At 42.1% G+C, this 144,179-nt stretch overlaps 3 protein-coding genes and 1 pseudogene across 3 annotated transcripts in view; 1 reads left to right on the top strand and 3 right to left on the bottom strand.

Annotated features, from left to right (window-relative positions):
* LOC120528176 (oocyte zinc finger protein XlCOF6-like) overlaps nucleotides 1–16,220 on the bottom strand; it is a 321,282-nt gene extending 305,062 nt beyond the window's left edge. Inside the window, exons 1-2 of the mRNA XM_039752262.1 lie at nucleotides 16,118–16,220; nucleotides 6,176–6,731 (exon numbers count right to left, since the gene is read on the bottom strand). Of these exons, the coding sequence (XP_039608196.1) occupies nucleotides 6,176–6,593 (418 nt within the window). The 5' untranslated portion in view covers nucleotides 6,594–6,731; nucleotides 16,118–16,220. The remainder of the gene's footprint in view (nucleotides 1–6,175; nucleotides 6,732–16,117) is intronic.
* A 7,103-nt stretch (nucleotides 16,221–23,323) lies between these two features.
* LOC120528904 lies at nucleotides 23,324–39,147 on the bottom strand (annotated as a pseudogene).
* A 21,906-nt stretch (nucleotides 39,148–61,053) lies between these two features.
* LOC120528186 (gastrula zinc finger protein XlCGF57.1-like) lies at nucleotides 61,054–79,802 on the top strand. Its single transcript, XM_039752272.1, has 3 exons — nucleotides 61,054–61,453; nucleotides 73,621–74,174; nucleotides 76,599–79,802. Exons 2-3 carry the CDS (start codon nucleotides 73,763–73,765, stop codon nucleotides 77,567–77,569), a joined length of 1,383 nt encoding a protein of 460 aa, XP_039608206.1. The 5' UTR covers nucleotides 61,054–61,453; nucleotides 73,621–73,762; the 3' UTR covers nucleotides 77,570–79,802.
* Nucleotides 79,803–91,160: 11,358 nt separating this feature from the next.
* Nucleotides 91,161–136,312, bottom strand: LOC120528180 (galactose-3-O-sulfotransferase 2-like). Its single transcript, XM_039752267.1, has 4 exons — nucleotides 136,103–136,312; nucleotides 114,098–114,283; nucleotides 98,534–98,825; nucleotides 91,161–92,734 (listed from the first exon to the last, which is right to left on the bottom strand). The coding sequence occupies exons 2-4, from the start codon at nucleotides 114,277–114,279 to the stop codon at nucleotides 91,811–91,813; spliced, it is 1,398 nt and encodes a 465-aa protein (XP_039608201.1). The 5' UTR covers nucleotides 114,280–114,283; nucleotides 136,103–136,312; the 3' UTR covers nucleotides 91,161–91,810.
* Nucleotides 136,313–144,179: the final 7,867 nt, after the last annotated feature.

Below are 144,179 nucleotides of genomic sequence, written 5' to 3'. Positions count from 1 at the left end.
GGCTTTGTAGGTTATTAGTAGGATTTTGTGTTCGATTCTGTAAGACACAGGGAGCCAGTGAAGGTGAAGCAGGATTGGTGTGATGTGCTCGCTGTTGCTGGTTTGAGCAAGGACTCTTGAAGCCGAGTCGAAGGGGCACCTACCAGTAGGGAATTACAATAATCAGTGCAGGATGTGATAAAAGCAACAACATGTTTCTCAGTATTAGAAAAGGAGAGGAAGGAGCGAACACGGGATATGTGACGGAGGTGAAAGTAAGAAAGTTTCTTAATGTGATTTATGTGGGCGGAATAAGAAAGGGAGGAAACAAAAATTACACCAAGATTCTTTGCAGTAGAGGCAGGGCTGATGAGATCACCTCCAAGATGGACTGGGAAGGAGCTCATTTTTTTTAAGTTTCACTTTAGTCCCAATTTGCAGGAGTTCAGTTTTGTTGCAATTTAATTTTAAAGAGTTCTGCTCCATCCAGGTTTTAATTTCACTAAGGCAAGTTGTGAGCTGAGAAAACTCTGATGAAGTTCCACTTTTAATATTGAAGTAGAGTTGAGAGTCATCTGCATAAAAATGATAACCCAGTTCAAAGCAATGAATAATATGGCCAGGGGGAAGCATATAAATACAGAAGAGAAGAGGGCCGAGGACAGAGCCCTGAGGAGCTCCTTGTGTGACTGGCGCCGAGCTGCATCTGCTGTTGCCAAGACTAACAAACTCTTGCCTATTAGTCAGATAGGACTTGAACCACTGGAGGGCAGTGCCAGTGATACCCAGCATATACAGTGACCCCTCGCTATATCGCGCTTCGACTTTCACGGCTTCACTTCATCGCGGATTTTAAATGTAAGCATATCTAAATATATATCACGGATTTTTCGCTGGTTCGCGGATTTCTGCGGACAGTGGGTCTTTTAATTTAAAGTACACGCTTCCTCAGTTGGTTTGCCCAGTTGATTTCATACAAGGGACGCTATTGGCAGATGGCTGAGCAGCTACCCAATCAGAGCACGTATTACATATTAACTAAAACTCCTCAATTATATACGATGTGCTTCCTGCACGGTGCTTGATTGTTTGCTTTTCTCTGTCTCTCTCACTCTCTCTGCCTGACGGAGGGGGTGTAAGCAGAGGGGCTGTTTGCCTAGGGGATACGGACACTCCTCTACAAAATGCCACTTTAATGCGGTGCTTCGGCATACTTAAAAGTACATATTGATTTTTTGATTGTTAGCTTTTCTCTCTCTCTCTCTCTGACATTCTCTGCTCGTGGCACGCATTCTTTGAAGAGGAAGATATGTTTGCATTCTTTTAATTGTGAGAAAGAACTGTCATCTCTGTCTTGTCATGGAGCACAGTTTAAACGTTTGACTAAAGGGTGTTATTTCATGTCTAGAGGGCTCTAATAATGTTAACAATATGGGAGAGTTTATAAGGGCTTAAAATATATAAAACTAACCATACAAACATATGGTTTCTAATTCACGGATTTTCTTCTATCGCGGGGGGGTTCTGGAATGCAACCCCCGTGATCGAGGAGGGATTAGTCAAATGCTGCACTGAGGTCTAACAGAATTAATATGCTGGTTTGTCCAGAGTCTGCTGCCATAAGCAAATCATAATCATTACCCATAGCAAAGCAGTTTCACAGCTGTGCTGCGCCCTGAAACCAGACTGAAAGGCTTCCATCAAGTTATTAGTGGTTAAGTAATTGGTGAGCCGGGAGGCTACAACACGCTCAGGAACTTTTGACAGGATAGGTAAGTGGGAAATAGGCTGAAAATTGTTAAGATCATCAGCATCAAGACCAGCCTTTTTTAACATTGGGGTTACAGAAGAGATTTTAAAAGTGAGCGGCACAGAGCCAGTGTCAAGGGATGAGTTTATTATTGTTGTAATAGTCGGGATTATGGCATGAAGGCAGGATTTAAGAACTGTGCTGGTGATGGGGTCCAGTACACAAGTAGTCGGCCTCATCTTACAGGGCAGTTTATTACCAAAAGCAGATGTGACTGGTGAGAACTTAGAGAAGGAGCTGGATGGAGTAGGAAAACAGGGAGAGATATAAACAGATGATGGAGTTATGTTAGTTGAATTATTTAGGTCTTTAATTTTGTTACGGAAAAAGTGGAGGAATTTCTCACAGACTTCAGTAGAAGAGGTAGTTGGGCACCTACACATACATAAAAGCTAAAAGGATTATGCCAACATAAAAAGGAAATGCAGCAGCCATTTCTGATTCTTCTAGCATAATCAGAGCAAATTACTGTCACCATACTTCACTAAGGGTACCCAGAAAGAATGAAGCTGCTTTTCTTAAATGTACTCAGTTTCATTCTATACTGCTCCAAAAAAACTAAAAGGCATACTTTTGAATGAGAATATAGCATCAAGTCAGTGAACTTGTGAGCTATTGATCTGGTCAGTTAACTAGCAGAGGGGCCTGTTAATCAGTTCCGCTGCTTTGGTGCACTAGAGGGGCAACAATGAGACGACCCCCAAAACAGGAATGAATGCTTTCACAGCTGGAGGGAGGCCACTGACATTTCTCCCTCCTCACCTGTTTTGTCACTCATTTTGCATTTGTCTACGGTCAGTGTCACTACTGGTAGCATGACGACATACCTGGACCCTACAGAATTTGGTGAAACAGCTAGTCCAACTTCTCCAGGATGGCAGGCACATCACTACATGCCTCCCATTGCCAGAAAGTTTGCTGTGTCTCCCAGCACAGTCTCAGGGGCATGGAGGAGATTCCAGGAGACAGACAGGCAGTTAGTCTAGGAGAGCTGGGCAGGGCCCCTCGTAGAAGGTCCTTAACCCATCAGCAGGACCCACTCTTTGGGCAAGGAGGAACAGGATGAGCCTACAAAATGACCTCCAGCAGGCAGGCAGAACACTGGTGTGAATGTCTCTGACCAAACAATCAGAAACAGACTTCATGACAGTGGCCTGAGGGCCCGACATCCTCAAGTGAGCATACCATGGAGCGCAATTGGCATTTGCCATATAATACCAGAATTGGCAGGTCCACCACTAGCAGGCACCCTGTGCTTTTCACAGATGAGAGTAGGTTCACCCTGAGCACATGTGACAGACGTGAAATGTTCTGGAGAAGCCGTGGAGAACGTTATGCTGTCTGTAACATCGTTCAACATGACCGGTTTGGTGGTGGGTCAGTGATGGCATATCTGGGGAGGCATATCCATGGAGGGACACACAGACCTATACAGGCTAGAAAATAGCGCCTTGACTGTTATTAGGTATCGGGTTGAAATCCTTTGAACCCCCTTGTCAGACCAGATCCTGGGATCCTCCTGGTGCACCACAATGTCCGGCCTCATGTGGCGAGAGTATTAAGGCAGTTCCTGGAGGATGAAGGAATTGATACCATCGACTCTTCCATCCACTCCACCACGCTCACTAGCCTGACGTCAATCAAATAGAACACCTCTGGGTGGGACATGCCGTTTCAGTCCATCCAATGTCTCAGACTGTCCAGGAGCTCAGTGATGCCCTGGTCCAGATCTGGGAGGAGACACCATCCGTTGTCTCATCAGGACATTGTCAGGCATGCATACAAGCACGTGGGGTGGGGGGAATACAATCTACTGAGTACCATTTGGAGTTGCTGCAATGAAATTTCGGCAAAATGGACTAGCCTGTCACATTATTTTTTCCTTTCATTTTTGAGGTGTTTTTGAATTCAGCCCTCTGTAGGTCGATCATTTTCATTTCCATCACACGATGTACCATCCTTTCATTGCTAACACATTACCATATCAGTAGAGATATCCGACATGATTTCCCCCCCCCCTATTAAGATCTGATGCGTTTTCAAAGTGTTCCTTTAATTTTTTTGAGCAGTGTATTAATGCACACGTCATCTTTGATGCCAAGATGAGGCTGACAGTTGTCACTTGCAATGCAACATAAAAAAGGGCATCTTCAAGAACAGATGCCATCCGCAAATTGAAATCAGAGAATGTACGTTTTTATTCTTCCCGTTACTCGTATAATCTGTTTCTTTTGTTTGTTTCTGACACCTGCACTTAAGCCACCAAATAAAAGGTTCTTTGCGAGCCTCTGATTTAGAGACGAAAGGTTCTCTCTCATGCTGTTGGATGCGTCTTGAGGCTGGACTACCAGCCAATGAAGGTCTGCAGCATCCTGATTGCATATGTGTATGAGGTTCATTAGTATGGTCCACATTCAGTACGGTTGTTTCAGGGCGGAACTGGGCAGGGTCACAAATGCAAATTTACAAATTGAACATGGTTTATAATGGGTAAATGGTGTAAAAATGTGCTCACTCTAGGCTTTGTAAATGTATTTTTTTCATTTTCACCATTTGTGTATTTTCAGGCTTGAATTCGCACAAAGTTTTATAAATGGATGGATGGATCTGAGAAGTGGAGCTGATGAAATGTGTCTATCAGCCGAAACTCAAGTTCAAGCCCCTCCATGTCCAGTGGTCACAATTGCTCCCTCACTCTTACTTAATCTCAGTGCTCTTGAGAATTCTCATTTTCTTATTGTTCCTCTCATTTCACCCCAAATCTTTAATAAGACCCTGCAGTTAACATGTCATCTTTAATGATGGACTCAACCACATAGCTTCATCTTAGTCTGTTGACATTCACCTACACCACGATGGAGTAACAGAGAGGAGATGAGTAGACAACTATCTAAAAGAAAAAGTAATCTGGGACATGAATTTGGGTTTTCCATTTTTGTTTTGATTTATTTAACGCAATTCTGATGCCTTAGAAATCTGGATTAAATTCAACACCACACCTACCTGTACCATCTCTTACATTATTAAAGGACAGTGGTGCAGTAGCTAGAACAGCCGCTCATGGCTTGAACCTGTGGATTTGCACTGTAATAATAGATGAGCTATGGGGTGGAGTGAGTTTGCTGTCCAACATCAACTGGAATCTACCCGTTCAGTTTAGTTTATGGGTTTGGGGCGGAGTGGTGGCTCTGAGACTAGGGATCTGCACTGGCAATTGGAAGTTTGCTGGTTCGAACCCTGTAAATGCCAAAAGTGACTCTACTCTGTTGGGACCATATCCTGCAATAGCTCCGTCCTGGGTATGATGTTAATCTGCATCCAGCTCTGCTTGTAGGCTATCCAACCTGCATGGAAAAACCTGGGGGTTGGTGGCAGAATTGGCACTCCAGCCACCATAAAAAGCCTCACCCTGGTTCCATTCCATCTGAACTAGTGTGGTGCCTAAGTGACACCCATCATATGGCTGCACTCGGGTCCTAATCTGTGATCCTGAGTTGGTTTGTCATGTGGTGGGTGCAGCAATGATCTCTATATAAGTGCCTACTCCTAACCTCCTCCTTATGGGTTCATGATTCTGGAGTCACATTCGACACCCAGATGTTGTCCACATGGACCTCACATGTTCTCTGTATGTCTGCACAAGTCTTCCTCAGGAAACTCCAGTTCGTCTCTGAAGTTCTCTGAAAATGTGCAGTCATGTGGACTGGGGACTGTAAACTAGTTCAATGTGGGAGTCAGTGGGCAGTTAAGGGGCCTGAGATGGACTGGACTGGCACCCCCTATAGACCTGCTGTCTGATGTTGTTGCTCCTTAATGTGCAACTCTCAACTGAATTAACAGTGTTTGAGAGAATAATGGGATTTTACATACCGGTATATACTTTAGTTTAACATGTATGCTGAATCCCTTAACTTTCCCAACATGTTCTATAGGTGTACATTATATAATAATCAGCTTAAAGTTAGTGCTGTGTTTAACAAATCCACTTATGGAGTAAATGTCTTTCTTTGTGAGGAGGAGAGTTTGTGGACACGATCACCACGGACAAATCACTCCATCTGAATGGTACCTGCACAACATTAGAAAATGAAGACTTGTGACCAAAATCTTGCCAGCAGATTTAGCTGTAAGGTGGAAGGATTTTACGATTTGTTATTTGTGTGTTACAAAACTTGGTGCAGGAAAAGTCATATACTGGATTCTTTCAGTTTCTTTGAGCTCACACAAACATTAACATTTTACTAATTGTTAGGTCAGTTATTCTCAGTTGTTATGCACCTAAGTAGTTCATCTCTAATTGTGTATCTTGCTCTGATTTTGCCACAACAAACAGAAGTAGAACTTACAAAAGAAGAAGAAAGGTGAAGGTTTCATTATATTACTTACTTCTTCCCACACTCATTGATGAATTCCGTTCATCTGCTTCTCTCCCGATTCCTTCACCGACTTTTTCTTCAAACTCAGTTATCTCAGATTTCAGTCCCACCGAATTCTGCTGGGTGGTCAGTTGTCCCACATTAGTGACTAAAGGCTGTGAACTGAAATGAGATTCTTCACAGATATCTTCCTTAGAAATATTCCCAGTTTCATGCTTTTGCAGTTCAAGACTAACTGACAAATTTTCTGAATCCTCAACTTTAATTTCAATAATCTTCTCCTTGCACTCCTCCTCTTTAAAAACTGAAATTCTTCTTTCACAATCCTCCACCTTCACACATAAATATTCCGGTGCACCCCACTCATGGTCCTCTTGTTTAATAGGCTCCAGTCTTTCATCTATGCCACCCTCTTTGGCTAACTCCATGTCCTGTGTGAAACTCTTCCCTACCCACAAATATATGTTGCTCTTTTCTAGAATTTCGTCATCACATAGACAGCCCTGGCCTGGATGTCAGACACCTCCTGGTATGGCCATGTGAAATGGATGGAGGCTTCTTTTAATCTATCAAAATAAAAGAGGCATAATTAATTCATAAAGGTGTCAAAAATAACTTGAGCACAATTCCAGTTTAACACTAGAATCCCTGAAGCCTACGGAAAAACTTGTAATCTCTGGCCATCTTAAATTCGTTAGCACCTCTCCTCACTAGCGTCTTTTGTTTTGCAAATCTGTCGATCAGCACAGGCAGAAAACAGCCTGCTATCCCATCCCATCCCAGCTCAAGTCTCTTTATCGTGGTGTGAGATGCCTGGAGTTGTATTAGGTAAATAATATATTGTTTTTTGGAATACATACATTTCATGCGTGTTCCATGTCTACAAAGATCTGTGTAAGTGTAGGATGACACAAAATGCAAGGCAAGAAATACTGAACACATAACTAAAACAGAAACGTTTTCCATGTTATACTAATAATGACACAAAGTGAATATGTGAAGAAGACTTTACTCTAAATATCAAATAAACACGTGTGCTTTTATTCAAGAATATAACCAAAGAAAAAAAAAAATCATTCAGTTTACATGTTGCTGTCAATGAGTTCAAAACCCAAGCTCAAATGTCAAACGATAGAAAGCTGATTATGTATTCTTGGATGGAGCAGAGGTAAGAACTGCAGCCTTATAACCAAAAGGTTCCGGGTTCGAGTCCCCGGGCAGTCTGCAGTTTGAGTAGTGAGCTGCTATTATTATTACTATCTTCTTATATGATACACTACCGTGGCTGTCCGTTTGTCTGTCCAGGATTTTAAATCACCTGTAACTCGCAAACCGTTTGACCTAATGACCTGAAATTTGGCACACATATACTACGTGACTTCTACTGTCGGGTTTCGGGGTGATGATTGACCTCCAAGTTTATTCCTCTTTTTATTTTATTGTAGAATCAACTTTCTGCAGTCTACAGTAGGACGGCTGTGCGTACTGACGCCATTCTTATCCCTACCACCTTCGCCATCACTTCCCCTACAACTTCATATCTTAAATCATTCTTGAGGCAGATTGAAGACTTAATTGCCAGCTTAAGTGAAAAATTAAGAAAAATGTACTAAGTAATTGCAAGGCAAACACTGACTTAATCAGTTTTACCGCGACAAGATGCCAATGGAATAAGAGAAGCTTGTCGCTAGGGTAGAGAAAACAAGAGCTGCTCAGAAGTGGTAAGCACATCAACCTTTGAGCAAACAAATGCTAAATGCACAGAGAAAGAGCACGAAAACTATGAGTCAAGTGTATTTGTGCAGTGCGCCGTTACTGGTAATATAATACAAACATACATTTGAGTTGAATCTGTAACACCCGGTTTAAATTTTGGATGCTTGTAAAAGTTAGCACTTTTTAATTATTCAGTTTTATTCTCTCAGTGACGTTCACGTAGTGCAAAGAACTTGCCTCTCCCTCTCTGAGTTGATGACATTTATCTCCATTCTTTTCACAAGAGCAGCGATGACCACCATAACATCAGACAGCTTCTTCACAGAGTTTTTGCTGGCTAATTGACTGTTGCACCTCAATAAAACTCTGCTTGGCACCATAAAGTAAAATGGGACCTCCACCAGCAGCTAAATTCACTTCAGTACATGAGCGGCTCTTCACGCTAGTGTTTAGATCTGGACGGTGTATGTACCCAAAAAAGAAGTCTAACTGCATTCTTGTACCATTGTTTGTGGCATTACACGTGTAATTTGTGAGCATGCCCTTGTCAATCAAACAGAGGATGCTATCTGAATAAATAAATCAAGATAAAGAACATTCGATCTGGCTTTTATATAAGTAACATATAAATGATTCTGATGTAAAGAACATCTTAGAACATAATCACAAACAGGAGTTTGCCTGATACGTTGGCGAGCTCTGTAAGCCGTGCTGTATCTTTGAAGGACAGGTGTTCTTATATGTGAGTGGACGTTTCTTGTGGTGAGGGCTTCTGTTCTCTTTCTCCGATCTGAGCTCACCTCTGTTATAGCTCGTCTTTATTTGAAAACAGCAGTGTCAGATCAGGGCAAGCGTGAATGCGACTGACAGAATAAAACTGAATAAAAAAAAAAAGCTAACCTTTTCAAGTACCATACATTTACACCGGCTGTTACAGATTCAAATCAAATGCATGTTTTTATTGTATAATAGTGACAATAAGAGCAGCTCACTACTAAAAACGTTTAATTTGGGACACGTGAAGACTCAAACCCACGACTTTCTGAATAAGAGTCAGCAGTTCTTACCACTGCACTACCAAGGCAGTCGCTACAACGACATACACTAACCCGATTTCTTTTTCTCCGGTTATAGTCTTGAATAAAAGCGCACTTGTTTTGTTATATTTGTACCTTTTGTGAAAGTGCTTATTTGATATTTGGACTTCAGTCTTCACACATTATACACTTCACGTCAAAATTTTGTCATTAGTACCAAAACATGAAAAAAGTTTGTCTTTTAGGTATGTGTTCAACATTTCTTGCATTTCCTGTCATCCTATACGTACGTACAGTAGATCTTTGTAGACATGGAACACACATGAAATGCACGTGTTCCAAATAACAATATATCTTTTAGCCTATACAGCTCTAGGTACTACTTTACTCCCTGATAAACCAGACTTGAGCTGGGAGAGGTTTTTGCATTTCTGCGGTGGTGGGAGGGTGTGTGGTATTACCGTGTGGTCACGTAGGAACAACAGAAAGAGGCAGAGGTTAGGAGCGCACGCTGATACAGTGCATTGCTGCACCCACATAGAAAAAAATAAGGCAGTGTGCCCCGTGGTTACTCTCTCAGGTGGGCATTAGCATATCATAATCCCTTGTACCAATAGCATGAGTTTTCTGCATTTGACTTATACGACCAACATTATAAAATAGCAGAAATTATACAGTAAAATCAAGTCCCAACTTATTCGCAGGAGACATGGAACACACATGAAATGCACGTGTTCCAAATAACGATATATTTTTTTAGCCTATACAGCTCTAGGTACTACTTCACTTCCTGATAAACCAGACTTGAGCTGGGAGAGGTTTTTGCATTTTCTGCGGTGGTGTGAGGAAGTGATAGCTGGCTGCTTGCTGCTTGGGCTTAACAACACATTTACAAGACAAAAGTTGCTGGATGGAGAGGTGTGATCGGATTTAAGGTGGGCCGAATTAACACTTTTTTTTGTAAACTTTGGTAAATCTATTGTTAAAGGACTGCTAAAGACCCAGCAAGCAAGCCAGAGTCAGGTGGTTGGTGGACAAAGCTTGCTGGGAGGTTTGGAGGAGAAGAGAATTGCGATTATTGTGTTATTTGATTGTGTTAAGGTGCTTAGGGAACACTGTGCAAAAAGAAAACAATTAAAAATACCTCTTAGTGTTTTTACCTGGTGTTCTAAGTGTAAGTCTTTTGGGTTTAAAGGGGCAACAGTGTCACCTAATGTCCACAATATCAAAAGCTATTTTTAAACAAACACAAGTTGTCCATAGAGGGAAATTGCAACAATAGTTCATAATGGAAGAGAAGCAATATATAATTCATTATGTGACTGAAAAAATAATAACCAGTTAAATTGTGAAATGAAAATGAGAAAAATAGCATGCTTAATTCAGCCCTAAAGACACAACCTACCATGAATCTCGGAAGAACAACAAAGTATTACCAGAATATTCTCATTATGGTAAACTACTGTGGAACTGAAATAAAAACTTAGAACTGTCAGTTGTAATTCGGCATGCCCAGTTCAGATAGTGTCATCTTGTAAAGTGGAATGTGGCTCAGTAATGACATCATCACATACTCTGTAAATCACCATAAACCAGAGTAGCAGGAATGATGTACCGTATATACTCACGTATAAATTGGGTCTTGAAACCCGAAAAATCGATCATAAAATCAGACCCCGACTTATACGACACTGTGGTATAGTGGGTCCACAGCTCACTGTGCAAAGGCCAATTCATTTTAAATAAATGATCACCGCGCTCGCGGCTTAGCGAGGGTACGTTGGGCCATAGCGGGCCATGGGGCATTCCGTAGGGTGTGGGCGTTTCTCACCGAGTGCACAGGTGTGGAACTGCCCACATTCGTGATTGTCCCATGGCTAATGCTGCAGCTGCTGTGGCCCGCGTCATTTTAAAAAGTGCGAGGCGGCTGAGAGGGGGATCAGAGAGAGAAAGGAAAGGAAAGAGGACGGAGGTTACCGGGAGCAGATGAGGAGGCAGGTCGGTGAGAGAGAGAGAGCCGCGAAGAGTGTGCGGGTGAGCGAGTGAACGAACAAGCGCTCACGGGCAGCTGCAAGGGCCTGGGATGTTAGGCCTACACCCAGGCGTTGGAGTTAGATGTCGCTCCCGCTGAGCGATCAGGTAGCGGGAGTGACCAAGGGAAGGCGACTGGCCGCAGAGAAGCCAAGGAAAGGCAGCAGAAGTCGAGAGACTTGGTGATGGAATCCTCAACGTGGGCGACCTGGCCGTTGTGGAAATCCAAGTCTCTGAGGCAGGGATGAGTGCCGCCTGAAGCCAGGGTTCGGGAGGTCTCCAGTCTCATGAGTGAGAAGTAGAGGGCAGTTGCAGAGAGCGTCTCGCCTGCTGTAAAGCCCAACCGGGAGAAGCAGGTGAGACGCTACCAGAAAAGCACTGGACTTGTTGTTTTAAGAACTGCTTCCTAAAGAACATTTTAAACCTCTCGTTTTAAAGGATTGTTTTTTCTATTGTTTTAACTTCCACGTTGGTTTTTTTGGATTATTTATTTAATGAAGAACTTTGAGAACTGCACTTTATGAACACTGTTTTGTGTTTGACTGTCTTTTAATAAAAGCACTTTGCACTTTCAACCATCCCCTTGCTTAGATGTTATTGCCTCCGCTGACTAGCTCACTCGGTTTCATTATCGACGGTGTTGGGTTCAAGGGTTCCCAAAATCAGATGGGAGTGTGGAGCCAGAACCCACATCGTCACAGACACTTCATTTTTTTTTTTTTTTAAAACATCTTCTTGCCTCCTCCAATCTCGCATCGGTTTCTCAGACGCATCGAATTTTATTGCAGCAGCACAGTTATCAATTTGTTTTACTACTTCAACGACTTTTAATTTAAAGCCAGCTTCATATTTTCTTCTGATCGAACGCTGCATCGTAGATAAGGGATGCTCTTACGATAAAGGTGTATGAGGGTGGGAGATACAAAAAACACAAATCAGTCCAAATGTTGCTTCGGAATAGTTTGGGAATTACTGTGTGGTCATGTAGGCACAATAGAAAGAGAGAGAAGTTAGGAGCACATGCTAATACAGCGCATTGCCGCAACCACATGGAAAAAAAAAAAAAAGGCAGTGTGCTCCGTGGTTTCTCTCAGGTGGGTGTTAGCATATCATAATCCCTTGTACCAACAGCATGAGTTTTCCGCTTTCGACTTTTATGACCAACATTATAAAATACCAGAAATGATGTGGTAAAATCAAGTCCCAACTTATTCGCGGGAGAACTTATCCGCGAGTACATACGGTAGTTTTCGCGCATGTGTGGTCCAAATCGGGGAGCGACACGGCACTGTAAAGTAAGAAGTACAGTTACAGATATGCATGTTTAGGCAATCGGGTAGTAACTGGCGATGTTTTAATGATTCATTTCATTCAGTTCACCAAAATGATTAGCATTTTTGTATCACTAATTTGTTCACTTCTAAAACAAAAAGCTTACTGATATCATACAGAAGTAACGCTTAAATAAAATTATTAAAATAAAGTCATGCATGTTTTCATACATAACAGAGAACCATCTGGTTGCATTTTAATCTGGTTACTGCAGTCTACATGCCCAGAGCCTAATCAAATAAGCATTTTTTTTTTTTTGCCTAGATGTCGAAAGAAACAACATGTGAGTGCTCATCTTTTATGACTAAATAAATTTGATTTCAGTCTTGGATTAATCTCCTGCATTTTGCTTATTTTATATCTGGTACTTTCTGATGCAATCTCCCATTTATACAGAATCAGTGAATTGAACCGAGATTCACTGCACTGAGAGTCACTTGTCTGCAGTCCGTTCCTCCGTTCATTACACAAACCGATTCTTTTTGGTTTATACTGTACTGCAGGTTGTGAATGAACTTTCAGTTGTTCTCCAAATCAGTAGATGGAATCCTGGTTCATTCAGTCAGTCAGTGTACTGAGATGGTCACAGTCACTCAGTCAGAGTAAACGGAGGTGTTTGGTGTCATCGATCAAGTCAGTCATTGCCTTGTTGTCGTCACAACCATAGACATAGAATTACTAGACACCGCATGACCAGCAGCATCGTACGTCAAAGTCGCCGCCATATTGCGAGTGGCACTAATGTGGGGTAAAGTAATGGATAAAGATTCCTCACGAATGTGCTGCTTGGGATTGTACAAACCGCTGTACGCTCTAAACCAGATCTCGGGGGATTACATTTCATAGGAAAGGCAGAACAATTGTTTTGGTTATATTTGGCCATTAGAAAATCCTGTTTTATAATCTTAACTGTAGCTACGCCAGGCCAAGATAGCAAAGCTACGCATTTATGTGTTCAAGTGAGCCTCCAAACAACGTTTTGGCTAAACGTATTTAGTCACTAACTATGTAGATTGCTGTTAGCTGTTAACATTTCTCAAACTCTGAAGGTTTCCCAAAGAAACCCACCTCAGGAAATAGTGGGAAGTCAGGTAGCTCTTAGATGGTATTTGGAGAAAGCTGTCCTGTGATGTGTGCTGCGCTAGTTTGGTAACAGATGCTGTACCGGCGTCATATGATCAAAGCTACCACCTGCTCACATTAAAAAACAAAGGAGTTTTGATGATTCCTTCTGAGGGTCCAGTCAAGGTGGTCAAAGTAGCTGAGCGTGTTATCCGACAGTCGACATTAGGGCAAGCTGTCAGTGTATCTTTGACCAGTCAGTTTGTTCAGGCTGAGATTGGTTCAGATGGTGTGTTTTTTTTCTCAAAGAGCACATCAAGGAAACACAGTTTGAAATTGACAACCATCATTTCATGCTCATGTCTTTAGTTGTGTCTGTCTTCTACAAATTAAGACTGCACCATATTGCCAGACTGAATACTCTCAAATTACAGAGTGGCAACACACAGAAAAAGCTATGCAAGACAGTTCTGTTTCAAGGATTTTAGATCCCATCCTGTAGATATTTAAGTAACCACATTGTGTGTGTGTGTGTGTGTGTGTGTGTGTGTGTGAGAGAGAGAGAGAGTGAAATGTTTTCAGAAATTATTAAGCCAATTTGTATACAATAAATGTCATTGAGTGGATCATTTCACTGTTAAAAGAAAGAGCAGACTGCCAGTTGCAGTCTTACTATTTTGACTTTCAGAGACATTGGTCAAGTTTTCGTCTCAATAATTAATAATAATAATAATAATAATACATTTTATTTAATAGGTGCCTTTCTTAGCACTCAAGGTCATTTTACAATAAAATTAAACAACATTAGGAAAATTAAAACAAGAGAATGATAAATCAAAAAGCAATAATTAGCAAAGAAACAAAGATAACTGGCAGTAACAGTGCAAAATTCACAATTGGTACACCAGTTTGAAAAGATACGTTTTGAGGACAGTTTTAAAATGTGTTATTGAATCGAGCTAACGTTTATGAGAGGGAAGAGAATTCCCGAGTTGAGAAGCACAATGAGAGACGCTCGAGCTCCCATAGCACAGAGTTTGACGTGTGGTACAGAAAGTCGAGCTGCAGATGAGGATCTGAGTGAACGAGAGGAGTGCCAGTCTGGAGGAGATCAGTGAGGTTGTGGAGACCTTTAAATGTTCAGAGCGGTATTTAGTATTGTATTCTGTAGCGAACAGGGAGCCAGTAAAGTTGAGAGAGAATCGGTGTAATATGTGCAGTGGATTTAGAACAGAAGGTTATTATCCTGGTAGCAGAATTTTGAAGAAGTTGTAAGCGATGGATGCGTTTTTGTGGGATGTCAGATAGAATAGAATTACAGTAATCTATACGTGAGGTGACTCGGGCATTAACCGATACTTCAGTACTGTGTTGTGTAAGAACAGGATGAAGTCTAGAAATGTTTCGGAGATGGAAATGTTACTTTTATGTGAGGAATTATTTATTATTATTAATAAGAATAATAAAATAAATATTAATTTTTAACAATTGCTATTATTAGTGTATAAATGGACATAAATAATTGCATTTAAACGATTCGACAAAATCTTTTGTATGTAAATGATATGGTTTTAAGCGTTATTGTTTTTTCATCAGAAAACCCGGTTTCCGCGTCTACCTGCATCAGTTTAAAATGCGCTTTTGCCACTCGCAATATGGCTGATGCGCTGACGTATCGTGTTGACTGGGCAACACAGTGAATGCGGCGTCTTCCTATATAGGTCTATGGTCACGAGCGTTTTGTGTATACCGATAGGCTATTTCCTAAAGACAGCAGCCATATAAGTGAAGTTAGAATGACAGCTGCAGACTGTCACAGAATGTAATATAAACCGTAGTACGCACTGCGCGTGCCTCGAAAAGATTCGTGCGTTAATGTCATTGTGCCAGTACGTTCGTTCAGAGACCAAGCCATGTACAAAAGAACTTGTTCGTTCGTTTATTGCACATCACTAGCAGGACCTGCTGCCTCACCCGCCGCTTTTAGAGACGAGCCCCTTCATTGTCTCATTTTGAGAAGCTCCGAGTGAAAATACAAGTCCCAGAAGTTGCATGGATTCCTTTAAATGAAGGCACAACTATTTTTTCTACCACTCGAAAACACTTTACAGCACTCGGAAGCTTTGCCGAATTTGTATGTCACAGCAATGCGTCCCTCCACATTCTTGTGCGCGTTCATGTGACTCGGACAGACAGTAAATGCGGATTGTCAAGTCGGAAATACCACGTGAACCGATGAGCACGGAACAGACAGAGAGCTCCTGAACGCCACATTATGCATTAATAGCTACGTGACATTGTCTCCAGTGCACTGATAGTGTTACAGACGCTACGTCAAAGAAACCTCTTGTAAAATTCGAAGTCTCGATTTTTGTACTTTTCTCCACATAATAAATTCAGGCTGAATGACGAACACGGACGGGACGAGGGAGCGGCTATAGGTCCGTTTATACGCGAGCGCAGGCAGCTGCTGAGGCGCTCGCGCACAATGGATGCCCACGCCGGTCTGTCTGATCGCAGCCTGGAGGCTCAGCATGAACGTAAAATGCGGATTGGAAGTGGCCGGTTGGCGTTCATCGCCAAGACGGACGGACTGCCGCGACGTTCTATCTCTTCCTCGTCTATTCTTCATTTTTACTTCCCTTTTCACAGTATTTATCGCCCTCACGCCGCCCTTTGCTTTTAAGCCTTCCCGACATCGCTACTCCATTCTCCATTCCTCTTCCACGTGGCATTCCCTTTCCAGAGCGATGCTCACAATGCTTACCGATTACCTTTTGTTTCTTTCTTTCTTCTCTTCTTCAGATCGCCTTTATCTCTGATGTACACACATGTGTCACAAATAGAAGTCCGAGCAGCCCGCCAGCGGAATTAAACAAGAAGAAACCAAACGAGTCATCAAAGGGCGACTCTAAGAACTGCTGTTAAGACAAGGCATGCTAAGTGCGGAAACACTGCCATCTACTGGACGGAGGGATAATCATTCAGAAATGGTTTCCTCTAGTCTTTTCATTTCGAATAAATTGTACTGGTTTTATAGAAACGTATATTCTGAAAGTTGATGATTTGCATATATTAAAAGAAAATCATAAAGTATGTATGAAGACACGTATTATATATTATAAAGCACGTTAGTATAGTAAGGGTTATAGTTAGTCTTAGACCATGAAGGAGTTAATTAAGAATTTTTGCATAAAAGGGCGGCGTGCCTGCTCTTTTACTTGCTTTGTTTTGAATTTCTGTGAACGAAGGACATGGGTGGGCAAAGCCAGTCCTAGACGGCCGCAGTCGCTGCAGGGTTTTGTTCTAACCTAGTTGTTTAATTAAAAATCAATCCTTATCAATAATTAAATTTCATGGCTTGTTACTGCTTTAACTCTGCCGTATCAAGTCATTCTCATATTCTACATTTTTTTCCTTTCTAAAGATATCCTCCAAATGATTTTAAGTAGAAATGGGAAAATGATACCAAAGCGTCAAAGCGTGTTTCCATCAATCAGAAGCGTAGTGACTCGTATCACAGCGTCGGAGCTTGAGACGGAACACCGCTGTCACATGACCCGTGACGTTTGAAGCTCCGAACGTCATCAGTGCTTCACAGCGCCTTATTGGTTTGACAGCGTTTCGTCGGTTTGACAGCTTTGGCGCTAAATGAAAAGGTAGCTCATATAAAAGGCATCATTCTCATTCAGCAATGTTGGGTTGTAAGGAGAGAGAGATTTGGAGAGCTTTGGAGACAGATGGCGACTAACAGTGGCAAATGGCGTTCAAAAGTTAAATAATATAAAGGGACAAGGACTTTAGCAGAATAAAATGAACACAAACTTTTCTGACTTTTTACTGGTGACGTTAGACTGAAACAGGAGAGAGTGCTGCTTCACTTGCCCTTTTGAAAGCTTGCCTTCCTGATGGTACGCAGCTGTACCTCAAAGTTAATTCTGACATACAGAGCATCCGGAAAGTATTTACAGCGCATCACTTTTTCCACATTTTGTTATGTTACAGCCTTATTCCAAAATGGATTAAATTGTTTTTTTCCTCAGAATTCTACACACAACACCCCATAATGACAACGAGAAAAAAGTTTACATGAGGTTTTTGCAAATTTATTAAAATAAAAAAAACTGAGAAATCCCATGTCCATAAGTATTCCCAGCCTTTGCTCAATACTTTGTCGATGCACCTTTGGCAGCAATTACAGTCTCAAGTCTTTTTGAATATGATGGCACAAGCTTGGCACACCTATCCTTGGCCTGTTTCGCCCATTCCTCTTTGCAGAACCTCTCAAGCTCCATCAGGTTGGATGGCAAGCGTCGGTGCACAGCCATTTTAAGATCTCTCCAGAGATGTTCAATCGGATTCAAGTCTGGGGTCTGGCTGGGCCACTCAAGGACATTCACAGAGTTGTCCTGAAGCCACTCCTTTGATATCTTGGCTGTGTGCTTAGGGTTGTTGTCCTGCTGAAAGATGAACCGTCGCCCCAATCTGAGGTCAAGAGCGCTCTGGAGCAGGTTTTCATCCAGGATGTCTCTGTACATTGCTGCAGTCATCTTTCCCTTCATCCTGACTAGTCTCCCAGTTCATGCCGCTGAAAAACATCCCCACAGCATGATGCTGCTACCACCATGCTTCACTGTAGGGATGGTATTGGCCTGGTGATGAGCGGTGCCTGGTTTCTTCAAACGTGATGCGTGGCATTCACACCAAAGAGTTCAATCTTTGTCTCATCAGACCAGACAAATTTTGTTTCTCATGGTCTGAGAGTCCTTCAGGTGCCTTTTGGCAAACTCCAGGCGGGCTGCCATGTGCCTTTTACTAAGGAGTGGCTTCCGTCTGGCCACTCTACCATTGGTGGATTGCTGCTGAGATGGTTGTTCTTCTGGAAGGTTCTCCTCTCTCCACAGAGGACCTCTGGAGCTCTGACAGAGTGACCATCGGGTTCTTGGTCATCTCCCTGACTAAGGCCCTTCTTCCCCGATCACTCAGTTTAGATGGCCAGCCAGCTCTATGAAGAGTCCTGGTGGTTTTGAACTTCTTCCACTTATGGATGATGGAGGCCACTGTGCTCATTGGGACCTTCAAAGCAGCAGACATTTTTCTGTAACCTTCCCCAGATTTGTGCCTCGAGACAATCCTGTCTCAGAGGTCTACAGACAAGTCCTTTGTCTTCATGCTTGGTTTGTGCTCTGACATGAACTGTCAACTGTGGGACCTTCTATAGACAGGTGTGTGCCTTTCCAAATCATGTCACATCAACTGAATTTACCACACATGGACTCCAATGAAGCTTCAGAAACATCTCAAGGATGATCAGGGGCAACAGGATGGACCTGAGCTCAATCTGGAGCTTCATGGCAAAGGCTGTGAATACTTATGTACATGGGATTTCTCAGTTCTTTTATTTTTAATAAATTTGCAAAAACCTCAAGTAAACGTTTTTCACGTTGTCTTTATGGGGTGTTGTGTGTAGAATTCTGAGGAAAAAAATTAATTGAATCCATTTTGGAATAAGGCTGTAACATAACAAAATGTGGAAAAAGTGATGCGCTGTGAATACTTTCTGGATGCACTGTAACTTCATCTGTTATAAAAGCTGTTGAAATGCTTTGAGGAAATAAAATATTGGATGGCACAAAATTTCTTGCAATAAAACAGAAGTCATTATTTTTGGTCCTTTGGCAGCAATGACTCATAATGATGTCAGAAACCAAGGAGCAATTAAAACCAAGAATACAGCTGTTTAAAACTAAAATAAGCAATAAGAGTTCAAAATCTTAATGAGTGAGACAAATTAAATGAATCAGACGTGTTAGTTGAGTAGCAAGCACTTGTTATTAAGCAACTGGGTTGGAACAAAAACCTGCAGCCAATGCAGCCCTCCAGGAATGACTTTGCCCACCCCTGTTTGAAGGAGTTGAGCTAACGAACAGCGAGGTTTTGTTTTAGGAACACACGTGCTGGGTCTTCTGCCTGATATGACAGATTAAACAAGTTTCTGTAAGCATTCAAGGCTTCATTATGGGAACACTATAGGCAAGCTTTTGTACTAGTGAGTATATATATATATATATATATATATATATATATATATATATATATATATATATATATATATATATATATATATATATATATATATATATATATATATATATATATAGGTTAGGGCGGCTTGGTGGCGCAGTGGGTAGCACTGCTGCCTTGCAGTAAGGAGACCCGGGTTTGCTTCCCGGTTCCTCCCTGCGTAGAGTTTGCATGTTCTCCCCGTGTCTGTGTGGGTTTCCTCTGGGTGCTCCAGTTTCCTCCCACAGTCCAAAGACAAATTCTAAATTATCCCAAATGTGTGCTTGGTGTGTGGGTGTGTGTGTGCCCTGTGGTGGACTGGCACCTTGCCCAAGGTTTGTTTCCTGCTTTGCGCCCTGTGCTGGCTGGGATTGGCTCCAGCAGACCCCCATGACCCTGTGAATAGGATATAGCAGGTTGGATAATAGATGGATGGATATCTAGGTTAATGGTGCATTTTAGTTTATATGTCTGTGCCTCTTTATGAATAATAATAATAAAGTTACAGAAGAGTATATTAACCCAGTTTTAAAATATATAAGAATTAATTATTAAGGGCCTGTACTTTTATTTCAAGTAGACAAGAGTCACCATTCCAAGCTGTCCACAGCTCAGCCCAGTTCTTGTGTACTAAACAGATGGCATGGACGGCTAGTACCACTTTCTATTATGGTGACGCAAATCGGATGTTAGTTTTTAACATTAGGCACCCGAAGGGGACATTAACATTAGGGACCTGTAGGCAACTATGCTCCACCCCCACTAACTTTAAGGTTAGTATTTGTGGTTTGGGTAGGTCAGTCTAATAATTTAAAGTCCAAAAATTAAGCAAGCGGGGAATCTCCCCCATGGACCCCAACACTACAATGGGTAGGAACTGCCATTCACGCCATCCGTTTAGTACACAAGTACCCTGAGCCCTTATCAGTGACGCTGCGTACTGCTGCCTAACTGGAACAGCTGTCTAATATGCCAGCCCAAAGACATGCTAGTGCAACAAGAAAACATTAATTGAATTATAATTAAGCAGTCCAGTTTTCAAAGGAGGGTTCTACTGAGTCCAAATTAGTGGTGAGAAATAATTAACCAAAGGCCTTCGATCTTTAACAGCTCAGGATTAGGGAGGAGTGATTAGGTGACGCTCACCTTCAGGTGGCAAATATGTCCTTCAAGCCAAAGGGATTTCAATTAAGAAACAGACAGTGAAGGATAAATTGTTATGAGAAAGTCTATGACGGCAAGATATCATTATGAGAAAGTCTGCAGCACCAGGGTCCTCATACATAATGCCGTGCATAGAATTCACACTAAAACATGGCATAAGGAGAAAAGCGGAAATATACACTCACCTAAAGGATTATTAGGACCACCATACTAATACGGTGTTTGACCCCCTTTCGCCTTCACAACTGCCTTAATTCTACGTGGCATTGATTCAACAAGGTACTCAAAGCATTCTTTAGAAATGTTGGCCCATATTGATAGGATAGCATCTTGCAGTTGATGGAGATTTGTGGGATGCACATCCAGGGCACGAAGCTCCCGTTCCACCACATCCCAAAGATGCTCTATTGGGTTGACATCTGGTGACTGTGGGGGCCATTTTAGTACAGTGAACTCATTGTCATGTTCAAGAAACCAATTTGAAATGATTCGAGCTTTGTGACATGGTGCATTATCCTGCTGGAAGTAGCCATCAGAGGATGGGTACATGGTGGTCATGAAGGGATGGACATGGTCAGAAACAATGCTCAGGTAGCCCGTGGCATTTAAACGATGCCCAATTGGCACTAAGGGGCCTAAAGTGTGCCAAGAAAGCATCCCCCACACCATTACACCACCACCACCAGCCTGCACAGTGGGAACAAGGCATGATGGATCCATGTTCTCATTCTGTTTACGCCAAATTCTGACTCTACCATTTGAATGTCTCAACAGAAATCGAGACTCATCAGACCAGGCAACATTTTTCCAGTCCTCAACTGTCCAATTTTGGTGAGCTCGTGCAAATTGTAGCCTCTTTTTCCTATTTGTAGTGGAGATGAGTGGTACCCGGTGGGGTCTTCTGCTGTTGTAGCCCATCCGCCTCAAGGTTGTGCGTGTTGTGGCTTCACAAATGCTTTGCTGCATACCTCGGTTGTAACGAGTCGTCATTTCAGTCAAAGTTGCTCTTCTATCAGCTTGAATCAGTCGGCCCATTCATTCTCCTCTGACCTCTAGCATCAACAAGGCGTTTTCGCCCACAGGACTGGCGCATACTGGATGTTTTTCTCTTTTCACACCATTCTTTGTAAACCCTAGAAATGGTTGTGCGTGAAAATCCCAGTAACTGAGCAGATTGTGAAATACTCAGACCGGCCCGTCTGGCACCAACAACCATGCCACGCTCCAAATTGCTTAAATCACCTTTCTTTCCCATTCTGACATTCAGTTTGGAGTTCAGGAGATTGTCTTGACCAGGACCACACCTCTAAATGCATTGAAGCAACTGCCATGTGGTTGGTTGATTAGATAATTGCATTAATGAGAAATTGAACAGGTGTTCCTAATAATCCTTTAGGTGAGTGTACGTACACATACAAAAATTCAGATGCATAAACCTGATAAACCTGTGCGTTCACCATCTTCCACATTCATCCGCTCCATAAATCCCAATGAGCATGTAAATTAACCGCCACTCCCCAAACTCCTTCCAGAATTATGCCTCTTTGAATATGTACATGAATATAAATAGCCCTTATGCCACACTGGTTCAGATGGAATGGAACCAGTGTGAGGTTTTTTATGGTGGCTGGAGTGCCAATTCTGCCACCAACCCACAGGTTTTTCCCTGCAGGTTGGAGGGCCTGCATGCAAAGGCTGGATGCAGATTAACATCATACCCAGGATGGAGCAATTGCAGTTGAAGGGCCCAACAGAGTAGAGTCACTTTTGGCATTTACGGGATTTGAACCAGCAATCTTCCAATTGCCAGTGCAAATCCCTAGCCTCAGAGCCACCACTGAGATAAGAATTGTAATAAATCTGAAGCTCGTGGAATGCTCAGGGCTCAAGTCATCTGAATTGAGTCTGTATGTGCGCCGTACAATAAAGCCTGATTCTGCTGCCTGTCCTGAGACTCCGAGTGCCTACTTTCGGGGTGAGGGTGCCTGTGCTGCCTAATCTGCTTCAACATTGTCAGCCATGCACCCTTTACTACCAGGATTGGCTCCAGTCTCTTGTGATCTTGAACTGGATTCAGCGAGATTGAGAATAGTGATGCTGATTATGATAATAATAAAGAATTTAATAATTAACTTCTGCCTATGTCAAGAGATGAGCTGCAACCCCCACAGGCCTAAACTGGATTAGTTGGTTTTGATAATGGCTGAATCAACAGTTAGCTTCAAGATGAAGTTCAATGTAATGTTGCATTGTTCAGTGTTTCATGGTAGAAGTACTCCACAGTTTCTTTGTTGTTGGTAAGCTGACTGGTGTTTGCTGTGGGAAACGTGTGGCCATCCAATGACTTCTTCAGTCGCAGTTTCCTACCAGGTGTCCACAATCCAGTGAAGCTGTACTGGCAGGTCTGCAACAGATGTTTGGTGACAGGGGGGCAGTGGATGATTGTTTGAAGGAGGTGGACTCCCTTTTCCTCTCTTCTGTTCTCTCTATATGGCGAGTAGGTAAAGCAGATGGGTTAGTTGGTGTATGGAGAAGATAGTGTTGTGGTAGTAGAACAGCTTTTTCCAAATTATGTAGCAGCAAGATTCAGTTCCACCAGACTGATAAAGAGGCATCACTAATCCACCTGTCCAAACACAAGGGAAATGGTTTGCTCTGTGATCACCTTGGTGGTGTATCATTGCTGTCTGTCACAGGTGAGGTTCTCCCCAGGCGTTTTCTTAACCATCTTACTTCACATCTTAATCAGGAGCTTATTCCTGATGCACAATGTAGATTGGTTTATTAATATGGTGTTTGCTGTTAGGCATCTACAAGAGAAATGTCAGGAGCAAAATATCAATCGCTTTTTTTTTTTTTTGCTGTATCGATTTCAGCAAGGCTTTCCACTCTGTTAGCAGAAAGAAGGTTGATGATCATACTTAAAGAAATTCATCACCATGGTGTGTCAAGTTCATGCTGAAGTTCAGGATAATGGTGACGCACAGGAGTCCTTCCCTCTCTGAAATGGAGTTAAGCAGGGCTGTGTCTTCATCCTGATGCTGTTCAGCCTAATGTTCTCCAGCATGTTCATTGATGCTTTTAGATAGACAGATAGATAGATAGATAGATAGATAGATAGATAGATAGATAGATAGATAGATAGATAGATAGATAGATAGATAGATAGATAGATAGATAGATAGATAGATAGATAGATAGATAGATAGATAGATAGATACTTTATTAATCCCAAGGGGAAATTCAAAGACTATAATGTAGGCACTGGCATTAGTTAGCACACAAATGGAAAACCGATCAACCTTACAAGGCTTCACAAAATAAAGTAAGTTTAGGACAGACACCATCAGATGGCTCCTCGTGATCCTAACTGTGACCTCAATGCTGGTTCAAAGGCTGATAAGCAGTGCAGTGTTGATAAGTTCTCTGATGAATGGACCAGCTATGGACTTGTCATTAACAATAAGAAGACTAAAGAATGCAACAGTCTGCACCACGGACACCATATGTTGAACTAAACCTTATAACCAGCAGTCAAAGACTCAGTTTGGAGAACAGGTTCATGTACCTTGGCAGCACACAGTCCCAGGGCACTGGCATTGATGATGAAGTAAACACCAGGACCACTAAAGTAAGTGTAGACTCGGGCAGACTTCATGCTAACATCTGAAGCATAAGAGGTGTAAGCCCACCAATGGGCCTGAAGGTGTTTAAGATTGTGGTGCTCCTCACTTTTCTTTACACCTGTAAAATGTGGAGGGTGTTCCAAAAATTCCATCATTCCCAAATATTGTGTCTCTGAAAGCTCCTTCATGTTAAATGGCAGAACAGAATTCAAGACACTGAAATTTACCATAACTGGGACTGCATCAGGATGGTTTTTCAGATGAAATCTCAGCCGTGCAGACTAATAGTTAGTGGGTTGGGGTGTGTGGTGAAACGAGTTAGAGGGGTGTTGATTGTTTTAATTATAAATCAGTTTTAGTGTTTTGATTGATTTTGGCACAACTCATTACAGGTCCGGTCGGTGCAGGACACGAACGTGAAAGTGTGCGGCGAGGTGCATTGATTACAAGTCATCAGCAGTGCTGGAGTCAGAAGACACCAGCAGAGCATAAAGTGGAGTTAAAGGGAGTGGGGTCAGTGAAGAGGGGGGATTCTGTGGTCATATTTGGAGTAGAGAGAACACAATCTGTGGTGTGGAAAGTTAACAGAGAGGAGGACAAGTTGGATAATTAGGATGATTGATGGGAAATTGGAGGATTCGGTAGAACTGTGCAAAAGACTGAGATACAACACCATTCTGTTTATATCTGTAACACAAACAAAATGTGACAAGTTGTCTTTGATTCCCTCACAACCTTTAAGTTTTTGGCATTGAGGAATTCATAAATCAATTAATTCAGCTTTCACTCTTAGCTATCATATTTTACCACTGGACACAAATGATTTGTGAAAACAGTTTTCTTGATTTTGATGATTGATGACAAAATATTGTTCATAGGCTTTACTATCAAGTAAAAGGTAGTGTGAAAGCTGGCCCCGGCACAGACAGACGGACATCGTTGTTTCACCACACACCATTTATTATATACAATATTTACAAAGTTTTTCCTTACGTGCACCCCCAGTGCCTTCTCACCGATCTCCCCAAGTCCAGGCCCACAGTCTTTTGTGCCTTCCTGGCCGCCTCCCGTCCTCTCTCTCCAGTTCCATCTGTCTCCTCCAGACTTCCACCAATGACTGGAGGGAGGCGGCCCCTTAAATAAGGCTCCCGGATGAGCCCCAGGTGTTCCGTCTCTAGCCACGCCCAAGCGTGGCGGAAGTGTCGGCTGTCTTCCTGGCAGCTCTCCGGGTGCCACACAAAGTCTTCCCCCCGGCACTTCCCGGGCTCCCGGGATAATTAGGCACCGGGGCGCCGCCTGGCGGTGGCCACGGGTCCCTACAGGGCTGGGCTTCAAAGCCCTGTACCCGAGGCCCTGCCTAACCAGGACGGACGCCCCACTCTGTCTGGAGGAGGCACTCGCCCTCCTCCGGTCCTCCAAGGCGTCCCGGCCGGGCTCCTGCCCCGACCGGCAACGCGCGGGATAAACCGGCATCGGGCGCCGCCTGGCGTGACCACGGGCCCCTACAGGAAGGGCTTCCATGCCCTCAACCCGTGGCCCCAACAGAACCAGGACGGACGCCCTCGCGGTGTGGAGGAGGCACAAGCCCTCCTCTCGTCCTCCAAGGCGTCCCGGCCGGGCTCCAGCTCCGGCCGGCGACTGCATGGGATCAACCGCATCGGCGCCGCCTGGCGGCAACCACGGGCCCCTACAGGGTAGGGCTTCCATGCCCTCGACCCGTGGCTCCCAATAGAACCAGGACGGACGCCCCCTCGCGGTCTGGAGGAGGCACAAGCCCTCCTCATGTCCTCCTGGGCGTCCCGGCGGGGCTCCAGCCCCGGCCGGGGGCCACAGTAGGTATAATTTTTAAAGGCTGTGTCTAAAAATAATTAAAAGAAAATAAATAAAACATGCCAAATACAACTAGAAGGGCAGAAGTTTCAGCTTTACCTTCCTTATATACAGTATGGTAAGCACAAAGCTGTTCTGACAAATATCACCATCCATTTTGAATTCACTAATTATGTAATTTATCTGTCATTTATTTATTTTTTTTTTTATTTTATTGATTTTATTAAAATCAAATAACATTCCATACAAATGTAAAAACGGGTTGAAAACAAATCAACCCCCACCACTGAGAAAGAGAGCTAGGCCAGCAGAGTAAAACTTTAAGCTAATAATAATTAATAAATGATTAAAGATAAATGGAGTAAAAGAGCAGAGAACCTGCTTCCTCGATTTAAATGCTTATTCTATCCAACCATCCATTATCCAACCCGCTATATCCTAACTACAGGGTCACGGGGGTCTTCTAGAGTCAATCCCAGCCAACACAGGGTGCAAGGCAGGAAACAAACCCCAGGCAGGGCGCCAGCCCACCACAGATGCTTATTTGAAAATGTTATTAATTAGATCCTGCCAGGTTTTGAAAATCTTTTGTACAGATCCTCTAAGTGAGAATTAGATTTTTTCAACTTCAAATAGTTTATAACATCAGTTACCCACTGACTGAATAGGAGAGATAGGATTCTTCCAGTTTAGCAAGATAAGTCTGCGTGCCAATAGTGTAGTAAAGGCAATTACAGTTTGTTTGTCCTTCTCCACTTAAAGCCCATCTGGGAGTAAACCAAACACAGCTGTTAATGGGTTAGGAGGGATTGTGACACCAAGGCTGTCTGAAAGGCATTTAAAGATTTTGGTCCAGAATGATGTTAATTTGGTGCAGGCCTAAAACACGTGAGGCTGGAGCTTGATTGCAGCGTTCGCAGGTTGTATCTTGCCCTGGAAACATTGGCTAAGTAGATCCAAGGTATACTCCAACACGTGTCTAAAGGTAGAGTGACTCGAACGGAGGCTGACGCGTGAGTGAGGAGGGCCCCACTCGGCTTCCCACTCCTGACATCCTGTTTCCTGCCCCCCTGAGCCCGCAGCCCCTGTCTTGGATTAGAGTGAATGTATTGCTCCTGCAAGCAAACTATGATACTTAGCGCAATGAGAGAAGTCACAAAAAAAGTCACAAAATCATCCGGAATAGAGCTATCAAGATCTACGGAGACAGCATCGAAAGATATGGCAGACCTGCTGCTACACACAAGGCCCGAAGATCCAGTAAACAAACCCCAAACGACAAGGGAGAGACGCCTGCGAACAGAGGAATTTTACCGCTGTGGAGGACGTCACGTTGCCGTAGAGCAGGGGTGTCAAACTCAGTGGCTGCAGGTTTTCATTCTAAACATTTTCTTCATTAGTGATGAGTTTTCTTTCCCTTCATTATAATAGCCCTGATTTTAAGAATTCCGTCCTCTGAATTGATTTGTTTCTTCATAAAATGGCAGCCAAACAGAAATAAGATGTGAAACGAGCCCACAGATGACCACCTAAACTGGGATTTCAAACTCCAACCAATCTCTTAATGAGAAGCCGATTCTTGCTGTTAATTAAGCCTGTTATTTAATTCTGTGGCCTGTTGCTGCTCTCATTCTGTCACAGCAGACATTTCCAAAAATGTTGACTTTCTGTTCGTCAAAATGTTTTGGTGACCTGAGAGATCAGACCTTCACTATTCTTTATTTTCAGATACTGTGTGACGGGCACAGGTGAACTGGTCATGTGGCGGCTTGTTTTGTGTCTCATATTGTTTGGCTGCCAATTTAAAAAAGAGACAACTAAGGGGCCTGAGTTAAATTAATTAAAACCAAAGCAAAAGAAGTGAATTAGCAGCAAAAACTGGTCATTAATGAAGAAGATGGCTAGATTGAAAACCTGCAGCCACTGCGGCCTCCACGACTGGAGTTCGACACCTCCATGCCATTAACAATGCATTCTGTCCTAAATGATAGCACCCACGCTTCTTTTGATACTTCCCAATACAAGACCAATGCTTCTCAGTTTATTCATATATTTTGATAATATTTTGATTTAATCTGAATTATTTTAAACATATAACCCATATTTATTGCCCGTGTAAATATGTGACGTTTGGTGAGAATAAACAAAAAAGTAACGACGCATATAAGTTACGGTGCATTGTTTATAATTAACAAAACTCATTGTTTGTCTGAAATGTTATGCTTTGTATTTTTACATTTGCCAATGGAATACAGTACTTCAGTAGCCAGTCGATTTATTTCTGCATTTCTGAAAGTGGACATTGTGAGTATTCTGCATTGCATTTGGTCCAGGTGTGATGTGCGCCAGTGTCTCTGACAGACTGAGAGGCGGCAGACGAGCTCACGTAACGGGAGGCAAGACACCTCCTCACCCTGATGCCAGGTGCATCTCGTAAATATTCCCATGTTGTGATTTTTCTCATTATTTCCAATTTATTGTTATCCGACACATATGTACAGAAAATGTCTGCCTTATTTAATGTTTATGACAGGAAAGACGGTAAAGCCTGGAATGAAACTCACTGTTGATGATCGGCGACAAGTGGCAGCAGGTGCCTGCTTTGGGGAGCAGGGATTTAAAGCATTGAGGAAGCGGATTCTCTCCCCTCTTCTTTATTCTATTTATTTTTATTCATTTATTTATCTACATATTTTTGAAGTTTTACTCTGCTGACCTAGCTCTCTTTCTCATGGGTGGGGGTCGATTTACTTCAAACCTTGTTTTGTTAAACTTGATTTGCTTGTATGGATTGTTGTGTGATTTTAATAAAATTAATAAAATATTAAAAAAATAAGGAAAGGAGCAGGAAAATGTTAAATGTGCCAGTGACTGCGTAACTGGAAGCTGGTTTAAGAATACATTAACGACAAAAGCTCAGTCTTTTCATAATAATTCTACTTACATAAATTAGGTATTCTGCTGTGCTGCAGTTCGTCGACTTCTTACTTATTGATCCGTCACCAGCCTTTAACAAGATGCATTCACATTAAGGATGTTGCTGACAAAGTCAGGTGCTTTTTTAAAATTCGGGGTCCAGATGTGCTTATTCAGCTATTCCATCTTGTCAGTACTTGAATGATCTTTATGTCCACCTCTGGATGAATTTGCAAAGTTTATTTTCAGCTTTTTTGTCTCATTAACACAGAAGTCCCGAGGCTCCCACACATTACAGAAGATGTCGTCGATGGCACTGATTCTGTTTTGAAGGCAGTTATGCGGCACGCGCTTTTACTCACGTTAAATTTTGGAAAGCAACGATACATATAAGCTACAAATCTGAAAATTGATGAATACTAAAAATGTTTAATACAATACAATACAATACAGATTATTTTTGTGTAGCCCAAAATCACACAGGAAGTGCCGCAATGGGCTTTAACAGGCCCTGCCTTTTGACAGCCCCCCAGCCTTGACTCTCTGAGAAGACAAGGAAAAACTCCCAATAAAAACCTTGTAGGGAAAAATGGAAGAAACCTCGGGAAAGGCAGTTCAAAGAGAGACCCCTTTCCAGGTAGGTTGGGCGTGCAGTGGGTGTCAAAAGTAGGGGGTCAATACAATACAATATACAGAACAGAACAATTCCTTAAGACAGCATAATAATAAAAATTTTAGAAGTACGGTTTAACAGTAGATGATATGACATAATTAGGTTTGGATATTTTTAGAGTCCTGGAGACCTCATCCATCTAGCTGCCTCCCCATTTGGCCATGCCACGGCTGAAACATTGCTCCGATGAAAGGACCCTCTTTCCCATGATTCCTGTGATCCTCCATCAGGGATGACTTTACCATAGGCAGGCAAACAACTTGGCAGGTGGGCCGTGGCACCAATGGCCACATTTGGGTACCGAGAAAAGAAACAGAATAGGTGAGGGTTAGTATTCAAATATAATTATCATGTTACTTATGTTATAGTGCTAATGACTAACAACAGAGATGCAGTCTGTACAGTTAATCAGCAGCTCTAGTCAGGATATGCTAAACTGAAGTAGTGAGTCTTCAGCCGGGATTTAAAGGCTGAGACTGAAGGGGCATCTCTTATGGAAGCAGGAAGACCATTCCACAGTTTAGGGGCCCTGTAACTAAAAGCTCGACCTCCCACTGTTATTTTATTAATCCTTGGAATCCTAAGCAGACCGGCATCTTGAGATCTTAATGCTCAGGTTTGTAAGTCATGATAAGTTCAGACAAGTAAGCGGACCTTGGCCATTTAATGCTTTATATGTTAAAAGGAGGATTTTGAAATCTGCCCTAAACTTAACTGGGAGCCAGTGTAAAGATTTAAGAACTGGGGTTATGTGTTCATATTTTCTTGTTCTTGTAATAATTCTTGCAGCGCATTTTGGATTAACTGGAGGCTGTATAGAGAACAGTTTGAACAGCCAGTGAACACCGCATTGCAGTAGTCAATCCTACTAGAGATAAATGCATGAATTAATTTCTCACAATCCTGTTTATTTAGAAAGCGCCTTAATTTCCTAACATTTTTAAGATGGAAAAACATGTTTTGGACGACTTTGTAATATGCATTAAATGACATGCTAGAGTCAAAGATAACTCCTAGATTGCGGGCTGATTCAGTAAAATTAATTGGGATTCCAACTGAGTTAAATGACGACAAAATATTGCTGTGATCAGCGTCATTCCCTCCAACAATTAACATCTCTGTTTTATCTGTATTTAAAGACAAGTAGTTCTCATTCATCCATTCCTTTAATTCACTAACACAACTAATTAAAGACAACATCGGAGAAACTTCATTTGATTTAAATGAAAGGTATAACTGGGTGTCATCTGCATACGAGTGAAAATTAACATTATGTTTCCTAATGAGAGATCCCAGTGGAAGCATGTAAAGTGAAAACAGTAAAGGTCCCAGTACTGAGCCCTGCGGACACCATATTGAACTTCTGTGTATAATGATGGAGTACTGTCTGCACATTTCTGTACATACTGGAATCGATTTGATAAATAAGAACTGAACCAAGCGAGCACGTGGCCTGTAAGCCCAACATCGTTTTCTAGCCTGTGCAGTAAAATAGAATGGTCAATGGTGTCAAATGCTGCACTTAAGTCCAACAACATAATTACAGTGGAATTTCCTTCATCAGAGGATATCAGAATGTCATTTACAACCCGTGTTAGTACCGTTTCTGTACTATGACCAGTCGAAAGCCAGACTGGAATTTCTCAAATAAATTGTAATGCGTAAGGTGTGACTGAAGCTGACTGGCGACTACTTTTCTAGTATTTTAGAGAGAAATGGTAAATTTGAAATAGGCCTATAGTTATTTAGTATGTGTGGGTCTAGGTCTGACTTTTTAAGTAAAGGTTTAATGACTGACACTTTTAGTGCATCAGGTACGTGCCATGCAGTAATGAACTATTGATAATGGTTAGAATAGGCTGCAAGAACATCCATTGCACTTATTACTAGTTTTGTTGGCACTGGATCTAGGGAACAAGTAGTGGGCTTCATTTTAGTAATTAAAGTTAAGACTTCCTGGTGAGTTACAGGATTAAAATTATTAAAGTGCTGAATGCAATGTGACAGGGTCTGCTAAGCTAGTATTTGGTTTGTACTGTGATGCTGAGATCTGGGATCTTATATTTTTAATTTTCTCATTGAAGAAGTTCATAAAGTCTGTACTGCTAATATCTGTTGGTATTTTGCACTGTTGATCTGAATTCCCATTTGTTAATTTAGCCACTGCTCTAAAAGTACCCTAGGATTTTTATTATTGCTATCTATTAATGTAGAATAGTATTCTGAGCGAGCTTTAAAGAGGGCTTTTTTATATTTATTACACTCTCTGTCCATGCAATTTGAAAGACATGTAGCTTTGTTGTTCTCCATCTGCGCTCCAGTTTTCGACACTCTAATTTAAGAGCTCGAGTATTTTCATTAAACCAGGGAGAGTTTCTATGTGCTTTGATCACTTTTGTTTTAGGGGAGCCACTGTGTCCAGAGCATCTCTCAAGGTCACATTATAATGTGATATTAGCTGATCTAAATTGTTTTCCACGTTTACATTTGATGTTAACTGATCTAAATGGTTTTCCACAATTACACTCGACTTACTCAAGGTATCTATAAATTTTGAAGCAGAATTACAATCTAGATGTCGCACTGTCTTTGTTTTAATCTGAGTGCGCTGGCATGGGCAGAACTAAATCAAACGTAATTAAGAAGTGATCGGAAATAACTACATTTAATGGAGTAATATTTAAATTTTGAATTTCAACTTTGTAAGTTATAATTAAATCTAATGTATGGTTATGATTATGAGTTGGACCTTTGACAATCTGACAAAATCCTACTGAATTTAACAAATAAGTAAAACATTTGCTAAAAGTGTCAGTTTCCACATCAATGTGTACATTAAAATCCCCATCAGAACTACGTGATCATAATTTATAGCCAAATCAGACAGAAGGTTGCTAAATTCAGTCATGAACAATGAATATGGCCCTGGTGGTCTGTAGACTAGCACTATAATTGTGTTGGAATCTGTTTTAATATTTAAAATGAATGCCTCAAAGGATGTAAAGTTGCCTAAATTTTTAGGAGTGATTTGCATTTTGTTACAATGAATTATTCCAAGGCCTCCTCCTCGACCAGAATCTCTAGACTTATGAAGGAACGAGTATCCATCTGGTGACGCCTCAGCTAGGGAACAGTGTCACATTTACTAAGCCAGGTTTCAGTAAGAAGACACAGATCAGATTTTGTACTTAATATATATCATTTACCAAAACAGCTTTAGTGCCAAGAGAGCGAATGTTCAATAAACAGCATTTAAAACTGCATGGTTCTTTCTGAACTGCTGATATATTTTTGTTTTAATTTGAATTAAATTTCTATTACAGATGCCCCTGGTGGAGTGTCTGGTTTTATCCCTTGGTCTAATTATACACCTTATTTTTGGTTATCAATTAATTTATGGTTTGTATCAAAACTAAATTTACTGGATGCCCCACAACAGGGATTATGGGTAACAGCTTCAGGAAAATAACAGGTGGGATAAAGAACAGCCTGTGATTTAAGATCACATGACTGCGGCCTGGATGGTGCTCTAATCAGTCAACCAGGCAGTTTTGCTGCCATATTTTGGGATAATACATAAGATCCCTCCAGTTAGGATGAAGACCATCTCTTCTGAAAAATCCAGGCCTTTCCCAAAAATCATCCCAATTGTTCACAAATGCTATGCTTTTATTTGCACACCAGGTTTCTAGCCAGCAGTGAAAGGAATGCAATCTGCTATAAATCACATCCCTCTATATAATCTTGGTAAGGGACCAGATACAATTAAATTCCGACATTTTGTTTTAGCTTTGGTGCATAGAGATGAAGTTCCGCTTTAATACCTCAGATTGCTGTAAATAAATATCATTAGTGCCGACATGCAGCAATAAGGTAGATACTTCATCGTCGGCAACACGGTCCAATGCGGCCTTTATGCCAGAAATCTTGGCCCCTGCAAGGCACTTAACATTAACTGCTGGTTTAACATAGTTTGGAATTCTAACATTCCGCACTATGGAATCGCCAATTATGAGCACTTTATTATTCTCAGTTTCCACAGGCGCGCTGCGGAGAGCTGAGAACCTGTTCTGGGTCCGAATTGGTGACCTGGGTGCTGGGGGACTAAATTTTGGATTCTTAGACCCCCGTCTTACTGTTACCCACTCGCCCTGTGGCTGAATTGGTGCTGCTGATTTCGGCCTCGCACTGACTACAGTGGGACCTGGAGAGACTGAAGCCGAATCAGATGTAGCCGAATTGTCTAAACAAACCGAGTCGATCCAATTTTCGGTTTGCCTAATCGCTATCAGATTCCTAACGCGGTCCTCCAATTCGCGTATTTTCCCGACCAACTCTAAATTAACTAAACATTTTTGGCAGGTGAAGCTATCTGCACTGTCGGCCGGAAAACCTGAGCTGTACATACTGCAGGACACACAACATATAAACGTGCCCTCGATGGGCAGAGAGCAGATAGAACTTACATTAAATGTTGAAGTCATCTTTGCCATTTTTATAGGTGCTTCGGCGCTTTCCGTGTTGAGCAGAATCACCGTCGCTTTAAGTTTCCACCACCCGCTGAGCGATCGACTTTAATTTCTCACTGCCGGTTATTTCTACTGGTCAGCTGCCGGCTTTACCTCAGGTGAACTTGCTCAGGTGCTTTCGAAGGGCTACGTGCCTGTGGGAGACGCCGCCGCTCTCTGCTTCCGCTCGCTGATCCGCTCCAGTACTTGTAATGTTATTCAATATATTTAATGAAAAGTCATTTGAAGTTTCTGATGAGTTTTTTTCAATATAATATGGGTCTGTAGTCAGGTTGTCTGTGTCAGTCCGAGAGATGCAAACAATCCTCATATCTATCTCTATTTAGACCATGTTGTAATGTGTTCATTGTGTTCAACTTTCCATTAATATGCTCGGATACAGCGCTCTGTGAACAGCCAGCTTCTTTAGCAGTGACTTTTTGTGGCATCGCCTCATTGTTCAGGGTCTCAGTAATTGTCTTCTGGACGACTGTCAAGTCAGCAGTCTGATTGTGTGGCCTACTGAACCAGACTGTGAGACCATTTAAAGGCTCAGGACCCCGTTGCAGGTGTTTTGGGTTAATCAGCTGAGTGGAGTGTCGCAGCGTGAGTCTACAATATTGAACTTTGTCACAATATTCTAATTTTCTGAGATACTGAATTTTGGGTTTTCATTATGGCTATAAGCCATAATCAGCAAAATAAAAAGAAATAAATGCTTGAAATATATCACTCTGTGTGTAATGAATCTATGTATGAGTTTCACTTTTTGAATCGAATTACTGAACTAAATGAACTTTTCAATGATATTCTAACTTTTTGAGATATACCTTTACTCTAACCTTGTCCCCGTATATGTTTTCAGACTGATCCTGCTGGGATGGAATCTTACTCCTCTAAAGTTTCTGTATGTTCCTTCATTTACTAATGTCTTACATGCTCCTGTAGCAAATTCCATATCCATTCTTTGTCCATTAATGTGTAGTTCTACTTTATGAGGTCTCACTTTATCTCCATGAACTTCAAACAGGCAAAAGATTTATTCTACCTCCCCTTCCTCATCCTTAAATGAATGGATTCCACTCACCCATTCGTCTCTGACTCATTCTAGAAAGTTGATTCAGTTCATCTGGACATAATTCTTTTCCAGGGAGATACGTTACATCACTCATCCAAGTGACTTCCTCAGTCTCTTTGCATAATGACTGAAACTAGCACCATTGGCTAAAAATGGGCCGTGTGATCAATGATATGCAAATTGTTCATTGATCAATAGCCATGAGTACCTTTCACAGAGAGTTGGGGAACGGCTGCAATCACAGCATTGTAAGATGGAGAAAGACGTACCCTTAGGCCCCCTCCTCGGTTCAGAGATGGTTATTCCTTTTTTACCTAAATGGCCTCCTTGACTCCTTGCTCATACCAGCATTCCTCCCTGTCCAGGGTGTGCACATCTTCATCACTGAAAGAGTGACCACTGTCCTGTAGGTGTAAATAGACTGCGGAGTCCTGGCCAGACGAGGTAGCTCTTCTGTGGTGTGCCATCCGCTTCACCAGTGGTTGTTTGGTTTCCCCGATGTATAATTCACGACAATCCTCTTGGCACTTAAACGTGCTATACTTTAATTACGATGTGATTTGAGAAACTAGCAAACTAAATGAGTTTAAGATTAGGTTTATGATGTTCTACTTTAATGACCAAATAAACTATGTGATTAAAGTGGAAATTTCGAGATTAAAGTTGACATTTCCTGCGTTTTCCCCACTGTGTGCCTTTTTTTTTTCTCTGTCCCCTAATAAGCTTTAATATGAAACACAGACGGTTGGCTACGACTCGCCTTTACACACCGACTTTGATATGCGACTCTTTTTTTATTTCGGGCACTGTGCGACTTTGTGAACGTGAGCTTTCGAGTTTCTCCAACACGCTATGTCACTCGATCAGCTTCCTTTTCTTGTTTATACCACGGTTTAAACCAACAAATAGTACGTTTTCCTCTGCCTCCACTTGGTATGCGAGAAATTGTTCTGTTTTCCCCCGTGGTTTTGCCATTGTCTTTTCACAGAACGCTGAGCTTAAGGCCTTGTTCACACGGGCGTTAAGTTTTTGGATAAACGAACTTGCTCTGAACGTCCTAGACATTTATGTTGCATTTTGTGGCGATCGATTGACTTCTACACCGGCGTTCGTTTGTCTCTGTCTAACGCTAGCCTGCAGCCCAAATTGTAGTTTGTGTGTTAACCTGTGGAGGCAGTGTCGGGAACTGGATATGAAAGCACTTGTCGTTTTATTTGAGGTGCCTCCTTTCAATATGGACCATTTTGCTATGTTCTTGTTTTAAAAATACTCGTTATACGGCGACGTAGGGAGAGAAAAAATCGCCACCGCTACTGGGTTCATCCTCTGACTGCACAACGTCGGGTTAAAGGAAGTTTTTTTGTGCTTTATGATGAAATGCGAAAATTTCCGCGCAAGTTTTTAAATTACTGTCGGATGTCTGTTTCCACTTTTGATTGTCTGCTGCAGCTGGCGCAATGCCACATTGCACGCCGATCAACCAATATGCGACTTGGTGTTAGCCCCGAAGAGAGACTACTTGTCAGTTTGAGGTAAGGACACCGTAGTCGAGTGTGCGCTTACACCGGTGTTATGCACTGAAATGACCCACTCCCCCCCGCTCCTCCGAAGCGTAAAATAAACGCGCAGAAAACGAACTAGAAGCGGCTTCCTTGCGTTCGTTGGGTTTTGAACGCCAAGAAAAAGCTGCATGCAACGTTTTTTTGATGCCGTATAAACGCGCAGCCGGACAAACGCACGTCACCAAAGCCCGTGTGAACACTCTCATTGACTCCTACGTGTAGAAAACACTCGGCGCTTGATCCGCGCTCACCGGACGCTACGAACTCGAAAAAAACGCTCGATTTTAACGCCCGTGTGAACAAGGCCTAAGGGCTCTTAATATTGATTTGCATATTCAAAGAGGCGTATTCTGGGAGGAGTTGGGGCGGGACATAAGGCACGTGTACGTGAAATACTTTTCACGCTGTCTGTGATTTATGGAGCGGATGAACGAGGAAGTTGGAGTATGCCCAGATTCCTGCATCTGCATTTGTGCTTACGTCATATTATAGTTCGAATTCTATGCACGGCGTTATGCATGAGGCCCCTGGTGTTTTGAAAAAATGTGTCTCAGCTGTTCCGATACTCCTGACACATAAAGGATCACCAAAGGTTTTCGCTTAGGCAGCATTTGTCCTTCCTCTCTCCTGGATTGCGTAGAGCATTCTTTATGTGTCCAGCTGGGATAACCACATTTACTCAGGGCCTTTTTGATATGATGTTCTTCTGCTTCCCTGGCCTCTGTGTCTGTGTGTATGGTGTTTGCTCTGTGTTATAGAGTCCTGATGACACCTGATTTGTGCTCTAGTAGATGGCGTGAGTCAAACCTTAAATACTGATCCGTATGTGTTGGTTAATGGTACACATCAACTTTCAAATGTCCCCCATTGCTGATAGAAATTTCACAATCTAAGAAAGCTAGCCTGTCACATTTCATGTCCTCCCTGGTGAACTTGATGGGTTTGTCCACTGAGTTGATTTGGACAGTGAATTGTGGTACCTCCTGGGATTTGATTTTCACCCTGGTGTCGTCCACATACCTGAACCAATGGCTTGGTGGTGTTCCAGGATAGGATAACAGCACCCTCTTTTCCTCTTCTTCCATATACAGATTGGCCACAATAAGTGAAACTGGGGAACCCATGGCACACCCATGTTTCTACCTGTAGTACTGGCCTTTGTATATGAAATATGTAGATTGAAGACACAGTTCCAAGAGCAAACACACTTGGTCCTTTTACTGAGTGTGGGGTCATCCTGCAATCTCTTACGGACCGCCTTCACTGCTTCTGTAACTGGAACGCAAGTGAATAGAGATGTAATATCATATGAGACCAAAGTTTCCGTTGCCTTCATAATGACATCTCTCACCTTCTCCACAAAATCCAAAGTGTTCTGAATATGGTGTTTTGAGCTGCCTACCAACAGGATGAGGACAGCGGCCAGGAACTTTGAGATGTTATATGTAACTGAATTGATTGTGCAGACAATGGGTCTTAACGGTGCATCTTGTTTATGTATCTCCGGTAAACCATACAGACTTGGTGTAGCTTCCCATGGGTATAAGCCCGCTACTCTTCACAATCAGTGTGTAGCTTTCACTGCTGATTAACTCCTTTTCCCTTCATTTCAATATCCCTGTTTTTAAGAATTCAGTCCTCTGACTTGATTCATTCCTTCAATAAATGACAGCCAAACAGAAGTGAGATATGAAATGAGCCAACAGATGGCCAGCTAAATTGGGGCTTCAAACTCCAACCAATTTCTTAATGAGAAGCCAATTCTTCCTGTTACTTAAACCCGTTACTTAAATCCATGGCTTGTTGCTGCTCTCATTTTGCCACAGCAGACATTTCCAAAACTGTTGATTTTCTGTTTTTTCTAAGAACACCATCAAAATCTTTTGGTGACCTATGAGATCAACCTTACTGAGATCATCACCTTTCTTTATTTTCAGATATTGTGTGATGGGTATAGGCGAGCTGGTTATGTGATGGCTTGGTGTGTGTCTCATTTTGGTTTGGCTACAAATTAAGGAAAAAGAAACAACAAAGGGGCCTGAGTCAAGTTAATTAAAACTAAGGCAAAAGAAGTTAATTAGCAGCAAAAACTGGTCACTAATGAAGAAGATGGTTAGAATGAAAACCTGCAGCCACTGCGGCCCTGCAGGACCAGAGCTGGACACCTGCGCTCTATGACAATTAAAAACTCTCTCACCTTCTCCACAAAATCCAAAGTGTTCTGCATATGGTGTTTTGTGCTGCCTACCAACAGGATGAGGACAGCGGCCAGGAACTTTGAGATGTTATATGTAACCGAATTGATCATACAGGCAATGGGTCTTAACGGTGCATCTTGTTTATGTATCTCCGGTAAACCATACAGACTTGGTGTAGCTTCCCATGGGTATAAGCCCGCTACTCTTCACACTGCTTTCCCATGATTGCACCTCCAACTCTGACACAAACCACATTATCAAGTTCGCCAATGATACTACAGTAGTGGGACTCATCGAGAACGATGATGATGCGGCGTACAGAGAAGAGGTGGAACGGCTGGCACTTTGGTGCAAAGACAATAATCTGTCTCTTAATGTTGAAAAGACAAAAGAGTTGATTGTTGACTTCAGGAAGACCAAGGCTGTCCATCTTCCACTCAGCATTGATGGCGTCACAGTAGAGAGAGTGAAGAGCACCAAGTTCCTCGGAGTTCACATCACAGACGACCTGTCCTGGACCAAAAACACCACCTATCTTACAAAAAGAGCCCAGCAACGTCTCTACTTCCTGCGACGACTGAAGAAGGTGCACCTCCCCAAACCTATACTTACCACCTTCTACAGAGGCACCACAGAGAGCATCCTGACCAGCTGCATCACAGTCTGGTATGGAAACTGCCATGCCTCCGACCACAAAGCCCTTCAGAGGATTGTGCGAACCGGTGAGCGCATAATTGGCAGTTCACTACCCAGTCTGCAGGAGATCTACACCTCACGCTGCCTTCATAAAGCCACTAGCATCATGGCTGATCCCCACCACCCCTCTCACCAACTGTTTTGTCCTCTTCCATCTGGAAGACGACTCTGCAGCATCAGGAGCAGGTCTGCTAGATTGTGCAATAGTTTCTTTCCTCAAGCAGTCCGGCTCCTGAACACCATGCTGCCCTCCTCCACACTGGACTCTTTACTCCTTACACTCTCTGGATTACATAGCACTACATAACACTGTATATTTTTTTCTTTTTTTATCATAGTTATATATATATGGGTGTATATAGGGTGTATTGCATCCTTTGACTCTGGAGGACGATATTTCGTCCTACTGTGTACTGTAAGTAAGTATATTGTTAGGATGACAATAAAGCTCTACTTGACTTGACTTGACCTGTATAATCTGTGGTATGAGGTCCGGTCAATAGCGTTGTCATGCACTAACTGCTTGAGACAATCTATCAGCTTTTTCCTGTAACCACTACTTGCAGGGCCGGATTTAGATGAAAAGAGGCCCTAGGCTATTCCACTTATGAGGCCCTTTCACCTCCCATTTTTAAGTTTGTTCAAATTGCTAACAATTTGAATGTAGGCCCCTCTTGATCTTGAGGCCCTAGGCTGAAGCCTAGTTAGCCTATAGGAAAATCCGGCCCTGACTACTTGGATCTCATTTTAGGGGTTCATAAGTGTTTTTGTCACTAAGCAGAGACAAAACTTTCTCATGATAGTCCGTCTGGTTTAGCAACACTATGCACCTCCCCTTGTCTGCCGGAGTCTCTGACTCGTTGTTATCCCATGTATGCTGATGCAGCACTACGACATTTTCTAGCTAAATGCCTTCTCTTGTGGCATGAATGACACACTGCATCAGTAATCCCGCACTCTACGGCAGGGGTGTCCAACTCCGGGCCTGGAGGGCCGCAGTGGCTGCAGGTTTTCATTCTAACCCTTTTCCCAATCAGTGTGTAGCTTTCACTGCTGATTAACTCCTTTTCCCTTCATTTCAATATCCCTGTTTTTAAGAATTCAGTCCTCTGACTTGATTCATTCCTTCAATAAATGACAGCCAAACAGAAGTGAGATGTGAAATGAGCCAACAGATGGCCAGCTAAATTGGGGCTTCAAACTCCAACCAATTTCTTAATGAGAAGCCAATTCTTCCTGTTACTTAACCCTACTATTACCCTAGGGTCGGTACCGACCCGTTTTCAAGTTTTAAATGCATAAAAGTACCACATACATTTTGTTTACTGCATCAAGGCTTTTTCTATTTTTCTGAAACTTCCATTTAAACAAAAAAAAAAAAAAAAGGTAAATTATTTCTCTAATCAGAAATTCACTGCCTGTGGTCTTAGCGGGTCGGCCACGACCCAGGGTACAATAAGAGATCATAAAACAATAAATACTGGCCAAACTTAAGTTCCAGTATAAACACACTCTCAGCTCACTCTGCCCCCCCACACCCCACACACCCCACACAACTCTGTCAGGTAGCAGGCCTCTCCCATCCCCCGAGCTGTAGTCAGGGGCTTATCTCTTCACACCTCCCCCGAGTTAAAAAACAGAGACAGCCCAGACAAAACAGACCCAGACCAGTTCAGTTTGGTGATTGTGACTGGAGAGAGAGCATCTAATTTGCAGAGGTAAAAATGGCCAGATTCACAGCACTCCAAGCTCTGGATCATATCCTAGCTGAAGGACAAGTTACAGAGTGGCACAGCGACACTGATGAGGTGGACTCAGAGGAGGAAGACATTGTGGAGTGTCAGTCAGAAGACACAGACGCAGAGTCTGAGGAGGAGATCACCTCTGAAGCAGTTTCCCCACCAGCTGAAGTACTACAGTCCAAGAATGGCAGCATCTCCTGGAGGTTAGTACCACCTGACGAGACTCGCAGGACAACTGGCAGGGCAGCTGCTGAAAATATCATCAGAATGACTCCTGGGGTCACAAGGTTTACCATAACAAGGATAAGTGACATCAAAACAAGTTTTGAACAGTTCATGCCATCATCGCTGAAGAAAATAATACTTGACATGACAAACCCAGAAGGACAAAAAGTCTACGGAGACACATGGATTGACTTTGATGAAGAATTCCTGGATGCTTATATTGGAATTCTTCTTCTTGCTGGAGTATACCGATCCAGCAATGAGGCCACAGCCAGTCTCTGGGACACAGCAACAGGCAGAAATATTTTTCGGCCACGATGTCACTGAAGAGCTTCCACATGATCTCGAGAGTCCTCAGGTTTGACAACCGAGACATGAGAGCAAGACGTGACAAGCTTGCTCCCATAAGGGATGTCTGGGAGAGATGGGTGCAGCGCCTGCCTTTGATGTTCAATCCAGGAGTGGTCAGCAGGAAGACGAAGAGCTTCAGCACCAGCATCCTTCCCTTTAGCCAGCCCTGCCACAGCCACAGACCCAGACCCAGAGAGGCTGCGGATTCCAAAAGAAAGCGCTGTCAGGTCTGCCCAAGCAGCAAGGACAGAAAAACCAATTCCATGTGTGCCAAATGCAAGAAAGATATTTGCAAAGAGCACACTAAAAATGTCACTTACTGTCCTACTTGCACATAGTGTAAACATACAGTAGCAATCCTGCTCCTGGAGAGCTACCACCCTACCACCGTACTACTAATTCTATTGGTTTGATTGTTTGTTTGATCGACATTTTGTAATTTATTTTGTATTTTATTTTGTCTTACTTGTTTGGCTTTGTCTTTGTAATTAAATTAAAGTTCAACTTTTGAAAAAAATACTTTTTTTGCCTTCTTCTTGAAGTAAATATATATGGGTCAAAACCGACCCTAACACCACAGATGTTACTAATATTAATAATATTGATATTGATACTAATATTATTAAAATAAAAAATTGTAATTTTTTTTTTTTTACAGTTGTGTTCTAATACCCCTCAGTAATAGTCAGGTAACATATAAACCTTTGATTTATTTGTATAATTCTCCTGAGGTTTATTTTACCAATTTTTTTGGACTGGGCCGTTTTATTGACATCATCTTCAGAGGGCCACACCAAAAATTTTAAAACCAAATTTTAAAATCTTTTCATGGATAAGGAAGCCTAACAAGGTAACCAAGAGGTAAGGAAACAAACTGGATGATAAAAAAATGTTTGAGGGTTGAGGGAGGCTGATTTAAGACACGGGTCGGCACCGACCCGACCGGCCACGCCCAAGATAACAGATGGGTGGAAATGCTAGGATAATAGTAGGGTTAAACCCGTTACTTAAATCCATGGCTTGTTGCTGCTCTCAGTTTGCCACAGCAGACATTTCCAAAACTGTTGATTTTCTGTTTTTTCTAAGAACACCATCAACATCTTTTGATGACCTATGAGATCAACCTCACTGAGATCATCACCTTTCTTTATTTTCAGATATTGTGTCTTCTATTTTTCTATTCATTTTGTAAAGCACTTTGAGCTACATTTTTTTTGTATGAATATGTGCTATATAAATAAATGTTGATTGATTGATTGATTGATTGATGGGTACAGGCGAGCTGGTTATGTGATGGCTTGGTGTGTGTCTCATTTTGGTTTGGCTACTAATTAAGGAAAAAGAAACAACAAAGGGGCCTGGGTCAAGTTAATTAAAACTAAGACAAAAGAAGTTAATTAGCAGAAAAATCTGGTCACTAATGAAGAAGATGGTTAGAATGAAAACCTGCAGCCACTGCGGCCCTCCAGGACCAGAGCTGGACACCTGCGCTCTATGACAATCAAAAACTCTCTCACCTTCTCCACAAAATCCAAACTGTTCTGAATATGATGTTTTGTGCTGCCTACCAACAGGATGAGGACAGCGGCCAGGAACTTTGAGATGTTATATGTAACCGAATTGATCATACAGACAATGGGTCTTAACGGTGCATCTTGTTTATGTATCTCCGGTAAACCATACAGACTTGGTGTAGCTTCCCATGGGTATAAGCCCGCTACTCTTCACACTGCTTTCCCATGATTGCACCTCCAACTCTGACACAAACCACATTATCAAGTTCGCCAATGATACTACAGTAGTGGGACTCATCGAGAACGATGATGATGCGGTGTACAGAGAAGAGGTGGAACGGCTGGCACTTTGGTGCAAAGACAATAAAGACAAAAGAGTTGATTGTTGACTTCAGGAAGACCAAGGCTGCCCATCTTCCACTCAGCATTGATGGCGTCACAGTAGAGAGAGTGAAGAGCACCAAGTTCCTCGGAGTTCACATCACAGGCGACCTGTCCTGGACCAAAAACACCACCTATCTTACAAAAAGAGCCCAGCAGCGTCTCTACTTCCTGCGACGACTGAAGAAGGTGCACCTCCCCAAACCTATACTTACCACCTTCTACAGAGGCTAGCTAAATTGGGGCTTCAAACTCCAACCAATTTCTTAATGAGAAGCCAATTCTTCCTGTTACTTAAACCCGTTACTTAAATCCATGGCTTGTTGCTGCTCTCATTTTGCCACAGCAGACATTTCCAAAACTGTTGATTTTCTGTTTTTTCTAAGAACACCATCAAAATCTTTTGGTGACCTATGAGATCAACCGTACTGAGATCATCACCTTTCTTTATTTTCAGATATTGTGTGATGGGTACAGGCGAGCTGGTTATGTAATGGCTTGGTGTGTGTGTCTCATTTTGGTTTGGCTACTAATTAAGGAAAAAGAAACAACAAAGGGGCCTGAGTCAAGTTAATTAAAACTAAGGCAAAAGAAGTTAATTAGCAGCAAAAACTGGCCACTAATGAAGAAGATGGTTAGAATGAAAACCTGCAGCCACTGCGGCCCTCCAGGACCAGAGCTGGACACCTGCGCTCTATGACAATCAAAAACTCACCTGTCCAATTATTAATGTTTGAAGTTGTCTATCAAGTGTATAGCTTTAGCCAAACGTTTCACAGTTTGTGATCCCTACCTCTTTGATGTTCCACCTTACAGGGCCGTTCTTAGGCATGGGCAAGCAGGGCAGTCACCCGGGGCCCCGAGACAAAAGGGGCCTCATCATTCATTTTTTTTTTAAGATTGACGCAAGCTACGTATCTGTTCTACGAAGTTTAATGCTAAGCTTACTGCCCATTCCTGGGGCAGGGACGAATTGGAAATGAGTCCACAAGAAATTAGCTTTCCTGCACCAGAAAGCTTGCACAGAAGAAGAGTGTGCAGACAATTTGAGTCCAATTTTGACTACGAAGCGCAAGATCAACCAATACTTGATCCAAAGGATAAATATTGCATTGAGTTTTTCAATGTATTGCTTGACCAAGCGATTTTCGTCAAGGACTGAACACTTTGACCAAATGAAAGGTCATTATGATTACTTTGATTTTCTTTATAATTATGAGAGAATAAAATGTCTAAGTGATGCGGATGTGATTAAATCCTATCAGGATCTCAATGCGATATTAAGAGATGAAACGATTGGTTCCAAAATTGATGCTCAGGACTTGCGTATTTTGGCAAATCTGGGGCCTCCTAATGCTTCTGCTCTTGAAACATTGAAGTTTATATACCAGAACAGCTTGCAAGATTCTGTTCCATAGCGATACGTATCGCCTTGACCATACCAATTACTGTCGCTGCTGGAGAACGCAGCCTTTCTAAGCTAAAGATAATCAAGAATTACCTCAGGACAACCATGTTACAAGAACGATTGAATGCTTTAGCATTAATGTCCACTGAGCAAGACATTGTCCAATCGCTTGATTACTCTGTGTTAATTAAAGATTTTGCAAGTGTTAAAGCTCGAAAAGTTGATTTCTTTTCTTGAGCTTTATTCTGGAATGTTCTTTAGTCCAAGTTTTAATTTGGTAGAAAAAAATGGAAAACGGTATAAAAAACACAATTTTTAATTGTGACAAAAAATAAATAAAATGCTCTAAAATTTATAAAAAACCATGCACCACTGCACTGCACATTTTGCACACGCTGGGCTTCGCTACATTCAGTGGTGTGAAAAACTATTTGCCCCCTTCCTGATTTCTTATTCTTTTGCATGTTTGTCACACAAAATGTTTCTGATCATCAAACACATTTAACCATTAGTCAAATATAACACAAGTAAACACAAAATGCAGTTTTAAATGATGGTTTTATTATTTAGGGAAAAAAAAATCCAAACCTACATGGCCCTGTGTGAAAAAGTAATTGCCCCCTTGTTCAAAAATCACCTAACTGTGGTGTATCACACCTGAGTTCAATTTCCGTAGCCACCCCAGGCCTGATTACTGCCACACTTGTTTCAATCAAGAAATCACTTCAATAGGAGCTGCCTGACACAGAGAAGTAGACCAAAAGCACCTCAAAAGCTAGACATCATGCCAAGATCCAAAGAAATTCAGGAACAAATGAGAACAGAAGTAATTGAGATCTATCAGTCTGGTAAAGGTTATAAAGCCATTTCTAAAGCTTTGGGACTCCAGCGAACCACAGTGAGAGCCATTATCCACAAATGGCAAGAACATGGAACAGTGGTGAACCTTCCCAGGAGTGGCCGGCCGACCAAAATTACCCCAAGAGCGCAGAGACAACTCATCCGAGAGGTCACAAAAGACCCCAGGACAACGTCTAAAGAACTGCAGGCCACGCTTGCCTCAATTAAGGTCAGTGTTCACGACTCCACCATAAGAAAGAGACTGGCCTGCAAAAACGACCTGCATGGCAGATTTCCAAGACGCAAACCACTGTTAAGCAAAAAGAACATTAGGGCTCGTCTCAATTTTGCTAAGAAACATCTCAATGATTGCCAAGACTTTTGGGAAGATACTTTGTGGACTGATGAGACAAAAGTTGAACTTTTTGGAAGGCAAATGTCCCGCTACATCTGGCGTAAAAGGAACACAGCATTTCAGCAAAAGAACATCATACCAACAGTAAAATATGGTGGTGGTAGTGTGATGGTCTGGAGTTGTTTTGCTGCTTCAGGACCTGGAAGGCTTGCTGTGATAGATGGAACCATGAATTCTACTGTCTACCAAAAAATCCTGAAGGAGAATGTCCGGCCATCTGTTCGTCAACTCAAGCTGAAGCGATCTTGGGTGCTGCAACAGGACAATGACCCAAAACACACCAGCAAATCCACCTCTGAATGGCTGAAGAAAAACAAAATGAAGACTTTGGAGTGGCCTAGTCAAAGTCCTGACCTGAATCCAATTGAGATGCTATGGCATGACCTTAAAAAGGCGGTTCATGCTAGAAAACCCTCAAATAAAGCTGAATTACAACTATTCTGCAAAGATGAGTGGGCCAAACTTCCTCCAGAGCGCTGAAAATGACTCATTGCAAGTTATCACAAACGCTTGATTGCAGTTATTGCTGCTAAGGGTGGCCCAACCAGTTATTAGGTTCAGGGGGCAATTACTTTTTCACACAGGGCCATGTAGGTTTGGATCTTTTTTTCTCCCTAAATAATAAAAACCATCATTTAAAAACTGCATTTTGTGTTTACTTGTGTTATATTTGACTAATGGTTAAATGTGTTTGATGATCAGAAACATTTTGTGTGACAAACATGCAAAAGAATAAGAAATCAGGAAAGGGGCAAATAGTTTTTCACACCACTGTACCTCCACGCTAGGCCCAGTGGAAACAGATCAAATCTGGCTGAACTGTAGCTAATACTACACGCATTAGGGCCCCCACAGCCTAATTATGCCCATGGCCCCCAACGTCCTAAGAACGGCCCTGCGCCTTATACGAGGTATTAGCTACGCTGTTGTCCTTGATAGAGCACGTGTATCAGTACCCTCCCATAGCTCAGTGCGAGTTTCAACTCCTTCCGTTAACTACGTGATTTTTGTGACTGCTATTAGCGAAGTTGTGTGTCACGCAAAATGGAACAGCAGAAATAGGAGCGACGTTGTGCCATTAAACGGCAAGTGTGACGTTTGAAAAGTTAAAACAGGCCTATGGGGAACATTCTTTATCCCGAGCTCAAGTTTTTCGCTGGCACAAATCATTTTTGGAAGGCAGAAAACACGTTGAAGATGAACACCGTTCAGGGAGGACTTCAACTTCGAAAACCAATGAAAACATCGAACGTGTGAACACTCTTGTGAGATCAGACCGTCGTTTAACATTAAGAGTGTTGAGTGAACAATTAAATTTGAACAGATTTACCGTTCATCAAATTTTGACTGAACATTTGCACATGTGAAAGGTCTGTGCCAAAATGGTGCCGAAAAACTGCCCTCTCCATAACAGAATTTTTGACCTCAAAAGGCATTCCTGTGGTTCCCCAGCCCCCTTATTCACCTGACCTCAGTCCGTGTGACTTTTTCCTTTTTCCTAAACTGAAAAATGTCCTCAAAGGACGTCATTTCGGGACTTTAGAAAACATCCAAAAGAGTGTAACGGACATGCTGAAGACCATACCGGTTGAAGACTTCCAGTGCTGCTACCAACAGTGGGAACAAAATCTCCATCGGTGTGTAGCTGCCCAAGGGAACTACTTTGGAGGGGATAACATTGATGTTTGAAAAAAATAAAAACTTTGGTAAATAAAAAATCAGTCTCATTACTTTTCTGCCACACCTCGTAGAGTTTCGTCTTAAAGAACCTGCCGTTGTACCAAGCGACGAAACTCCATTAAACGATAGGAGACCAACAAAAAAAAAACGCTGCGGCGATGAATCTCCATTAGACAAAAGAAGAAGATGCGACGAAACTAATTGCTCGTATTTTTCACAATGGAAGTAAGTGTGCTTCGAAATGAAAACGTTTCAAAGTTGCAGTTTTTTTTTCGTACTTTTAATAACTTTGCATTGCATGGCGGTTCTTGTACCGTGAGCCTTTACGTTTGTATTAATAATCATTTTTGCTGTAGTAATTGATTTATATTCAGTGCTTGAAGCGGACTGGCACTCAGCGGTACCGGTAACTCTTCAAATTCCACACTGTAAAAACTGTCAGTAAATTTAACGGTACAAATACTGTAAATGGTGAAGGTAAAAGACCTTTTCTGAAAAAAAGGAAAGTTACCTTATGTTCTACTGAAAATTGCCTTTATATCTTATACATTTCATTATTTTTTACAGCCAAGTTCTGTAAAATCAATATTTTTCTACCTTCAAAATATGCTAAATACCGTTTATTGATGCATTACAGTTATACTGAAAAAAATCTGTCAATTTTACAGTTTAAAACTGTTAAATAACGAAGGTAAACAACCGTAAAATGTAAAACGGTAAAATACCGTTTCAGTAAAACCGGCTACGACATTTGCATAAGGACACGCCCCTTTCAACAATATTGTTCCTGGTGAACCGCATACCTTTGAATAGTAGGGAAAAAAACTTCACCTGAGTTAGCAGACTTATTTTTCCCCACGTGCTGAAGGTTTTTTGAGGTTATGGAAGCTGATTTATGGTGGGTTGAATTTGATAAGTAGGACACCATATACCACAAAAGAGAAAACTTTACTTCCGGACCAGGCAAGTAGCGTAACTTCCTTAAACATTGAATTGTTTTCAATGTGTATAATTAAATGACACATGCATGCTATTGGTTGTTGTTAACTAACTGATGTAAACTATAAACTGGAGTTTGACCCTGCCAATGCATGTTGTTTATTGATTGTCATATTTATTATACAACATAAACTTCGGGTGGCGCAGTGGTAGCGCTGCTGCCTCGCAGTTAGGAGACCCGGGTTCACTTCCCGGGTCCTCCCTGCGTGGAGTTTGCATGGGTTTCCTCCAGGCGCTCTGGTTTCCTCCCACAATCCAAAGACATGCAGGTTAGGTGGATTGGCGATTCTACATTGGCCCTAGTGTGTGCTTGGTGTGTGGGTGTGTTTGTGTGTGTCCTACGGTGGGTTGGCACCCTGCCCAGGATTGGTTCCTGCCTTGTGCCCTGTGTTGGCTGGGATTGGCTCCAGCAGACCCCCGTGACCCTATTCGGATTCAGCGGGTTAGGAAATGGATGGATGGATGAACATAAACTTCTGGTTATGGTTAAACATTCCCTTCTGTTGGAGTTTGTTACAAACACCAAATAGTTTAAACTACAAAATTATACTGTAGACTTAAAAGTATTATCATCTTATTTATTACAGTAAAATTTTGGCAACCCAGCTGTCAGTATTTTACTGTAAATTTAACATTATCTTTTAAAGTGTACCGTAGACCTAAAAATATTGTTACCTTCTTTTTTACGGTAAAATCTTGGCGACCCCAGCTGCCAGTTTTTTACCGTAAATTTAACATTTTTTTTTTTTTACAGTGCACAAGGCAAGTTTCATGAGAACTCTTTGACTGTGCATGGAAAACGAAAAAAAAAACAAAAAACTTTTATAAGCATCTAGGAAACGCTTGATCAGTTATTCTGCCGTGAAGCAGGCTTTTGATAAAGTTCAGATTGACTACAGTGGTGCACGATATTACCTTTTTTTCTTTCCAGTTTAGTTCCTTATGTTGGAGTAACGTGTCTAAATTGTAATACCAAACAATCTGCCATGTTTCTGTACCGTCAATTTTAATAGAATTTCATGGTAGTTTTTGTGCAGATGATGCCTGCCATTTCTAAACCGTTAAAGACTTTCCTGCAATGGCAGTGCGCCACTAACTTGTATGTGACTCAGACTGACAGTCGCAATGTGCTCAGAGCCTTTTCAATTTATTTACAAGTGACAATTATATTTATTTACTTTCAGCCAGCTTGCTACTATGGAGGAATATTTCGGACAAAATGAAATAAATAAATAAATGCGTAAATAAATAAAAGTACTGTGAAATGTGAGCATAAATAAATAAATGTGTCATGAAATGACAGCCTTAATAAATAAATATGTCATGAAATGAGAGCATAAATAAATAAATGTGTCACGAAATATGTTTTTCGTTGCTTATTTATTTATTTCATTTTGTCCGTAACCTTCCTGCAAACCGTCATGAAATACGACTTGAAATAAAACTGTCACTTTCACTCGTCAAAGTTGAGAGGGTGGGCTCTAACACGCCCTCTAGTTACTGATTGGTGAATCGATAGCACAAGAATTAATTAGAAAAATGCTTACTACTGCCGATGAAATGGATTCTGCCGAAGATATTACGTATTCCAGAGAGAGAATTGAAGATTTATCGGAAGAAATTACAATGTTGGCGGCCCTTTTAGACTCCGATATAGATGAAACTGTTTTTGAAATTATCGAAGAACAGGTGGAACAGACTCTACTACACTCCAGTTCAGGTGATGCAGTACCCTGCTCTGGACGTCCATCCTTTGACATTCCAGCTGAGTCAATAGAAAACCTTCTGTTATGCGGTTTAAAAGTACGACAGATTGCAGATCAATATGGTGTATCGGAGAAGACGATCACAAGGCGAATGAGCCAGTTTGATATACGGTAAGCTGCAACGGCTCTATTAGTTTAGGTACTTTGACATGGAATGCCCAAAGCAGCTCCACCTAATATTTTGAACTGAACAACTTTACCACTGATCAGAGCTGTACAGTTTTTTGAAAACTTGACTTTCTACTCGTAAAACAAAGGGTCAAATACTCAGTTCTAAAAGGGCCGCCAACATTGTAATTTCTTCCGATAAATCTTCAATTCTCTCTCTGAAATACGTAATATCTTCGGCAGAATCCATTTAATCGGCAGTAGTAAGCATTTTTCTAATTAATTCTTGTGCTATCGATTCACCAATCAGTAACTAGAGGGCGTGTTAGAGCCCACCCTCTGAACTTTGATGAGTGAAACTGACAGTTTTATTTCAAGCCGTATTTCATGACGGTTTGCAGGAATGTTACGGACAAAATGAAATAAATAAATAAGCAACGAAAAACATATTTCGTGACACATTTATTTATTTATGCTCTCATTTCATGACATATTTATTTATTAAGGCTGTAATTTCATGACACATTTATTTATTTATGCTCACATTTCACAGTACTTTTATTTATTTACGCATTTATTTATTTATTTCATTTTGTCCGAAATATTCCTCCATATATGCTACGAGAATATCTTCTGGAAATTGGATGTTAATCAAAAATCAGGTAAATTGCAAACACCCATTTCTTAAACTTGTAATTCACTTGTAGTGTTTGACTTTCATGTGTGTCTTTTCTTAGGACATCCCTGCTGGTTCAGTAGACTGTGGAATTGACACGTTGATGGCGTTTGAATATGAACTGTAAGCTTTATGTAACTTTACATTTGTGGTTAGATTGTTTACGATTTCAATACTTTTTCCTCTTTTTCTCTCTCTGTGTACTCTTTATCTGACCAGGAGGGACCCTTTGATTTTATTGTCAGTCTATTAAAGATGTGATTAATAAATAATTTTTTCTTCATGTGTGGCATACCTTTAATTGTGGCATTCATTTAACGTGCCCTCCACTATTAATGACATCCCTTATAAAAATGTTACTTTTAAAAATATTTATTTCTTGATGAGAGCTTTGTTTTTCTTTGAATGAAATTGTTTCAATTAAAAGTCATCCATCCATCCATCCAGTTTCCAACCTGCTGAATCCGAATACAGGGTCACGGGGGTCTGCTGGTGCCAATCCCAGCCAACACAGGGCACAAGGCAGGAACCAATCCTGGGCAGGGTGCCAACCCACCGCAGGACACACACAAACCCGCTAGGGCCAATTTAGAATCGCCAATCCACCCAACCTGCAAGTCTTTGGATTGTGGGAGGAAACCGGAGCGCCCGGAGGAAACCCACGCAGACACGGGGAGAACATGCAAACTCCACGCAGGGAGGACCCGGGAAGCGAACCCACGTCTCCTAACTGCGAGTCAGCAGCGCTACCACTGCGCCACCGTGCCGCCCCAATTAAAAGTCAGATGTTTCTAATTTTTTCAGTGCAAGGTGACATTTCTTCAGCAAATGGGGATTTTTTTTTTTTTCTTTTCTAACCCTTCTTACTAATTTTTTACAAGGGGTGCCAGTAATAATGGAGAGCAGTGTATGTCTCCTTCTTATTTTAGGATGACATGTCTGCGACTTGCATATTACTTTTAGGTGACAGATTGGGGTATTCATGATACTCTGAAATAATTGATGTATTCTAAAAAACTATTGAGATAACCACGAACGACAGTTTTTGTAATGAACCACTGGGTAATTTTAACAGTTTGAATTCCGAAGTGTCCGCTTTTATGAGAAAACAGGAGTGTTCAGACCAAAACCAGACAGCTTGCACAAGACAAATACTACAGGTGACAATTTGATGTATTTATTTGTGTGTGTCCAGAGTGGCTGTGTGGCTGCAGAGGGGCGGCTGACTTGAGAACAAGGGGCTCGAGTTTATGAGGCTGCAGAGATCAGCAGGGCCTCCAGGAGGACTCAACATGAAAACCTGTTGGAGTTCATCATAAAGGGCCACAGGAGCAGATGATCACTTGCTGGTAACTTAGTTCAGATAACAAGTAAAATTTTATTGTAATCTATCTAGTAGGACAGAGCTGTGATGACTTTAAAGCACCAAACTCTTGCATTTGCTTGTCCAACAGGCTGTTGTATCTCAAAGGGTTTAAAAATGATGACGATCCTAAAGGTCACCGGGTAATTACCTCTATACAGCAGAAGATGAGGAGCTGACAGATGGCCTCTACGATACCTGATGAAGTGCTGTCAAGAGCTGTAGGTACTTCTGAAAAGATCGACACCCCGAGTTCACGTCATTGTGGATGTGCCGATGCCGGAGGCTCATTTGGCTTCAGTGAATCTCTAATGAGTACAGAAAGTGTCTCTGTGAGTAAGAAGCATAAGGCTTCTTCATTGATGGACCAGCAGACAGTGAGTGGGACGTCATGTGGTGTTCGGAGCAGACGGTCCTTTCTATTTATTTTTAGCACCATTATTCTGTTAAACAGAACACCATTTTACTTGTAGTGAATTTAGACAAGAATATAAACTAAATACATATAATTGAATATATATGTTTAAAGTGAAATTTAAAATGCGCAGTCATACAAAAAAAATAAATAAAAATAAATCTTTTTTTTTTAAAAGTGAGTGCAGAGTTTGACACACTTGTGCTTCAACTGTTAACAGTACGAGGACAGACAGCATCACTAAGGCATTTCATCTCAACGCCTCCTCTGATAAACATGGCACTGGATTTATTTGTCTTTTCACTTTTTTTATTTCTGAGTGTTTGACTGTGCATAATAGAGTTGTGTAGATTTGATTTAACTATTGATGTAAATAATAAAGGACACTTTATTGATTAAGTTCTGTATATTTGAAATTGTCTGTGTATCTGTTTTAGCCAATTTATGCCATCTGCATATTTTCCTTAATTTTTATAACTGTATTGTACATTTCTATTACTTCTTTGAACATTACAAGGAAACATGTCTATCGCCATTGCATATTATTTATATATAATATATAGAAGTGGGCATGCTTTAGTATATTTCCAGATTAATTTTTCTTTCAGTTCAACTGACCCATCATTATTGTTAATTGTAAATATTTCTTGAAATGGTTGTACAGTTTATACTGAATTCTTATTAATAACTTTTTGTTTTTTGGTAGTGACAATCCAGAGTGTTTTAATTTGTGCTTGTCCAATCAACTCGCGTATTAACACAACTAGAATTGTTAGATTTGAGCAGAGCCTCCTCTTGTATCAACACCGTCTACAAATGGCACTTTGCTGGACTCGCCGGTAATCCCACAGCTTGGAAACTGAGCACCCTGATCAAGACTGTGCTGTTCACTTACAAGCAGAGTCTACAACAATAAGGGTCTTACTTATCTTTATTTAGGAGTCACCTTTTCAATAAAACTTGCATTGTCTTTAACTGAAAATACATCTTGTATATTAAATAGGAACAAAATTAAAGGAAAAGGATTGAATACTCCTGATAAATGGAGAGTCAAAACTTTTGAAGCTCATTTTTCTAATAACTCACAGCTAGAAGCTCGTTATACTAAGGTCTTGACTTTAAGTGTGTATCTGTGTTTTTAAATATACAGTACAGTGGTGTGAAAAACTATTTGCCCCCTTCCTGATTTCTTATTCTTTTGCATGTTTGTCACACAAAATGTTTCTGATCATCAAACACATTTAACCATTAGTCAAATATAACACAAGTAAACACAAAATGCAGTTTTTAAATGATGGTTTTTATTATTTAGGGAGAAAAAAAAATCCAAACCTACATGGCCTTGTGTGAAAAAGTAATTGCCCCCTGAACCTACTAACTGGTTGGGCCACCCTTAGCAGCAATAACTGCAATCAAGCGTTTGCGATAACTTGCAATGAGTCTTTTACAGCGCTCTGGAGGAATTTTGGCCCACTCATCTTTGCAGAATTGCTGTAATTCAGCTTTATTTGAGGGTTTTCTAGCATGAACCGCCTTTTAAGGTCATGCCATAGCATCTCAATTGGATTCAGGTCAGGACTTTGACTAGGCCACTCCAAAGTCTTCATTTTGTTTTTCTTCAGCCATTCAGAGGTGGATTTGCTGGTGTGTTTTGGGTCATTGTCCTGTTGCAGCACCAAGATCGCTTCAGCTTGAGTTGACGAACAGATGGCCGGACATTCTCCTTCAGGATTTTTTGGTAGACAGTAGAATTCATGGTTCCATCTATCACAGCAAGCCTTCCAGGTCCTGAAGCAGCAAAACAACTCCAGACCATCACACTACCACCACCATATTTTACTGTTGGTATGATGTTCTTTTTCTGAAATGCTGTGTTCCTTTTACGCCAGATGTAACGGGACATTTGCCTTCCAAAAGTTCAACTTTTGTCTTATCAGTCCACAAGGTATCTTCCCAAAAGTCTTGGCAATCATTGAGATGTTTCTTAGCAAAATTGAGACGAGCCCTAATGTTCTTTTTTCTTAACAGTGGTTTGCGTCTTGGAAATCTGCCATGCAGGCCGTTTTTGCCCAGTCTCTTTCTTATGGTGGAGTCGTGAACACTGACCTTAATTGAGGCAAGTGAGGCCTGCAGTTCTTTAGACGTTGTCCTGGGGTCTTTGTGACCTCTCGGATGAGTCGTCTCTGCGCTCTTGGGGTAATTTTGGTCGGCCGGCCACTCCTGGGAAGGTTCACCACTGTTCCGTGTTTTTGCCATTTGTGGATAATGGCTCTCACTGTGGTTCGCTGGAGTCCCAAAGCTTTAGAAATGGCTTTATAACCTTTACCAGACTGATAGATCTCAATTACTTCTATTCTCATTTGTTCCTGAATTTCTTTGGATCTTGGCATGATGTCTAGCTTTTGAGGTGCTTTTGGTCTACTTCTCTGTGTCAGGAAGCTCCTATTGAAGTGATTTCTTGATTGAAACAGGTGTGGCAGTAATCAGGCCTGGGGGTGGCTACGGAAATTGAACTCAGGTGTGATACACCACAGTTAGGTGATTTTTGAACAAGGGGGCAATTACTTTTTCACACAGGGCCATGTAGGTTTGGATTTTTATTTTCTCCCTAATTAATAAAAACCATCATTTAAAAACTGCATTTTGTGTTTACTTGTGTTTTATTTGACTAATGGTTAAATGTGTTTGATGATCAGAAACATTTTGTGTGACAAACATGCAAAAGAATAAGAAATCAGGAATGGGGGCAAATAGTTTTTCACACCACTGTATATACCTGTATAGTTTTTCAGTATAAACCTATGACAAGCAAGAAAGAAAATGCCTTACCAGCAATATCATTGTCAAAATAAATTCCCAGCTGTTCAGACTGAATTATTTAATGGCTATGACTTGACAGCCTCAGTGTATTGTGTGGTAAATGGACCAGTAAAGTGGAGTCATTTACAGCTGTACAGGTTGTTATGTCAGGGTCATACTGGAGTATACAGACTCTCTATGCTCTTAATATGCTGTTTGCTTGGGTAGTCATATAGGATGATGCCCACCTGAACTATCTGCCATCTCTGTCTTGTTACCAGTCATGATGCTGATGCTCATCAGTGTCTGCTGTTCAGTTGGACTCCTGGCCTCCTCCAGTCTCAGAGAACCTAAAGACCAGCTGATGTGTTCAGCACACCACTAGGACCTGATGGAGTCAAATGGAGGATAAATGAGGTATAAACAAACATCTGTCATGTTTTAATCTCTAAATGTAACTTTTGCATAAGTAATATGTATTATAATAAACATACACTCACCTAAAGGATTATTAGGAACACCTGTTCAATTTCTCATTCATGCAATTATCTAATCAACCAATCACATGGCAGTTGCTTCAATGCATTTAGGGGTGTGTGTGGTGTTATGGGTCCACAGCTTGTTGAGCAAAGGCCATTCATTTTAAATAATCACCGCACCCGAGGCGGCTTCGTGAGGGCGTTGTTGTAGCGAGCCGCGGGGCAGTCGTAGATGTGGGCGTTTCTCACCGTGTGCGCAGGTGAGGAAATGCCCACATTTGTGATTGCTCCCGTGGCTAATGCTACAGCTGTGATGGCCCCTCACGTTTTAAAAAGAAGCGCGAGTCGGTGTGGAGGGGGGAAAAAAAAAATGGAGAGAGATAAAAGGAAAGGAGAGGACGGAGGTTATCGGGAGCAGGAGAGGAAGCAGGCGGTGCGTGAGTGTGGTGAGCGCGCGATCGAGCGCTCGTGGACAGCTGCGTGGAAGCTGGGTGTTAGGCCGACACCCAGGTGTTTGTGTTTATGTCGCTCCCGCTGAGCGATCAGGTAGCGGGAGTGACCAGGGAAGGCGACTGCCCGCAGAGAGGCCATTGAAAGGCAGCGGAAGTCGGGAGACTTGGTGGTGGGAATCCCCAACGTGGCGACCTGGCCGTTGGTGGAAACCAAGTTCTCCGGGACTGGGATGAGTGCCATACCGGAGCCAGGGATCGGGAGGTCTCCAGTCTCGAATGTGTGATGTAGGAGGGCAGCTGCAGAGAGCGTCTTGCCTGCTGCTAAGCCCAAACGGGATAAGCAGGTGAGACGCAAACAGAAAACGCTAATAAACGATGCACCGGATTTGTTGTTGGTTTTTAAAGACTGCTTTCTAAAGAAGATTTTAACCTCTGGTTTTAAAGGATTGTTTTTTCTATTGGTTTTAACCTCCACGTTTTTTCATTTTATGGATTATTTATTGAAGAACTGCACTTTATGAACACTGTTTATTTTGTTGACTGTTTTAAATAAAAGCACTGTTGCACTTTCTACCTTCCCCTTGCTCAGTAATTTGCCTCCATTGACTAGCTCACTCGGTTACATTATCGACGGTGTTGGGTTCAAGTGCTTCCAACAGCAATGGGAGTGTGGAGCCAGAACCCACATCGTCACAGTGTGGTCCTGGTCAAGACAATCTCCTGAACTCCAAACTGAATGTCAGAATGGGAAAGAAAGGTGATTTAAGCAATTTTGAGCGTGGCATGGTTGTTGGTGCCAGACGGGCCGGTCTGAGTATTTCACAATCTGCTCAGTTACTGGGATTTTCAGGCACAACCATTTCTAGGGTTTACAAAGAATGGTGTGAAAAGGGAAAAACATCCAGTATGTGGCAGTCCTGTGGGCGAAAATGCCTTGTTGATGCTAGAGATCAGAGGAGAATGGGCCGACTGATTCAAGCTGATAGAAGAGCAACTTTGACTGAAATAACCACTCGTTACAACCGAGGTATGCAGCAAAGCATTTGTGAAGCCACAACCCACACAACCTTGAGGCGGATGGGCTACAACAGCAGAAGACCCCACCGGGTACCACTCATCTCCACTACAAATAGGAAAAAGAGGCTACAAGTTGCACGAGCTCACCAAAATTGGACAGTTGAAGACTGGAAAAATGTTGCCTGGTCTGGTGAGTCTCGATTTCTGTTGAGACATTCAAATGGTAGAGTCAGAGTTTGGCGTAAACAGAATGAGAACATGGATCCATCATGCCTTGTTACCACTGTGCAGGCTGGTGGTGGTAGTGTAATGGTGTGGGTGATGTTTTCTTGGCACACTTTAGGCACCTTAGTGCCAATTGGGCATCGTTTAAATGCCACGGGCTACCTGAGCATTGTTTCTGACCATGTCCATCCCTTCATGACCACCATGTACCCATCCTCTGATGGCTACTTCCAGCAGGATAATGCACCATGTCACAAAGCTCGAATCATTTCAAATTGGTTTCTTGAACATGACAATGAGTTCACTGTACTAAAATGGCCCCCACAGTCACCAGATCTCAACCCAATAGAGCATCTTTGGGATGTGGTGGAACGGGAGCTTCGTGCCCTGGATGTGCATCCCACAAATCTCCATCATCTGCAAGATGCTATCCTATCAATATGGGCCAACATTTCTAAAGAATGCTTTCAGCACCTTGTTGAATCCATGCCACGTAGAATTAAGGCAGTTGTGAATGCGAAAGGGGGTCAAACACCGTATTAGTGTGGTGGTCCTAATAATCCTTTAGGTGAGTGTATATTTGATGATTTTAAAGAGGTATTTAATAAAGATCCAATTAAGTCAAATAATTGAATACCCTGATTAACAAGTGCACAGTCACAAAAACTGCAAAATTATTACTCTTTTAATATTTGGTCTTCACAGATCTTTTAACATAGTAAACTTCAATATAAAAATAATAATTGAAATGTGACTATTAGCACTATGAGTGTGCCTTATATTTAACATTGATAACATGTAGAGACAGCCAATAGATTCTTTAAAGTCACAATTTTATTGCCAGCTTTCTTAACGTTGTCTCTTCCCAATACATGAACGTAAGAGTGTCAAGTATGTGATTTGTAATATTCTGTAATCATAATACAGCTAAAAAAACAAACAAACTTGATTATGAGATCCGCAGGCAAGTATATTATTATTATTATTATTATTATTATTAATTAATTAATTAATTAATTAATTATGGCCTTCTCATAACTTCACTTTAACTTAATCCTGATACTCTGTATGTTCAATTCTTCATAATAATTATTCACAGTGGCTCCAAAATCCGTACTGACCCCAACTCTCTCTTCTGTTTCTTTTTCCGGTTTCTTTGTGGTGGCGGCCTGCGCCACCACCACCTACGAAGCATCAGGATGCACCAACATTGATGGACTGAAAGCCAGAAGTCTACGTGACCATCATTATCAGGTCCTTCCATGAAAACCCTAAACACAAAGAGGACTGTTTGACTTATGTTAGGTAGATTGCCCAGAGGGGACTGGGCGGTCTCTTGGTCTGGAACCCCTACAGATTTTATTTTTTCTCCAGCCTTTGGGGTTTTTTGTTTTTTCTGTCCACCCTGGCCATCGGACCTTACTCTTATTCTATGTTAATTAATGTTGACTTATGTTTATTTTTTATTGTGTCTTCTATTTTTCTATTCATTTTGTAAAGCACTTTGAGCTACATTTTTTTGTATGAATATGTGCTATATAAATAAATGTTGATTGATTGATTGATTGATTGATTGATTGATTGATTGATTGATTGATTGATTGAAGAAACTCACTAGAGCTGCTGGTGTGGTGAGAACAGACATGAAGACCGCAGAATATTAGACACACATCAGCAAACAAAGAACAGAGGCTGATCTGTGGGCAGAAGGGGCTACAATGGAATATTAAGAATACAGAAATAAATAAATGTGGGATAAATAGTAATGAAAGTAATAAAACGCATTTTAGGGTTGTGTATTATAGAAGTAAAGATTTAACTCTGACAGTTTACTCAACATTTAAAATTGTAATACGTTTAAAACCCGTCTTTAAGTTGACTTGTTAAATGTAGGCGACTATTTCATTTGGATATTCAAGTAAACAACAACAGTCAAACATTTGTTTTAATCTGACTGACTCAATCAAGTAGAGCCCACACTTAAGTCCACGTCAATCCATTAAAATTAGGCGGACACAAATTTGTATTGTTATGTTCATTTAAATTTTCTTCAGAAGTTGTTTAGTAACGATACATATCTCATATTCAAACTTTTATTATCATTATTTTTCAGAACCGCTAATCATAAATGACGGTGGTAAAAATACAGTGCAGTCTTAATAATGCACTCGACATTGCTATAGTGTAAGATACTGGCACTAGTAGACTATCGTCGCAGATGTATTTTGCGAATATACACTCTGTCTCTTACATTTATCTTGACAGTCCACCTTTAGAAATGATCTTACACGTCCACCTTTAGAAATTACTCCCACCTTTCTTTTTACGTATCCATAAGGCAATTGGGTAAAGTGGAGCCTGAATGACAAATAACACCGATTGGCGATTTGTTAAATAAAAAGGTGATTGACCGCGACGTTTAAATTTTCGATTGGCTGATCAGTGCCTGACTTTCGCAAAATTTATATATGATTGGCTGAAGTCGAAAATTATATTTACGCCCATTTTACTCCGGTCTGCTGCAATATCTACTTGAAATTTGGAGCCCCTCAGCGTGTCACATTGTCCCTCATCGCCGGAGATTTCCACCCGTATGCGCCACCCGCGGCCGAGACTGTCTCATCTTCCGCACTTTATTTGTGGCATGAAAGAGGCCTGACCACAATTGTGCTGCTATTTGTGTAGTGATCACGAGCGCGGGGAAAGCAGACAAGCAATTATATGACGTCATCCCTCAGCGACGTAGGAAGGTATCCCCGCCCACTCATCTGCGCAGACATTCTTATTGTTGTGGCCATAGATCTGTATGCAGGAACGAAGATTCTAGCGGAAGGCTCAGGCTATCATACGAGGTGCGTGTCTGCACCTTTAGTAACAAAACGGAGCGGAAGAGAAAATAAATAAAGAAGGAACGTCAAGGAAGAGACAAAGTGGATTGTTGGTAAGCAGCGTCAAATTCTGGCGAGGGTGAGAATACGGGGTGGGAGAGGAGAGCAAAGTGGACACGGGTAGGAATGTCGAGGGGAGTCCAAATCAAAATCAGTGTGAGGGTGGTAATTCGGGAGAGAGGAGGAACGAGGGTAAGAAGGAGGATTAACGACAGTCGCGGCGATCAGCCGAGGTGCATCCGTGTTGATATTGACGGCCCTCCGTCCTCCCACAATGTCTCACACTTCCACTCCCCCGTTTACGTTGACGCAGGCTGCCGCTCGCTCGACCAGTTCAGTCAAGGGAATTCCTGTCGAGTTTAGCGTGTCTAGAACATCGCAAAAAAGCCGAGACTCGAGGTTGGACATTTCACAAGAGCTTTCTCGTTTTCATTACGAATTGAATACTCGCAGTTAACGGCTCTGTAGTGGATGATCAGAGCCTAAATCATAGCGGCATCGGATACAAGACAGGAACAAAACCTGGACCAAGTGCGAGTCCATCACGGGGCACACTCCGATAGTTAGGCCATTTTATCTTATACACTGAAAAAAAATACAATGTTTAACGGAGAAATAGTATGTTGTCTGGTGGAGCAAAGTTTGTTTTAGGGGTGTATTATGCGTTACAGGTTTGTCAGTTTATCGAAAACAACCCTGCATATATCAACTTAAATAACCTCGAAAAAGTTATTTTCTGCACTGTGTAACAACAACAACATTTGTATGAAAATGTGCTATATAAATAAACAGTAGCTCAAAGTGCTTTACATAATAAAGAATAGGAAAATAAAAGACACAATAAGAAAATAAAATAAGTCAACATTAATTAACATAGAATAAAAGTGTAAAGGTGACCCGGCTCATACACGTCACCCGGCTCCTCCTCAATTGCTCACGGGACGATCATGTCAGAGACAACGCGGCTCCCAATGAGGTGACCCAAGTGCAGGGGCAATCCGAGGCTTATCGGTGGGCTTTAGCGCCCGGTAGGCACGCACTATCGAAATACTGTTTATGTGCCATTTAACTGCCGCTTTAAAATCGGATTCTCCAGGGGTCTGTCCCCTCTCGGACAGTCCGGTCCGGACCCTGAGCTATTTATTATTTAGTCATCTTAGTATCATTTGTCACGAGTAAGTTAAAATGTACAGTCAGTCAGTCATCTTCCAACCCGCTGTATCCTAACTACAGGGTCACAGGGGTCTGCTGGAGGCAATCCCAGCGAACACAGGGCACAGGCATCTCAATAAATTAGGATATCATCGGAAAATAAATTTATTTCAGTAATTCAATTCAAAACACGAAACTCCTATATTGTATAGATACATTGTACACAGAGTGATATATTTCATGTGTTTATTTCTTTTCATTTTGCTGATTATGGCTTATAGCTAATGAAAACCCAAAATTCAGTATCTCAGAAAATTAGAATATTACATAAGAATAATAATAAAAAAAGATTTTTAATACAGAACTGTTGGTCTACTTAAAAGTCTGTCCATGTAGGCCCTCAATACTCGGTCAGGGCTCCTTGTGCATCAGTGCAGTGTGGCATGGAAGCGATCAGCCTGTGGCATTGCTTAGGTGTTCTAGAAGCCCAGGATGATTTGACCGTGGCCTTCATCTCGTCAGCATTGTTGGGTATGCTGTCTCTCTTCTTCCTCTTGATAGATTGTCTATGGGGTTTAGGTCAGGTGAGTTTGCTGGCCAATCAAGCCCAGTGATGCACTGGTCATTAAACCAGATATTGGTACTGCTGGCAGTGTGGACAGGTGCCAAGTCCTGTTGGAAAATGAAATCAGCATCTCCATAACGCTTGTGAGCAGAGAGAAGCCTAAAGTTCTCTAAAATGGCCTGGTAGATGTCTGGCCGCACTGACTTTGGACTTGATCAAACACAGTGGACCAACACCCGCAGATGACATGGCTCACCAAATCATCACTGACTCTGTAAAACTTTACAACGGACCCTCAAGCAACTTGGATTCTGAGCCTCTCTGCTCTTCCTCCAGATTCTGGGATTTTGATTTCCAAATGAAATGCAAAATTGACTTTCATCCGAAAAGAGGACTTTGGGCCACTGAGCAACAGTCCAGTCCATTTTCTCCTTAGCCCAGGTAAGACTCTGGTTCAAGAGTGGCTTGACACCAGGAATTCTGTGACAGTTGTAGCCCACGTCCCGGATACACATGTCTGTGTGTGGCGGCTCTTGAAGCACTGATTCCAGCCGCAGTCCACTCCTTGGGAATCTCCCCCAAAATTCTTCACAATCTCCTCAAGGTTGCCATTATCCCTGTTACTTGTGCACCTTATTTCTTTCCTCTCAATTTTCCATTAATATTCTTGGATACAGCTCTCAGTGAAAAGCCAGCTTCTTCAGTAGTGACCTTTGGTGGCTTCGCCTCCTTGTAGAGGGATGGTCTCCGTGACTGTCTTCTGGACAACCATCTTGTCAGCATGACATTGCTGATTGTGTGGCCTACTGAACCAGATGGAGAGACTATTAAAGGCTCGGGACCCTTTTGTAGGTGCTTTGGGTTAATTAGCTGAGTGGAGTGGGACACAAGGAGTCGACAATATGGAACTTTGCCACAATATTCTAATTTTCTGAGATGCTGAATTTTGGGTTTTCGTTAGCTATAAACCATAATCAACAAAATGAAAAGACATAAACGCTTGAAATATATCACTGTGTGTAATGAATTTATAGAATATAGGAGATTCACTTTTTGAATGGAATTACTGAAATAAATTAACTTTTCAACGATATTCTGATTTATTGAGATGTACGCTACGTTTCTGCTGCTTTAATTGTGTTGGGTTAAAGTGATAGACGGTGGAATTCCTCATGCAGTGAAGGGACGCCTTAGCATAGTGAGGGCAGCACCAGTTTATCTGGGGTTGAATTTGAGGTTGTGTTCGCTTGTGGAAATGTCATTTATCTCGTAAAGTAAAGAAAGAACTCCTAGTAATCATCCTCTCTAATAAAACCCTGTGCGTCCAGGTGTCCGTGTGTGTGTGTCTTCTGGAGAAGTGCGCCTGCGCGGGGCCACACAGCACGTGTTCAGTCTCTTCCTGTGCATTCCCTGTGTGTGCAGAGAGAGAGAGAGACAGACACACACACAGGTGCTTGCGTGTGAGAGACAGACAAACAGACAGACAGACACGCATGCACGCACGAGAGACAGACACGTACGCACGCACACACAGGCACACACCGGCACACACACACACACCACACACCGGCACACCCACACCCACACACACACACACACACGCGAGAGAGAGACAGATACGCACACACGCATGCACGAGAGACAGACATGCCACATGCGCGCACACACACAGGCCCGCGACAGAGAGAGAGAGACACACACACACACACACACAGACACAGACACAGACACACACACACACAGAGGTGCGCGCGCGAGAGAGACCGATACGCACACACGCATGCACGAGAGACAGACATGCCACATGCGCGCACACACACAGGCCCGCGACAGAGAGAGACACACACACAGGCGCACGCGTGCATTGTTGCAATGTTACTTTTCTTGGTTGTTTATTAGATTGTGCATTCAATGGTATAATTAACTATAATTGTGCTTAAAATCTTAAAAAAATTTATATTTACATACAGTTCGTACGGTCTGGAATGGATTATTTGTATTTACATACAATCCTATGGGGGAAATGACTTTTGTTCCACCGAGGTTCCACTGTATTACTGTCTGACAAAATTACAGGCATTTTACGGAAATGCAAACCAGTATTACTGAGATAGAAAATTAAAGGCACACAATACAGTGACGCATATTACAGCCACATACAAGGTCCCTTGCCATTTAATATAAACTGTTCCTACTAATGTTTATGCACTACTGTTCTAGCGCCCGTTATTGTAACGGGCTTAATGTCTAGTTATATTAATATTTTCTAACTAGGGGTTTCCCCCTCTGCTCACTTCGCTCGCCAGTCACTTCTTGTCTCTGCCGCTCACGTTATGAAGAGGGGGGGGGCTGAATGCACGCTCAGGAGATGTGGTTGCTGCTCCGAAACCCCCTCTTAAAAGGTGATACAATAGGTAAGCAAATAGTTTTTTTTTTTTTTTAACCTCCTCTTTGCTCAATCAGCTGTTGTCTTGCTGCTGCCGTACTGCGTGATCTGCATCTCGCACAGTGCTTCAAACATTTAAAAACCGTGTAGCACCTGTCCTTCTGTCTCGCGGGAAGTTAAAATATCTCCAGGAAAATCACGTCTCGTCTCCTTCCAAGCCTTCCAAGATTTTTATTGTTAATAATAGAGAGATAACAGTAAACTGTTTTATACTGGCAATACATGAAACGCATGTCTAAGCTGGCCCAAATGCACAAGTGAAAGATCCAAATCAGAAAAATGAGGCCACCATTTTAAAGAGGCTCAGCCTGTGACATATTGCTATTCTAAACATCAATTATGGGGAAACCAACAGAAATACACATTCAGAAAAATTACTTATGGGGTCACATTAAAAATAGAGATGCCAACCTCCAAAACAAATCAACCTACAGCCTCAGTGTCCTGCCTGAATGACCTCTGTCTACTGGAACAAGCATCTCTTGTCTCTGCTTACTGCTGCATACTCAAGAGCACTCCTCTTGTCGCTCCTCTTGCTTTCTCTGTTTTTTCTCTTACTCTCCTCTACTAGCTCAAAATACTTCTGGCATGGAGATGGCATTAATGCCCCCAAACACTTAATTACACTTTCATCCCAGGCCTAAAAGGACTTCTTGGATCAGAAGCAGTCATGCTTTTGTTCCCCAGACCCCTGGATTGCAGGCCAACTGTCAGCACCTCATGGCTCCACACCCAGGGGTATTCCCTTAAAATCCATTTAACATTCCCATACGTTTATCCCGCTAAACACTTTATTTTCCTTACATTTTCAGGTCGTCTGTTTCTAATACTAGCCTGGTCACTGGTGGTCTCAGGTTTTTCCTTCACTTGTCCAGTTTTCCTCCAACATCCCAAACACACGTGCCCAGTTTACTGTCAGTCGGCGACGGCTGAAGAGTTTTTGAAGGAGTTAAGAAGGTATGGGAAGAATACTACTGTTAACATTATGTAACATAACTACAAAGAAAACACATGAACATACTCAATATTAAAAATAATATTGACATAAAATAATCATTATATTGACATAAATGTATACCATACATATGCTTTCCATATCAATATCAATATCTATATCTATATATATATATATATATATATATATATATTTATATATACACACATACACTAATAAAAGGAAAAGCCCTCACCGACTGACTGACTGACTCATCACTAATTCTCCAACTTTCCATGAAATTTGGCAGACTCGTTCCTTACGGTTTACTTACAAAAGTTAGGCAGGTTTCATTTCGATATTCTACGCGTAATGGGCATAACTGCAACCTACTTACGTACATATATATGACCATAGCCTGCGGCTCAGTCACTGTGTGAGGCGGAGTTGCGTCCCTCATCATCACGCCTCCCATGTAATTGAGTGCCTGCCCATATAAGACCGTCCATCAGCGGCAATCCAATAGACACGCTGCCGCTAAATATTCGCGGGTGAAAGACTGTGCTTATGCAAATAAGATGAGATGGTCAGGTATAGACTAGTGTTTGGCACAAACTCGGCGAAAGTGCAAGAGAAACTTTTAAGTGCCGGGTCTTAGCTAACTTTAAATAAAGCCGTGGACATCGCAAGACCGCACGAGATAGCACAAGCACAGCTGAGAACCTTTGATGCATGTACTCCGAGCGGCTCACGTGAACTGACTGCGAAAGCAGTACGCAGAGAACAAGGAAGAACTCCAAAGCGTGCTGAACAAAAAACACACTACACAATTGAGAAGGCAGCAAAAGAATATGAAGCGAGTGATGCATACAAGCATATTCAGAAGTGCAGCTACTGCGAAAACAAAGCACGGTGTAAACCGTAAGTTTAAATTAAGTTTATAGTCATGCTGCCGCTGGCGTTTGTCATGCCTACGACGAATACGATATTTGCGAGATGCAAGTTTAATGAGAAGACGCGGGGTATAAACGAGACTTTGGATCACTTTGTAACAGAGTTAAAATTGCTGTAACGGAGTTAAAATTGCTGGTGAAGGACTGTGCTTATGCAAACGAATAGGAAAGCAAGGTGTAAAGCTTATCTTTAAGTTCATAGACACGCTGCCGCTGGCATTTGTCATGCCTAAGACAAGTACATTATTCGCAAGATACAAGTTTACTGAGAGGACGCAGGGTATACATGAGACTTTTTATCACTTTGTAACTGAGTTAAAAATGCTGGTGAAGGACTGTGCTTATGCAAACGAAGATGAGATGGTCAGCGATAGAATAGTGTTTGGCACAAACTCAGCAAAAGTGTGAGAGAAACTTTTAAGTGCCGGGTTGAGCTAATTTTAAATAATTGCTGGTGAAGGACTGTGCTTATGCAAATGAATAGGAAAGCAAGGTGTAAAGCTTAACTGTAAATTAAGTTTGTAGACACGCTGCCGCTGGCATTTGTCATGCCGAAAGACTGTGTTTGTGGAGGGATGAAGAGTTAAGGTGGGTGGGGGAGTCACTTGATCTTCTCCCCTCCCATTCATGTCATTTCATTCACTTCATTTCGCTCTGAGCTGAGCTCCGCAGCTGACACGGTCTTGCCGTTCTATTTCCTTAGTGTTTAGTCCTCTCTCCTTTACTGATTTATATAAAGGAGAGTTGAGATCCAAGAGACTGTGTTTGTGGAGGGATGGGGTACTCACGTCACCATCTCCCCTCCCATTCACCTCATTTCATTCACTTCGATTCGCTCCGAGCTGAGCTCCGCTGACCTCCGCAGCTAACGCGGTCTTGCAGAAACAACTTCGTGACACTGCCGCCAAATACTCACAGAAAAATCCACAAGTTAATAGACACCCTGTCGCTAGAGTTTCTCCACACTCAGAATCATCCAGGCACTCCTGGGCATAATCTAATTTTGAAGGTTGGGACACCAATAATGTTAATGAAAAACTTACAGCCACTGAAACTTTGTAACGGCACGAGACTTCAGGTCACGTGTCTGAAAAAGAACCTAATTAAGGCAACTATTTTTACTGGCAGTTGCTCAGGGGGGACGAGTTTTTATTCCTCGCATCCCCGTTATACCCTCTGATCTCCATTTCAATTCAAATGCCTCCTATTTCCAGTAAGGCTCTGCTTCGCGATGACAATTAATAAGTCTCAGGGACAAACCCTACAAATGGTTGCCATTGATTTGAGGCAAGATTGCTTTTCACAAGACCAACTATGCGTTGCATGCTCAAGAGTAAGCTCGCACAGCTTGGTCATACTAAAACCGGAGTGGTGAACTGACAACGTGGCATATAAAGAGATCCTTAACAAATAATTATTGGTATATTTTCCCTCAGTTTAAAAAGGTTTGCTTTTCTTCTTAATAAAAATTTAAAAGCAGTATTTTGCCGCCTCGAAGCGCAGGGATTTTGCTAGTGTATATATATATATATAGATATATAAATATACACATCTACATACACTCACCTAAAAGATTATTAGGAGCACCACACTAATACGGTGTTTGACCCCCTTTCGCCTTCACAACTGCCTTAATTCTACGTGGCATTGATTCAACAAGGTGCTGAAAGCATTCTTTAGAAATGTTGGCCCATATTGATAGGATAGCATCTTGCAGTTGATGGAGATTTGTGGGATGCACATCCAGGGCACGAAGCTCCCGTTCCACCACATCCCAAAGATGCTCTATTGGGTTGAGATCTGGTGACTGTGGGGGCCATTTTAGTACAGTGAACTCATTGTCATGTTCAAGAAACCAATTTGAAATGATTCGAGCTTTGTGACATGGTGCATTATCCTGCTGGAAGTAGCCATCAGAGGATGGGTACATGGTGGTCATGAAGGGATGGACATGGTCAGAAACAATGCTCAGGTAGCCCGTGGCATTTAAACGATGCCCAATTGGCACTAAGGGGCCTAAAGTGTGCCAAGAAAACACCCCCACACCATTACACCACCACCACCAGCCTGCACAGTGGTAACAAGGCATGATGGATCCATGTTCTCATTCTGTTTACGCCAAATTCTGACTACCATTTGAATGTCTCAACAGAAATCGAGACTCATCAGACCAGGCAACGTTTTTCCAGTCTTCAACTGTCCAATTTTGGTGAGCTCGTGCAAATTGTAGCCTCTTTTTCCTATTTGTAGTGGAGATGAGTGGTACCCGGTGGGGTCTTCTGCTGTTGTAGCCCATCCGCCTCAAGGTTGTGCATGTTGTGGCTTCACAAATGCTTTGCTGCATACCTCGGTTGTAACGAGTGGTTATTTCAGTCAAAGTTGCTCTTCTATCAGCTTGAATCAGTCGGCCCATTCATTCTCCTCTGACCTCTAGCATCAACAAGGCATTTTCGCCCACAGGACTGGCGCATACTGGATGTTTTTCCCTTTTCACACCATTCTTTGTAAACCCTAGAAATGGTTGTGCGTGAAAATCCCAGTAACTGAGCAGATTGTGAAATACTCAGACCGGCCCGTCTGGCACCAACAACCATGCCACGCTCAGAATTGCTTAAATCACCTTTCTTTGCCATTCTGACATTCAGTTTGGAGTTCAGGAGATTGTCTTGACCAGGACCACACCCCTAAATGCATTGAAGCAACTGCCATGTGATTGGTTGATTAGATAATTGCATTAATGAGAAATTGAACAGGTGTTCCTAATAATCCTTTAGGTGAGTGTATAATCCTAAGCCTAAGAGTGCAATGATTCTATGTGACGTTTTTATGTCACATTTTCAGATTCTTATTCCGTTTTGAAATTATAAACTAAATATAAATATCAAGAACTCACTTCTCATGAGACGGAACTTTGTGCCAAAAGATTTAACCACGCCTGGGGCTGGAAATAAAAGACAGAGTAGATGACAAAGACCACTGCTGTACAGGCTTTTAAACGTTGGAAGTGCTGTGCGAGATGCAGAGCAGCATCAGCAGCAAGCCAGCAGTTGATTGAGCAAAGAGGAGGTAAAAATAAATGTATTTGTTTCCCATTGTATCACCGTTTAAGAGGGGTTTTCGGAGGAGCGACCGCATCTCCTTGGGGGTCCGTTCAGCCCCCCTCTTCACAACGCGAAGTGGCTGGAGGATTGTGTGCCCCGGTATGGGTATATGGGGGTGGGCGAGCGAAAAAATAAATTAACTAAATTGGTAGTTTTTTGGTGTTCAGTTAATTCTGAAATGTTATCAAGTTATTGTGGATGACTTTATTAAGTCTTCTCTTCACCTCACTGGTGGCTGCCTTGTACAGGAGCCTTCTTTCCCCCTTTTCTCTTATGATTATTAACCTGTTTATTTAATTATCAATAAGATAAAGATTTGATCCCTGGCTTATTTCTATGAATCTTAAATTAATTTTTAAATCAAAGATATGCTGCTGTCCTCAGAGAAGTAGACCTGAGTGGTCTCTCCTTTTGTGCGAGTTGGGAACTTGAAAGTTGTCACAGGGTTAGTAAAGAGAATTGGAAGAATCTGATAACTTAACTATGTCTATAACATTTGAGAATGTAAGGGAACATAAAGTGCAGGGGTATAATGAATGTCCCCATACACCGTTGGTGGCACTGTGATCACCGCTGCCCGTTGTACCAAAGGAGCAGCTCATCCTAAGATGTAAAGAATACGGAGCAAGAATAAAAATGAGGCGGCAAGTACACAGACCTGACCTCTCTTCATACATGTGAAATGTCTGATTGCTTTTAAATAAGTTGAATGGATTTTTACATGTCCTGGTGATTCAGGTAGTGTGGGATTTGAATTTTACAGAGAACCAGCCTAAACTTCTTACAGTCATGTGAAAACATTAGGACACCCTTTGAAAGCATGTGGTTTTTTGTAACATTTTTAATAAATGGTTATTTCATCTCCGTTTCAACAATACAGAGAGATTAAAGTAATCCAACTAAACAAAGAAAACTGAAGAAAAGTCTTTTCAAGATCTTCTGTAAATGTCATTCTACAAAAATGCCTATTCTAACTGAGGAAAAAGATAGGACACCCTCACATGTATTCCCTCTTAAATTGGCTCAGATCTCACACAGGTATATCACACCAGGTGCACATAATTAGTAGATCGTTACTCTGCATGTTGAATGAGGCTTGCCCTATTTAAACCTCAGACATTTAGTTTGGTGTGCTCCTGACTGTTGAAGTGAGAGTGAGCACCATGGTGAGAACAAAAGAGCTGTCAGAGGACTTCAGAAAAAAGATTGTAGCAGCCTATGAGTCTGGGAAGGGATTTAAAAAGATCTCAAAAGATTTTGAAATCAGCCATTCCACTGTCCGGAAGATAGTCTACAAGTGGAGGGCTTTCAAAACAACTGCCAACATGCCCAGGACTGGTCGCCCCAGCAAGTTCACCCCAAGAGCAGACCGCAAGATGCTAAAAGAGGTCTCCAAAACCCTAAAGTGTCATCTCGAGAACTACAGCAGGCTCTGGCTACTGTTGATGTAGAAGTACATGCCTCTACAATCAGAAAGAGACTGTACAAGTTTAACTTGCATGGGAGGTGTGCAAGGAGGAAACCTTTGCTTTCCAAGAGAAACATCGAGGCCAGACTGACATTTGCCAGAGATAAAGTTGACAAAGACCAGGACTTCTGGAATAATGTTCTTTGGACAGATGAGTCCAAAATTGAATTATTTGGACACAACAGCAGAGGACATGTTTGGCGTAAACCAAACACAGCATTCCAAGAAAAGAACCTCATACCAACTGTGAAGCATGGAGGTGGAAGTGTCATGGTTTGGGGCTGCTTTGCTGCAGCAGGACCTGGTCAGCTCACCATCATAGAATCCACGATGAATTCTACTGTGTATCAGAAGGTGCTTGAAGAACATGTGAGACCATCAGTTAGAAAATTAAAGCTGAAGCGGAACTGGACCATGCAACATGACAATGACCCAAAACATACTAGTAAATCAACCAAAGATTGGCTGAAAAGAAGAAATGGAGAGTCCTGGAATGGCCAAGTCAAAGTCCAGATTTGAATCCCATTGAGATGCTGTGGGGTGACTTGAAAAGGGCTGTACGTGCAAGAAACCCCTCAAACATCTCACAGCTGAAAAAGTTCTGCATTGAGGAGTGGGGTAAAATTTCCTCAGACCGATGTCGAAGACTGGTAGATGGCTACAAGAACCGTCTCACTGCAGTTATTTCAGCCAAAGGAGGTAACACTCGCTATTAGGGGCAAGGGTGTCCTATCTTTTTCCTCAGTTAGAATAGGCATTTTTGTAGAATGACATTTACAGAAGATCTTGAAAAGACTTTTCTTCAGTTTTCTTTGTTTAGTTGGATTACTTTAATCTCTCTGTATTGTTGAAACGGAGATGAAATAACCATTTATTAAAAATGTTACAAAAAACCACATGCTTTCAAAGGGTGTCCTAATGTTTTCACATGACTGTATTTCAGATGCCATTTTCAGGCTAGATGTTTTTTCACCTGATCTGATCAGACAGAGTGGAAATGGCAGGAGGGGGTCTGGAAATAAGTGAATGAGCAATGGTGAAAAAGTGAGCAGACTGTGATTAAAACTAAAATGTGTAATCCAGTTATTGAAATGCTGGCTGAAGTTGTCCATGTTACTGCCTAGGAAGAAGCACTACATCATCGGGATGTTTATTAACTCGGGAACAGAAGTGATTCACTCTGTATTAATATTCTAACGAATGAGGCATTCCCACCACAGACTGCTGTTGATGTAACGAAGGGGGCGATTGGAGTAAAAAAAAAACTTCATTGCTCTATTCTAATGTCAATGTCTTTAAATGGAAACCTGCAGTATAGCTTAGGAGATCTGACCACATCTTAATCCCACCTACAATCCCAATGTTATATTGGAAGACTTAATTGAAAACGACTGGCAAGCTTCATCAGGTTTAATGGCCTGTTCTCGTCTAGATGGTTGTAATGTTTTTATTCACGCCAGAAGTTAGGTTTGTTGTTTGGTTTGGGTTGCATTATATATATTATATATATATTAATATATATTATATGTAAAGTTTTATTTTTCTTTTTGACAAATAAAATCTATCTATTTAATTCTTCCCAATAACTTTTATTTTGACAGGTGAAACAGCTCCTCTTTCCTTGTTCATGTGGTTTTGCAGTGGCATGTCTAATGGTCTCCAGGCTTGGACTGTTCATCTGAGAAAGGTATTTTAGGAGACAGGAGCAGACACTTGAGGTGACAGAAGAGTTTTCCACATACCATGGCCTCAGCCAATGACAACGGTATGGATGAAAGACTGACACAAAAGAATTATGACAACTGTGAGTGGGCTGTTTTAGCAGATTGTTCTGTGAAGTCAGAGGATCATGATGTAAGAATTTCAGTTGTTAAGGAGGAGGAGGAGTCTGAGGGAGAAATCATTGAGGTTACAGTTGAGGATTCAGACGATTCATCAGATGGTACTGAACTGCAACAACATGAAACTGGAAATATTTTCATGCAAGATATTTGCAGAGAGTTTCGTTCCAGTTTGCACCCCCATTTTACTAATACAGGACAACTGGCTACCCAGCAGAATTCTAAGGAACTGAAATCTGACTTTGAAGAGAAAACCAATGAAGGAAATGGAAAAGAAGGAGAAGAGCAGCAGGCATCTAGAAGTGAGAGAATAAGTAAGTAATCTAATCAAACATAAAGGAAGTGAAGAAAGTTACAAGTTCTGCCTGTGTTTTGTTTGGTGTTCATAGTAGCAGGAAATAAGAGTTAGGTACATGAATAGAGACCGATGCTTAGGTGTATAACGACTGACAGTAGCTCACTTAATAAGTCAGAAATATAAAGGGTTTTGCAAACTCCCAAAAAACTGAGTGTCCAGTACATGATTCACCCACATAAAGGTTTGATTGTAAAACAGGGCCAATGTTTTCTTTAATAAAATAAAAGATGTAGTTTAAAAAAAATATATATATATATATATAATATAAATATATATATATATATATATATATATATATATATATATATATATAATAAAAAAAACTGCTTATAAAATGAAAGGCACACTTTCGAATGAGCATGTAGTGCCAAGTCAACGAAACTTGTGGGCTATTGATCTGGTCAGTTAAGTAGCAGAGGGGCATTTTCATACGTTTCAGGTGCTTTGGTGTTCATGAAATGACCAAGAGGTTCGCTAGAGGGGCAACAATGAGACGACCCCCAAAAAAGAAATAGTTTCATAGGTGGAGGGAGGCCACTGGCCACAGGGTCACAGCAGTCCCAGCAAGCATACAGCGCGAGGCAGGAACAGTCTGTGAACCAGCTTGTCGCTACCACTGTCCACCATGTCCTCACATGTTTAATTATTAACAATATACATTATTTTAATGAAGTTTAAAATGTAACTGTATAATATAATAAACATGCTTTACTGCATTTCATCTTAAAACTGATATCAAGAGCTCCAAGAAGATGGCACTTGGAAATCTAAATTGACTTAGAAGCCATTCGCCATCATATGTAAATATGCACTTTATAAAGTGGCTCAGGTTGTGCAATATTATAACAGTAGTGCAAGTTTACAGTGAGGTGATTGTACTTATAAGTACAGACAGTTCTACAAGGAGCACTTGATGCAGTGATGGAGTGCTTTTAGCTCTCTTGGGATGAAACTGTTTCTGAACCGCGAGGTCCCTACGGGAAAGGCCCTGAAGCGTTTGCCACACTATATGGGAGAGTGTTCAAATAGACTGTATGCATGGCTGAGGCAGCGTGTGCTTGATGCTGCATCCCAGTAATCCCCTTTCGGATCAGCTGCTGTAGAGCTATGATTCAACACTCTGATACAGTGGGTTAAATACTCTTGAGTGATGCACAGTGACAACACTAAAGCAGCTATGGGCAATGGAATAGTTTGGCCATTCTGTGCACCATTATATGGTTACCAGTAATGGCGTACTGCACGATAACGTGCAGCGAATATACTTGACGTGAGCATTCCTAGTTTTCAGACTCTTTCTCTGCCTCTGTTTAGCATTCGTTTGCTCAGAGGTTGATGCACTTGCTGCTTCCTGAGCAGCTCTTCTTTTCTCCACCCTAGTAGCTCGCTGCTTCTCTTCTTTCGTCAGTATCTTTTCACATTAAAATTGATTAAGTTTGTTTTTGTGTTGCAATTACTTAGTACGTTTTCTTTAAGTTTTCACTTAAGCTGGCACTAAAGTTTTCAATCTGTCTCAAGAATGATTAGCGAAGGTGGTAGGGAATGAGAACGGCGCCCATATGCATGCGCCGCACGGCCGTCCTGCTACATGCTGCAGAGAGTTGATTCTAGGGTAAAATAAAAATAAAAAGAGTAATAAAAATCCTCACACGAAAGCGGATAGTAGACGTCACGTAGTATATTTGTGCCAAATTTCAAGTCAATAGGTGAAACGGTTTGCGAGCTACAGGTGATTTAAAATCCTGGACGGACAAATGAACAGCCACGGTTGCGTATTATATAAGAAGAATGGTTGATTACCATGAGACGCCTTAAACTAATAAACAATATGTGGTTAATTTCAGTGCATTTGATAAAGCCGTGTCAGGGACGTGAATCTAAAAAATTAAAGGGAAACCACACAGGAACAAAAGTACTGCTTTAAGGCTGGGTGCCACCAGTTTGCAAAACTGAGTGGAGAACTTGCGTACAGTAGGGATTGAACTGGTGTGAAAATGTGGGTCGCTTTACGCCACGTTTAGGTTTTATACATTGTGATGTGAGTGTGGAAATGGGCATGCGCAACATTTTTGTGTGTACGCACCTTTTTGCATGAGGCCCCTGTTGATTAACATAGCAGGCATATCTGTGTGATGAGAGATGAAGATGGAGAAACTGAACTGATAAAGCCCATTTACACAGTGGAACGGATTGATCCTCAATCTGAAAATGAGTTTTTTTTCCCCAAGTAAGACTTATTCCACTAATTCCTGATTTCATAAGCTGTCTTCTTGGAATACTCACAGGGATGCAACTGAGGAATGAGGCAGAAACACCAACCAGTGTGCTGTTTATCTTGTATTATTTTACAACATTTAACTAAACTCTTGTATCATTGCAGATTCACAGGACACTTCCAGTTTCTCACAGGCTTCATCTACTCAGACTTCTCTTCAGTGCAGACAGCAGCACAAAAAGGAGAAGATGAAGACAACAACAAGAGAATCAGAGAATTTGACATCAGCCACTTTTCATTGCAAGTCTATTCCTGGGAGAGAAGCCATCAACGCTAACCAACAACAAGAGTGTAACACAGATGAAGCGGCTTTGTGTATTGGGCAAGAGGGTGGACAAACTGTTAAAAACAAATCTGATGGTAGAAATCTCAAGTTGACTCAAACAAAACCAAAGTATTATTACTGTTCTGAGTGTGGCAAACAATTCCTCCATAAGAGCAGCCTTCCGGCACATATAAGAAAACACACTGGAGAAAAACCTCATTGCTGTTCTGAATGTGGTAAACGATTTTATGACAGCTACAAGCTACAAAGACACACAAGAATCCACACTGGAGAAAAGCCTTATGGCTGTGCTGAATGTGGTAAAAGATTCATTCAAAGTAGCCATCTTCAGGCACACACAAGAATTCATACAGGAGAAAAACCTCATTGCTGCTCTGAATGTGGAAAAAGATTTTCTGACCGTTACACTCTCCAAACACACACAAGGATCCACACTGGAGAAAAGCCGTATAGGTGTACAGAATGTGGGAAATTGTTCATTAAAAGTAGCCACCTCCAGAGACACAAAAGGGTTCATACTGGAGAAAAGCCATATGTCTGTTCTGAATGTGGAAAAAGGTTCTCTGACAGTAGCAGTCTTCGTCTGCACACACGAATTCATGCTGGAGAGAAGCCATTTTCCTGTCCTAAATGTGGAAAAAGATTCCTCCAAAATTGCGGCCTTCAGGCACACATAAGAGTTCACACTGGAGAAAAACCTTATTGCTGCTCTGAATGTGGTAAGCAATTTTCTGACAGACGTAGTCTTCGACGACATACAAGAATCCACACAGGAGAAAAAAGTGGCTAAATGTGGCAAACAATTCACTGACCGTAGCCATTTTCAGAGACACCCAAGTTTATCCTGGAGTTCATTGCTGAAACAAAACATCAAATCGTGCCAGTTGTGCTGGGAGCAGTAGGACTAATAAAGAGAAACCTTCCAGCCCATTTTGACATCCTGCATTAACTCCATCTGAACTGCAGAAGAAAGCATAATTTGGAACGATACAGTTTCTATCCACAGTCCTCACTGCAAACTTAAGGGAGTAAGAAATAAAGCAGTTAAACTACACTGTTCAGACTAATAAGTGAGGTTCACTCATAATCTTGTTAACAAACACACCCATAAAATATGGAGAAATTAGACTTAAGAAATGCTATCTGTCTATTCTGAATGTGGCAAAAGATTCTGTCATACCTGCAGTCTTCAGAATCGCATTAGAATCCATGCTGTCTTGCAGTTGTGAATGTGACAGATGATTTTCTCATAACTGCAACATTCACAATCATTTCAAAAAATTCACACTGAAGAAAAACATTACTACTGCTTTAAATGTGAAAAAGGATTGCCACTTTTACAAAATTTCCATGGGCACTTAAGAATCTACAGTGAAGCCTTGTTGTAATTAATGTGGCAAACGATTCTTAAACAGTAGTGAACTTCAGAACAGTTAAATAATTCATACTGGTAAGAAGTTTCATGGCTAGTTGGGATGTGGCCAGCATTGACACTTCACACTGTAGATGTCCTACAGGAGTAAACTTGAGTGTGAAGAATGAAAGAACAGAGCGAGGACTAAAATGTTACTGTCCTCACTACTCAAGTCTCGGAGATCTGTACAGGTATAAGTTAATGACTGAATTCATTATAATCCTCATGAGCATGAGTGACTATTAGATTCATTTTCAAGCTGTTCCTACAGATGTGCAGTAGCCGGAATGTTCCATAATTTCATTATTTAAAAAGGGACTTTGTTTAAATATAAAGGATGATTAATACATTAGAGGAAATGGTGGACACGAATCACAGAAAGAAAATGGGAATGAATACATGAGAGAGTAACTGTTGAACATAAAGACCTGGAGGAACCTATTGAGTTATGGAAAACAGCTGTGTCACCTAAGGAACGATCCAGAAATGTTATTGAATGCCTTTGCTTTTATTGTGATATAGTGCACGTTATTATAGGGTTGGTGTGGTGGGCGTTTGCAGTCAAACCCTGTTAAATTTTCTTTATTCTATATTTCACTAGACGGGTACTCTTCTCAAGCTGTCGTGCTGCTCTGAATTTATGAACTCTTATAAAAGAAAAGTACTTCACTCCAATGTCCCTTAACAACAAGCCCCAGATAGTGATGATAGTGATAAACCTTTAGGGTGGGCAAGCTACAACATATACCAGCCCCTTTATGTCTCAGGAGAGTGATGTTACCTTCTGAAATGATGACCTTTGTGATATTTGTAATATGTAGATCTCAGCCCTTTATAATATTTGGATACCCCTTGTCTGGAGAAGCACAACCCAGTAACCAACTGGAAAACTAAAGATACAAGGCGATGGAGTTGTCACTGCTTATCATCCTGCCTTAAAAGTATAAAGCCAGCTTGAGTACCGTTGGATTCTATAAACGTTTAACCACAACACTATGAAGATGTTTTAGATGTGTTCAATGAGTAAAGCTCTAATGAACTTCCACTGCAGAGACCTTGTGACTGGACTATTGATTTTCTCAAACCCCGGTTCTGTTAACTAAAGGAAACGTTTACATTCTTACTCGCTTGTAAACTCAAGTGCTGTGATGGTAATATTCAGGAAATCTTAACTAATGGCTTTATAGAACCATCTAATAGTCCTAGTTTTTGTTTTTTTTTTTTTGTTAAAAACAAAGATGGGGGGCTTCAAACATGTATTGATTATCATGTACTAAACAAAATTATAGTTAAGTATAGTTAGACGTTTCCATTAACCTTCGTAATCAACTTGATGGATCAACAATTTTCACTAAACTTGACCTAAGAAATGCTTATAATTTAATTAGGATCGTGAAGGAGTGGACGATGATTGCTTTCAACACCACTAATAGGAATTCTGAATATAAAGTCGTGCCATATTTTTTCAAAACTTGATAGCTTTCGTAATGTATGTATTTAAGTATTAGTATACATCTGCGATATTGTAATGTTTTCCTAATTCTAAGTTGTGAGAGAAGTTCTTCTTCATCGTAGGCAAAACCATTAAATTGGAAAAGTGTGAATTTCACAGAGCATTGCTTTTGTTTTTGGGTTATGAAGTTACCAGGAGGAGTCTAAGCATACAAAAGATAAGATAAGGTAAGATAAGATATGAAGACTTTATTGTCATTGTGTTACTGAGGACAGCAATCAACAAGATTACAGTGACATTCTCTGAGTTTTTCTTAAACAACATATGGTATATTATACCTAATTCTTAAATACTTAAAGGTATACAAAAAAGCTACAGTGTAACTCATTTCAAGTTATAAATATATTGCACGTGTATTACATAAACGCGAATATCGGCAGAGTTTCTTTGCAGCCTTTGTCGATTTTCATAAAGCGTTCAACTCAGTTGATCGAGCTGCCCTGTGGGACATCCTGAGGGTTCGCGGGATCCCCTCAAGGTTGTTGGATATCATATCATATCCAGTGGCTTATGGGGTATCTGTTGGTGAAGAAAGATTGACGGATCTTGACTTTGCTGATGATGCTGTGATCTTCGCGGAGTCAATGGGGGCTCTCGAGAGACTGAGCGACGAGTCTGAGGGTCTGGGCTTGCAAGTGTCCTGGATAAAAACCAAAATCCAGGCCTTTAATGACCTCTTGGGCACGGCCATCAGCAGGGTGTCTGTCTGTGGAGAAAGTGTCAACGTCGTCGAGAGGTTTACTTACCTTGGCAGTGACATTCATGTCTCAGGTGACTCTTCCTATGAAGTCAGTAGACAGATTGGGAGAGCATGGGGGATCATGAGGTTGCTGGATAGGGGTGTGTACCACTTCCGATATCTATGCAAAAGTCTTTAGAGTCCTGGTGCTTCCTGTCTTGCTATATGGTTGTGGGACATGGACACTATCCAGTGACTTGAGACAAAGACTGGACTTCTTTGTTACGGTGTCTCTCCAGAAAATCCTTGGGTACCATTGGTTTGACTTTGTGTTGCTCATGGAGTCCCGAATGAGGCACATGACCTGCATTGTCAGGGAGCTTCAGTTATGGCACTACGGCCATGTGGCGTGTTTCCCCGAGGGCGATCCGGCTCATAAGATCCTCATTGTTGGGGACCCGAGTGGCTGGACCAGGCCGAGGGGTCACCCAAGTAACACCTGGTTGCGGCAGACAGAGGGTCATTTCTGGAGGGTGGGTCCCCAACTTGACTTGACTTGTATTACGTTTACAATATTGCACAATTAAGTAACGTGATAAAGTATTGAGTAGTGTAACAGCTCTGAAAGAGAACCTGTTTTGCAACCTTGTTGTGCTGGCATTGACAGTTTCCCAGAAGGGAGCAGCTTAAAGAAATGCTGTGCCAGTTGGGTGGGGTCTCCAATGACGTTGAAGGACTTATTTTGTTGCCTGGACAGGTAAATGTCTTCATCTGCCGGCAACTGTGTGCCAGTGATGTTTTGGGCAGTTAGTGATGACCCGTTGTAGAGACTTCTCTTCTTCTTTTGTGCAACTGGACTACCATGCTGTGATCCAGTACGTTAATTTACTCTCCCCAGTGCATTGCTAGAAGTTCACAAGAAGGCCCTGCTGTGTTTTTTTTTTTTTTTAATTTATTTTTTATTAATTATATTACAATCCATACAAAGCAATCAAGTTTTTACAAAGAGAAAAATTAAGTTAAGAACAGATCGATCCCCAACCCTGCTGTGTGTTTTTAGTGCTAATTGACATGCGTGTGACCAAAAAGAAGTTCACTGTGATGTTCATCCCCAAGAATTTGAAACTTTAAACCCTCTTCACAGGTTCATTGTTTATGAGTAATAGACTAGGGATAACTCTCCTTCTCTTCTTGAAGTCCACCACAATCTCTCTGGGTTCCTTTGTGTTAAAAAATGATATTGTTGGTAGAGAACTCCTCCTTGAACCGTCACCTTATCGTGGTGGAGGGGTTTGCGTGTCCCAATGATCCTAGGAGCTATGTTGTCCGGGGCTTTATGCCTGGTAGAACCACCAAGGCAAACTGGTCCTAGGTGAGGGATGAGACAAAAGCGGTTCAACAAACCTCCAATGAAGAAAAAACTTGGACAGCGTTTTCCCTTGCCGGACGCGGGTCACGGGCCCCCTCTGGAGCCAGGCCTGGAGGTGGGGCTCGATGGCGGCGCCTGGTGGCGGGCCTGCACCCATGGGGCTCGGCGGGCACAGCCGAAGAGGTAACGTGGGTCCTCCTCCCCATGGGCTCACCACCTATGGGAGGGGCCAAGGAGGTTGGGTGCAGTGTGAGTTGGGTGGTGGCCGAAGGCGGGGACCTTGGCGGTCTGATCCTCGGCTACAGAAACTGGCTCTTGGGGCGTGGAATGTCACCTCTCTGAAGGGAAGGAGCCTGAGCTAGTGCGAGGTGAGAGGTTCGGCTAGATATAGTCGGACTCACCTCGGCACAGCTTGGACTCTGGAACCAATCTCCTTGAGAGGGGCTGGACTCTCTACCACTCTGGAGTTGCCCCGGTGAGGCGCCGAGCAGGTGTGGGCATACTTATTGCCCCGACTTGGAGCCTGTGCATTGGGGTTTACCCGGTGGGCGAGAGGGTGGCCTCCCTCCGCCGGGTGGGGAAGGGTCCTGACTGTTGTTTGTGCGTATCGCGAACAGCAGTTTGGAGTATCCACCCTTTTGGAGTCTCTGGAGGGTTGCTAGAGGGCATACCTTCTGGGGATTCCCTCGTTTTGCTGGGAGACTTCAATGCTCCGTGGGCAATGACAGTGAGACCTGGAAGGCGTGATTGGGAGGAATGGCCCCGATCTGAACCCGGCGGTGTTTTGTTATTGGACTTCTGTGCTCGTCATGGATTGTCCATACGAACACCATGTTCAAGCATAAGGGTGTTCATATGTGCACTTGGCACCAGGACACCCTAGGCCTCAGGTCGATGATCGACTTTGTGGTGTGTCGTGGACTTGCGGCCATATGTCTTGGACACTTTCGGGTGAAGAGAGGCGGAGCTGTCAACTGATCACCACCTGGTGGTGAGTTGGCTTCGATGGTGGGGAAGATGCGGTCAGACCTGGTAGGCCCAAGCGTGTTGTGAGGGTCTGCTGGGAGCGGCTGGCAGAGTCCCCTGTCAGAAGTAGCTTCAACTCCCACCTCCGGCAGAACTTCAACCCGTCCGAGGGAGGTGGGGACATTGAGTCGAATGGGCCATGTTCCGTGCCTCTATTGTTGAGGCGGCTGACGGAGCTGTGGCGCAAGGTGGTGGTGCCTGTCGTGGCGGCAATCCCGAACCCGTTGGTGGACACGGCGGTGAGGATGCCGTCAAGCTGAAGAAGGAGTCCTATAGGACTTTTTGTCCTGTGGGTCTCTGGAGGCAGCTGATAGGTACCGGCAGGCCAAGCGAGCAGCGGCCGGTTGTTGCTGAGGCAAAACTTCGGGCATGGGAGGAGTTTGAGAGGCCATGGAGAGCGACTTTGGACGGCCGAGGAGATTCTGGTCCACCGTCCGGCGTCTCAGGAGGGAAGCAGTGCAGTGTCAACACCGTATATGGTGGGGATGGTGCGCTGCTGACCTCGACTTCGGGCGTTATGGGTGGTGGGAGGAGTACTTGAAGACCTCCTCAATCCCACTAACATGCCTTCCAATGAGGAAGCAGAGCCTGGGGACTCTGAGGTGGGCTCTCCCATCTCTGGGACTGAAGTCACCGAGGTGGTCAAAAACTCCTTGGTGGCAGGGCCCGGGGTGGATGAGATCGCCGGAGTTCCTTAAGGCTCTGGATGTTGTAGGACTGTCTTGGTTGACCGTCTCTGCAACATCGCATGGACATCGGGACAGTGCCTCTGGATTGGCAGACCGGGGTGGTGGTCCCCTCTTTAAAAGGGGACGGAGGGTGTGTTCCAACTATAGAGGGATCACACTCCTCAGCCTCCCTGGAAAAGTCTATTAGGGGTTCTGGAGAGGAGGGTCCGTCGGATAGTGAACCTCGGATTCAGGAGGAACAGTGTGGTTTTAGTCCTGGTCGGAACAGTGGACCAGCTCTTCACCCTTAGCAGAGTCCTGGAGGGTGCATGGGAGTTTGCCCGACCGGTCTACATGTGTTTTGTGGACTTGGAAAGGCATTCGACCGTGTCCCTCGGGAATCCTGTGGGGGTGCTCGGGAGTATGGGGTACGGACCCCTGATAAGAGCTGTTGGTCTCTGTACAACGGTGTCAGAGCTTGGTCCGCATTGCGGCAGTAAGTCGAGCCCGTTTCCAGTGAGAGTTGGACTCCGCCAGGGCTGCCCTTTGTCACCGATTCTGTTCATAACTTTTATGGACAGAATTTCTAAGCGCAACCAGGGTGTTGAAGGGGTCGGTTTGGTGGACTCAGGATTGGGTCACTGCTTTTGCAGATGATGTTGTCCTGTTTGCTTCATCAGGCCGTGATCTTCAGCTCTCTCTGGATCGGTTCGCAGCTGAGTGTGAAGCGGCTGGGATGAGAATCAGCACCTCCAAATCCGAGCATGGTCCTCAGCGGAAAAGGGTGGAGTGCCACTCTCAGGGTTGGGGGAGAGATCCTGCCCCAAGTGGAGGAGTTCAAGTATCTCGGGGTCTTGTTCACGAGTCACGGAAGAATGGGCGTGAGATCGACAGGCGGATCGGTGCGGCATCCGCAGTGATCGGGCTCTGCATCGGTCTGTCGTGGTGAAAAAGGAGCTGAGCCGTAAGGCAAAGCTCTCAATTTACCAGTCAATCTACGCTCCTACCCTCACCTATGGTCATGAGCTATGGGTAGTGACCGAAAGAACGAGATCGCGAATACAAGCGGCTGAAATGAGTTTCCTCCGCAGGGTGTCTGGGCTTTCCCTTAAAGATCGGGTGAGAAGCTCAGTCATCCGGGAGGGGCTCAGAGTAGAGCCGCTGCTCCTCCGCATCGAGAGGAGTCAGATGAGGTGGCTCGGGCATCTGATCAGGATGCCTCCTGGACGCCTCCCCGGTGAGGCGTTCGGCACGTCCAACGGGAGGAGGCCCGGGGAAGACCCAGGACACGCTGGAGGGACTATGTCTCCCGGCTGGCCTGGGAGCATGGGATTCTCCGGAAGAGCTGGAAGAAGTGGCGGGGAGAGGAAGTCTGGGCCTCTCTGCTTAAGCTGCTGCCCCCGCGACCCGACCTCGGATAAGCGGAAGAGGATGGATGGATGGATGGATGGTAGAGAACCAGGGCATCAGGTTCCTCACCTCATCTCATTGTTATTGGTAATCAAACCAATGACTGACTTCTCAAAGGTGTTTGCTGGGTGTGTAGGCAGACAGGCATGGCTTTAAAGGGCATATAGAAAAGGGTTTAATCTGTATCGCTTTAGGACACCAGTGTTCAGGGTGAGAGTGGATAATGTACACTTTCCACCCTGACATTTTGGGGCTGGTTCTTCAGGAAATTCAGCGTCCAGCTGCACACTGTAGGGTTTAATCCCAGGCTATGAAGTTTGGAGACCATAATGACTGTATTAAAAGCATCCTGACATACGTGTTCGGCTGTTAGATGTCCCAAGGTAGTGTGAAGAGAGAAGCTGATTGTGTCCTCAGTTGATCTGTTGGTCCTGTAACCAAACTGAAGCTTGTCCAGGGTGGTGGGAATTGAATTGTCATAATCAATCTCTCAATGTCCTTGAATATCACTGGTGAAAGCCCAATTGGTTGTTAGTCATTTAGCTCTTTCAGGGCTGATGTTGACTTTTGTCAAAAGGAGGCGTTGACGATGGTAATCAACTGTCAACTGTGACAAACCCAACTGTTATGTTTTAGTTGGACTCTTGTTGCTAGAAGGAAAGATAGCTTCAATGGTTTGACAGATTTCTTGCGCTTGCGTGAGTAGCAAGATGCCAATAATGGCAAAAATGGCACGGTTATCTGGCAAGATATCAAAGCGAATCCGTAAAGCAATATACTCCGTGGACGACATTTTACCTATTACAGAGAGTGCAGAATTATTAGGCAAGTTGTATTTTTGAGGATTAATTTTAATATGGAACAAACACAGTGCTATCAGTCAATCCAAAATGTTAATAAACCTGAAACCTGAATGTTTCTAGCGGAAATGTGAGTGTGAACATCATCAGGGGAATACATATGTGCGCACAATTATTAGGCAACTATTAGTGTGCAGATTTATTATGCAACTAAAGGAAAAATGAAAATTTTCCCATCTCACTTGTTTCTTTTCATCTGTTATAGTGAGAATAATAAACAAACTCCTCAAAATTTACAAATAAACATCTCTGACATTTAAAAAAAAATCAATCAATCAATCAATGACCAATATAGCCACCCTTCTTTCCAATAACAGTCCTAAGCCTTTCCATTCATGGAGTCTGTCAGTTTCTTGATCTGTTGACGATCAGCTTTTTGTGGAGCAGTGACTACAGCCTCCCAGACACTCTTCAGAGAGGTGGATTGTTTTCTCCCCCGTAAATCTAGCGTTTAAGAAGTGCCCCAAGTTCTCGATAGGGTTTAGGTCAGATGAGGAAGGGGCCATGTCATTATTCCTTCATCTTTAAGGCCTTTACTGGCTGGCCACGCAGTGAGAACTTCGATGCAAGTGATGGAGCATTGGCCTGCATAAAAATCATGGTCTTCTTCCTGTATCACTGTTTGAAGAAAGTGTCTTCGAAAAACTGGCAGTAGGTTTGGGAGTTGATTTTGAGTTCATCTTCAATGCAAAAGGTCCAACTAGCTCATCTTTAAAAATACCAGCTCATACCAGTACCCCACCTCCACGTTGGAGTGGAGCTCTGTGCCCATTACTGATCCACAGGTCCATCCATCTGGTCCATCAAGAGTCACTCTCATCTCATCGGTCCATAAAACCTTTGAAAAAAATCTGTCTTCAGATATTTCTTGGCCCAGTTTTGACGTTTCAACTTCTGTTTCTTGTTCAGTGGTGGTTGGGTTTCAGCCCTCCTTACCTTGGCCATGTCTTTGAGCACTGAACACCTTGTACTTCTGGGCACTCCAGGTAGGTTGCAGCTCTGGAATATGAAAGTACTGGAGGATAATGGGTTCCTGGTAGCTTCACGTTTGATTCTTCTCAAATCTTTGGCAGCTAATTTGCGTCTTTTGTTCTCAACACGTTTCTTGCGACCCTGTTGACTATTTGCAACAAAATGTTTGATGGTTCTGTGATCACGCACCAATATCTTAGCAATTCCAAAAGTGCTGCATCCCTCTGTGACGATGTGGGTTCTGGCTCCACGCTCCCATGGCTGTTTGGGAACCCTTGAACCCAACACCGTCGATAATGAAACCGAGTGAGCCAGTCAATGGAGGCAAATTGAGCATCTGAGCAAGGGGATGGTTGAAAGTACAAAAGTGCTTTTATTAAAACAGTCAACAAAAAAACAGTGTTCCATAAATAGTGCAGTTCTTCATATTCATTAAATAAATAATCCATAAAAAGAACGTGGGTAAAACCAATAAATAGAAAAAACAATCCTTAAAAACGAGAGGTTAAAATCTTTTTAGGAAGCAGTCTTAAAACCATCAACAAATCCGGTGCTTTTCTGTATGCGTCTCACCTGCTTATCCCGTATGGGCCAAGCAGCAGGCAAGACGCTCTCTACAGCTGCCCTCCTCAAACACACGCAAGACTGGAGACCTCCCGATCCCTGGCTTCGGTTTGGCTCTCATCCCAGCCTCGAGACTTGGACTCCTTGGTCTCCAGGACGCTCACACCAAGGACTGCCACTCCAAGCCTCCCGACTTCCGCTGCCTTTCGCGGCCTTCTGCGGGCTCGTCGCTTTCACCTTGGTCACTCCGCTACCTGCTCGCTCAGCGGGAGCGACATCAACACAAACACGTGGGTGTCGGCCTAACACCCAGCTTCCATGCAGCTGTCCACGATCGCTCATTCGCTCGCACGTCCGCTCGCTCTTCGCGGCTCTCTCCCTCTCACCGACCTGCTTCCTCTCCTGCTCCCGGTAACCTCCGTCCTCTCCTTTCCTTTCCTTTCACTCCCCGATCGTTTCTTTCTCTCCGAACGTTTCTTTCTCTCTGAACGTTTCTTTTCTTTTTCCCCGATCGTTTCTTTTTTCTTCTCCCCCTTAAAACCGACTCGCGCTTCTTTTTAAAATGACGAGGGCCACAGCAGCTGCAGCATTAGCCGCGGGACAATCACGAATGTGGGCAGTTCCTCACCTGTGCACACGGTAAGAAACGCCCACACCCTACGGATCGTCCCACGGCCCACTATGGCCCAACGTCCCCTCACTAAGACGCGAGCACATTGATTAAAAAATGGCCTTTACTCAACGAGCTGTGGACCCATAACACCACACCCTCTGAAAGACTTTTTACAATTTTTGACTTTTCAGAATCAGTTAAATCTCGTTTTTGGCCCATTTTGCCCGAGGAAAACTAGCTGCCTAATAATTGTGCACACCTTGATATAGGGTGTTGATCTCCTTAGGCCACACCCTCCCTCATTACACAAATACACATCACCTGACGTGCTTAAATCCAATAAGCATTCAAGTTAATACAGCTTGGAGTTGGAATATACGCATTAAAAATGATGATATGGTCAAAATACTCACTTGCCTAATAATTGTGCACACAGTGTATCTCTGAACTGGACTATGACTTGTCAGACTCCGATTTTGATACAAGTGATCGAAAATGAATGTGAGGTTCCAACTTCAGCTGACTGGTCCCCAGCTATTCGTGGGTCTGAACAGGTTCATGTAGCTGACACGCCTATGGCAATGTTTGCCAGGGAGGAATGCCACTTAACAATGATGAGAGGTAGAAACCAGATTGTAATGTAATGCACTGCAACTGTGACCGCTGCTTCTGCCCCAACCACGCAAAAAAATGCCTGGCAGCAAGCCTGACGCACAATCTCGGCAAACTGGCAGCCACAGCATGCAGCAACAGATGTTTTATGTTGATTTCTGTGTGAAACCATTGCTTTTCAGAAACTATGTTTTTTGGAAAGAAAATTCAGCCCTCAAAGAGTTAAACCGTAAACTTTTTGCTTCTTGAGTTTTAGCGTAATGATTAATGTTTTAAGGCACATCAGGACAACACCAGTGGATAAAGTGATGTTGAAAATACTGACAGAAACCTCGGTCAACTGGTCAGCACGTGCTTGAAGCATGCATCCTGAAATACCATCAGGTCAGGCTTCTTTCCTTACATTGACTCTGTGTAGAGTAAGATTGAGTATTCAGAGTGTGCTTAATTGGGAGGTCCCAGCAGGTTAAAACAAGTTCAAAGATTTGTTGGCTTCCCAAACTATTTCATTGATTGCTACCCTAACTAATAAGGTGCATAAGGAAGTGGTTTGGACTAAAGAAGCACAACAGTCTTTTGAAGAACTGAAGTAGTTGTTTTCACAGCTCCACGTCTTTGTCATCCCGATCCTTTTAAACAGTTTGTGGTGGAAGTGGACACATCCAGTATGGGGGGTCGGGCAGAACTTTCACAGGAATCAAATCAGTCAGAACGACTACATCGTTGTGCATATTTCTCACAAAAACTTACCAGTGCAGAACAAAATTATGATGTTGCTAACTGAGAATTACTAGCCCGAAAATTGGCTTTGGTAGAATGGAGACACATAATTACCCTTGATTATCAAAGGGACCTTCAAACTATTCAAAGATTGAATACGCAACAAGCTTGTTGGGCTTTGCTCTTTTGTCAGTTCAATTTTATAATTGTGCATTGACCTGGGAAAAAAGCTGTTGCATTGCCACGTACTGTATGTATGATCCAGATATACTTTGAAACCTTTTGGGAAAATTAAGAAAGGATGTATTGGAATGGGATAGTTTAAGTAAAATTTTTGGTCATCCAGGCATAAAACAAACCTTACAATTAGTTCAGAGGTACCTGTGATGAATAAACATGTTTTGTGACAAACGTGGTTACGTAATGGCTTGTGAATTCTGTTCTAGGTCTAAATCTGCTTCAGGTCTACCAATAGGATTGTCAAAACACATCCCAGCTGCCAAGGGGCCCTTTGAAAGTGTCAGCATGGACTTTGTCACTAATCTTCTGACCTCACAGAATTTTACCACAATATTGGATCACTTTTCTAAGAGTTCTTATTTTTATTCCCCTTAAGAAGCCTCCAAAACCTAAGAAAATGGTTGATAATATTTTTGAAAACTTGTCAAACTCCATGGTTTCTCTTTGTCCATAATTTCTGAGAGAGGTCCCCAGTTTGTCTCCAAGTTTTGGCAATCAGTCTCTGATAAATTGGGGATAGCTTTGGGTTATCACTCTCAATCAAATAATCAAACTGAGCGGATTAACCAAGACTAAAAAAAGTTTTTAAGGTGGACTGGAGACACCTTTCACGACAACTGAAGTAATATTTTGCCATTGGCCGAATGACCCAGCAATGTGTTATACCATTCTGCTACAGGAATGTCTCCTGAATTCGCTTCAAACCAAATTTAGTAGACATTATCTCTACTTCGGGCGGCACGGTGGCGCAGTGGGTAGTGCTGCCACCTCGCAGTTAGGAGACCGGGTTCACTTCACTTTACGTGGAGTTTGCACGTTCTCCCACAGTCCAAAGACATGCAGGTTAGGAGCATTGGTGACTCTAAATTGTCCCTAGTGTGTGCATGGTTGTGTGTGTGCATGCCCTACGGTGGGCTGGCGCCCTGCCCAGGGTTTGTTTCCTGTCTTGTGCCCTGTGTTGGCTGGGATTGGCTCCAGCAGACCCCTGTGACCCTGTAGTTAGGATATAGCGGGTCGGATAATGATGGATGGATGGATATCTCAACTTCTTCAAGTTTTCCTAGTTTAGATAGGTACCTTTCTATGTTAAAAAAAACGTCTGGATGTTAGTATGAGTGAACCCACAGAGGGTGGAAACCACCGCCAAACAGTTTGTTGATCACAAAAGATGAGCAGCTCCAGAATTTTGAGTTGGGCAGAAGGTGCAGCTTACAATGCCAGACATTTGCCTGAGGGTTCTATCTCATAAGCTAGCTCCCCATTATATCAGGGCCCTATGTGGTCCTTAGGAAGATTGGGTCTGTTTCCTATAATCTTGCCTTTCCCATTCATTTTAAAATACATCTCTAACGTCTCTACCTTAATAACTGTGTTTTCCAATCCTCGTGACAGAAATAAACTGCTCAAAAATTTAAGGAACACTTTGAAACCACATCAGATCTATGGGGAAAAAAAATCCTGCTGGCTATCTCTACTGCTATGGATTGATATGGTAATGTGTTAGGAATGAAAGGATGGCACACCATTTAATGGAAATGAAAATGATCAACCTACAGAGGGCTGAATTCAAAGACACCCCGAAAATCAAAGGGAAAAAATGAGGTGTCATGCAAGTGAGTCCACTTTACTGAAATTTCATTGCAGCAACTCCAAATCGTACTCAGTAGTTTGTATGGCCCACCCGCCACGTGCTTGTATGCATGCCTGACAACGTCCTGATGAGATGACAGATGGTGTCCTGGGAGATTTCCTCCCAGATCTGGACCAGGGTATCACTGAGCTCCTGGACAGTCCGAGGCATCGGATGGACCCAAACATCATTTCCCAGAGGTGTTCTATTGGAGTGAGGTCAGGCGAGACAGCGTGAAGGCCAGTCAATGGTACCAAATCCTTCAATCACTAGGTCAAGCCAACAAGACCCAGATAAACAAGTGAACCTCAAAACCAAGCCAAGAAGATTATATTTTTTTGGATTGTTTGTTAACTTTCCTTTAGAGCAGAACAATATAAAATTACACTGGAGTCATCCCCAATTCTCTATTCTTTTTCTCAAATTTCATAGTGAGCAAATCTATTCAACTGGCGCATTCCTGAGTGGTTTTACAGGAACTTCTTCATCCATCGCAATCAAATAAAATGAAGCTCTTTTTCCCAAGATGGAGAGAACCACCTGAAAAGTCCATGCCAAAAAGGAGATGACACCTTGTGGTTTCCAGAAAGGGAGAAAAACAGATGTTCCCTTGATAAGAAAGCAGTTTTTGTGCTTTCCGAAACCTGTTGATATCAACCAGGAGTGGTCAATGTGTAACAAAAGACTTTTAATGTTCTTCTAGAAGGCACTTACAAAAAGTGCAAATGAATAGGCTGTCTGTCATGGGGTTCCTGGGGTGTCTAGTGAGCTTCTAGTTGGACTTGTCCTGTTTCTTGAGGACATGGTCTCTTTTATTGCCTCTTGGACCTTTTCTTGAAGCCTGCTGACCCCATTAGCTACAGTTTGCTTTTGCACAGCTTCTGTGCTTGGAAACTGTTTGCTATCCAGCAAGTCCTTATGCTGCTGTTCTGGCATGATCATCCGCAAGCAGCGTTCTTTGTCTGGAAGGCTGAGGTTTAAATTCAGATTGTATCCCAGGATGTCAGCCTGGCCAGACTGGTATGGTTGAACAGCTTCATCAAGAATCTGGCTTGCATCTACTGGTTTCCCTCCCTTCAACAGACAGAGATTTGTAAGTTCTTCTCGGCGGGCCTGAAGGCTGGCCACTTCCTGATCCATCCTACTTTTTCCAAAACTCTCCACCTTCTGCCAGAAAGTTTTATTGAAAGTTTGGTATAAATACCAGTCCATAGCATTCCACACCTTAAGTCGGTCTTCCTGTGCTGGGGACAGGCGCCATTGAGTCTCATTACTGCGAAAGTTAAGCCTAAAGGTGACAATGTCATCCAGTGACCAACAGAGGGCATCCCGAAGGAGAACCATTGATTGATCAAAGTACTCGGCTAATAGGATGAGATGGAAAGACTGCTGGATTTCCGCCACCCCGGCCTGGGCAGACTGGAGTGAGAAGTTAGCATTATGGTCAAAGCCAAAATCAAACCAAAGCAGGTTTCGAGCCAAGTGATTGTAGCGCAGGTGTGGTACGTAGTACTGCCAGGGATCAGCAATAAAGTCTTCAAAGCTGGCAGAGCGGTTGAAAGACGGAGCCAAAAATTTAAAGTAGCTGTATGAGGATTCAGCCATAGTGACTGGGTTACGCAGAATAGAAAAGTAGAAGGTGTCTGCTGGCATCACTTTCTGGACCTGTAAGAGATAAGGAATATGTGGAGATCACAAAGGTGAATGGGAGATGGAAACAGCCATTGAATTAACTAATTCTGCCTTAGGAGCAATTTAACATGTAGCATACTGTATAATTTATGCACACACACACAAATATATATATATATATCCATCCATCCATTTTCTAACCCGCTGAATCCGAACAGGGTCACGGGGTCTGCTGGAGCCAATCCCAGCCAACACAGGGCACAAGGCAGGAACCAATCCTGGGCAGGGTGCCAACCCACCGCAGGACACACACAAACACACCCAGCACACACTAGGGCCAATTTAGAATCACCAATCCACCTAACCTGCATGTCTTTGGATTGTGGGAGGAAACCGGAGCGCCCGGAGGAAACCCACGCAGACACGGGAGAACATGCAAACTCCACGCAGGGAGGACCCGGAAGCGAACCGGGTCTCTAACTGCGAGGCAGCAGCGCTACCACTGCGCCACCGTGCCGCCATATATATATATATATATATATATACTGCTTAGACTTGTAAGAGGGCAACCCTTGTGCTTTCTCACTTAGCAGCTGCCCTTCTGTCAGGTACCCAATAAAAAGATTTTCATCTGGAAAGTGAATTTGAGGGTTGTTCACATCTATCTCCAGAAAGTTCTGTTCTCTCAATATCTTTGGCTCAGTAAATTTGCTTTCTACAGTGGTGTGAAAAACTATTTGCCCCCTTCCTGATTTCTTATTCTTTTGCATGTTTGTCACACAAAATGTTTCTGATCATCAAACACATTTAACCATTAGTCAAATATAACACAAGTAAACACAAAATGCAGTTTTTAAATGATGGTTTTATTATTTAGGGAGAAAAAAAATCCAAACCAACATGGCCCTGTGTGAAAAGTAATTGCCCCTTGTTCAAAAACAACCTAACTGTGGTGTATCACACCTGAGTTCAATTTCCGTAGCCACCCCCAGGCCTGATTACTGCCACACCTGTTTCAATCAAGAACTCACTTAAATAGGAGCTGCCTGACACAGAGAAGTAGACCAAAACCACCTCAAAAGCTAGACATCATGCCAAGATCCAAAGAAATTCAGGAACAAATGAGAACAGAAGTCATTGAGATCTATCAGTCTGGTGAAGGTTATAAAGCCATTTCTAAAGCTTTGGGACTCCAGTGAACCACAGTGAGAGCCATTATCCACAAATGGCAAAAACATGGAACAGTGGTGAACCTTCCCAGGAGTGGCAGGCCGACCAAAATTACCCCAAGGCGCAGAGGCGACTCATCCGAGAGGTCACAAAGACCCCAGGACAACGTCTAAAGAACTGCAGGCCTCACTTGCCTCAATTAAGGTCAGTGTTCACGACTCCACCATAAGAAAGAGACTGGCCTGCAAAAACGACCTGCATGGCAGATTTCCAAGATGCAAACCACTGTTAAGTAAAAAGAACATTAGGGCTCGTCTCAATTTTGCTAAGAAACATCTCAATGATTGCCAAGACTTTTGGGAAAATACCTTGTGGACTGATGAGACAAAAGTTGAACATTTTGGAAGGCAAATGTCCCGTTACATCTGGCATAAAAGGAACACAGCCTTTCAGAAAAAGAACATCATACCAACAGTAAAATATGGTGGTGGTAGTGTGATGGTCTGGGGTTGTTTTGCTGCTTCAGGACCTGGAAGGCTTGCTGTGATAGATGGAACCATGAATTCTACTGTCTACCAAAAATCCTGAAGGAGAATGTCCGCCATCTGTTCGTCAACTCAAGCTGAAGCCATCTTGGGTGCTGCAACAGGACAATGACCCAAAACACACCAGCAAATCCACCTCTGAATGGCTGAAGAAAAACAAAATGAAGACTTTGGGTGGCCTAGTCAAAGTCCTGACCTGAATCCAATTGAGATGCTATGGCATGACCTTAAAAAGGCGGTTCATGCTAGAAAACCCTCAAGTAAAGCTGAATTACAACAATTCTGCAAAGATGAGTGGGCCAAAATTCCTCCAGAGCGCTGTAAAAGACTCATTGCAAGTTATCGCAAACGCTTGATTGCAGTTATTGCTGCTAAGGGTGGCACAACCAGTTAGTAGGTTCAGGGGGCAATTACTTTTTCACACAGGGCCATGTAGGTTTGGATTTTTTTTTTCCCTAAATAATACAAACCATCATTTAAAAACTGCATTTTGTGTTTACTTGTGTTATATTTGACTAATGGTTAAATGTGTTTGATGATCAGAAACATTTTGTGTGACAAACATGCAAAAGAATAAGAAATCAGGAAGGGGCAAATAGTTTTCACACCACTGTATATATATATATATATATATATATATATATATATACTGTATATAAATTCATCCATTTTTCAACCCATTGAATCCAAACACAGGGTCACGGGGGTCTGCTGGAGCCAATCCCAGCCAGCACAGGGCACAAGGAAGGAACCAATCCTGAGCAGGGCGCCAACCCACCACAGGACACACTCACAAACACACACACCAAAAACACACGCTAGGGACAATTTAGGATCACCAATGCACCCAACCTGCATGTCTTTGAACTGTGGGAGGAAACCCATGCAGACACATGGGAAGCGAACCCGGGTCTCCTAACTGCGAGGCAGCAGTGCTACCGCTGCACCACCATGCCGTCATATATATATATAGAGAGAGTATATGTCCCTGTCTTTATGTGAATATTGATGATTTTCACCAGGAGGACTGCCCTCTGCTAATATACTCCATGATCAAGGGCAGGTGCTCCAGATTGGCATTAGAAGTTCTCGAAGAACCATTTTCGTTTTGAGTATTTTTGTCAGTTTTCTGGTTTTTGGTTTGCTGCAGATTGACAGTTTGTTGTAATTTTGTAAAATGAAGCCTTGCTCCCAAATCTGACCCCAGGCTTGGCTGATGCCTAGTTTTCAAAATGGCTAATTCCTCAAAATAAGTAGAGGCTTGCATACACAGACATAAAACGGGAGAAATATCAGTAGCAAAACAGGAAAAAATAAACTAAAAATAATAATGATGAAGAAAACAAAAAATATTTCACTATATAAGAACATCAGAACAAGACAAAATTAAAATGAGTTTTCCAAAAGGAAAATCACATCTAAGACATACAATTAGCAATCTGATTTAAAAAAATAAATAAAGACATGCAGGTTAGGTGGATTGGCGATTCTCAATTGGCCCTAGTGTGTGCTTGGTGTGTGGATGTGTTTGTGTGTGTGTCCTGTGGTGGGTTGGCACCCTGCCCAGGATTGGTTCCTGCCTTGTGCCCTGTGTTGGCTGGGATTGGCTCCAGCAGACCCCCGTGACCCTGTATTCGGATTCAGCGGGTTAGAAAATGGATGGATGGATGGATAAATAAATAAATAATAAAAACAGGAAATCCACAAAACAATTTACAATAGCAAAGGTTCTCCTACAACTCTCAGGGACAATCTGGAGGACCAGAGCCTGTGCCTGGTATTAATAAGCAGAGGGTGGTCCTCCAAATGGACATTATGGTGGCCCCAGGGATAAGCCACATAATCAAACATACTAACGCAGAAATGAACAACATACATATCTAATAAATAATTACTAAACAAAATCATAGTTAAAACATAACAAGACATCATATAAACAATAATATCTACTCTTTATATATAAAATCCTTAGCCTAAAGGTGCAACGATTTTATGTCACATTTTAAATCGGGCTTATTTTAAAACCTACATATATATGTTTGGCATCATTCTTTTCAGAATTTATTGAACTTTAATGTGATGTTGTTAGATTTTCAGATTCTTATTCTGTTTTTAAATTTTAAACTAAAACAATTTAGTCTCTTATAAATACTCATTGAGCATAGTGGACTTCAGTTTAACAGGAATATTCCGATCAGAAAGAGAGTAAATATTTTATTCTCATTTCATGATTTTTAATCTGTTAAATAATAATTAATTTTTTACATATTTATAGAGTTTTGTGATTTTGACTCCAATAAATAATAATTTTTCTTTTGCACATTAACAGATTTTAGTAATATTCTGGCCGCAGCTGGGGGGCAGGGGGGCTTGCCCCCCTAGTACACAATAATGATATTTAACTCTTTCAGGGCTGATATCGACTTTTGTCAAAAGGCACGGTTGACGTTGGTAATCAACTGAAAACGTTACGTTTTAGTTGGACTCCATTTCCTAGGAGGAAAGTTAGCTTCATTGATTTGACCGAGATTCCTTGCACTTGCGTAAGCAGCAAGGAGGAAACAATGGCAAAAATGGATTGAAGCGAATGCGTAAAGCAAACTATTCCATGGACAACATTTTGAATATTATCACTGAATTCGACTCTGACTTGTCAGACTTCAATTTTGATAAGAAATCGAAAATGAATGTGATGTAGTAGCATCAGCTGATCAGTCCCCAGCTGATTGTGGTGCTAAAGAGGTTCATGTAGTTGACCTGCCTATGGCAACATTGGCATGGGAAGACCACCACTTGCAATGACAAGATGTGCAAACCAGATTGTAGTGCACTGCGACCAACTGGCGGTCACAGCACACAGCAACAGACATTTTATGTTGATTTCTGCATTTCTTTGTCTGCTTTTCAGAAAACTGTGTTGTTTGGAAACTAAAAATATTCAGCCCTGTTGTGATGTGAAATCTTGCATACAAGTTGATAAATATTTTATATGTCTTTATTTGTAACTTAGGCAAAGCAAGGTAATATTAGTGGTAAATTAGTGAGAAGCATTCATGTTTACATACTGCCATTTTTTTAAATTTTACGACAGGGTTGGGGTGAAGTGCCTCAAACAAGTTTGGTAAATGTTTCTCTGACCCCCACAGGAAAGCCAGACTGCCTAGCTGGCAAACTTTACCTTAATATATGGTTTTGTGGGATGGCAGGTGTGAAGATGGTTTTTGCCCCCTTGGTCTGAAGTATGGCTGTTTGAAACTGGCTTGTATCAGAAGCCTTTAAGTACCACAATGCCCTATTGGCTCTAGGGTTTGGACAGAAAACCCATAAATTTGCTTGCTTTACCTCCCTCTCTCTCTCTCTTACCAAACTGATGAAAGACCATCTCACACCATGAACTGAAAAGGACAACACAATGAAGAGCACAGCTCGGCAGCCATATTGAGACAGGCATGCGGCCTGTTCTGAAGAAAGTAAGTCTGTGAGATTTGAGGCATTCTGACAAAGGCTACATATTAATAATAAAAAAGGGAAAAGTGGAGTAATATATTACTCTACCAAGAGTACCAAAACAAGCCCTCAAGGAGTTAAAGATGACATTACATTTAAGCAAGTGTTGAGATCCTGGCTAAAATGTGGCACAGTGGGTGAAGTCACCCAAAAATCGACTCTGATGTCGCTCATGCAGTCACCTTGACAAACATTGTAATATGCAAAGTGGTCATCATAGTAAAAGGAATCAGTCAATACAATGTCTGCATTTAATAGAAAATGACTGTAGTGGTACTTTTTTTTTAGTTTATTATTATTTTTTATTTATTTGAAAACAATGTGACAAGCAGAAAACCCTAAAAAAACGATGAAAAATGCACCTACATTAGCGGACATCTCTGCAAACGTGGGTGAACTGGACCTAGATCCCTCAACCTAACAGACTTCTGAGATCATCTGATGCCAACATTCTCGGTCTCCATAGGGTACATTGTTTTCCTCCAATCGAATGCTCATTCTGTTTTTCAGCATCTAACAAAGATTGTAGTACTTTGCTGCAAGCCCTCCCCACATGTATGCAGACACACACACACACACACACACACAGGCACATCCCCACATGCCATACCTCGGGCCGGTTGAACCTCATATGGTTGCACATGATATTGTAGTGTTGTCCGTCCTGCAGGGGGAAGCCCTTTACGCTGCGTGAGCTGAAAAACTTGGGATAGTCAAGCAGGTATTTGATAGGCAAGGCAAAGGTCAGGTTGTGTTTCTCCCCAAATCGGTAGAGCAGGTTCAGAACGGTGCTGCTGGCCGTTTTGTGAGTCTTCAGGAACATCACATTTGTTTTGGGTTGGCAGGACTGAGGAGAATGCTGTTCAGTTGACCTGTTCCTCTGTAGATGGTGAACTTTTGAGCTGAAAATAAAGGCAAACCAATTAGATAAATATTAAAAGGGGGCTGTCAGCATAGGACTAGAATGAGGAAACATCATCCAAGAGCAGAAAGTTTCAGGGGAAGACGCCCCACCTCGCATGCCAGTCCATCAGTTCTTATCAACTGAAATGACACCCGGGATTCTTTCGGATCTTACTAAGCCTTGGCTGCCAGAAGTCCTTTTATATTAATCAGTGGCATCCAATCAAGACACATGTAGGCCTCTAATGGCTTAAATATTTACTTATCAGTGTAAAACTGTAAATTAAGGAAGGCATCAAAGATGAACCATGGTTAGAGTTGTTTCCTCGCAGAACACAGTCATGGGCTCAAACAATTCTCTACACACCATCTTTATGGAGTTTGCATCGTCTTCCAGTGCTTATGTTGGATTTTCTCCAGGGCTCCAGATTTTCTGTTTTTTACCTTCCAAAGGACTGTGTGTTAGGCCTCTAAATTAATTTTATTTTCCATGAGTGCTCTCGGTGATGGTCTGCAGTCTCATCCGTAGATGGCTCCTGCCTCGAATCATGATTTGCATTATTAACTCTTTTAGGGCGGATATCAACAACAGGAGTGAGGCCGGATGTTGATTAAAGTCGACATCCATAGATAGAGAGTAATAATAAGCTGTAAACATCAACAAAACCTGCTGTTATTTTAAAGGTGTACCCTCTGTGCTAAGAGGAATATTAGACCCCTTGACTTGACGTTGAATCCCTGCAAGTGCATGAGTAGCATGGAGTAAACAACATCTAGAATGGCCTCGACATCTATGCACAAAGTAAAATGTGTGGACGAATTTTTGCATATATTTTATTATTTTGAATTGGACTCTGACTTGTCAAACTTCAAATTGGGTGTGAGTGATCTGGAGATCGAGATCTAAACCAAAAGTGAAGTACCCTTCATCAGTTGATCAGTCCCCAGATGATCCACTTCCAGGACAGCCAGAGATGGCTAACAGGCGACGACACGACACTTCACACAGCAACAGACATGTTATGTTCGTTTATCTGAGAAACTTTTGCTTTGTGTGCTTTTTGAAAAAATACTCAGCCCTGGGAGAAAAGAAAAAAAAAAATCATCCCTAAAGGAGTTAATTTCTGTATTTGTTTGGCACTGTTGGTTTCATTTTATTAACATTGTTTTGTTTTTTTTTTGCATTATTATTTGCATCATTTTGGTTTGCACAGACACCATCATGTTAGGATTCCACATTTTGAGCAACATTTCTGTTTGCTGCCTTGTGACTGCCATAAATCATGGCATCCTTACCGTGGCTCCCAGCATTGTAGACTCCCTGATTGTCCAAGTGTATGGATATTGTAGTGAGTTAGGGTAGCCATGTTTTGGTGTTCACAAAAAGAGGATTGGCGGTATGTAATCAACACTTTAGAACATTTTCTGATGAGAACGGCCCATTCTGTCCAATAAAGCCTGTCACTCCTATTCAGTTAATTCCTTCAAAATAACATCAAGTTGAGTTTTAAAGGTCTCTAAGGTCCTGCTGTCATTATACAACATGGACACTTATTACATGTATCTGTGGTTCACTGTGTAAAGAAAAGCTTTCTAATGTTTGTTTAAAATTTACCCTTAAGAAGTCTCCAACTGTGACCTTGTGTTCTTGTCTTAGCCTCAACCCACTTCACTAATTCCCTTCATAATTTTAAACACTTTAATCATGTCCCCTCTTAATCCCATTTTGCTTAAACTAAAGAGGTTCAGCTCTTTTAATCTTTCCTCATAACTCATCCCCTGTACCCTTGGAATCTTCTCTGGACTTCTCCTAGTGCTGCTATGTCCTTTTTGTAGACCCAAACTGCACCCAGGACTCCAGATGAGGCCTCACCATATAAAGCTTGAGCAGAACCTCCTGTGACTTGTACTCCACACATCAAGGCGCTATATAACCTGACAGTCTGTTAGCCTTCTTAGTGGCTTCTGAACAATGTCTGACAGTTGATAGTGTCGAGTCCACTACGACTCCTAAATCCTTCTCATAAGGTTTACTTTTGATTTTCAGACCTACACTGTAAAAAATAAATCTTACATGTGTGAAAAATAATAACAAAAAATAGCTAACTATATGCAAAATAATCATTACTTTAATTAATAAAAATGGGTTTTACCCATAATTCAATAAAATAATTATGAATAATGTTCTTATTATTTTTCTTAAAATGTAAACATTTTTTATAACTTATTCTAAGTAAAAACACTATACCGTGAATTGAACACATTTAATGACATGGCACTTCCTCTCACATTGAAATGCAATGATGCTGCACTTCCTCTCACATCGATTTCTAAGTCTTTACAACAACGCATTCAGCTGTAACGTTTATCCATAATAAGAGCTATTTTACTACGAATGTGTAAGTATAAAACATATTAATTCCATAATGAATAACTAGTATTTCAATTCGTTAGTTAAAGACGTATAGTTGTTGTTTTCACGAAACCTTTCCCTTCACGTGGAAAACATGGTGAGCAAGGTAGCGTCTTTTTAACAACCTCCCTTGTTGGCTTGCTTTAAAGAGCATTTCTCGGATAGTTACGTATGTTCATATTTTTTGATCATTTAAAACTTTTATTTTACGCAGAAAAAGAAAATGACATTTTGAGATAAGTTTGACAACGATATGGTGTTTGTCCTAAACTACGACCTGTAAACAACATAAAAAGACGTTTGCCTAACTGACACGGTATTAATTTGTGTTCTGTATAGGTAAGGTATTTGCTGGTTAATTTTTAACACTGTGATTTATTTAGTGATGCAAAAAAAAAAAACTGTTGGGATTTTCTACCGTCTTATTTTATTTCAGGATTTTCACTATCGCATACTGAGAAGTAGTGGAAAAGGCGGCCATTCATTTAACCGGATATGTTGGCGTAAATGCAGGAAGTGTTTGAAGAGCACCATCTGCCTCAGGATTTTACTTTTTCGCTTTCTACGTTTCCTTCCCATTTACCTCTCATTCCTGTGACATTATTTGACTGAGAGATACTTTTTGTGTAAGTTCAAAAATAACAAAAAAAAAGAACATTTGCATTGACGTTTGAATGTCAGTAAAAATTATCCTCAGACATTTGATTTAATATTCCTTTGAAAATATAACTCCGTTGTTGTGTATGTTCAAATAAAGATTTATTAAATTTTAGCATTTATTTGCTATACAGTCATTACTGTCCAGAGTTGCATTATTACTATTTTTTTTGGAGTAATTCAAATGAAAATCTAAATAAAATAAAACCATTTTTGCCACTAATTATATTTAATTAAATTCATTTATTTTAGGTAAATTTGAGTAAATTAATAAATTAAGTTTACTCAATAGTGCAGTATATTAAATCTACTCAAAAATATTGCTTGTAATTTGTTGCCTTATTTTTTTGAAATACTTTTAACGTGTTATTTTTTTACAGTGTACCTTTGTGTATGCAAACCTAACATTTTTACTTCCTATGTGTAATACTTATATATACTCACATTAAAATTCGTCTGGCACAAATCTACCCAAGCCTGTATGCTGTACTGTACAAGTCCCTCTGTAATAATTCATCAAATTGGAGATGATCTGCCAATCCTCATAGCTTGGTATCATCTGCAAACTTAACCAACTTGATAATCATATTCCTATCCAAATCATTGATATACATTACAAATAGCAGTCTTCCCAGCACTGCCCCCTGCTGGACACCACACTTAACATCGGACATTTCTGATGAGATTCCTCGCACCATCACCTTCCTGTGTCTGAGCCAATTCTGCCTCCATCCACACACTACACCCTGAGCTCCCACTTCTTTTAGTTTGATGCCCACCCGCTCATGTGGCACCTCATCAAATGCTTTCTGAAAGTCCAGATCAATAATCTCATCTGCTCCACTTTGATCGTATCCTTTTGTTGCCTCCTCATAGAATTCCAGCATGTTAGTAAAACACAACCTCCCTCTTCTGAACCCACGCTGACTGATCAGTAAAACTCCTGTTTTTGCCGTGTGTCTTATCCTTAATAATTCCTTCCTGTGATGCAAGTTAAGCTTACTGGCCTGTAGCTGCTTGGATGTGCCTGATCACACTTTTTATATAACGGGATGATATTTCCCTATTTTCAGTCCTTTGTAATCTCCGCACTGCACAGTAACTTCCTAAAAATATGTGTCAAGCATTTATATCTGTACTCACTAACCTCTTTAAGGAGTCTTTCATTAAATATCACCTGGTCCTTTGCTTGATTACAGCCTGTTTAATCTCAGCAGCACTTCTCCCTCTACAATTTCTAAATCCCTCAGTACCTCCTTAGTAATCCCTTTTAATGCTGGGATTTCAGCAGTACTGAAAGTGCACAAACTGTAGGATGTGTGTCAGGTGTTTATCAAAAATATGCACAAGGTGTATGTTCATTAACATGACATAAGTGTTGACAAATGTCTCATTGGTGACAAGGGAAGGCTGTCATAGATATAGTACATCAAATCCAGGCCTGATTCAGTATCAGGTTCGGCAGTGTGTGTGAAGAAATCTCTAGGTACATCTGGAACTTGATAGTTTACACTGGTAGAGGGACCAAGTGGGATGGCAAGTACACCCAATACAGAATCACTATATCATCTGTGCTGCCACTCATGGACCCTTAGCTTGACCAAGTTTACTGTATGACAATGGACACTTTCTAGATCTCACCTGAACTGACTGAGATTTTATTTGACAGGAATACTTAAAGCATACGGCACAGTACAACCGAACTGTCATGACACGCCTCGTGACTCCGGCCGCATGAATGCACCAAGCTGCAGAATGGCTTTTCTGTGTGGCAAAAAGGAAAAATGATTGCAATCAAGTGGAAGGGCACAAAGCACGTATGCCTCCTAAGTGCTGTTCACAAAGCAGCAACTGTCAATGCTTGTGTCTTGGCAAATGTGGAGGTCAGTAAGCCTGGTGCCGTGGTAGGCCACAATTTACACAAGGGACACGTTGATTGAGCACATCGGGTACTGAAATTCTACCAGATCATGTGCAAGCTGCAGAAAAATATTACAAAAAATATTTCAGAATCTGTTCAAACAGAGCTTGTGTGCATTGGTGCATCAGTCCAAGCACGTATAACAAATCTGCATTGTTACAGCAGTAGACACTAGACAGACCTCTCTCTAATGTGATTATGATGATGGCATATAATAACATTTTTTTGTTCTTGTAAAAAAATTCAAAATTTTTGCCTCATTATACTGGGATTAAACATGATCCCAGCAATCACCAACACAAACAGAGACAAAATCATTGACCATAAAAATATAATGCACACATTTAGAGACTACTATAAATCCTTATATTCTACTGAGTTTAAAAAAGACAGGACACAATCTAACACATTTCTGGATGCATTACAGATACCACAAATAGATACTCTTAGTGTAGAGGAATTGGAAAAACCATTAGCAGTTTCAGAATTACTAGATGATTTTCAGAATGGGAAAGCAGCAGGCCCTGATGGCTACCCTGCTGAATTTTATAAGAAATTCTACACTCAGCTAGCTCCCCTTTTATTGGCAACATTCACAGAAGCTAGAGACAATAAAATTCTACCTCAAATTTTTCTCCAAGCATTAATCACCATCTTTCCTAAACAAAATAAGGACTTATTACAATGTGCATCATACAGACCAATTTCACTTCTGAATAATGATGTTACGATACTCTCCAAAGTCCTAGCTAGAAGGATGGAGAAAGTGCTGCCTTCGGTAATATCACAAGATCAAACTGGATTTATTAAAGGCCGACACTTAGCTTCCAATCTTCAACACCTGTTTAATGTAATATATTCATCCGCAAAGTAAAACACCCTAGAGATATTATTATCCTTGAATGCAGAAAAAGCATTTGATATGATTGAATGGAACTACCTTTTCATTACATTGGAGAAATTTGGGTTTGGCCCAATCATTTGTGCATGGATCAAACTACTGTATACCAATCCAGAAGTTTCAGTTTGTTTTAACAACATTAATTCATACTACTTTAAACTAGAACATGGTACCAGACAAGGATGCCCCTTTGTCACCACTGCTTTTAGCAATTCCCTTTGAGCCACTGGCTGTTCACTGTCAAAATGCTTATGAGATAAAGGGGATTATCAGAGAAGGACTTGAACAGAAAATTTCTCTCTATGCAGATGATATGGTATTGTATATAAACTGCTCAAAAAAATTAAAGGAACACTTTGAAAACACATCAGATCTCAATGGGAAAAAGAAATCCTCCTGGATATCTATACTGATATAGACTGGGTAATGTGTTAGGAACGAAAGGATGCCACATCGTTTGATGGAAATGAAAATGATCAACCTACAGAGCCCTGAATTCAAAGACGCCCTAAAAATCAGAGTGAAAAAATTATGTGGCAGGCTAGTCCATTTTGCCAATATTTAATTGCAGCAACTCCAAATTGTACGCAGCACTTTGTATGGCCCCTGTGTTCTTGTATACATGCCTGACAACATCGGTGCATGCTTCTAATGAGATGACAGATGGTGTTGTGGGGGATCTCCTCCCAGATCTGGACCAGGGCATCACTGAGCTCCTGGACAGTCTGAGGTGCAACCTGGTGGCATTGGATGGACCAAAACATAATGTCCCAGAGGTGTTCTATTGGATTTAGGTCAGGAAAGTGTGGTGGCCAGTCAATGGTATCAATTCCTTCATCCTCCAGGAACTGCCTGCATACTCTCACCACATGAGACCAGGAATTGTCGTGCACCAGGAGCCACTGTACCAGCATAGGGTCTGACAATGGGTCCAAGGATTTCATCCTGATACCTAATGGCAGCCAAGGTGCCTTTGTCAAGCCTGTAGCGGTCTGTGTGACCCTCCATGGATATGCCTCCCCAGACAATCATTAACCCACCACCAAACTGCTCATGCTGAATGATGTTACAGGCAGCATAATATTCTCCATGGCTTCTCCAGACCCTTTCACTTCTGTCACGTGCTCAGGGTGAACCTGCTCTCATCTGTAAAAAACACCAGTGGTGCATCTGCCAATTCTGGTATTCTATGGCGAATGCCAATCGAGCTGCATGCTGCTGGGCAGTGAGCTCAGGGCCCATTAGAGGACATGGGGCCCTTGGGTCACCCTCATGAAGTCTTTCTGGTTGTTTGGTCAGAGACATTCACACCAGTGGCCTGCTGGAGGTCATTTTGTAGGGCTCTGGCAGTGCTCATCCTGTTCCTCCTTGCCCAAAGGAGCAGATACTGGTCCTGCTGATGGGTTATGGACCTTCTATGGCCCTCTCCAGCTCTCCTAGAATAACTGCTTGTCTCCTAGAAACTGCTCCATGCCCTTAAGACTGTGCAGGGAGACACAGCAAACCTTCTGGCAATGACACGTATTGATGTGCCATCCTGAAGAAGTTGGACTACCTGTGCAACCTCTGTAGGGTCCAGGTATCGCCTCATGCTACCAGTAGTGACACTGACTGTAGCCAAATGCAAAACTAGTGAAGAAACAGTCAGAAAAGATGAGGAGGGAAAAATGTCAGCGGCCTCCACCTGTTAAACCATTCCTGTTTTGGGGGTCATCTCATTGTTGCCCCTCTAGTGCATCTGTTGTTAATTTCATTAACACCACAGCAGCTGAAACTGATTAACAACCCCCTCTGCTACTTAAATGACCAGATTAATATCCCATAAGTTTCATTGACTTTATGCTATACTCTGATTAAAAAGTGTTCCTTTCATTCTTTTGAGCAGTATATCAGACACACAAAATACTGTGCCTGCACGCCAAACAGCGCTAACAGAATTTCAAAAGATTTCTCGTTTCAGAATTAATTTGACTAAAAGTGTGCTCTTTCCAGTGAATTCTCAAGCACACAATATTAGGTTGGACACCTTCCATTTTATAATTGCAGATCAGTTTAAATATCTAGGGGTAAACATCACAAGTAAACAAAAAGCTCTCTATCAACAAAATTTCACCATCTGTATGGAAAAATTTAAGCAAGACTTGCATAGATGGTCAACCCTTCATCTCGCTTTAGCTGGAAGAATTAACATTGTTAAGATGAATATCCTTCCTAAGATTCTCTTTTTATTTCAAAACATTCCAATATACATCAATAAATCATTTTTTAAGAAATTAGATTCAACCATAACCTTATTTATTTGGAACTCAAAACATCCACGTATCTAAAGGGTGACCCTACAAAGACCTAAGACAGAAGGTGGCATGGCACTACCTAACTTTCAGTTTTATTACTGGGCAGCAAACATACAAACTATAAAAACATGGACACAAATAGATGAACATATACAGGCTTGGTCCGCATTAGAAATAAAATCCTGCAGTACTTCTTTATATTTCTTGCTTTGTGCCCCAATAAATGCAAGTTATCGCCAATAAACTAACACCCCAATTGTGCTTCATTCACTCAGAATATGGAACCAATGTAGGAAGTATTTTAAGATAGAGAAGCTTTTTTTGGTGGCACCTCTGCACAAGAACCACCTTTTTCAACCCTCACAAACATTTACAGTTTTTAATGTCAGGAAAACACTTGGGATTAAATCACTTTGAGATCTGTACATAGACAACATCTTTGCATCCTATGAACAATTACACACCATATTTAATTTTCCAGGAACACATTTCTTTCATTGCCTGCCCAATTTTCCTCACCTCCCACCTCCCTCTATGCTAGAAAAAATATTGCTCAGTGTCAAAGACTCAGACAGCAGTTCTGCAATATATAAAAATATTTTACAGTGCCTCCCTTTCAAAGATCCAAGAGGACACTGGGAAAAGGATCTCTCACTCAACATCTCAGAAAAGGAGTGGAAGGTAGCAATGCAGACAATCCACTCGAGCTCCATACAAAGCATACAATTATTCAACTCAAAGTACATATCGAGCACATCTGTCTCATTTAAAATTGTACAAAATGTTCCCAGGGCAAGATCCAACCTGCGAACATTGCAATCAAGTTCCAGCCTCGCTGGGTCACATGTTTTGGACCTGCACCAAATGAACATCATTCTGGACAAAACAAAATGAAATGCCTTTCAGACAGCCTTAGTGTCACAATCCCTGCTAATCCATTAACAGCTGTATTTGGTGGGCTCATAGAGGGGCTTAAGGTGGAGAAGAACACACAAACTGTAATTGCCTTTACTACACTATTTGCACGTAGACTTGCCTTGCTAAACAGAAAGAATCCAAACTCTCCTCTTTTAAGTCAGTGGGTAACTGATGTTATATACCATTTGAAATTGGAAAAGATCAAATTCTCACTTAGAGGATCTGTGCAGAACTTTTTCAAAACCTGGCAGGATCTGATCAATAACATTTTAGAATAAGCTTTTAAAGCACGGAAGAAGCAGATTCTCTCCCCATTTCTTTTTCTTCTCCATTTATCTTTATTCACTTATTAATTCATCTGTTTACTTACTTTTACTAGCTTTAAGTTTTATTTTGCTTGCCATGCTCTCTTTCTCAGGGGTGAGGGTTGATTTATTTTCAATTCTATTTTTGTACAATTGATCTATTTGTATGGGATGTTGTATGATTTCAATAAAATCAGTAACATTACTTAAAAAAGGGCACATTTTCTTTAATCATGTACTTCAACTATTAAATGTACATTATAAATATTTGGCTTGCAGACTCAGTAATTTCATAGCGACATGTTAATACAAATAGCTTTTCTTGCCTATTTCTTTTGCAAACTTTCCTTGTAGTGCAGATCTGAGCAGTTTGCCAGAAATCTCAACTTCATAACAGTCCTTTTCAATGAATGTGTTGTAAAAGGCGCTATATAGCGCCCGACCCGGCACAGACTCACGCAGAGGCACGTGTAAAACAAATAGGGTTTTTATTTCTTTTCTTCAGCCGTGGGGCATGCCTTCCCCGTGTCCCACAGGCCCAACACAGTCCGAATAAAAAGCACAAAAGACAAACTCCAAACAACCCTTTCTGCCGCCACCACTCCTCCCAGGCAACCTCGTCCTCTTCCTCCCGATTCTGGCCAAGAATGAAGGGAGGTTGGCCCGCTTTATAGCCCACCCGGAAATGCTCCAGGTGCCTGACCAGCTGGTCTTAATTGCACCTCCAGGTGGGGCTGGTAAATCGTCCCTTGTGGCGGCTGGCTCTCCACAGCACCCCCTAGCGGCCACCCCATCTCCCAACCGGGCTGTGGTGGACTCCATGACCCATGGAGCCACGGGGGAGACTGAGGAAGGACCCACGGCCAGGGAGACTGCCCCCAGGTGCCCTGGGGAAGGTATTGCACTGTCCATGGGACCCGGCTGTCCGTCACAGTGTTAATTTGCAAGACATCCGATTCCCAAGTGTTTGGTGACCCAGCTGATTCCTCACGTCTGTCTTAATGTGACACACCATGCTGAATGCCCTTTCTACGTCTCAATTAGAATTTGGAAGCACCAAAAGTAGCTTCATTGAATCTCAACTGCCCTGTGGTCACAGATTTTACTTTGGACAGCTTCCCCCAGAAGCCATCAGCTGACAAATATCTATAGTTTGGGACCAGTCCTTCAAGGTTAGCTGAGACATAATCTAGGACTTCTAAGTGGAGCTGTTCTCGGGCATCTTCCTTGACCACATTTAGAAATCTCTCTGCCAAAGTAAAAATCTGTTAAGGATTTATCTCATCTTGGTCTCTGCACTGACCACTGACAGATTTCTCTAATATTCTTTGAAAGCTGTGGCATCTTTAAAAAACTGCTTAGACTTGTAAGAGGGCAACCCTTGTGCTTTCTCACTTAGCAGCTGCCCTTCTGTCAGGTACCCAATAAAAAGATTTTCATCTGGAAAGTGAATTTGAGGGTTGTTCACATCTATCTCCAGAAAGTTCTGTTCTCTCAATATCTTTGGCTCAGTAAATTTGCTTTCTACAGTGGTGTGAAAAACTATTTGCCCCCTTCCTGATTTCTTATTCTTTTGCATGTTTGTCACACAAAATGTTTCTGATCATCAAACACATTTAACCATTAGTCAAATATAACACAAGTAAACACAAAATGCAGTTTTTAAATGATGGTTTTTATTATTTAGGGAGAAAAAAAAATCCAAACCTACATGGCCTTGTGTGAAAAAGTAATTGCCCCCTGAACCTAATAACTGGTTGGGCCACCCTTAGCAGCAATAACTGCACTGCAGCATTTGCGATAACTTGCAATGAGTCTTTTACAGCGCTCTGGAGGAATTTTGGCCCACTCATCTTTGCAGAATTGTTGTAATTCAGCTTTATTTGAGGGTTTTCTAGCATGAACCGCCTTTTTAAGGTCATGCCATAGCATCTCAATTGGATTGAGGTCAGGACTTTGACTAGGCCACTCCAAAGTCTTCATTTTGTTTTTCTTCAGCCATTCAGAGGTGGATTTGCTGGTGTGTTTGGGGTCATTGTCCTGTTGCAGCACCCAAGATCGCTTCAGCTTGAGTTGACGAACAGATGGCCGGACATTCTCCTTCAGGATTTTTGGTAGACAGTAGAATTCATGGTTCCATCTATCACAGCAAGCCTTCCAGGTCCTGAAGCAGCAAAACAACCCCAGACCATCACACTACCACCACCATATTTTACTGTTGGTATGATGTTCTTTTTCTGAAATGCTGTGTTCCTTTTACGCCAGATGTAACGGGACATTTGCCTTCCAAAAAGTTCAACTTTTGTCTCATCAGTCCACAAGGTATTTTCCCAAAAGTCTTGGCAATCATTGAGATGTTTCTTAGCAAAATTGAGACGAGCCCTAATGTTCTTTTTGCTTAACAGTCGTTTGCGTCTTGGAAATCTGCCATGCAGGCCGTTTTTGCAGGCCAGTCTCTTTCTTGTGGTGGAGTCGTGAACACTGACCTTAATTGAGGCAAGTGAGGCCTGCAGTTCTTTAGACGTTGTCCTGGGGTCTTTTGTGACCTCTCGGATGAGTCGTCTCTGCGCTCTTGGGGTAATTTTGGTCGGCCAGCCACTCCTGGGAAGTTTCACCACTGTTCCATGTTTTTACCATTTGTGGATAATGGCTCTCACTGTGGTTCACTGGAGTCCCAAAGCTTTAGAAATGGCTTTATAACCTTCACCAGACTGATAGATCTCAGTTACTTCTGTTCTCATTTGTTCCTGAATTTCTTTGGATCTTGGCATGATGTCTAGCTTTTGAGGTGCTTTTGGTCTACTTCTCTGTGTCAGGCAGCTCCTATTGAAGTGATTTCTTGATTGAAACAGGTGTGGAAGTAATCAGGCCTGGGGGTGACAACGGAAATTGAACTCAGGTGTGATACACCACAGTTAGGTGATTTTTGAACAAGGGGGCAATTACTTTTTCACACAGGGCCATGTAGGTTTGGATTTGTTTTCACCCTAAATAATAAAAAACATCATTTAAAAACTGCATTTTGTGTTGACTTGTGTTATATTTGACTAATGGTTAAATGTGTTTGATGATCAGAAACATTTTGTGTGACAAACATGCAAAAGAATAAGAAATCTGGAAGGGGGCAAATAGTTTTTCACACACTGTAGCTCCTTGGCATTAACCCACTAAGTTAAATAATGTTAGCGATGATAATGAACAAATGACACCTGTTAAACTCACCTCAAAGTGTCTTTTATAATCATTTCAACACCCCATGAGCAATGCTGAAATTACTGTTGCAAACAGCACAACGTACAACGCTGTCATTACTTATTACTTATTTACACCTTTGTATAATCCAATGAGAAATGCATTTTAAATCTTTTTTTTTTTGGCAGTCTGCCATGGTGATACTGTACAATATACTACACTAATCGATCAGACAGAGAGACACAGACATAGGTCGACTGTAAAGCCCTCCCACAGAGAAGAATGTTAGGCCTACTTAGCAGAAAAATGGAGACCAATCAGGAAGCGCTCTCTATTTATTACTCTCTCGTTACGTGACTCAGTCACTTGCTCTCCTTCTTCAGAGATTCTAGATTAGCTGTGGGATCGCAGCTCTCTGTCTCGCACACACTTTCACTCTGAAAAACACATTTGTCGGATATTGCATGTAATTTGCTATCAACAGGGAACCTCTATCAATATGCAGGAGACTCCCAGAACTTCTGGGAAAGGTGGGATTTCCGCATTAAGGATTCTACATTTCATATAATGGTGTTCTGCTGATTGAGGATTCACAATAAAGCAAGACCAACAACAGAGGGTTCTGAAACACTCCTCAGACAAACAGTCTTAACTATTTTTATTACTTACTATTACTTACCTCCTGCTCGCTTGCCAACCCCTACCAATGCACTACTTATAGTTGTGAAGAGGGGGACTGAATGCCCCTCAAGGAGACGCGGCCACTCCTCCAAAACCCCTCTTAATTGGTGATACAATAGGAAACAAATTCCTTTTTTTTTTACCTCCTCTTTGCTCGATCAGCTGCTGGCTTCCTGCTGCTCCCGTGCCGCGTGATCTGCCTTTTGTGTGGCACTTTGATTGTTTTAAAGTCACTGTCTTGTCTCTCTTTTATCCCAGACATCTTCAATCACTATTCAATCTCTTTTTGCTGTTCCTTTTGTCACACACGTGCGAGTAGGAGGCAGCTGAAGGGCTTAAGTAATGATAATACCTCATCCGACCAGGACACGGGGGGGGGGACTTTTGCACTGACTCAGTTCTCAGTTCCCTGCAGACCTTTCCCAAGAAATCCTGCTAGGTTCCGGTACTTCAGAAGACATCACTTCCGGGTCTGGGACCTTGGCTGATTTCACTTCCGGTCCAGATGATGTCACTCCCATGCCCCGCCCCTTCAATGGTGTCACTTCCAGTCCAGATGATGTCACTTCCATGTCCTTCCCCTTCAATGATGTCACTTCCTATATGGGCCTTTAAAGCTGCCATCTTACCACCAAGGAATCAGTTCTGTTTTGGACTCAGTATTGTGAGCATTTCTGTCAATCCTAAAACCTTTTGCAGCCAGGGATATTATACGGGTGGCTGCCCCAAACCTTTTTATGATGTCTGGTCTGTGTTGTTATCACACTTTATTTCACCGAGTAATATTTTCCATTTGTTTGCGCTAATGTGATCTTTACTCTCATTTTCTTGAGACTTTGGAATTTTCCTACTTCCATTATCTCTAACCTGCTCTGCTTGTGTATCATGGGAATTGCTTCCAAAGGTTGTAAGTATGACGTGACTTGCCCGTGTCATGGGACGTGAAAGTGTCTCTCTGTCTTTCCGTCTCTCTTCAAAAGATCACGTCTTGTTGTGAGCTTTTTTTTTTATAATGGAGATTATTATTTATAAAGGACACCATTGTCCGATTTAAAGAGCACTTGTGTTCGGATTCGGATGTAAAATGGATGGATGGATAAACTAAAAATAAGTTCTAGTGTGCCAATCACCTCAGTACATCAATTCATAGCCTGAAGAGTGTTATACAATATTGTGAAACAAATGCAAATCCAGAATCCCAGCAGAGCACCTAAAGTCTATACCAAAGGATTTTATGTGAAATCGCTCTCTGTTCTCACTTGAAGGTCAATGGAGACAATTAAAGACCAAATTGACTTTCTAACTACAGGAAATGTCAAGATTTGCGCCTGCAATGATCACAAAACTGTAAAGTTTATGCTTTACAACTTTAGAGCCTCTTACAGCGGTCTTCTTACACATTTGGCACATGAACTCTCTAATTGATGCTCACACACACGCTACTCCAGTTCTGTCTCATTTGAACTGGTTCCCAATTGAACAATAAACACACTTTCAAGTCTTAATGTTGTCTTTTAAAGGTGTGCATTGTTGTTCACTCACCGCTATAGAAGAATGAATTATTTGGTAGCAAGCACACCTCTCCACTCTGCTGATGCCCTTTGTCCGTAACAACCTAAAGATGTACGACTCTCACTGCCCATGCCTTTAATTATTTTGCAAAACTCTACAACTACGAGTGCAGTTCAATAACTATCCACACTTTTGTGATCATTTTGTTTGGTTGGCTGCACCGCTTTCTCCATACACGTAGTAGGGTGTGTCTGTGGTCACAGTGGCAAAGTCTGAACCTTGGCCAGCTGGCTTCTCTTGTTGTTTTCTAGGAGTAAACATGGCCGCTACATTCTCCATTTGCACCAAAGCAGAGCAGTGGTCCTCTGTTCATGGGATGAAGGCGTACCAGTGGCTTTTTACTACGGAGGTCCTTCAACATGAAGCAGCCAGCTGTGATTTAAAAACTATAGACAAACTTGTATTGCTGGTCCTTACCTCTGGGGTGGGTGGGCACCAAACCTGAGCCTGTTGTGGAGCCATTGGTAGAAATCTGTCTGTGTCAGGTACCTGGAGTGAAAGTCGACAGCCAGGAATAAGAAAGACATAATGATAATCACAGTGAACAAGGTGATGGAGATCTTCTTCACCTTCACCTTGCAACAGATCCAGAGTCTCATCTTTCTGTAGGACACAAAGAAAGAAAGAAAGGTTTGATCCAGGATCTTATTGTGCACAAAACACCACTACAAGATTTCAAATTGGAGGAGAGTGTACAAGTGAATCTCTTTAAACCATGATATGCCAGGTTTACAAATAACATGAAGTGCATCCTTAATGTTTATTTAACAAAACAGACTGCATGCTGGTTTATAGGAGGATGTTCACATATGCACATTCAGGGTTTTGGTACAAGGGCATATTAACAATCGCTTTCTTTACCTTCGTTACCTTCCTTTCCTTCCTTAGCAATTATGCGTCTTGCTTGCCATGGTCTTAGTGAATTATATACATAGACTAGCAGACCTGGCGCGCTTTGCTGCACGTTTAACCGGTTAGGTTTGGCAGCGGATCGTGGTTTTTCCAATCTAGACATCCTGTCTTTTTCAGATTCTTTTAACTGCCTGGTTTCGGCAGCCAATCGTCCTTTTCCCAATCTAGAAATCCTGTCTTCTTTAGATTCGTTTAACCGCCTGATTTGGGAAGCGAATCGTTTTGTTTTTTTTCTAACTTGGAAGTCGTTTCTTGTTGAGATTCGTTTAATCGCCTGGTTTTGGCAGCCAAGCGCTTTTTTTCCCAACCTAGAAGACCTCTCTTGAGATCCGTTTAATGGCCTCGTTGATTGCATGTCTTCCAAGGTAGTTTCAATACCTGCACAGAGTCTTCTCCCCTTTTATGAGTGACTGTGTGAGTACCGCGTGTACTAAACAGTAAATTAGTAAAGGAGAAAGGAATAAACACTAAGGAAAAAGAACGCAAGACCGCGTCAGCTCGGAGCGAAATGAAGTGAATGAAATGACGTGAATGGGAAGGGAGTTGATCACGTGACTCCCCACCCCACTTAACTCTCAATCCCTCCACAAACACACAAACACAGTCTCTCAGATCCCAACTCTCCTTTATATATATAGATAAATCACTGCACTGACCGAAATTACGTCCACAAACACATGTATCTGGGCTCCGACTGACGCGTACGAACGCTCTTGGCTGTTTGTTTACAATCGCACAAGCGGATACACGTGACCGCATTCAGGTCGTAACGCAAGATGTTGGTCGTAAATCAAAACAAAAATTTTGGTCGTAAATCAAGTTGTTCGCATGTCAGGGCGGTCATATGTCAAGGATCGACTGTATACTCATGGATAAGTCGGGCCTTGATTTTACCATATAATTTTTGGTATTTTATATATATATATATATATATATATATATATGTTGGTCATATAAGTCAAATGCAGAAAACTCCAGCTATTGGTCTAAGAGCTTATAATATGTTAACAGCCAGCTGAGAGAACACACTTTTTTTTGTTCTATGTATTGTGCCTACGTGACCACACAGTAACACCCAAACTATTCCGAAGCGACATTTGCACTGTTTTGTGTTGTTTGTATCTCACACCCTCATACAGCTTTATCATAAGAGCATCCCTTATCTACGATCAGAAGAAAATATGAAGCTGGTTTTAAATTAAACATCATTGAATTGCAAAAAGAAGTTGGTAACTGCACTGCTACAACCAAATTTTCGATGTGTCTGAGAAATTGGTGCGAGACTGGAGGAGGCAAAAAATGTATAAAGCAAAAAAAAAAATTAAGTGTCGCATTTTTGAACAGGCATATAAGACGGGGTCTGATTTTATGATCGATTTTTTGGGTTTCAAGACCCGACTTATACATGAGTATATACGGTAACTTTTTAAAATGTTTGAAGGTGAAGCTGTTGTTACAATTAGAGTTTGCGTATGTAGAAGGTCATTAACTCTTTCAGGGCTAATGTCGACTTTTGTCAAAATTCAGCAGTAGAGGACAGTAATTGGCTGTGAACAGAACAAAACTCATCCTTATGTTTTAGTTCAACTCTCTTTGCTAGAAGGAAAGTTACATAGCTTTGTTGGTTTAACCTTGATTCCCTACACATGCATGAGTAGCAAAGAATAACCTCTAAAATGGCACCGACATCTGGCTAGAGACCAAAGCGAATGTGCAAAGCAAAATACTCGACCTTTTTTCGTAATTTTGTTGAATTAGACTCTGACTTGTCTGACTCTGAGTTTGATGCAAGTGATCTGGGGATCAAAAACAAAAGTGAGGTACCAGTATTATCTGAGCGGCCCCCAGGTGATCGTGGTGCTGTACACTTTTGCGTAGCTGATGCGCCTACAGCAGTTTTTTGCCTGAAAGGACCACCACTTATGATGACAAGAAGTACAAACCAGATTGTGTCACACTGAGACTGTCACCGCCACCCACCTGCTGTGCGAAGACAGCCAAGCAGCTGGGCCACCGTGCATTCCTGCTGACCACTGAGGTGGCCCCAATGCAGCCACTGCCACCAGAGATGCCAAACATGTGCCAACAGCACCCACAGCACATAGCAACAGATGTTTTATATTGACTTAAGTGTGAAATCATTTCTCTGTGTGCTTTTCAGAAAAAATATTCAGCCCTCAAAGAGTTAATACATACACTACTTAGTGAAAAGCTCTGAATTTATTTCTAAGTCTAATTTATTTCTGTTTTATGACCTTCTACATTTGTTCATAATGAAGCGTGCCTCAGCTACACAAGCTAATTTAATTATCTCTCCCTAACAGGGATTTTAGGGAAATCTAAAGGTGGGATGACACAGGGCCTGCAGATTAGGATCACAGAGCTATGGGTATAGGAAAATGTATTCTTGAAATTGGTAATCTCTATGTATTAGAAAAGTATTATAAGCCCATGAGAAAAGTAAATACTATATTTTGCTAAGTATTAAGATGTAAGACTTAGGAGTAAAACGACTTATGCCTACATATTTTTTATTATTCTGTATGAGCTGGAAACAACCAACAGTTCTTCAAGCCAATGGTTAGATTTGTACAAGAGCTGGAAAAGGATGGGCCCCTCGCTTAGAGAGAGAATGTGAACTCTTTGGCTGTAAATAATAGTAGCAAATGCCGAGCTAGTACGGAATACAGACAGACATGATGGACAGAGAGGAGTTTAACACCCCTTCAGCTGAGAATTAATGGTGGAATTAATTAGGGGCAGAACTAGAACAGGAGAATGTTAGGAGTCAGATGAAGATGAATAATGACTTGTGTGATAAGGACTGTAATAAATGCAGAGCTCCCATGGCTGCCCGCTCATTGCATCTGTAGTAAGTCTGTATGCGTGCCATACAATACATCTTGATTCTGCTGCCTGTCCCGAGACTCCGAGTGCCTTAATTGGGGCTAAGGCTGCCAGTTTCTGCGAGGTGTGGATAGTGAGTATGGAGCTCTGATCAGGGACTTTCAATGCTGTCCTCTGGAGTCACACAAGCATTTTACAAAGTTCAGTCGAATTCCCTGGAGCACAGTTCTGCCCCAGTAAGTGAGATGTGGATAGAATGAAGAGTATTTATTCTTGCCTGACACCAGCTGTAGAGCACCAAGTCAAACGAGGGTGATCTCCACTTGCTTATCCAAGGTTCAAAAGCTCTTTGTCATCCCGTTAAGATAAATTTTGAAAGCAGATGGATGAAACTTCCAACCAGAGTTGTGTTCGATAGGACTTTATCGCCCTAACCTTTTGATGTTAGCTAGCGGGCTGGCGCGGCACATGATGATGTCATCAGGCTGAGTCAGCCCCGGCTTGCGTTGGAGTGTATTATTACAGCAGTTCACAACACGGCCAGCTTTGAACTGAGTGCTCGACTACGGTCATTATTAACTTGAGAAACAGCGATCACAATCGAAACGAAGAAGGAAATTGTGCAGAAATGAGAGTGGCGTTCGTGACCGATCTCGCTAATATGTACAGCATGTCGAAATCCACCATCTCAACAATTTTACAAAGAAAAGATTTGCATAAGGAGGCTCCTTCTAAACAATAACCACCTTCCGTTTCATTCTCCTCCTCCTCCTCCTCCCTTCCTGCAGCCCAAAGATGTCAAATTAAATGGTGAGTACAGTATGAAATTGTTGTTTCTGGTAGGCTAGGCACTTTTTATAACTTTTTGGTTAGTACATTAGAACAATTATTAGTGTTTTGGTAAATAATGCACATTATACAACCCTTTTTTATTATGAAAAGGTTAAGTAAGTGTTGCTGTGGGAGGTTCGGAGCGCATTCTGGGTATTTACATTATTTCTTATGGGAAAAATAGTCTTGACTTACAACCAACTTGAGTTACAAGCGCTCGTGGGCAGCTGCGAGAAAGCTGGGTGTTAGGCCGACACCCAGGCGTTTGAGTTGTGGTTGCTCCCGCTGAGTGACCAGGTAGCGGGAGTGCCTAGAGGAAAGCGACGAGCTGCAGAAGGCCGTGGAAAGGCAGCGGAAGTCGGGAGGCTTGGTGGTGGAGTCCCCAATGTGTGCGTCCTGGCTATTGGGGTATTCAAGTCTCGGGGACTGGGATGAGTGCCAGACCGAAGCCAGGGATCGGGAGGTCTCCAGTCTCGCGTGTGTTGTAGGAGGGCAGCTGCAGAGAGCGTCTTGCCTGCTGCTTGGCCCAAACGGGATAAGCAGGTGAGACGCTACCAGAAAAGCACCGGATTTGTTATTGTTTTAAAGACTGCTTCCTAAAGAAGATTTTAACCTCTCGTTTTAAAGGATTGTTTTTTTCTATTTATTGTTATATTAACCTCCACGTGTTCTTTTAATGGATTATTTATTTATTGAAGAACTGCACTTCATTAACACTGTGTTTTTTTTGTTGACTGTTTTTAATAAAAGCACTGTTTTCACTTTTAACCATCCCCTTGTTCAGATGCTCAATTATTGCCTTCACTGACTAGCTCACTCGGTTACATTATCGACGGTGTTGGGTTCAAGGGTTCCCAAACAGCCATGGGAGCGTGGAGCCAGAACCCACATCGTCACACCAGGGTTTTCACAAGGTAAGCAATACCATCCCAAGTCAAGAGGGGTGCTCTTGAGAATCTATGCTCTTCTCCTTTTTCATCTGTAGTACTGAAAGCTGTCAGTCAGAAGACACCTGAACTCACTTCCTCTCCAGCTCAGGAAGTCCCGCCCTTTCCAGAACTCCTCTATATAAAGCCTTCCTCTGGATGTTTGCATTCATTTTCAGGTCTGTGTCTGAGGGAAAAGAAGCTCCTGTTTAGAAGCAACTTAAACTGAAGTCTTTTGACCCACGGCAGATGCTAGCATTTTTGCTTTTCCTACTTTCTTCCTTTTCTTTTTAGTCAGTTCAACAGGGTTTACCAGGTGGAATGTAGATCGACTGGTAAATCAACAGCTTTGACTTATCAGTTCAACTTCGATTTCTATTCACCACAAGTGACCAGTGCAAGATCTGCAAAACTGCTGATAGCATTCAAATAGCATTCAGATTGCATGTTCTCCCCGTGTTTGCATGGGTTTCCTCCCACAGTCCAAAGACATGCAGGTTAGGTGCATTGACAATTCTAAATTGTCCCTAGTGTGTGTGTGTGCGCGCACCTAGCGGTGGGCTGGCGCCTTGCCTGGGGTTTGTTTCCTGCCTTGTGCCCTGGGTTGGCTGGGATTGGCTCCAGCTGACCCCCATGACCCTGTAGTTAGGATATAGCAGGTTGGATAATGGATGGATGGATGATAATAATAATAATAATAATAATAATAATAATAATAATAATAATAATAATAAGTTGTATTTATAGAGCACCTTTCACAAACCCAAGGCTGCTTTACATACAGAGTAAAAAAATATTACACAAAAGACAAAAGTTTGTCGAAGAGGAAAGTTTTGAGTTGATATTTAAAGGAGCAGAAAGAGGAGCAAACTTGGTGAGACTGAGGAAGAGAGTTCCAGAGCTGAGGGGCCATAGCACTGCAGGACAGGGTGGAGAGTCTGACGCATGGGACAGTAAGGAGATGACTGCTCGAGGACCTGAGCGAGCAACAAGAAGTGTATGGAGCTGTGTGAGGTAGATGGTGGCAACGTTATGTAGGGCTTTGAAAGTGAGACACAGAATCTTGAATTTAATCCTCGATGGAACCGGTAACCAGTGAAGTTGGGAGAGAACAGAGGAGATGTGAGCAGGACAGACTCTGGTTACGGAGTTCTGAACGTGCTGTAGATAGATAGATAGATAGATAGATAGATAGATAGATAGATAGATAGATAGATAGATAGATAGATAGATAGATAGATAGATAGATAGATAGATAGATAGATACTTTATTAATCCCAAGGGGAAATTCACATAGCCTCTCTGTATAGATTTTGTAGGGAGAACGATGATGATGGAATTACGGTAATCAATACAAGACGTTATGAAACAATGAACCAGAATTTGAGCATTATTAAAGGACAGACATGGACAGAGGTGGGTAATATTACGGAGATGATAGAATGAAATTTTGTAAAGAGACCTAATGTGTAGCTCAAAGTTAAGTGATGAATCAAACAAAACACCAAGATTTCTAACAACAGAAGCAGGTTTGACAAGTGGACCATCAACAGAAACAGAGACGTTGGGAGTTTGAACCTCCCAGTAACACTTCAGTTTTATTGGCATTAAGTTTGAGAAAGTGATAGCTTAAGATCGGTGATGCAGTCAGTGAGTGTGCTGGGAGGCGAGTCTACAGTTTAAACTATATATCATCTGCAGTGGAAGTTAAGGCCATGTCAGCAAATAATCTGACCTAAAGGAAGGATATAAAGTAGAAACAGGAATGGCCCAAGGACTGAACCCTGAGGGAAAACCGTATGACACAGGTGAGGTGAAGGGTTTATATCGGCCGAGTGTGACAAACTATGGCCTATTAGAGAGATATGATGTGAGCCATTGAAGGGTTAAGCCAGAGACCCCTACAGCAGAGAGAGTGCTGTACTCCATACTGTGCACCCGTGTCTGCAGAGAGGTGATTGCAATGAAAATCGCCTCAGACTACAGATTATATTTTTTTTCTCCAGCCTTTGGAGTTTTTTTGTTTTTGTTTTTTCTGTCCACCCTGGCCAGCGGACCTTACTTATTCTATGTTAATTAATGTTGACTTATGTTTATTTTTAATTGTGTCTTCTATTTTTCTATTCATTTTGTAAAGCACTTTGAGCTACATTTTTTTTGTATGAATATGTGCTATATAAATAAATGTTGATTGATTGATTGATTGATTGAGCTTTCACAAAATGCAGTAGTGCTGGTTTCTCCTGTACAACAATTCCAGGCCACAATGCCCAATGACTGAACCAACTGTACCCATTGCAGTGATATTTTCATAAGGAAAACGAGAAGTAGAACTAATAATATTGCTTTTTTTTAAACAAGAATGAAAACTGAAATTAAGGCAAACAGAGAAAATAAAACTAAATAAAAATAAAAAAAAATTAGTGGTATGTGAACAAACTAAAATGAGATGAAAATTGAGGAAAAACAAAAAAAAAATCAGTAATAGCATTTTCGTTCAATCCGGTCAGTCGTGCAGAGGAGTTGTTTGTAGGTCTCCCAGAACTTTCAGTTATGTTGCACTGTTGCACTATGCGGTGCTCTTGTACCTTGGGCTTACTATAGTCACTTGGCACAACTTCCATTAAGGACCATTGTTTGTTTGTTGAGCACATTTGGCTCGTCAGGTTGAAGCAGTAAGCACGTGTGGTTGACAATGGCGAGTTTTGCACAGATGTTTGCGGGTAGAAAGCGAGAAAGTAACGTATGGAAATACTTTGATCACAGCACAGATGACAATAAAGGCAAATGTAGTGTGCGAGAAGAAGTAAAGAGTCTCAGAGTTTCACTGCAGGACCAACTAGATCAGTGCTTAGTGGAAATCCAGCACTTCTCTGCACCAGGACTGCACTTCAAACAGGGACATGCAGTATCACCTGTCATCATAAAAAGTAAAAAAAAAAACTAATAATGATAACATAAAATGAATTTGTCCAATGGTCTGTGCTATAAATTTGTTTTCTGTTTGATTCCAATAACTGAGATTATTTTTATAGTCAAATTCACAGAACTGGAATATTTCCTGTTCAAATATGGGGGAAAAACGCAAGGTGCGGCAACGATGAGTCTCACCTTACCCCAGACTGTTCTCTCCCCTCATATTCTGGGTTGATGCCTGTAATTGCTGCATGCCTGTTGCTGTCTCTCTGTATGTCACCAATTTAATGTTTACAGACATGTTTATTGTGCACCCTGACTTTCCACATTCTGGCTAATATCTTTAATGAATGTGTGTGACATATTTAGTCTTGCTGATCGGACATAAAACCGCAGTGAAAAGGCAGAAGGCGAGGCAGACAGTTTTGTGCCTCCCTGAAGGGGGTGCATGTGAGCCCAACAGGTGCTCATTGCTGATGTTCTTCTACGCAGAGGAGCCGATAAGTTAGCGATATCAGAAAGTCAAGAGCCCTGCAGCGGTCCATTTATTTTTATTTTTTCTTCGGACTGACTGCCAAAATGGAAGATTAAGACTTTTAAAACTAAAGAAAAATAAGAGGGACTTTTACAATAAATTGACAAGGAGATTTTCCTGGAGAAGGATAGGTGCATGAACTTCATTTACAAATAACAGTAAGACCATAAACGGTTTTCAGTTTTATAAAAATGGGATCAGACTAAAAAAAAAACAACCCAACATTTAAAAAAATTAATTTTGATCTTAAATGAAATATTCTTTTGTTTTTCCTTGATATCCTTGTGTTGAACAGTCTGTATTAAAACTGATTAAAGCATGAGAATTAAAAGCTTTTAAAAACAACTACATTTTTCAATCAAGGTCAAAATATTTGTATTGAATGTGTTTGAATTGTGGAATTGCAACGGCGAATTTAGAACACATGGAGGGTGCCGAGCAAATGTGCTCTCTCCGCGCTCTATAAATGTAACGTTCTTTCTTAGCCAAATATGTGCCTTACCTATGTGTGTGCGTAAAGAATGTTGATGAGATATGAAACATAACCAGTAGTCAAGGTGCATGCTGGCTGCCAATTGAATAGTCAATAAGCTACTCTTTGGGGTTCATATATTTGTAAATCTGACTCTGAAGAAGTCAGTGCCTCACCAGCCATGAACCTCAGCACATGTCACTGCCCTTCAGTACTGGCAACAGCAATCATCAACATACCATCTGCTGGTCGCAGAGGCGGAGGACCTTGTCTGTGTACCTGCACTACAGGCGAGGAAATCTTTTCACTGTGTGGCTATCTGTGCATATATTTGTAAATCTGACTCTGAAGGAGTCAGTGCCTCACCAGTCATGAACCTCAGCACACGTCACTGCCCTTCAGTACTGGCAACAGCAATCATCAACATACCATCTGCTGGTCGCAGAGGCGGAGGACCTTGTCTGTGTACCTGCACTACAGGCGAGGAAATCTTTTCACTGTGTGGCTATCTGTGCAATGGATGTCACTGCAACATGAACAAATCTCTTGAAATGCATGCTTGTTTAAAGCTTAACAGAAACGTGCTTATACAGGCTGGTTTCTTGGGTTGAAACATTTGATCTTGCTGACTACACTCATTAGGCCACTTAATCATTCTTGATCATTGATAATCAAGCTGTGTTTAACGGCATTATGAACTGTGAGTGTATTTTGTTGACTGAAGCATAACTTGCATTGAAATAAGTGTCGGCCGGAGTTTGTAGTCTTGTAACAGAAAAAAAGAAATAAGGTTGTACTAATATTATGTAAAAAAGCCAGAACTAAATAAAATAAAAACTAAAATTTTAAACTGTTGACTTGTTTAAAATTGTTGACTCCACTGAAAACTAGAACAAAATAAAAATAAAAATTAATTTTATAAAATAAAATAAAAACTAAAACTACAATATCAAAACTGAAATATCACTGTAACCCATGTGGGGTGGCTTTGGAGCTCCCGTAATTTCTCATCAATTCAATTTTATTATCAGGTCAGGTCAGGTAGGGAAGCATGCACTAGTACAGTGTGTTGCTGCACCCACTATAAAATGAAACAACTCGGGATCCCGGTTGGCAACACCCCCTGGCAGACACGCAGTCCAGTCCCACCCTCCGGAAATAAACTTCTATCTGCTATAGCCAGGTGTTTCGTGGGCGACCCCTTGGCCTGGTCCAGCCACTCGAGTCCCCAACAGTAATGAGCCGGATTACGAGCCGGATTACCCTCGTGGAAATGCGCCACATGGCCGTAGTGCCATAACTGATGCTCCCTCACAATGCAGGTCATTTGCCTCATTCGGGACTCCATGAGCAACACAAAGTCAAACCAACGGTACCTAAGGATTTTCCGGAGAGACACCAAAGGAGTCCAGTCTTCGTCTCAGGTCAGTGGATTGTGTCCATGTCTCATATAGCAAGACAGGAAACACCAACACTCTAAAGACTTGGACCTTCGTCCGTTTGCATAGATATTGGGAGCGCCACACACTTCTTTCCAGCGACCTCATGATCCACCCATGGTCTCTCAATCCATTTACTAACGTCATAGGAAAAGTCACCAGAGACATGAATGTCACTGCCAAGGTAAGTAAACCTCTTAATGACGAGGTCGACACTCTCTCCACAGACAAACACACTGCTAATGGATGTGCCCAAGAGGTCATTAAAGGCCTGGCTCTTTGGTTTTTATCAGGTAACTTGCAAGCCCAGACACTCCGACTCCTCTCTCAGTCTCCTGAGCGCCCCGATCAGATCTTCCATTGACTCACAGCATCGTCAGCAAAGTCAACATCCGTGAATCTTTCTTCACCAACAGATGCCCCACAGCTGCTGGACCCCACGACCCTGCCCAACATCCAGTCCATATCAGCATTGAACAGAGTAGGAGCAAAAACAGACAGCTGACAAACTCTGCCTCCACTCTGCACAGCACTCACAGTACCAGTGTACAGGCCGGCCATGATATCCAGCAGCCTCGAGGGGATCCCTCAGGATGTCCCACAGGGCATTAAAAAAATAAATTTTATCATCCCAAGATGGAAATTTGGTTTATTTTCAGATTTGACAGCAACACTACAACTTAACAATTTTGTGAATTGCCCCTTGGGATTAATAAAGTATCTATCTATCTATCTATCTATCTATCTATCTATCTATCTATCTATCTATCTATCTATCTATCTATCTATCTATCTATCTATCTATCTATCTATCTATCTATCTATCTATCTATCTAACATCAAAACACATCATAAAAAACACAGCCTTCAAATATAAACTGTTATGGTAAAACATTTAACACAGCGTTTCTCAACCTTTAAGTATTTGCAAGTTTTCATAACAGTTTTAATCGCGCCCCCCTAACGTTTTTTTGAAAGGAGCCCACTAATACCAATTTGTTCTTTTTTAATTAATGATATATCATAGATGCATATTTTATTATACCTACTTAACTTTTATCGACATTTATCTAACTCTATATTTATTTTTCTAGTATCAGAATGTAGTTGAAGTTAATTTGTTTTGATTTCAATGGATGTATTTTTCATATTTTCGATTCTTGTTTTCTTTTTTTCACACCTTCGCACCCCCCTTTTTGTTACTTCGCGACCCTCTAGGGGGGCCTGCCCCACAGGTTGAGAACCACTGATTTAACATGTTTGACATACCAAAAACCCAACATTTAGACCGGACTGGTGCAAATGGTGACTGCTCATTCTTTAATTCAAGCCAGTGAATGTTTATTAAATTTGAAGATTATTAAGAGCAGTTGGCATGAAGGAGTATACCAGTGACCTGACGGCAACAACTGAAACTGAGAATGTCGTGGATGGGTCCTGTCTGAGACAAGAGACCCTCCACTTTCTTGCTCGTTAAACAGACCTGTCAGGGGCCATAGGACTCCACAGCTCCACTTAACAATTGGATTTTGCTGATTTTTGTTGTGGATGTGAAGATTTCCAAACCAGGCCAATAGAACATAAGACAGAAAGAAGTACAAGATTTGTTAAAGATCGACATAATGGTGGAGTTTATTGTAAAAATGTTCAGCTTCCTCAGACAGTGAGGTCACCAATGTCTCTTTTTGCAGACAGCTTCTGCGTTTTCATTAAAAGTTCATTTCAAGTCTGTGATAACTGTTCTCAATCCCAACTATCTGGTCTTTGATGGTTGTTGCTTGGTGGAAAAATGGCACTTCTTTTTAAACTGATTATTAGTTGTTTAACTTATGTAATGTTCAGTTGAAGGAAGGACTCATCACACCAGTTAACAAAATCATTTGCCACTGAGTCAAGACGATTTGCCATCGCCTTACTGTTCACTTCAACGGATTAAACAAAAAGTCATTAAACTACTCCCATCCACCACAGGTGGCCTCTTGCATAAATTGTCTTCACTGTTTGTCAGTGGTGGACCTTTACTCCATCTGATCTTGATAAATAAGAAAGACATTTAGCTACATGTTCACTCAAGAAGGAAATTTGAACTCATTTTCACAGAAGCGTTTCTGGAAAAAAGGTATATGCGACATATAAGGTGGTCTGTGGCAGCCCAGGTCACCACCACACTCCCTGATTACTTCCAGGAGTATTTTGAATCTGGAACCACTGACAGAGTCCACAAATGAGGAAAAACACAAAACACATAATACGCAAGGGATGGATGCAAAGTGTTCAAGTGTTTTGACAATAAATAAATAAATAAATAAATAAATAAAACAGACAGTGTCCAAAGGTGTACAGCCTCAAAGAGTCCATAAATCATCCAATGAAAATCAAGTATAAGTGGATTTGTTTTGCTTTCTTCCTTGTTTCAATTTTTCTGCTCCATTTGACTAACTTTGTTTTATTTTCTACTCATTACATTTTTTTTTGTACAACATACTGCTGTATGGGGTGGTATGGTGGAGCAGTGGTAGCACTTCTGTCTCGCATTAAGCTTCCCGGGTCCTCCCTGCGTGGCGTTTGCATGTTTTCCCCATATCTGCAATGGATTTCCTCCAGGTGCTCTGGTTTACTCCCACGGTCCAAAGATAAGTGTATTGGCAATTCTTAATAGGCCCTAGTGTGTGCTTAGTGTGGGTGTGTGTGTGTGTGTCCTCCGGTGGGTTGGTGCCCTGCCCGGGTTCCTGCCTTCCACCCTGTGCTGGCTGGGATTGGCTCCAGCAGACCCCTGTGACCCTGTGTTAGGCTGTAGCGGGTTGGAGAATGACTGACTGACATACTGCTATATGTGATTGACCCTTCTACACTACAAGCCCTTTCTCTTAGCCATGTTATAAATTTACTCTTTCAGGCTTAACGTCCAACTGCGCAATAGTGTAGCATTAACTTGGAAGAGTCCATTGTAGTCTGCATTGAATGGGGAGCATCACATTCCCAGCAGTGATATGCGGTGAGGTTCATGGCTGGTGAGGCACTGACTCCTTCAGACTCAGATTTACAAATATATGAATCCAAAAGAGTAGCTTATTGACTATTCAGCTGGCACACTGACTGCTGGTTATGTTTCATATCTCATCAGCATTCTTTACGCACACACAGGTAAGGTACATACTGTATTTGGCTAAGAAAGAACGTTACATTTATAGCAGCGAGAGAGAGCAGAGAGAGCGCATTTGCTCCTCACCCTTCATGTGTTCTAAATTTGCCGTTGCAATTCCACAATTCATACTCATACAATACAAATGAAAGTATACAACAGTGTACAAAAAAAAAAAAAAACGATTTCAATTTTGACCTTGATTGAAATATTTGGTTGTTATTAAAAGCTTTTAATTCTTATGCTTTTAAATACAGACTGTTCAACAGAAGGATAACGAGAAAAACAAAAGAATATTTTATTTAATTTCACAATTTAGTTTTGAAATATTGGATTTTTTTTAGTCTGATCCCTTTTTTTTTTATAACATTTAAAACAGTTTATGGTCTTACCGTTATTTGTAAATGAAGTCCATGCGCCTATTCTTCTCCATGAAACTTTCCGTCACTTTTTTGTAAAAGTCCTCCTTATTTTCCTTTAGTTTTAAAAATCTTAATCTTCCATTTTGACAGTCAGTCCGAACAAAAAATAGAAATAAACGGACCGCTGCAGTGCACTTATTACTTATTGCTATCGCACTTAGAGCCTCTGCGTAGAAGAACAACACAAATGAGCACCTGTTGAGCTCATATGCGCTCCCTTCAGGGCGGCACAGTACTGTCTGCCTCACCTTGTGCCTTTTCACTGCGCTTTTATGTTCAATCAGCAAGAATGAATATATCACACATATTCATTAAAGATATTAGCCAGACTGTGGAGTGTCAGGGTGTATAATAAACGGGTCTACAAACATTATATTGGTGACATACAGAGAGACAGCAACAGGCACACGCCAATTGCACACATCAGCCCTGTGTGTGAGGAGAGAGCAGTCCGAGGAGAGGTGAGGCTCCTCACTGCCACAACTCGGTTTCTCCCCTGTATTTGAACAGGAAATGCTCCAGTTCAGCGATTTTTACTATAAAAAGTTTTTGGAATCATACAAAAAATAAATTTATAGCACAGGCCATCATTATTTTTTTTTTTACTTTTCATGATGCCTCCCCTGACCGCATGTTCCTAGTTCCCAGCAGGATGATGTGCCTCGTCTCGCTTCTTCGCCTTCTGCTACCACTCCTCAGCCTTACGAGTACCAGGTCACAGCAGCTACCCTGAAGATGCTCAGCAGACGTGACCCTCTTCAGTCCCTTAGAGCGTCAGTCATTTGCTTCTCGTCAGGGGCACTGCTCTCACCTGCTTTCTTTCTATCACAAACCAGTGTCTATCCATCCATCCATCCTTCCTTCCTTCCTTCCATCCATCCCTCCATCTGTCTGATTTTTGTCCTCTCCATTTTCTGCCATGCAGGCTCCCTTTTACAGGGCCAGTTGGGTGTAGTTGCAGCACGTGAATGTTTGATCAGCCAATCACACCAGAGAACCTCAGAGAGGCGCCTGCACCCTTACACGTACACTAGTACAGCTAGTGATGGGCGGAGTGAAGCCTCACGAAGCATCAAAGCGTTTCAAGTAATTGTGTCGGAAATCTTATCAAATCTTCGAATTGATAATTTGACACTCACCTCTCTAGTGACACCTCCTGGCCATTTTCATTAACGTTACACAAACTCATGATCCACTTGAATGACGTCTGTTAAAATTCTGTTGCTTTTACTTTTTCGCTGCTACAGACTGGCAACGAAGAGAAGGGTTCATCAGTGGCTTCTAATATCTGATGTCTACATAAACTATATATATATATATATATAAAAAACTAACGACAACAGGCAGAATGTGCTATACGATAGCAAGAGTTAAACAAAATAAGATGCCTCACTCTTTGATCCCGGGCTCATTCAATGAATATTTACTTTTTCACTGTCTGCTTCATTATAATCGCTCCTTTTATTAGTATTATAATTAACCCTCGTCTTTTCATGAGATCATATTTAAAAGCCTTAAATGTTTTCTTTGTTCTGAATTGATTAAAACAAAGTAGACAGAAAATAAAGGTTTATCCCTGTACTTTTCCATGATATAGGTAAGCACATTTGAGAAAGAAAAGGTGAAATCCTTAAACCACAATTGTTATTATTTGATCAAGTATTGAGATATTTGCAGTGGGCTGGCACCCTGCCCGGGGTTTGTTTCCTGCCTTGCGCCCTGTGTTGGCTGGGATTGGCTCCAGCAGACCTGTAGTTGGTATATAGCGGGGTTGGATAATGGATGGATGGATGGATGGATGGTATTGAAATATTTCATTTATAAATACTTTACAATATTTTGTGGAGCACAAAAGTATCAAGTTCACTACGAAGAAAAGACACCATCAGTGGCTCAACTGACTAAGGTGGTTGCTTTTCAAATTCTGAGCGTAGTGCAAGTCCGAGTTTGATCCCAATTAAAGACTCATCAGAATTAATAATGATAAAAAAAAAACAATCAGGAGTGAAATCTTTATAACCAATTTGAACTAAATAATTTTCAGAGATACTGTAGAAGGATCGCATAAGAGATCTTTTCAGGAATCATCCCCACTTAGAATTGCCATCAAAAGGTGATGACTAATTGCTTAAGACAGCTCACGTATTTACATTAATCAATGATCTATTCATTGCCATTTGACGTCCATGAACCCCTCCATTGAATAAGGTGATAACAAAGCCACTGTGGTAGATCAGGTTGAGTTTGCTCTGCTGCACCAAACATTCAAAGGCGTCAATCCGGAGCACATCAGAGAGGCTGAGAGACACGGCGCAGATCAGTCACCGACACACACGGGACACTCCAATGTGAGCATTAAAGATCCTCTTGAGTGTTGAGGCAGCAAAAAGCAGCGGGATAAACACATCTGGACCTGCTGTTGAAAAAGCATTTGCTTTTAACAGCAGCATCCCTCCTTCGTGAACACAGCATAGTGCAATAATAAAACATTTCCTAAAACATATAGTTGTCCAGTCTGTATCATTCCTAAGCAATCTTCCAGTTATAGAGGCACAATCCCTGTCACTAACACATTTACCCTGTAGCCTCCCCAACACTCAAAGCAAGAACACATTCCACCTGATTAATTTAATATTTAAAAATTTAAACCGCTAAACCCGCCATCAACAACCACAGTAACAGTTGAAATCATCACTCAAATAATTTGTTTTGTTATAAACATAAAACAAGATGCTCATTGATTATATATATATACATATACACACACACGTTTGATATATCTTTACTAGGGGTGTGTGCAACTTGGCTGCCTATGGCAATCCAACCCCACTTTGATAACTCGCCTAGCTTGCTCTCGGTCCATGGTGGAATTTGCTGTTAAATGAAAAAAAAGAAAAAATAAACAGACACTTTTGGGTAACGATTCACACTCAATGGACGTGGGATCCGAACCCACGCATGCTTTATTATGGGGCGACGATGCTACCGCTGCACCACTACTGTTTTAAGCAGAGTGGATGTATATAATGTATGTAATGAAGATGAAAACAATTATATATACAGTAGATGTATACTATATGATTTATGCTCAGTGTTGCATGAAAACGTTAGACGAAGAGAAGAATGGATATTTATGAGAGTATTATAGTGAGAGAGGTGTCGTCACCCGTATTACTAAAGCTCTTTTATCCAGTGTTATGCATTTTACAAGTCGGCATTTGTATGATGTATAATTTATAGTTTTATTTTTTGCCACTAAGTATTATCGGGCACAATCATTTAAAATGTACTGATCATCCACAAACATTTATTTCAACTGGCAATTCTGTCAAGTGTTTGAACTCTGCTGATGCCATATGTACTTCAAACGTGAGCCCGATAAATAATGATTGGAAGCACTAAGCAGACATGTGCACTAGAATCATCAAGCTTGGTTTGGAGAAACGAGCAGACATGCGCACTGATTACTGAATTGTCAAGGCGGTTGAAGCACTGAGCAGACATGAGCAGTTAAAGGAGGCTTTGTGAAGCCTCAACACACTCAAAGGCATTAAGCTCTATATTTTTGAGAGTCTATCTGACACTTAACTCTCTAGTTATATTTTGCAATTTGTATTGGCATTACACACTTCAGTTGATATAGTTAAACTACAATTCAGGTAGTTGCTGAGAATTTATTTTTGTTATTGTGGATTGCTGTGATTTCATTTGTCTGATATATAGTGTCAAAGATATATTGTCATACTGTATATCAACTATAACAAATGGTGTCCGCCTGTGTGTGTCCGGGCCGCTATCTTTCACAATATATATATATATATATATATATATATATATATATATATATATATATATATATATATATATATATATATATATATATATGTGTGTATATAAACTGCTCATAAAAAATTAAAGGCACACTTTGAAAACACATCAGATCTCAATGGGAAAAGAAATCCTCCTGGATATCTATACTGATATAGACTGGGTAATGTGTTAGGAATGAAAGGATGCCACATCGTTTGATGGAAATGAAAATGATCAACCTACAGAGCCCTGAATTCAAAGACGCCCCAAAAATCAGAGTGAAAAATGATGTGGCAGGCTAGTCCATTTTGCCAAAATTGAATTGCAGCAACTCCAAATTGTACACAGCACTTTGTATGGCCCCTGTGTTCTTGTATACATGCCTGACAACATCGGTGCATGCTTCTAATGAGATGACAGATGGTGTTGTGGGGATCTCCTCCCAGATCTGGACCAGGACATCACTGAGCTCCTGGACAGTCTGAGGTGCAACCTGGTGGCATTGGATGGACCAAAACATAATGTCCCAGAGGTGTTCTATTGGATTTAGGTCAGGAAAGTGTGGTGGCCAGTCAATGGTATCAATTCCTTCATCCTCCAGGAACTGCCTGCATACTCTCACCACATGAGACCAGAAATTGTCGTGCACCAGGAGCCACTGTACCAGCATAGGGTCTGACAATGGGTCCAAGGATTTCATCCTGGTACCTAATGGCAGCCAAGGTGCCTTTGTCTGTGTGATCCTCCATGGATATGCCTCCCCAGACAATCATTAACCCACCACCAAACTGCTCATGCTGAATGATGTTACAGGCAGCATAATGTTCTCCATGGCTTCTCCAGACCCTTTCACTTCTGTCACGTGCTCAGGGTGAACCTGCTCTCATCTGTAAAAAGCACAGGGCACCAGTGGGGCATCTGCCAATTCTGGTATTCTATGGCGAATGCCAATCGAGCTGCATGCTGCTGGGCAGTGAGCTCAGGGCCCATTAGAGGACATGGGGCCCTTGGGTCACCCTCATGAAGTCTTTCTGGTTGTTTGGTCAGAGACATTCACACCAGTGGCCTGCTGGAGGTCATTTTGTAGGGCTCTGGCAGTGCTCATCCTGTTCCTCCTTGCCCAAAGGAGCAGATACTGGTCCTGCTGATGGGTTATGGACCTTCTATGGCCCTCTCCAGCTCTCCTAGAGTAACTGCTTGTCTCCTAGAATCTCCTCCATGCCCTTGAGACTGTGCAGGGAGACACAGCAAACCTTCTGGCAATGACACGTATTGATGTGCCATCCTGGAGAAGTTGGACTACCTGTGCAACCTCTGAAGGGTCCAGGTATCACCTCGTGCTACCAGTAGTGACACTGACTGTAGCCAAATGCAAAACTAGTGAAGAAACAGTCAGAAAAGATGAGGAGGGAAAAATGTCAGTGGCCTCCACCTGTTAAACCATTCCTGTTTAGGGGGTCATCTCATTGTTGCCCCTCTAGTGCATCTGTTGTTAATTTCATTAACACCACAGCAGCTGAAACTGATTAACAACCCCCTCTGCTACTTAACTGACCAGATTAATATCCCATAAATTTCATTGATTTTATGCTATACTCTGATTAAAAAGCGTTCCTTTAATTCTTTTGAGCAGTATATATATATTGTGAAAGATAGCGGCCTGGACACACACAGGCGGACACCATTTGCTTCATTACCCACGTTTATTTACACAATTATATAGAAAGTCAAATGCACCGACTTCAAACCCCCCCAAAGTCCAGGCTCTCACTAGCCACTTCCTTGTCACACACAACACACGGGGCCTCGCCTCTCCTCGCCTCCTCTGCCTCGACCTTGTCTTCCTCCTTACCCGACTCCAGCCTTGATTGCAGGGCGGTGGCTCCTTAAGTAGGTGGCTGATTGGTGACCACACCCAGCCACCTGCAACAATATATATATATATATATATATATATATATATATATATATATATATATATATATATTTATATATTGTGCATAAGGCGCTATATAAAGCACCCGACCCAGCAGAGATTCACACTGAGGCATGTGTAAGTTGAACAGAAATCTTTTAATTTTCTCTTTACCCGTGGGCGCACGTCTTCCCAGTGTCCCACAGGCCCAACACAGTCCCAAACACTAAAACAGTTCAAACACTCTTCCCCTGTGGGGCACGTCTTCCCAGTGAACCCCACAGGTATAACACAGTCCCAAAGCACCTTACTTTAAACACCGCAATCCTTCCGCTGGCACCACCACTCCTGGAGTGCTCCTGTTGCTTGCTCACCTGTTGCCAATTGCACTCCCGTGCGGGCCCGATGATTAAACCAGCTGGGCTTAATTATCTCTGCCTCGCCCCCTGGTGGCCATCCTGGGTCCCCACAGGGTTGGGGAGAACTCCATTTCCCATGAAACCCTGCGGGAAACTGAGACATCATCAACCAGGGAGGCTGCCACCAAGCGTACCGGGGGAGATACTGAGAAGTCCATGGCTGCTCCCCTGGACCATATACAGCAGGGTCGTCCCGACTGGGCATGGGACCCGGCTGTCCATTACACCACCCCTCTTCCAGATGAGTCTCGTGGGACTCAGCGGCCCGTCCCGCGAGGGCTGGTCTTCTCCATAATGGGGAGTTGGTGTCGTCAGCACTACAGTTCTGCCCTGTGGAAATATAAGCAAATGGTCTGGGGATGTTGCCCCAACGTCGCTGCCACTTGGACGTCCTCACAGGACAACACCGCCAGATGTGGCCACAGTTGCAGCAGTTGTAGCACACTCGACTCCCTTTGGCTTGATCTTTGCGGGAGTGGAAGCAGGCAGGAAGCTCCTGCCCGTTCACCCGCTCAGTTGAGGGTTCCAAGCATCCCAGGGAAATGTACTGCGGAATCTCTGGTGGCTTCCCCGGAACATGAGCAAAAGTGCCGGGCGTGGAACCCGACCATCCATTACATTATATATATATATACTGTATATATATAGATCCTTAAAGAGGATCTGAGTGAGCGACAGGAGTGCAAGTCTGCAAGAGATCAGTGAGGTTGTGGAGAGCTTTAAATGTTCAGAGCGGTATTTAGTATTGTATTATGTAGTTAACAGGGAGCGAGTGAAGCTGAGAGAGAATCGGTGTAATATGTTCAGTGGATTTAGAACAGCAGGTTATTATCCTGGCAGCAGAATTTTGCAGTTGTAAGTGATGGATAAGTTTTTGTGAGATGCCAGATAGAACAGGATTACAGTAATCTATCCGTGAGGTGACTCGGGCATTAACCGATACTTCAGTACTGTGTTGTGTGAGAATAGGATGAAGTCTAGAAATGTTTTGGAGATAGAAGAAGGCAGTCTGAGAAATGTTACTTATATGGGAGGAATTATTTAATAATAACAATAATCATTATTATTATTTCATAATTGCCATTATTAGTGTATAAATGGATAAAAATAATTGCATGTAAACGATTCGCCAAAATCTGTTGTATGTAAACGATATTGTTTTAAACGTTATTGTGTTTTCATCAGAAAACCCGGTTTCCACGTCTACCTGTATTAGTTTAAATGGCACTTTTGCTACTCGCAATAAGGCGGACGCTCTGACGTATCGTGTCGACTGGGCAACACAGTGAATGCGGCGTCTATCAACATACAGTATGTCTATGGCGCGGATATCAATGACGTCATTACGCTAGCGCGACTCAAAATCACGTGACGGGCGCATTTGACACAATCTCGAAGCGCCAGTGCTTCGAAGGCTCGACACAGTGTCGAAACATTAGTATCGAGCCGAACGGCCCCTCACTACCTGCATCCTTAAACCCGTAGCCGCATATAGCCTGCACCCTCCGGGACTGGTGATTATTTATTAAGATTGCGCTTTGCCACAGACCTCTTCCTACACAGACAGACGACCTCGCACAACATTAGAGCAAAAACAGATCAGTAAGAAGAAAAGAAAAGCATCCTGGATAAACTCGGACACACTTACACTACTAAATTTGAACAGAGCATAGCTGACAAGCAGCTGAATTAGATTGGAAACACGGACATGCATAAAAAGGCTATTTATCCAGCCCGCTATGAATACTACTTCAAATTAACTGATGAAGCCAGAAATCAACCCCTATAGGACAGTTAATTTCAAACCTTAATCGTAACATGCAATTCCAGACGTACCTTTTCTTAATCGAGTCCTTTAAGAAAAAAAAAAAAAAAAATACCAGCTGTTGAACGTCAACCTTGGCTTGAACACTTCGAACCTGTTTAGATAACTTCAGGTGGGTCTGCAAAATTTTGAACAACAATATGATGTCCGGCAAGCTCGGCCAGATAGCTCTGTATTTAAGAGACAATTTATAAACGTGACGCCTTTACATAAGAGATGTGTCTCTGTGAGTGAACCGTATCCATGGAGTTGTGGCACGAATTACAAAAGGAATGCAGATAGGAATGTAAACAATCAACTTTAACAATATATCTAGGGAGGCTCCCGCATGAGAAACTTTAGCACAAAGGTTACAGTTGGAGCGTCACTTTCAGCAATGAGCTCAATTTCTTCACGCTTGTCTAACTGCTTTTAATGTGTACACTTTGTAGTTTGTACGAGGGGCGTTTAAAAAGTTTGCGCACTTTTTTCAAAACTCTGTTTATTAAGAGTTTCAAAAACAAATGACATCACTTTTCTACATAGTCACCTTCATTTGCGATGCGATGCAAACTTTTTAATGCCCAATTACTACACCCCCTGCCTTCACCGTTTCCAATGAAAATATAAAAGTGCAGAAAATTTTTGAATGACCCTCTTACAATGCTCCTCATAGGCAGATTTAATGATTTGGGAGCCTAAGGCAAAAATAAGAATGGGGCACTCAAAAATCCCACTAGTTACACTAAATGTAAAGCAGGCATGGGCAAACTTTTTTTTGGAAGTGTGTGAAATTATTACTAATGATTCTTGCGGTGATGGACCGTATAGACTCTCAGTGCGTCTATGAACCCAGGAAAAACAGCATATGTGTTAATCTCAAACATCCATCCATCCATTTTCCAACCCGCTGAATCCGAACACAGGGTCACGGGTGTCTGCTGGAGCCAATCCCAGCCAACACAGGGCACAAGGCAGGAATCCAATCCCTGGCAGGGTGCCAACCCACACCGCAGGTCACACGCGCAAACACACCCACCAACCAAGCACACACTAGGGCCAATTTTAGAATCGCCAAACCACCTAACCTGCATGTCTTTGGACTGTGAGAGGAAACCCACGCAGACATGGGGAGAACATGCAAACTCCACGCAGGGAGGACCCGGAAAGTGAACCCAGGCCTCCTAACTGCGAGGCAGCAGTGCTACCACTGTGCCACTGTGCTGCCCCTCAAACGTCCATCCATCCATTATCCAACCCACTATATCCTAATTACAGGGTCCCAGGGACCTGCTGGAGCCAATCCCAGCCAACACAGGACGCAAGGCAGGAAACAAACCCTGGGCAGAGCGCCAGCCCACCACAGGGCGTGCACACACACACACACACACACAAACACACCAAGGACAATTTAGAATCACCAATGCACCTTAACCTGCATGTCTTCGGACTGTGGGAGGAAACCCACGCAGACACGGGGAGAACATGCAAACTCCACGCAGGGATAATCTCAAACAAGTACTCCAAAATTATTTGTTCTAGAAATGATTTGAATTCTAAAGCTTTTTATTAAAAGCAGTGCTCGAAAACTAATCCTTACCAGTAATTTTATGCCAGTGTTCATGGTCATGAACATGAAGATGCTTGCTTCTGCACAAATGGTGACAGTCAGATGACATGCTGTGAATGTCACAACAATTAATCTCAAAGATGAGTATCTCGACATGTTTTTACGTAATCTCATTTGTTAAATTGACATTGATTCCTCATAATAATGCCATGCCAGTATGTTTGCAAACCCCTGGGGGGAATAAATCCTCAGTAATGTGCGGTCTGTAGAAATCATGAAAAGAAATTTTAGTAAGTTTATATTGAATTTGCCCTTTTGCCCAGCAGTTCAGTTACTTTCAGGTGCAAAACGCCTGGCACGTTGTCCACACTGCCCGGGGTTTGTCTCCTGCCTTTGCTTCGTGTGTTGGCTGGGATTGGCTCCAGCAGACCCCCGTGACCCAGTGTTAGGATTGGATAATGGATGGATGGATGTTGTCCACATTAACAGCAAAAGGAGCTCGAAACACTTGACGAAATTTGTCTCGCAACCCTCGTAGTCCTGAAATCAAAATTCAGATTCATGAACATCATTTAGATGGCAAGTACTGAAATAATCCTTTTTTACAGATCGTCTTTGAATCTGCACACATTTGCATTAACAAAACGGCGTTCTTTATGCTGACATCCGCACAGAGACACCAGAAGTTGCGCTTTCAGGGTGTTGCGCCATCAACAGAATCCATCCATCCATCCATCCATCCATTTTCCAACCCGCTGAATCCGAATACAGGATCATGGGGGTCTGCTGTAGCAGACATCAATCCCTGGCAGGGCACCAACCCACCGCAAGACACACACACACACCCACTAGGGCCAGTTTAGGATCGCCAATGCACCTAACCTGCATGTCTTTGGACTGTGCAATGGAGCACCCGGAGGAAATCCATACAGACACGGGGAGAACATGCAAACTCCACGCAGGGAGGACCCGGGATGCGAAGGCTACCACTGCGCCACACTCAATGAAATCTGTCGCTGATAAAATCGCTACGCGCAGGCTAAAATTCTTTAAAAATGAGCGTGCAAGACAACGACAAACAACGAGATAAAAACATCGACATGTATCCCTCTGCAGACTATCCCTTTTCCTGCGGTAAACGCGTTGTATCTTTGGATAACACCGCATGGCAATTTACTACGCTTACACCAGCAAACTGAAGCCTCATTTTGTGAAGAGCAGCTCACGAGGTACGAAATATTAAAATACATGCCCCTGATCGTAGTTTGCCCACCCCTGATTGTACGAGGCATTGTCCATCCATCCATTATCCAACCTGTGTGACAGATTAGGGTTTTGCTCGCACCCTTGTACCCTCAGACACCATTATGTGCACAAAGCACGCTCCTCCCCACAATTCTCTAATAAACCAACAATTCTCAAATAAACCAATCCTCCAAACTCCCAGACGCTTAGCCACCCTGCCTCCCAACTCAGCTCGTTGTCTGGGAGTTCCCATAGTTCTTTTGTACTCCCTGACCCGGAGGTGTTCCTGCCCCAGTCCACAAGTCCTTATTCCTTCCGGGTCAGGGTAAATAGTCCTTTTCTCACCCCGGAAGCCCGTCACTCTTCCTATGACGAACTTCCGGGTCATAGGGCACGAAGAACTCTTCGGTCCTCCCTGCAGCTATCTCTCGTGGCCCCCATGGCATCCAGCAGGGCGGTGCATAAAAACTCCATTGTCCATGATGCCCTGCTGGTCTTCTGAGGACCTCCATGCTGCAAGGAGGGCTCCACCTGGCGGCTTGGGGGTATTGGCTGGGATAAACAGCCGGCCATCCTCCACACCTGCTATATCCCAACTACAGGGTCACGGGGGTCTGCTGGAGCCAATCCCAGCGACACAGGGCACAAGGCAGGAAACAAACCCCAGGCAGGGCGCCAGCCCACCGCAGACAAGGCATTGTTTTCATTATTAGCCTCCGAAGCGGGTGACGCGGTGGTGGTAGTGGGTGTTTGATCCTTAGACAGTGGCAGCGCATCATTTAGTTGCTTTGGCTATTACATTTGTTACAACATTTTAAAAGGGCCCTCTAAAAAAAAAAAATGATCTTGTATCAAGCTGCAGGTTACAGGAAGAAAAAAGAAATGACCTTCAGGTGCTCTGCAGCATTTTTTTTTTTGTTTGTTTTATTTTGTTTTGCTTTCTTCCTAGTTTTCATTTTTCTGCTTCTCTTGTGTAACTTTGTTTCATTTTCTGGTGATTAACTTGTTAATTTTTGTTTTTGTTGGGCATACTGCTACGTGTTTGACCCTGCTACACTAGAAGCCCCTTCTCTTAGCCATGTTGTAAGTTTATTCTTTCAGGCTTCACTTCCGGACTGCGCAGTAGTGTGACAGTAACATGGGACAGTCCACTGTAGTCCGGACTGAACAGGGAGCCGCATGTGGACAGATGTCCATTGAAAATAACAGCTATCACCACAATTTTAATATGTTTGAAATTAAAAATACAAAGTTCACAAATGCATTTTATCCTGGGGCCCTGAGCTACTCTGGGCACTCGCCTACCTTTGCCTAATGGTTAAGTCCTCTCCTGGTGTTCCTCAGGGTCAGAGCTGGCACCAGCCCCCTTTCCACTAAACTGCAGATTCAGATAGGACTCAGACCCCTTCAGTTGCTGCACACTTCATCGTGTTGTAATTGATAAATCTGACATTTGTGCCCATCAATCTACACTCGCTAACCCATAATGACAAAGTGAAAACACATCTTCGGAAAGGTCTGCAAATGTATTAGAAATTAAACACTGAAATCTCTCATTCATAGTAGTATTCAGACCCTTAATTCAGCACTTTTTAGAAGCCCCCTTTGGCACGAATTCCAGCTTTGAGTCTCCCTGGTGAGTCTCCACAAGCTTTGCACACCTGGATTTGGTTACCTTCCTGGCTGATCCTCTCAAGCTCTGTTAGATTTGATTTGAAGCATCTGGAAGCTGCCATCTTCAGGTCTCACTATAGATTTTATATGGTATTTTAAGGGTGGGCCACTCAAAGAAACTCAAGAGACTTGTCCTAAAGCCACTCCAGGGTGGTCTTGACTCCATGCTTTAGGTCATTGAACCATCACTCCACTTTGGATCAGATTCTACTCGACAACTCTCTTTAATTTGGCTGCCTTCATCGTTCCATCAGTTCTGACCAGTGTTCCTGTTGCTATACATCCATATGAAGCTTCACCACAGAGATGGTATCAGTGCCTGGTCTTCACCAGCTATAGTCCTTGGTGTTCAATTTGTGTCTCATCAGACCAGAAACTTTGTCTCTTCATGCTCTCAGAGCCCTTTAAGTGCCTTTTACTCAAGAGTGGCTTCTGTTTAGCCAGTCTACAGTAAATGTGTGATTGATGGAGTTCTTCTGAGATAAAAATAATAATAATAATACCCTTCTTGGATCAAGGCCTTGTCGTGGCATAAGGGCTTGCGTGGTCTAGTGGTCCTCGGAGCTATGTTGTTGGAAGCTACATGCACCTTATAGGGCTTCCCAAGGCAAACAGGTCTGAGGTGAAGATCCAGACTAACTTGATCCTGAGACCTCACATGGATTTAAATCAAGGATCGGCGTTTCCCTTGCCCAGGAAAGGGTACTTGGCCTCACCCTTCAGCCAGGCCCGGAGGAGGGGCTCACTGGCGAGCGCCTGGTGGCTGGACCTTTGACCACGGGGCCCAGCCGGGCTCAGTCCAAAGGAGCAATGTGGTTTCGCTCTCTTGTGGGCCCACCGTCTGCAAGAAAGGCCATAGGAGTCGGGTGCAATGTTATATGGGTGGTTTCCGACTTTCGGTTGCCGAAACTGGCTCTTGGGACATGGAATGTTACCTCTCTGGTGGGGAAGGAGCCTGAAGTAGTGCGAGAGGTTGACAGGTACTAGCTAGATATAGTCGGGCTCACCTCTATGCACGGTCTGGGCTCTGGAACCATTCCTCTTGAGAGAGGCTGGACCTTATTCCTCTCTGGATAATAATAATACATTTTATTTTATATAGTGTTCTCAAGTCACTTTGATCATCCTTCAAACAGGTTCTTTAATCAGAGAAGTTCTGCAGCTCCATTCGAATCACCATTGGGTTCTTGGTCACCTCCCTGGCCAAGGCTCTTCTTGCCTGGTTAATGAATGTGGCCGGACGGCCAACTCAAAACTTCTTCCTTTTCCAAATTCCTGGAAGCACTCAATCCTTTACACTTGGTTTTATACCCTCGATGCCTCACCAAAATCTGATTGCAGAGATCTACAGAGAGTGCCTTGAACTTCATGACATGCATTGTGAATTATGGACCTCCTATACACAGGTGCCTTTCTAAATGAAGTCCAATCAATTCAATTTACTACAGGTGGACTCCAATCAAATTGTGCAAACATCTAAAGGAAACAGGAGGCACCTGACCGCAATTTGGAGGGCCACAAGGGTCTGATGACTTCTAGGAATGATGGATTTTAGTTTTTTTGAGTTTTAATCCATTTAAAAACCTTTCTGAAAGCATCTTTTAACTTTGCCATTATAGGTTATTGAGTGTGGGCAAAAATGACAAATGTATCCATTTAGAATTAAATCTACAACACGATGAAGTTCCTACAGAGTGATGCGGTCTGAATATTTTCTGAACCCACTGCGTACACACCCTGCTTTTAGGAGGTATGGTTCAAAACCAGATGACCTGCCAGTCCCCCATTCAGCTGCCTTTATCACTCAAGCATGAGGAATTCCTTTCTTCTTGCGTCGTGTCATTAATTAACTGTTGAATTTAGTCAAGTGGCCGAATTTGAGATATTTAGAAAAAACAAACCCAGGTGGGATATCTGACAAGATCCCCTTAACTGGTAAAGTCACTTTGCATTCCATCTGTGACACAAATGACTTGGTCCTTTCACCATGACATTATCAAGGACTTGATTTTCTAGTTGACAAATACACAAGAATGAAGGTGTGTCCTCTCTGAACAGTTGTGCTAGCATTTGCCTCACAAAAAGCTGATTCATGTAATGTGATTCAAATGGTGTCATTTCCAGCCTGCAGTTAATCCAAAAGGTCACCACAAGGATCATTACAAGCATGGGTGACACACGTGCCTTCTTCTTAAATCTTAATAGCATGCAGTTAAGTTTAATATAAAAAAAAAAACATACACAGCCACTGATGGTCACTAGAAATTAAAAGCATAAATTACAGAATGTGCATTGTGATCACAAGCTGCAGGCCCTCTTACAATTTCAGGGGCAAGTCAATCTCAGAAGTAGACAGAGACCCCCAAACCGAGCAGTCTTAGCGTTGAACACACTGGTCCAGTGCTTCATTTATTTATAGTGTAACTGTAATAAAGATCACAACCAGTTACTACAACCTTTGTGCAAGACCCTGGACAAATGGCAAGGTCCACAGTGTGTCTCAGTACAAGTAGGACAAACCAGCGTGGAGAGTGGTGTTTCCTTAAGAGGCATAAGCTCTCCGGAAATGTGCTCTTTTGAAATTGCGGCACATTAAGTAACTAAACAATATATGACAGAAAAGGCGTTATCCCTCCCATCATGATTAGCCCAGAGGGGACTGGGCGGTCTCATGGTCTGGAATCCCTACAGATTTTATTTTTTCTCCAGCCGTCTGGAGTTTTTGTTTTTTTCTGTCCCCACTGGCCATTGAACCTTACTCTTATTCGATGTTAATTAATGTTGATTTATTTTGTTTTCTTATTGTGTCTTTTATTTTTCTATTCTTTAATATGTAAAGCACTTTGAGCTACTGTTTGTATGAAAATGTGCTATATAAATAAATGTTGTTGTTGTTGTTGATTATGGCGGTATAAGAATTACATGAGAAAAATATACTTTAGCTTACATTTACTGATGAGTGACGCGGTTACAGACGGGAAGCATATGATCGACTTTTATCCTGGTGGGAGTCTTGATCTACGCAGTCTGCCATTTTTCGTCACCACGCTGAGAGGGTTTTCGGACGAAGGTCCGACACTTGCTTCGAAGGGTTTGGCTGTTGTCCAAGCCTTTTAATACTGTCTGCTTCACTTGCTGGTCTACTCTGGTCTCCAAACAAGGGCAGGCAGGGACCGAACTCGTCCTCCACAAAATACAGAAATATCCTAATGCTTACATGCTGATAGAGCAATCTACACATTTCATTGGGGAGTCTGAATTTACTTGTCTAGGATAGCAGGGAGCTGGAGCCTGTTCTGATGGGACTGGGTGCAAAGCATGGACTAGCCCAGGATGGGATATCCTGTATTACCACTGTACACTCAAATGAGCATGAATGCTTTCAGCAACCAAGGGGAGATACTTTGTGCTCTCATCTAATGTTTTTTGAATGTCTAAGATCACTTTAACAGACGTGTGATAGTCACATGTCATGATTCTTACGACGTCCATCAATTTCATTGTAGTGTTTTCATACAGAAGTCTTCTCTGTCTCCAAACAAGGGCAGGCAGGGACCGAACTCGTCCTCCACAAAATACAGAAATATCATAATGCTTACATGCCGGTTCTCATTCTCCCA

Source organism: Polypterus senegalus, chromosome 4 (genome assembly GCF_016835505.1).
Source record: "Polypterus senegalus isolate Bchr_013 chromosome 4, ASM1683550v1, whole genome shotgun sequence".
Taxonomy (NCBI): Eukaryota; Metazoa; Chordata; class Cladistia; order Polypteriformes; family Polypteridae; genus Polypterus; species Polypterus senegalus.
This window is presented reverse-complemented; position numbering and strand designations above follow the sequence as displayed.

Coding starts and splice junctions, on each gene's coding strand:
- LOC120528186 (XM_039752272.1), top strand. CDS start 73,763: ATGGCCTCAGCCAATGACAACGGTATGGATGAAAGACTGACACAAAAG. Junction 74,175..76,598: donor ATCTAGAAGTGAGAGAATAA/GTAAGTAATCTA, acceptor GTATCATTGCAG/ATTCACAGGACACTTCCAGT.
- LOC120528180 (XM_039752267.1), bottom strand. CDS start 114,279: ATGAGACTCTGGATCTGTTGCAAGGTGAAGGTGAAGAAGATCTCCATC. Junction 98,826..114,097: donor GGTGCCCACCCACCCCAGAG/GTAAGGACCAGC, acceptor CTTTATTTTCAG/CTCAAAAGTTCACCATCTAC. Junction 92,735..98,533: donor TGAGGTTCAACCGGCCCGAG/GTATGGCATGTG, acceptor TATCTCTTACAG/GTCCAGAAAGTGATGCCAGC.